Source organism: Condylura cristata, unplaced genomic scaffold, assembly GCF_000260355.1.
Source record: "Condylura cristata isolate star-nosed mole 26May11 unplaced genomic scaffold, ConCri1.0 scaffold00013, whole genome shotgun sequence".
NCBI lineage: Eukaryota > Metazoa > Chordata > Mammalia > Eulipotyphla > Talpidae > Condylura > Condylura cristata.
In genome coordinates this window covers 15,611,899-15,732,921 of record NW_004567114.1, presented here as the reverse complement: position 1 = coordinate 15,732,921, position 121,023 = coordinate 15,611,899, and the positions used below count along the sequence as shown (strand labels likewise).

The 121,023-nt window shown below is 41.5% G+C and overlaps 1 protein-coding gene across 2 annotated transcripts; it reads right to left on the bottom strand.

The window, feature by feature from the left end:
• Positions 1–38,915: 38,915 nt before the first annotated feature.
• On the bottom strand, positions 38,916–86,153 carry SEL1L (sel-1 suppressor of lin-12-like (C. elegans)). Of its 2 annotated transcripts, none has more exons than XM_004681647.2 (21): positions 85,989–86,153; positions 80,606–80,643; positions 79,536–79,770; positions 66,180–66,347; positions 64,237–64,342; positions 63,276–63,438; positions 60,232–60,285; positions 60,084–60,143; positions 58,226–58,307; positions 57,713–57,867; positions 55,879–55,935; positions 54,589–54,657; positions 52,727–52,804; positions 51,633–51,695; positions 50,389–50,476; positions 49,618–49,766; positions 48,568–48,733; positions 47,977–48,051; positions 47,115–47,287; positions 45,113–45,241; positions 38,916–43,085 (listed from the first exon to the last, which is right to left on the bottom strand). In XM_004681647.2, exons 1-21 carry the CDS (start codon positions 86,056–86,058, stop codon positions 42,876–42,878), a joined length of 2,388 nt encoding a protein of 795 aa, XP_004681704.1. In that variant the 5' UTR covers positions 86,059–86,153; the 3' UTR covers positions 38,916–42,875. The 2 variants fall into 2 exon arrangements, with proteins under 2 accessions (XP_004681704.1, XP_012580076.1); XM_012724622.1 differs by having other exon boundaries at positions 43,070–43,142.
• Positions 86,154–121,023: the final 34,870 nt, after the last annotated feature.

The following is a 121,023-nucleotide window of genomic DNA, read 5'->3' as shown; positions in this document are numbered from 1 at the left end:
GTAGGGAAGCTCCATGTTTAGCAGTTTGAGGAACCTCCAAACAGCTTTCCATAGTGGTTGTACTAGTTTCCATTCCCACCAACAGTGCAAGAGAGTTCCTTTTCTTGAGAGGGAGACTTTTTAAAATACGATTCAGAGTCATATTATCTGTTGCTAAAATCAAGTGTCTTAGATGCATTTTTTAGCCATGTACGTGCTTTAGCTTCAGCTGGTCAATTAGAACAGAGAATCTTCTCACACCTTCCTTCCTTTTGACCTCTTTTATTTTTATTTTTGTACCTTCTCTTTTGACCTCTTTTATTTTTAATAAAAGGAAATGGGGAAGTAGTTGTAGGGGTTAAATTGAAATGCGGTTTTCTGTACAGGAAAAATTCAAAGGGCTTTAAAATGTATGAGCTCCTCAGTTCTAACACTTTGTCATGAACAGTGCGAATTTACCAGTGATAAACTGATTAACAGCTTTTGGAGCATTAATACAGCTGCACTTAGTGCGCCCTCAAAACGACGAGATGGGCAGTCTTACCACCAGTTGCCATCTCAAGATAAGGAAACTGAGTCTCAGAGAGCAAGTGGCTTTCCGAAAGGCACAAAGCTAGGGAGAGCCTATGTGCACTGTTGCCTCTCAAGTCCAAGCATCATAGAGCTCATGTGACAAACGAGCCAAAGGAAAGCCAGCATCAAACAGGTCTAATCTTTATTTACATTGGCCAAGCAAAGAAAAGAACAAACTAGAAAATAAAACTTGGCTTGACTTTTCCCCTAGAGATGAAATGCCCCTGCTTAGCTCTCAGACCCTCTTTAGTCTCGATCTACTTTCTTTCCTCCCTCACTTCAGTAACTAGGAAACCCTCCTTCTAGCCCTGACCTCTCCCCTGAGTCAGCTGATGTTGCTCAACGTCTAGCAGGCCTCCCAGCTTAGCAAATGCAACATCAAACTACTTTCCCTCCCCTAAAGTCTTCCTCACCCAAGACCAGGGCAATTTCCTCCATCTTTTCTGGTTAAAAACACCAAGTTGAGCTCTCCCTGTGGCGCAATGGGTTAGAGCACCACGTAATGAAGCTCTCCACAACCCCTGCCAGGGAGCTGACCCACATGGCGTGTCTAACCCCTTCTGACCTGCCCGCTGCTCCCCTCAGCAGTGTACTTTGTCCATCTGCCTGTTCTGCTCCCCATTCTGTCTCTGGCGATTCCTCTCACCCACCACACCTCTGACCTGTACCGCAGTACTGTAAGCATAAATAAATCTTTAAAAAAAAAAAAAACCACGTTATCTTTAACCTCTCTCTCTTGCACCATTACTCTCACGTTCACTATACAAAAAAAAAGCAGTTTACAAACATCTCTCTCATGATTTGGGAAGTGAGCTCCCCTTGTACACATGGCAAGGTTTCATTTGTATGTAACTCATGATGAGCACCTGTGCTCGGCAGGTCTCTTGAGCCCTGGCACTTGGTGCACAGTGATCTCCCTGGGCCTCTGGATATGTGCATGCTACTTGAGAGCCACTGTGTAACCCCTCCCATCTCCCAGACAGGATCTCCAGGTGTTTAACACTCATTGGACTCAGTGTCTCATGCAGTCCTCATAAGAGTTCTGTGAGGTAGCTACCACTATGATCCCCTTTAGAGCACAAACATGGAGGCACAGGAAGGCTATATAAGTTGCCCAAGACCACATAGCCTGACTCGAGTCTGTGTTCTGTCCATGAGATGTATTCCTCCTCTAAGTAGTAAACGAACCTACACTCTTCTTTGGCTTTCCTAAGGCCATGGCCCACTTGGCCAAATGTCTGGACACATTTCTCTGTTTTCCACCAGATAGAGGCAACCAACTGCAGAGGATCAGAGCCTCAGGTGCATGAGCACTGCGCTCTGAGGAGCCCTATCACCAGCTGACTCTAACACATGACAGCAAGTGACTAACTCCTCAGAACTGCCTCCCCACGGCGGGCAAAGGGCTCAGGAACTGACAGCCAACTCCCAGGGGGGCCTGAGAAGGCTGCCCCCTCCCCCCAGGGTGAAGAAAGGCACAGCTGGAAGAGCTGCTGAAGGGGGGTACACTCAGTGCGCCAATCAGGCTGATGGTGAGGGACATGCAGACATGCTGATTCTACTCAGACCCCCACACCCCCTCTCTTTTTAGATGCTACTTGATTACAAAAACATTGAGGAAGAAGAAACAGGGATGATAAAAGGAGTGCAAGTGTGCTTTGCTGCGGCTGGTGTGAACTACACAGCAAGGATCAGCCTCTCCCGGAGCCAAGCAGGCTGGGGCTGGACAGTGCAGAGCCCCTGGGCCTTCCCTGCACTTTGCCTTTTGTTTCCAGAGACAATGAGGGCACAGCTTTTAGAGTGAAGAGATTCAATGAGGGCGGTTCTCAGTCAGCTCCACTGCCACCTTTGACAGATGGCTTCAGCTCAGCTTCTGTTTGTCTCCTGCATACAAAGAGACGACCCTCCAATTACGGGAGGTCTTGTGGTATAACCTGCTAGTAATTTAGAGGCCTTGGACATAGTAAAATTCAACAAGTGACAGCTACTCACAGTGATTTCAATCATTTCAGTAATGACCATTTTCACACCCTTCAAATGTTGAGACCAAAGTAGAGGGAAATGTCAGGACAAGGAAAGGAATGGTGTGTTTTCCAGGGTAGGTAAACATACAAGCAAAACTGTATTTTTGTTTATCTCTGGGCTTACATAATGGACAAGATTTAAACAATGTGTAACTGAGTAAGTTCATCATCTACATATCTCCCCACCCTTATCCATTTAACCTTGGCATTACAATTTTTCTCCTTTAAAACACAAGTGAACAAACATATATTGTTTCTAAAACAAAAAGAGAAATGAAATGCTTTTGCTTAAACACACCACTTTTTTGTTTTTAAGATTTATTTGTGTATACAGAACTGGGGTACAGGCCAGAGGTGTGGGGGGTGAGAGGATTCACCAGAGACAGAGCGGGGAACAGAACAGGCAGATCGACGAAGCACACTACTGAGGGGAGCACTGGGTGGGACAGGAGAGGTCTGCCGCGCCATGTGGGTCACCTCTGGGGCAGGGATTGAACTCGTGCTGCAGGGACTACGACAGATTCATAGTGCTGCGCTTGGACAATCGCACCACCAGGAAGGGCTCTTTATCACTTTTTTACAGCAATTAACTTCAGAAGGTAGCCAGTGGCATGATTCCACAGTGCTAAGGGGCTGGTTTCTCCTTCTCAAGGTTCCGGCAGATTGAAAGGCACTGACAGCCCCACTCTACTGGCGTGCAAAATGCCAAGAAGGCGGCTTCTCAGGGGTGTGTCTGACAGACCCGCAGCCCATCCATGTGCCTCCATCAATGACAGCTGGGGCTAAGCCTGAAGAGACGGACATCCCCACATCAAAACCAATGAGAACCTTCGGGGATTACAGTTGAAGGCCCCCACGGGATAAAACAGGGTATGGAGACCATCGCAACGAAACCTTGGGGCCCAAGCTCGCGGTGCCACCTAAGCAACGCCCCACCAAAAGGCAGGAGTCAGCGAGCAGACTGCACTGGGCGATCCTTGCGTGACTTTAAACCAGTCACTCGACCTTCCCCAGGGTCATTTTACAAGTGGAGAGAGACCAACCATCTGGCAGTGTGACCGAGTTTATAACAGGATTAGATTTGATTTAAAGAGGTTTGACATCCTTAGCTCCAAAGTGCTTTCCTATTAATAAAACAAGCATGCTAAGGCGGTCGAATTAGAGCCCAGTGTTATTCATCTGCTTCGAATCACCCAATGGCTTCACTTGTTAGGAGATGATGCGGTCGTGTTGGAATATTGGAGCAGATGGGCAGATGGCAGTTGAGAAGGAAGATTTTATGTTCAGACTTCCCTCTTCTCTCCTTCACTCCAGACACCATGTCACAGGCCTGAACAGCCTGGTGCTGGACCTCAGAGCCACAGCTCACTTTGGTCCACTCCCTAAACCCAATGCTTCACCAAACTCCTACTCTGTGGTACCATCCAGAGCAACTGTCCCTCCAGAAACCTCCACAGCCCTGCACAACCTCAGAAGGAGTCTTCATCTCTGAATTCATAGCCCTTTGACTATCTGCCTACAGTTGGCCTTGCTATTGCTTAAGTATAATTTTACAAAAGTAACACTGCCTCTTTCTGACTGAAAGTTTGTATCAAAAGACCAAGCATTATATTCATTTGAATTCCTCTTAACATCTTCCTCAGAGCCTTGCACACAAAAGATATTCAATGCTATGTGCATGAAATCACTTTCCAAAGACTTTACTGAGCCATTAGCAATCTGCAAAGTGCCTTCACACTCCTTGGTAGGAATATCATAAAGAAAACTGACTGTTTCTTGCCTGTTGGTGGGGACACCTCAGAGCACTGGTCCAGTTAGTGTGGAGTCTGTTGTAGTGACAGGTTCTACTACACTATGTACAAAGAATTCAAGGGGCTTCAAGATTGTTTGTTTGACATTTATTTATGCCTACAAAACCGGAGTATAAGCCAGGGGTGTAGGGGGTGAGAGAATTCACCAGAGACATCGTGGCGAGCAGAACAGGCAGATGTACTGAAACACACTGCCGAGAGGAGCAATGGGACAGGAGAGGTCCGATGCGCCATATGGTCACTTCCCTGGCTAGAGATCGACCTCTGTGCTAAAGCAGCTGCAGCTAGCTTCACAGTGCTGTGTTTAACCAGTTGGGAAACTTTAAGTTTTTAATCCTGTTTTTCTATTATCTATCTACAGAGTTTTGGCCAGCTTTTTTCTTAGTAATCACCCTTCAGAAAGACACTAAAGACATACCTTATGAAATTGCTAGAGATAAAAAAAAAAAAGACAACATTTCTTCAGTGTAAACATAGAGGATACTCTTTACCAAGTGAATGGACACATATCAAACTGCTAAATAAATGCTATCTAAAAGGGAGTAACAGTTTCTATTGAATACATTCAGCACTTTGAATTCCCTTCATAGCTCTCACTCACGTCTATGTTTGTTTGTTCCATCTTTTGAAACTTTGGATTACATTTTCTGGAGACCTGAGCTTGAAAGAATTGAGCTAGTTCACTGCAGAGTTAGCCTGGAGAAAGTAACAGATAGATCTGACTAAAGGGGTTGGCCTGGGGCATCCAGAATGAAGTTCAGGATTCTAAGCTTTCCTATCTACCTCTAGGGAGGAGAACAGAACACTAGGGAATTGTCCTATCACAAGAAGCACACCTTTAAGGTGTAATCTGTTTGTCAAATGTCAATTAGGAAATAGGTCTTTTTAAATCTCACTCACTTCATTTTATAGCTTGGGCTCACATGGCACTTCCTATCTTATACAAAGCTTGTATGTTTAGAATCTCTAGTATCTTCTGCTCACACTGCCAGTGGACCATTTTATAATCATTCCACTTTACAACAAATGCTGTAACCCACTAGCCAACAATCAACATGCTGCCTGTATTTCTGTTTCAGACGGTGTCTTTAAGTAGGCAGAGTTTCAAACTTCTGCCATATCCAGGACTGAGAAAAATAAGTGAAAAGAAAAGAAACCCACATTATGTTTTACTTCTTTGTTGTGTTGTACATGCCAACATATTTTCTCCTAAACGTCCATTCTTGGAACCTTCTCCCATTACGGGAGTGGTGAGTCACAGTTAAGGGAACTGTTGGGACTTGCTCCACCCATTAGGACAAGCCAAGCAACGACAACCTTGGGTTCTCAGGGGGTTATTTATCTGAGGGGTGGCGGAGAAGATGAATTTGATCACAATTAACATGATCATGATGTTTATTCATGAAGGTGACCTCAAGTAAAGCAAGCAATTTCTTGGTCTGACAGTATTAAAATTCAGACAAGTGTCCACCCAGGGGACAAACCCAGTCCCAGAAGAAATTAAAAATGGGGTGACAAGAAGTATGATGGGTCAAGATTGGAATACACTCACAGGCTTGAATGAGAGATCTGGAGCCAGACAAAAGGGTGTGTGCTCACTGACAGGATGGGGAGTCTGGGCAGAATTACAAAGGGAAGGGATAGAGCTGTGCTGTGTGCTTCTTGCTCCTCTGAATTCCAACTTTTTCATTTTCCTACAATGAGAACTGCATTTGCAATTTAATATAAACCCAGACACTTGGTCATGCTTACAGAACCCGCTGCTCATAGCCAGAGCTACAGTTCAGCAGAACTTCCACTCGGAGAATGCTAGGGTGCTCCAGAGTTTTTCCTCCCTCCCATAAGACCTTTCTATCCAGGTCCTTCCCTAACCACGTCTGCTGCTTCCTTTAGCTCAGGGGTTTTTACTGTGTGATCTTCAGGCCAGCAGCAGCACTATTACCTGAGCAACTGTCAAATGCTGGTTCTCAGGCCCACACAGCCCTACAAATTCAGGTGGGGTAGAGAAATAGGTGTTTTCTGAACCCCTCCAGATGATTCTGAAGCACACAAAGGTCTGAGAACTGTTGCTTTAGGTGATATTATAAAGTAGTAAGTTTAAGACAAGAGAGCATATGTATTTGGGGGGAGATCTGTGAAAAACACAAGTCATTCAAGTACAACATCAATCATTTCCCAGTAGTGTAATCAGATTCAACTCTTCGTCAACTCATAATGGGCTGACATCCTGATATAGCCACCCAAAATTGAAAATATGATAAGTGGAACACACATTTAATAGTACAACCTACTGAACATCATAGCTTAGCCTAGCCCTCTAGCTTGAATGTGCTCAGAATATGTACATTAGCCTCCAGTTGGGCAAAATCACCTAAGCAAGGGCCCATCCTGGTGGCTCAATGGGTTAAAGCAGAGCACTATGAAGCTGTCCACAGCCACTGAAGCCAGAGTTCAATGCCAGATGCAGCAGGGAGATGACCCACATGGCACAGCAGACCTCTCCTAACCCACCCGCTGCTCCCCTCAGAAGTATACCACTCCATCCCCACAAAATGTCTCTGGTATATAGCTGTTCATCATTGTCATTTTCTCACCTGTTCTGTTATATTCCTGCTATGAGAGAAACCATCTGGTATTTTAAAATAAACCTCTTTTTAAAAATCTTTCTGTGGAATTCCCTACCCATAGGATCAATTTCTAACCCCTTGTCAGCAGACCAAGGGCCCTTTGCCATTTGTTTATGGGTGATGTCTCCAGCCTTGTTCTGCCTTATTTTCTGTCCCACTGGGCCATATCTACTCTCTTCAGGAAGATTAAACTTCTCTATAGCAGTGACATCAGGTTTGGCCATGCAACTTCTTTGGCTAACAGCTAGCTTGTTCAAGTTACACCTGCTACTTCTAAGTAGACATTCAATGCCTTAGGTTTTATTGCTATCTTGTTTTCTTTTCCCAATAAATGAGATCAGTACTGTAAACACTGTAAGTACAGTCTCTGGAAAGAGGCTGTTTTAATGCTTCAGTGAGTTCCAGGAGGAAGGCAGATGAGAAGCAGAACCAGAAGAGATCTACACTGGAATTCAGGAGCTGAGAGAATGAAACCTCAGTGGTTGTTAGAGATGAGACTTGCGGATTATTTATGATTTAGCCTAAGCTAATAATTTGACCTCCCATATCCTCTGTCTGGGTTGCTTTCCCCCCAATTCTCTCCTTCCAACTCCGTCTCATTCCTATATGCTCATCATTCTAAACTCAAATCAAATATTATTCCCTCAGTCAGCTTTTTCCTTTACTAGGTATAGGTGATCACTCTCAATTTTGGGAGAGCCTCTGGAATCCACAGACCAGTAACACTGTTGCTGGAACTATGTGAGGGTCTCTCCATTCACAGTCCCATCCTCAGAACAACTCCTCCAAAGAGAAAAAAAAAATGAGACTTCATTTTTCAGAATAGGGAGACTTTGGCTCAGAAAAGTGAAGCAACTTGTCCAAATTTCCCAGTCATTAGTCATAGAGCCAGAGTTCTCACCAGGTGCGGGTCTAGCTGGGGAACGCAGAATCTTTGCCCTGCCCCCACCCCAAGCTAGTCTCCTTCCTCCAGCAGCCGGCTTTCAGTTCTCTCTCCCACTCTGGAGGAGAGTCAAGTCTCCTTATCAGCAACTGAAAGGGATTTAAAAGATTTGCATCTGCAAGTGGGCTTCTACCTCTAGAGCAGAAGATCAATTTCTCTAAGTGGATATGTTTATTGACTACTGAGGTCTTTTTGTCTGTGCTCAGGTCACAGGCTATGGCGAAGTGTGGTGCAATAAGACAGGCAAGTTTGCATTGACATCATCCTACAGAACCTCTGAGAAGGTTCCTGCATTTGTCACCGGGTAGAAGACAAGTGGAGGCGGGTTCAGAACTCCAAGCAAGTTGGCTACATATTGAATTTTAGGTTTTAATACAAAGTCAATGGGACCAAGTGATTATCTGACTCCTCAGATTAAACAAGGTAAGGAAAGTGACCTAGTGGCAAAGAACCAAACCAGAACACTAGATCAGACAGGGAACAGACACCTGAAGTGACAACTCCGAATTCATGGTTCTATGACCCACAGGCACATTATTGTATGATTAGGGTTTTGTCTGTGTTTCTTTTTCTTTGTCTCCCCTTTTTTAAAAATAAAAAACTTCACTTGTTTTTGACGGCAATACTAGAAAGTACAATCTCCCCCATCAACCACACTAATGAAAGATAAGTATTCAACAAGGTATCATGGTACTTTTTTTACACAACATTCATATCAGTTTTCTCAAGGGTCACAGAGATTTTCTCAGCCACTGCCTGGAATCCATCTATCTCTCTCACTATTCTAATGGAGCACCTTTTTTGCTTGTAGGTTTTTTTTTTAACCTACAAAGGATGTCATAACTTAAAAGATATCCTCCCTGTCGTTAGCAAGAGCATTTTCCCTCTTTCAAATGTAGAAAGCTGTTCAAAGCTCCAAATGGCGCTGGGCCTGTTTGCACACGTCTGATTTACTCTTTAAAGGACCATCCACTGGGTACAATACACAATAGAGACGGCGTTTACAGAGTGCTTAGTGCTGCTCAGTGGACGCTGGCTCCCTGAATCCTCAAAACAAGGCTAAGGGGCAGGAGCGGTCACTATTGCCACTTGACAGATGAACAGAATGAGGCCCAGAGAGCAGTAAGGACCTGCCTAATAGGAGAGACAAGCAGAGGCCAGTAGTGTGTGAGACCACAGTTAATGATTCACTCACCGCCCTCAGGCCTCCTTTCAGGAGGAACTCTCTCTCTCTCTCTCTCTCTCTCTCTCTCAAACACACACACACACACACACACACACGCACACGCACGCACGCATGCACGCACGCAGCTCCTTTCAGCAGGGGTTGTACCAAGAAACACATGCACAAGCGCGCACACACACGCACACGCAAGCACGCTCTTGCTCTCCAACTCTTCATCCAGGCAAATTGCTTGGCAACGCAAAGAGGAAACTCCATCCAAAGCCCGAGTCCGCGGGGTCCCGGCGCCGCTGGGCGCTGTCCAGCGGGCAGCGCGCCTGAGAGGCCAGGCTGGGGTCCTGTCTCACGACACCCCAAAGGTGGGGCTGAGCGCCAAGGCTGAGATTTCAGTCGCTGGGGGGAAAGAAACCGTCTCCAGGGACACCTGTTGTGGCCTCCCTACTCAGGCCAACGAAGAAATCCCGGGAGCCCCAATCTCAGGGAAGACAAGCGGTGGGCAAAACAGTGCCCGTGTGTGGGTGAGGGGTCACAGGTGTCACCCCATTCCCACCCCCGCCCGCCTTCGGCGAACTCACCTGATCCCTCCCACTCCTGGGCGCCCAGGGCGAGTGGGGATGCCGCGCCGGCCCGGAGCTGCGGCCCAGGCAAGCGCAGGGGTGTGGGGGGCGCCAAGGGCTCGGGGCAGCCCGGGGACGCTGGGACCTCGCGGCCCGCGCCCCGCTGCTCCACCTGCGGAGCCCCTCTTGCGGGACCCGCTAGTCCTCCCGAGACGGGATAAGGCTACCTGCGACGCCGCCTGCTTGGATCCAAACGTCGTCCGGAAGGTCGCCGCCGCACAGGCGGCTCGGCTGGCCCGGGGATCCCCGCCCGCCGCGCTCCTTCTGGCCGTGGCGCCGCTGCCAGCTCCAGACTACGGGCTCGCTCCGCGCCCGCGGGCTCCCGGCAGCGCTCCCGCCGCTCCTGATTGGCCGCTGCGCACGTTGGAGCGGCGCTCTGATTGGGCAGCTAGGGCGGTGGGACGGGCGGGACGCAGCCTGGACCGGTTCCCTCAGCCCCGAGTGCCACAGCTGTGCGAGCCTGCTGCACCCCGGGGTGCGGGTCCAGAGGCTGAAACACGGATCCTACCCCTCTGCGCTGAGTGGGGCCGGTGGTCCAAACACAGGGCAGAGTGGAGAGTCGCTGCGAAATTGGGGCTGGCGAGAATTGGGACTCGCCTTGGAATCTCTCCCGCAGCCGGTGCCTAGGCTGACCGGGGATCGTTGCTTTTGCGGCCCCACTTCTACCTGGGTTCTGGGCATGTTCATGTTGATACTCTTCACTATAAAAAAGTCATAGGGCAGTAACTTGTAAACAGTAGGCGTCAAATTGCGATTCAACTTTATACTCAACTTCTGTGCGGTCCCAAAACCCTAAAGGGAGAGAGACTTGTTCCGGTTTCTAATCACGTCGACAAATCATTGAGTACAAGAAAGACAGCAACATCTTAATTTAAAAGGAACTTAACACCTAGCTGGAGAGATAAGGCATCATCATCATCATCATCATCACTATACCATTTCCATATTATTTGCAATAGAGAAGAACAAGGTAGAACGGAGACAGAGTTTCAGGAATTAAAGTTTCTCCCGTCATTTCTCCTCCCATGTCCTTTAGCACTCAATGTTTCCCCCCCACACACCTGCACTGAATCTTTTTAAAGAACTAAAACAATCCTAAATCAGGGAACAGTGAGAACTTTGTTCTATCACTCAGAAAAGGAACCTCTCCCCTTTTAAGGACCTAGTGAGTAGCCCAAGTTATATTTTAGGATCATTTAAGTTGGTTGCATGAATATCTTGAAAGCAAATCTGAAACTATTTTCCAATACAAACTTCTCCCTAATTCTATTCTCCTATTTTGAAAGGACGCTGGAGGAGGATATTTGGCTTGGTAGAGAAATAAAGACCCTACTGAAAACCAGTTTGACCCCTCTGAAAGCCTTGATTCTCACCCTAGATTGAGTTTAAAGTCATATATCAATACTTTGAGGAGTCAATGATTCTAGAAGTAAATTAGTTCAATTTTCACCAGTTTACATGGACAACAACAAACTATCGCCTTTGTATTGAAAAGATGTACTGTGCAAAGGTGGAAACTGACCCATGAAGAATCCCAGGGCACAAGACAGAGGGGACAGTTTGCTCACACATCAGAAATGCATGGGGATATCAGAGCATCATTCCAGTTGCTCATTTTTCATAATGGTGCTTTTTGCCAAAACTGAAGTCCCCTTAGAAGTTCATGCTATTTCTCCAAAGAAAGAAAGCTATGTCAGCCAGAGAACTCAGCTGACCCAACATGATTTTCTAAATTGATAAATCCTGGTCATATCACACTAAGCCCAGTCCTCCAAAAGAATGAGAAGTGAAAGAAGAATGTGAAGCCACAATGTCGAGCCTATAATCTTTTTGCAGGCAGGAATTGCTTATGTATCTATCTAGCTCTTGCCTCATCTAGCAAAAGACTTTGCTTAGTTCTGCCACCCCCACTGACATTTTTCTCTTGTGGAATTCTTCTTAGCACTCAAGATTCAAAAAGAATATCCCTTTTTCCACAAGATCTTCATGAACATTCTGAGAAAAGGTAGTGAGTCCTTTGTGCATGTTCTATCTTCATTCAGCACTAAGCAACAAAATTCTAGTGACTGGTTTACAAAGCCATCTCTCCAAATAATTATCCCCAACATCTACCTTAGTAAGTAGAACATTGTAGATACTCAATATATATGAACTGATTGCCTAAAACCCCTGACAGGCTACTGGGTGGCATTAAGTAGACAGGGACCATACTCTTATCATGGTCAACATGGTATCTGACATTTGACATGTGTCATGCATCCAAGTCAACGCAATCCAACAGTAAATCATTTCTGTATGTCAGAACAGGTGGATAAAGGGAAGGAAAAACTCTCTTTTAAATGCATACAAGATAAAATAGTACAGCTGAAATACAAAATGGCTTGGCATTAGGCAGAGTTAGACATAGAGTACCATATGACCCAATAATCCCGCTTTTAGGTATATTCTCAAGAGACCTATAACATATACACATACAAAAGCTGGTACATGAAGGTTCACAATAGCATTATTCATAATAACTGAAAAATGCAAACCATTCAAAATCCCAACAACTGACAATCATGTACATTTGATGGAAGGTTATTCAACCATAAAAAGGTGGATATTGATGCAACAAAATGGAATGAACCTGAGAAACATTATGCTAAGTGAAAGAAATTAGACACAAAGGATATGTGCATATTGTATGATTTTATTTAGGAAAACTATCTAGAACTTCAAAGACAGATAGCAGATCAGTGGTTGCCAAAGGGTCAGGGAAAGAGAACTGAGGAGTGACTGCTCAGGGGTTCTGGCATTTCCTTTAGTTGTGAAGAGAGCATTCTGGAATAAGACAGTGGATAGCGCAACTCTGAATATACTAAAGCCCAATAAATGGTAAATACACAAACACAAACAGAGGACGTGCTCTGAGAGTATAGAAACCATTTATGAAGGAACAATTAGTTAAATCCTAAATTGCCATGGTTAAAAGTGTAAAAGCATGGATGGAGGAACAAAAAAGCCTGTAAAAAAGTTAAAGGAAGACTACTCCATACATGCCCCTTCAGCAACCCAGAGGAGATATACTCCTTAAGTCTTCTTGGCCCAGTTGAACATTCTATGATGATGGAAATGTCCCATATCTGAGCTCTTCAGTATGGAAGCCATTAGGCAGACACATCTACTGGACACTTGAAGTGTGTTGTATGCAACGGAAGGACAGAATTTTGAATTGTATTTAAATAGCTACCTTGGTTACCTATACCTGTAGTGTAACTTCTGCTTCAGAGGGCTAAAACCATCTTAAACATGCAGTTTCTTGAAACATGCCATTTTGAGAAATGCTAGAGGGCACTGCTGTGGGAGAGATTAAGTCCATAGTTCAGCTCAACCCCATTTCACCCTTCAGTAAGATGCTCCCGCCCTTGTCCCCTCTGTGAACTCTTAGTGAATTTCAGTCAATATTTAGTGTTTCATTTTTATGCCAAGGTACTTTCATTCCACACATATTTATGGACAAAGTACTGTGTGGAGTTCTGGAAAGAGGAAGGACTATAGACGATGTCAGCCAAATTCCAACGGGTTGGTCTTAACAAAGTGAAGAGGAAGAAGGGACAAGAAATTTCTGGTAAGGACCTGGCTCCTTTTCTCCTTCTCTCCAGCATGCCTGCTCATACACACATACACACACTTCTTCCAAGTGGGGAATCTTGCTATTAAGATGCTGAAGCATCATGGAAGAGACTTTATATATCCTATTTCCAACTTAAACCTTATAAAATTTTTAATTCCTTCACTGCATCTTCCAATTCAAGTTGACCTTTCCTTTCCAGGAATTTAACCTGAACTTGAAATTGATAAATTGTAATGACTTTCCACGTGTTCTTCTGTAATGTGGTGTCCCCCATAGTAAGATTCACTTATTACATAACTGTTTTTTGAATGCCTGCCTATTTTTTGCCAGAGCAGTACTTAGGTTTGCCTAGGTGCTGTGGATAAAAGGTATGAGTCAATGGGCAGCTGAGAGGTTCGTGAGGTGGCAGCCAAAGGAATTGTTCTACAGAGTTTGGCTTAGGTGTGCAGGGAGGTTCCTGACAGGGCAAAGCAAGGAACAATTGTGCATAGAGTAATGAGGGGGGTGTCTTCTCAAAGAAGGGGTTATTTGAGTTAAAGGATCTTGAAGGATGAGTAAGATTTTATAAAACATTTTTAAAATTTAATTCATTTATATTGTCCAAATTTCAAAATTAGATTTGAAATAGCATGTCAGGACACATCTGGAGGAACAATTCCTAAAAGAATGTTTTAACATCAAGAGCCAGAAGAACATCTGTGACAATGGGTTGCATTGTTAATGAGGGTAATAACTGGACAGTCAGTTTTGCCACTCTCAAGGCTTATTCCTAAGAGCCAAGCAAAATAATATAACATAAATGTAATTATAATATATAAAATATAATGCTCTCTGATTTCAAGTTTAAAATCTCTCACCTGCACTATTTCAATTCCATTCTTATTTGTTGTGTGCTTAATCTTATTTCCTTCTATTCCACCACATCCTGTTTTAGTCACTTCTGCTCCATCATCTCCTTTCTACTACACACTTACAGCATCTGCACTATTATGCACTCAATTGTTTCTTTAAACAGTTAAGCTCTCATTTTGCTCAATTTCATTGCAAATGAATTTTACATCGTTAGCCTCAATGACAAAGCAGCAACACTTGCCATAAATAAGAACTTTAGCCACAAAAATAATACAATGAAAATAAAATCTTGTTATCTAATCTTGACTGATTATTGTTCTGAGTTTGAGAACATGCTCTGTCTTTGATAAGAGAGGAGGATTATCAGGCTTAGAGAGGCATTAAAGATATTCCAGCACCAAGCTGATCATATCTCCCTGGCTTAATCCAACAGCGAGAACTGAAAAAAAGAATGGCGTTCTTATTATGTGAGTATTAAACATAATACCCCCTTTGCTACCACTTAAAACCAACTCCTGAATCAAGGACAGTCAGCTCCTTTGGGGTACCACACACTTGTAAACACTGCCATGGTTCATCCCTCTCACAGATATCGGATGCTCTGACACGTCAGTGTTATTTCTCTCCTATTCCTACTCAAACCCTTTCTAGCTCTTCGTTATGGAACAATACATGAGTTCTTTACCTGGGATACTCCTCCTCCTCCTTCCTCAGGGCTAGGCTAGTTGGGCTGTCTTCCCATCTTCTACTTTTGGCACCCTTCTTTGTAAATATTATACTGACAAGAGTTCCCAGAATTGCTCGTATACACTCATGTCTTTGTGACTTTGAACCTGCTCTTTCCCTCCACCTGGTAGGCTGTTACCCCATATCCTCACCCCCAACTTATCATCTTCCAGTTTTTGTACCTGCCTGACACCACTAACATACTTTCTCATATTCACACACACACTCACACAGTCATTCACATTCCTGCCCCACAGAAGCGGAGATGCATTCTTTCCGGAAACATCTGCTCTTTCTTCTGGGAGATCTCCCTCCACTTCCTCAGTCATGTGTTTCTGGTAGGAACCAGTAAGGTTTCACACAACTTCACACGCTTGATCACAGCTGACTGGCTGATATGTGGAAAACTGCACCAAAGTGACCCAGTCAGAGTTTGTGGGAATTTCCTACCAGGGGCAGAAAATCAGAGTGATTGTCTCTATTTTAAGATGCAGAGAGAAACAAAGACAAACAAGGCAGAGATGACCCACCCTGTTTGTCTGCAGGCCAGCTGTATCTTGTCCTTCTTTCAGGTCATTCAGCTTTTCCTTTTATTTTGTGAGTGAGAGACCAGCATCCTTTGAGTTTCTGTCACTTGTAGACAAGTATCCTAACACATTCCTGCTCATCCTGGAAGTCCTAAGGAAAGTCTCTGAAGCTTTTCCAATTTTCCCAAGCTGAAAAAGGTACCTTCTTTTTTTCTTTTAAGTTTTATTTATTTATGCATATAGAACTGGGGTACAGGCCAGAGGTGCAGGGGGTGAGAGGATTCACCAGAGATAGAGTAGGGAGCAGGACAGGCAGATGTACTGAACCACACCAAGGAGAGAAATGGGAGAGACAGAAGAGGTCTGCTGTACCATTTGGGTCAGCTACCTGGTCAAGGATCCAACTCTTGCTGTAGTGGCTGCAGAGAGCTTCCAGAGCTGGCCTTTAACCCCTTTAACCCCTTGTGCTACCAGAAAGGGTTGAAATGCCCCTTTTATGCCCTTGGCTGATGTCCTCTCCCACCTCTGATCAGTGGTGACCTCAGGCTCTGGTGAGTATCCAGCTGTGTAGATGGGAAGGACATTTTCTGTGAGAGTGAGACTGCTCTCCTCCCCCATGCCATCCTCCCAATGGTGGCAGCGTGTGGCAAGCAGGAGGGTGGACATCACTGAGAGAGATCACAGTCTAGGAACACAGTGATTAGAACCTTCAGAGGCTGGAATCCAGCTGGGAAGATGAGCAGTTCTACCTCGATCTGGTTTCCCTGGAGTCAATGAGGTAGTGCAGAATCCTGTGTAAACCGCACAACTGTTCACACACACTAGTTATTTTCATAAGTTCTGCTTGAAAATTAAGAGCAATTACGAGAGGGCCCTAAAGACAGGGTTCTCCCGGAAGTTCATTCAGAGTGAGAACTCTGATTGTCCAAGGCCTGGGACTTACACCCTCAGGGCACCTTCCTGCTCTGTCACCCTGGGCCAGATTCCAGGGTGCCGTTTCATATTTATAGAGTGGGGGAAGTAACCCAGCCCCGGTAGGGGGTTAGTGAGTGAGCTTAAAGGAGTAGGCCTGGTAGGTGGTGTTGAACAGTAACTCTTAGTATCATGTTACTGCACAACTGTTTGTAGCAGTCCTGGGCCTCTGGGTCTCAGCCCTGGTCTGCACCAGCGGTCAGTTATGAGAAAACATTTTCGAAGTCCGATTGCCAGGTAGCAGTAAGTTTCTGAGTGATTGCCCGTAACAGACAACACAGCAGATGTGTAAGAGCACAGACTGGGGAGCCAGGTGGCTTGGGTTTGAGCCTGGTTCAGGCCCATAATAGTGCTAAGACCCCTCTGATGGCCTAGGGGTAAAATCTCAGCGCTATCATCACTGAGGCCTGAGTGTGATCCTGGCCACAGAGCTGACCCACTTGGCGCAGCAGACCTCTCCTGTCTCCCCGCTGCCCCCCCTCAGCAGTGGATTTCAGTAGATTCACCTGTTCTGCTCTCCACTCTGTGGCTGGTGAATGTGTTACAGGGTAGCCCAGAATGAACTTGGGCTGCCTGTCTGTGGGGCCTCACTCACACGTTCAAAATGTAATTTTCTGTAGGCACACACAAAAGGGTAATGGGTTTATTTTTAAAAAAGGGGAAAGGAAAAGGAAACAACCTAGGGAAAGAGAGAGGGATACAAAGTAACTGGAATATCTTGCCAGTTCGGCTAACTTGGAGCTCTAAATCACAAACTAACACTGCTAGCCCCCAGTCACACCGTCTGAGGGCCATTGCTCCAGAGAGAGAGAGAGCTGTTACCTCTTGGACTGACAGTTGGAAAACCGCTCTCTATTTATCCCCCAAAGTCCCAGAATGCCTGCTTAGCTCCGCCCTTAGGTCCTCGCAGTTCTCTCCCTGGTGCTGCTGGGAACCGTAGTTTTCCGATCACTGGAGTGGGGGGGGTGGAACCCAGAAAGTTGGAGTAGGGGTGGAGTCCACCAAACTCTGCAGAGTTCTTTTAGGACATCCTTTTCCTCAACAAACCTTCTCACCCCCACACCTCTGGTCTGCACCTCAGTTCTTCAATGCATAAATAAATCTTAAAAAATAGTTCCACCTGAAAATTAAGAACAATTAAGAATAAATGAGACCCTCAGCCAGTGCCTCTGTTTCTTCATCTCTAAAATGGCTTCTTGTGAGGAGGGGAAAACTTAACATTCACTGATTAGATGGTGCCCAGACATAGTATTAGGAATTACTAGCTGCTATTAATAATATTTCAAATTCATTTAAATTAAAAAAAAAATTTGTTCTTAAAAGCCCTGATTGGTTTCCATTTCAAGGGGCCTACATTTTAGTGACAGGAAGAACAAAACACAGAAACACAGTCCATATCTTTGTGCCCTTACCAGTGCCAGTCCCTTTGCCTGAAAATCTTGTTTGATCCCAAAACCACTGTGTTCTCCACTCACTCCCAGGGCCTGGCTCATTCTCTCTCGCTCCCCTCCCCCATCAGCCTTCCTCTGCTTTCATCCATCTGCTTGCTCCATCCTTTGACTCATCTTCACGCCCTCCGTAAATCTTACACTGATGGAAGGGTAAGTGTAAGAGGGAGGAGCATACACTCTTAGGGTCTACAGACAAGTCCGTAGTTTCTGCTGGAGGAAGAACATTGCTCTCTTGGAAGAAAGGGTTGGGCAGAGGATTTCAGGAGAGGGTGTCTCTCAAGGCTAGGAGGAAAAATACAAAGGAGAGCAAACAATCCGTTCAGTTAAAAAAAGATTTATTTATTTATGCATACAGAACTGGGGTACAGGCCAGAGGTGTGGGGGGTGAGAGGATTCACCAGAGACAGAGTGGGGAGCAGAACAGGCAGACCGACTAAGTGCACTGCTGAGGGGCGCAGTGGGTGAAACAGGAGAGGTTTTCTGCGCCATGTGGGTCACCTTCCTGGCCAGGGATCAAACTTGTGCTGCAGTGGCCGTGGAAAGCTTCGCAGTGCTGGGCTTTAACCTACTGCACCATCAGGGAAGGCTCAATCACTCCAGTCTTTCACTCCAAAGAGCTTAGTCCCCAGAGCCACACCCTCCGGGATGGGGTGGGACAGGACAGTGTGATGAAGCAACCCAGACACTTGGACTGGACCGCCTCCAGGGACAGCCTAATTCTCTCAGTCAGACTGTTGGAGCTTGGAACCAATCATTTCAGATCCTATTTTCTCACCTATAACATGAGTAATACCAGCCTCAAGGGGAATTCTGACAATGAAATAGGAGAATAGTGCAGTACCTGGCACTTAGAAAATCTTCCATGAATTCTTGTTAGGTGAATAAAGAGATTCTAAAATACTGCCCCCCCTGTTGGGGGTAACCTCCATCCTTGAAGGCATAGGTTGTCTGGCAGCACCCACTATTTAAAAACTCACCCCACGTCTTCCCGGACATCTGCACACCACTTCTGCATCCCTCCATCTGGGTTTAATATCCAGTCAAGAAGCCCAGGCAAGTGGGGATTGGCAAACCCCCTCCCCAAGCCCTTCCCCTCTCCAGCTGGCCCAGAACCCCTCCATGTTTGCAGCTTCCATGGCAATTACCAGAACCTAGTCCCTTTTATTGTTTTGCTTTTGCTTAGCAAAGGAGCAATCACATGATTTCAACAGGAAAAACAACTCTGGGATCAGAGAGCATCTCGATGGAGCCATGGATTTTCTGGTCCCCCTGGCTAAGCCCCTGGAGGGAAAAGACACTGGATGCTGGTGGGATGGGGGATGAGCTGGAGGGAAGCACAGACAATACATTCTCACCCCAGCCTGGCCAACAGAGCAGGTTGCTTTCAGAGCTCAAAACAATAGCAATCCTCATAAAACAGGAGCTCAGATTTGCTGAGTGCTGGCACCAGGCATTGTCCTGAAGCTTTAGGACCTAAGTCCTAAAGCTTAAAATCTTTACAACAATCCAAGGCAAAATGCATCATCTGTATTATGAAACCCAGAGAGGTTAAGGGGTCTCCTGGGAACACGCAGGAGTCAGGCGCTTTGCCAGCATCCACTCCTTTGCAACCCCCAGAGCCTACGCATCCATCAGGCTGCCTGCACCTACGGCAGGGTTTCCAAACCCTCCAGTGCATACACATCTCCTGGGAGCTTAGAAAAATGAAGGTTCTGTTCACTAGGTTGGGGTAGGGCCTGAGATGCTGCACTTCTAACACACTGCCAGGGGATGCTGCTGACCCTGGACCTTGGTGGCAAGGAACGAGAGATGTGCTCCAAATTGGCTGGGTATTGGCGTTGCCTGGGAGCTTTCAAAATACAGACGCCTCAGCCCATGGAGAGAGTTTGATTTTGTAGGCCTGGGGTGCAGCCCTCGGAGAGGACTCAAAAACTCCACAGGAAATGAATGTGCCAGAAGCGCTGAGAGTGCGGCCGGCTGTTGAGCGAGGTGCTATCTGCAGTCCCCAGAGGACCCTGGGTGCCCTGTATCAAGCGCTGAGGCTGTGTCTGCGGCTGGGCCTTGAGGTCACCCTGGAAGAGGCCTCTCTCAGCAAACTCCCAGCCCAGTGAGAGGCCAGAGCCACCACCTGTTTCCTTGAAATAGTTTGCAGCTGTGCTGGGTGACCTCACTGCCTGGCGGTGCTCCGGGCAAGCGCTCTGGAAAGCCCTCTTTCTAAGTCCCTTGGTCAGGAGGGCTTGGGGCTCCCCTGCACAGGGGGCAGCAGAAGGAGGGGTCTAGGGCAGAAGGAGCTGCTGGGGCACCTGGGAAGCACTTGGCCCCACCAGCAGCCCCCATCATGGGCTGCCACCCCCAGCTGCCTGGTCTCCACTGTGAGCACAGCTGACAGTCGCCTGCCTGCCTCCCTCCCTTCCCTACTCTTCTCCCCAACTTGGGAACTGATGAATCACTGGGATTCTCCTCCTCCTCCCTTTAAATGATGTGTAAACAAACATTGAAGAATGTCAGTAAAAATGAAAAATCTGTCTTTCCCTTTGCACTTCCCAGAGGCAACCACAGGCAGCAAACAACCGCATGTCCTTCCCTGTGCATAAATATGTGTCTTTATACGCACATATGTAACACTTTATAAACCAAAATCATCATATAGTATCCTGAACACTATCTTGAATATCTTTTCCAGGTAACTCATGTACTGACACATGATTTCAGGGTATCTCAAACTTGTCTGGAAGTCAGAATTTCTTGAGGGTAATTTTTAACTGGACCTCTAAATCAGAATTACTGAGCAAAAGGCCTGAGAAGTATGTTGCAATTGTATTTTTATTAAGTGTCTGGTGTTTTGTTTTTTCATTTTAAATCTTTCTGAAGTGAGGCCTAATTAACATATAGCATCGTCTTAGTTTTAGAGTTGCACATCGCATGTGATTCTCGTGAATAACTACTTGCCATTTTATTGGCTGCACGTGTCCAAAATAAAGATGGCTCACTGACATCAGCCGGTCCCAGTGGTTGAACATTTAGGTTGTTTCCAACATCGCCCTTTGTGCTGCGAACGGGGACCACAAACACAGGCACCTCTCCCGGTTACCCAGGGGTGCAATCCTGTGGGTGGTTTCCAAGGAGTTGGGAGGCTAAGTCCCAGGTTACCTGAAACTTCTTTTCCCTCAGTGTTCCTATTTGAATCATGGAAACTCACAGCAGGACAAGAGCTGAAAACCTGCCCGGTCAAGACCATTCTTGTGCAATGGAAATGCAACCTGAGTCACAGCCACATTTAAAATGCTCAGAAGTCACAACAATCTTAGTAGCATGTTATATTTCACCTGCTATGCTAACAATATCACCTACAATGAAATAAAAATGATCAATGCTGTATTTGACATCTTAACATTTTCAAGTTAAGTCTTTGAACACAAGTGTGGATTTGACAGCACACCTTCAACGGGGAATCCAGGTCTCAAGTATCATTAGTCACAGCTGGGCAGGTGGCCATGCTATTGGACAGCACCAGCAAGCGATTTTATTTTTATATGGCGATATTTACTGGGGACAAGGAACAAAGATTATGGAGTCGCTACAACCTGAGGTAAGGTAAGGTATTTAGCATCGTTCATTGTGACTATTCCCCTCGAAGCTCCAGGGAGGTGGAGAAAGATAAGATTTTTGCAGGGGACTCAGCTTATGTCGTTAGGTTCCTTTAGAACACCACCAGGAGCTTTACTTCAACTTGAGGCTGGTGATTTGTGAGGCTCACAGCCAGCAAATAGGCAGAACTAGACTCACACCCTCAGATCTAGGGTTTACATTTCTCTTTTCTCTCCTGAACTGTTATTTAAAACCTATCCTTACGGTAGTGAAGGGGGGAAAGCAGCCAATAAACGAAGTGAATTATTTACTTCCTCCATTTACCTAAACGGTGAGCCTTCCTGGAGCCTCCTGGTAAAAAACATGTGCACTGACGTCCCCTGTTGGCGGATGGAGTTATTGCAAATCCCTGGAAAAGGCATCAATGAGCTCACTCGCTGAATATATAAAAATATGACCACTATTACAAGAGGCCCTTGAAATGGAAAAATGTTTATATTCCTCACAGTGGGAAAATCTAAGATTCACTTCGGTAGATTCTCCTCAGACTGTCAGCGTCACAAGCATATCCTAGGGCAGGTTCTGTTTCAGGTCATTTTTGTAAATATATATAATTGTGCTTGGTTTCTCAGCTAGCTAGTGGGTGGATTAGTGTGTCTGTTCTCTAGCTATGCTTTCAACTCCTTAAGGGCAGAGACTTGAATTTAAGGCTCTGGACCTTCTGGGCACTTGAATGAGTTATTGATTTCTGGGAAAAAAAAAAGATTTAAAAGCACAAAACAATCTTGTATTTATAAGGCTACCTATTGATGTTGCCTTCTTAGAATATTTTTCTCTTTCTCCCCCTACCCAAACAGCCTTAGAGAGGCTGTCAATCAAGACTCTGCCCTTCTCTGACTAAGGGTGATCTTGGAGATTTGGATCTTCATAGAGGGTGTGTGTGTGTGATGTAGGGGGAGGTCACTGCTTCATCTTCAACAGCTGGACTAACAATTTCAATTCACTTGACAGTGAAATTATCTGCTTCGTGTGATTCTGAGATCTACTGGACACCCCAGTGATGAGTTTCTATTTCACTATTTCCAGCATAAGTCTAAAATACAATAGATTGCATTTTAATTTGAGTCTGCTTCAGTTTGGAAAGTTGAGCAAGTTCTCATAAGCAGCAAAGAAATGGAATTTGTTTCTAAGTCTATAACTAAAGGGCAAAATGACAACCAATAGCTAATTTGATAGAAATTATCTTTTAAGGGCCTTCCCTGGTGGTGCAGTGGGTTAAAGCACTGCACTGAGGAGCGTAAGTCACTTCCACATGAGTTCGATCCTCACCTGCTCCGGAGGAGATCCACGTGGTGTGGCAGACCTCTCCTGGCCCGCCCGCTGCTCCCCTCAGCAGTGTACTTCGTCGATCTGCCTGATCTGCTCCCCACTCTGTCCTTGGTAAATCCTCTCACCACCCCTGCACCTCTGGCCTGTACCCCAGTTCTGTATGAATAAATAAATCTTAAAAAAAGGGAAATTATCTTTTAAAAATATCATAGTGCAATCAATCTCTCAGTATTGGGGTACCAGAAAGTGGTTAGGTGAGGGCAAAGAGGCTCTCTGTGAAGAGAGTGAAACAGCTTCTGACTAGGGTGGACTGAAGTTGCGATACTAACAATTCCACCTCCGGCACGAGCCCCCTTCGCAGACCCTTTAGTCTTCAACCTTATCTGCAGAGGACTGACTTGGGGGCCTGAGTCCCCTATCACCCAAAAGGGACTCATACATGAAATCCCCACTGTTGATCTCACAGCTATGGCCTTACACCCTATCAGAAAGCTTTCATACCTGTGAAAAGGATGTCAGTGATCTTTGATGTTTCCTTAAAAATTTTAACCACGATGCTATCCAAGATATCTTTTCCAAAGTCCCTCAGCAGTGGTGTTTAGACTAAGCCATGGATTCTACCAAAGTGGAAGCCAGCATGGAGTCCATGAGTCCATAGTCCTCACTCAGTGCTTGTTAATGCCAACCCACAGACTAAGTTTAGACAAGAGCTGAACTGAGGCTTCATTTAACTGCACGACAGCCTTACTCTCAGAAAGGGAGAGGACCTAGCAAATTCATGTGTAGAGAGCTTCATGACTAGAAAAAGCGTTAACAGAGGCAGGAATGTTTGGGGGAAATTTTGACAGAATATTCACCAAACCAGGACAGACTAAGGACAGAACATACTGTGGCAGGTGTGACCAAGGTACAAAAGCCTCAGTGTGCAGAAACAACATGTGGCCCCAGGGAAGTTACTGTGCTTCTGAGAGAGGAAGTGAAAATGGGGAACTCTCCAGTCTCCCAGTCTCCCTCTCAAACTCTCCAGTCTCCCTCTCAACTTCTCAGAGTTCTCTTACAGTTTGGAGAAGGTGTGGAACTTCCCCCTTAGAGAGAAAAGCTTACTCCAATGTGGTAGAAATGGGAAAAGTGGAGTGCACATTTCCCAGCAACTGAGAAAATCCTTCAACTGCTGTGCAAAGTTGGAACCTTACTAACTTTGCTAATGGTAATGTTTTAAGAAGATGAGTATAAAGCATAAGTGCTTTATACTTCTAGCTTTTAATTTAGTGTTTGATTGGAAAGCCCAGTGACATGGGTCTGAGTGTCCACTTGCTGTCCACTTGGTCCCCTAGGGTCACTCCTGCCACCTGTATCTTTCCTGTCATATTTAGGGATGCATGAATACAGATGTCCTTTCTTCCTTGCCTTGTTTTCCCTCTTTCACAAGAATGGCACCATTTTGTAAACCTCATGCTCCTTGCATTATTTTACTTATGTATTTGGATGATCTCATATGAATATATAAACAGACTCATTTTTTCCCCACATGCGTGAGATGTAGCATAATATACAACCATCCTCACTGATGGGCAGTGAGTGATTTCAAGTCTGCCACCATTCCCAGCCATGTTGTATTTCTTCCATCACATACTTTTTTTTCTTAGTGTTTATTTAAGATTTATTTTATTTATTTATACACAGAAAAATTGGGATGTAGGCCAGAGATGTGAGAGGTAAGAGGATTCACCAGAGACAGAGTGGGGAGCAGAATAGGTAGATCTACTGAAATATACTGCTGAGGGGAGCAGCAGGGAGACAGGAGGGATCTGCTGTGCCATGTGGTCAGCTCCCTGGCTGGGGATTGAATCAGGCAGTAGTGGTGAAGGCACTGAGACTTAACCCCTAGGCCACCAGGGAGGCTCCACTTCCCCCACATATTCTTAACAGGGACCACATCACCCCAGAAAGGAGTAAAAATGGTTTTGGCAGGGGAAAAGAAAATTTTTGTCTTTTTATTTGAAACACACAGATATACATACAGCACATGAACAGACACCATTATATCTGTGGTAGTAAATCTACATGGAGGCCTGGTGAGGCAATTAAGGGAAAATGCCTTTAGTGGTTTGGGTGGATTTTTACCTACGAGGGGATGGGTAACTTTGGGTGCTTGATTTGGAAACGGTATTGTTTGTCTTTTCCGTATTGCACACTCATTGTATTGAAGTTCATTTCCATTAAAGGTCTTACATGTTTTGTCTTGATGCAGTGGGTGGCAGAACCTATTTAGAGCAGGCAGGTTTAGGGGGAATAGGGTGCCCCTCTCCCTGCCTTGTAACATTAGCAGGAGAGAGGTGACTACAGGAGGTCTCAGGGTGTGAGCCTGGGGGGTTCTTACCAGGAGTCACTCCCCTCACCACACCTGGGGCTTCCACTCACTGTTCAGCTCTATGCTTGTCGTGACATAGATGAACCAATTGTTGGGAACCAAAGATTTACTGACAAGGAAAGAATTGAGCCTTTCATCCAAGCTTGATATGGGACTAGCTGAAGGGCATATCAAACTGATAGTCAGCTGGGCCTAGCATCCCGGAGATACAGGTGGGAGGAACTGGACCTAGCACCAGGGGACACAGTGATGAGTCACCTGTGGAATGTGTACCTAGATCTATATAAAAGACCCTTTCCCCCTTCTTGAGTTGGCAGTAGCTGCGGACCCTCAACCCAGGGGCTCTGTCTCAGCTGCTGTCCGGGAGCAATAAACTCTGCTTGCTCAGCCTCTCTGCCTCCCGCCTTCCTTTCTTGTGGCCGGTCACAGAAGTTGGGGCAAAACACCAATGAATGTAGCTTTTCCAGGCCCTCCTTGCCTCTTTATGTATTCAGAAACATTTGAAATATTAACAGTTTCTCTTGATCTTAGAATATCTTGATTTTTTAAAATTCCCATAAACATGGGCCTTCCCTGGTGGCTCAAGGGGTAAAGCACAGCCCTATGAAGCATCTGCAGCATGAGTTTGACCCCCTACCAGGGAGCTGACTCACATGGCATGCAGACCTCTCCTGTGCTACCTGCTGCTCCCCTCAGCAGTGTACTTCGTTGATCTGCCTGTTCTGCTCCCCACTGTCTCTGGTGACTCCTCTCAACACCCCCCAACCCACCCACACACATATACGCATACACCTCTGGCCTGTACCCCAGCTCTGTATGTATAAATAAATAAATCTTTTTAAAAAAATTCCCATAATGGGCCCTCCCTGGTGGCGCAGCGGATTAAAGCACAGCACTAAGAAGCTAAAGCCATCTCTGCATTAGTTCGATCCCCGCCTACCCCGGAAGAGAGCCACATGGCGTGGCAGACCTCTCCTGACCCTCCCGCTGCTCCCCTCAGCTGTGTACTTCGTCGATCTGCCTGTTCTGCTCCCCACTCTGTCTGGTGAATCCTCTCGCCCTCCGCATCTCTGGCCTGTACCCCAGTTCTGTATGAATAAAAATAAATAAATCTTTAAAAAATAAAATTCCCATAATGTTGTCACTCGGGAAAAGTCAATTTTTAACTCCACACTCACTCACCTGGCACCAAAAGTATTTAGAGTAACTCATAACCTCCTTCATCATTAATTACAACTGACACTCTTTGAGGAAAGGGGGCTTAAAAGGGGAGTGATTTCCCAAGAGAGCAGAAATGATGTGTTTTACTCCCCACCCCCACCACAAAAGAATTTTTCAAGTGGTGAATGTGTTAATTAGCTAGGTGGGAGAATTCTTTTACAATATAAAGGTCACACAACACCTCAGATCACCACAATGTACACTTTCTAGGTTATAATCTTTATGTCAAATTATTATGCAAAAGACAAATCTGAAATTAAAAAAAACTCACGTGGGGGGGGATGGGAAATAGTGAGTAAAGTGAGTCCTTCCCTCTGTGGGGGCGGGAGTTGCCACAGGACAGGGTCAGCTGGGTACTAGTCCCTTCAGAAGTCTTTCTGGGATGGGGAAGCCACTTCTCACACCCAGCGCTTCCGCTCACTGCCCATCACACTTGTTTTCTTCCCAAACCGCTGCCGCTGCCGCTGGACCTGGCCTTCTTGCTTCCTACAGCTGACTGGAGAAACCGGTATCCCGGTATCTGTGTTACCAGGAGCACAGCCTGGGAGGCCTGGCCAGTCAGTGGATTACCCCCCCTCCCCCACCCCTCGGGGGGGCCACAACACGTCACCGATGTGCTAAACCCATCCTTGAAATACAATCCAATGGAGAACACAGCCTTTCCAAGAACTCCCCACTTCCCCCCACCAAGGGCAGGCTCTGGTGTGCTTGACCAAGGCAAGACCCTCCCTCAGCCTGGCTTCCTTGAGGAAAATGTGCTGGCTCCCTATGGAGCCTTTGTCTCTGAAGGAACCTAGTTTGGGGGGGGGGGTGCCAGCATTAAAATGCTGGGACAGTGGAGAGAGGTTACTGCTGCCCCACTCGCTCTCCTTCACCTGCCTCCAGTGCAGTGCTTTAACCCCTTTGAACAAATCTTCAAAGAATGATAGGCTGAAATACCATCTCAATTATTTTATCCCAAAGGTGATGGAGGAAGGGATAGAAAAGAGGCACCACAAGATTGACTCACACAGGGAGCTGGGGGTAGAAGGGAATAGCACAGCCATTGACCCAGCTCTGAAGCCAAGATCTTTAGGCTCCTAGATTATGGAGCATGAGCTCTCAGCATGTAACAGACTGCTGTAGGCAGTGTCTATCACAGACCCAAAAGGTGGAGGAGATTGAGCCCAGTGTGGGATCTGTCCCTTTCAGATTCTACATAGTTTATTAAAAATCAACAACAAACCTAGGCTCAGAAGGAGTGAGTCCCTCCCAAAGAGAAGACTGTGTGAGGGCAGTCTCTGCACCAGTGTGGGGCAGCTGTCCTCTGCCCACCTGTGCCTATGCAGTTTCTTCTTTCCATCTGCTCTCTCCCTCTGCAGGACAGCAGCCTCCTGCCTGCCTGTGACCTGCTGGGGCTTCTCTGCACTGACCGCCTCAGCAGAGGCCGCTCTCCTCGGGCCTCCTGCCTGCAAGTATGCAGGTCTTTCTCAGCAAAGCTGTCCCTTTCGGGGCAGCTCGTCCTGCCCACTTGTGCCTATGTAAGTGTCCTTTACTCCTCTGTCCGTTTCCCTAATAAACCTGCTCTTTAAATATAACTGAATCTCTGTCTCATGGAGAAACTCTCCTGAGAAACTGGCCACGTGCCACTGAAAGGGGTGCTCTGGTGAAGTCTTTCCCCCAGTGAACCCAAGGACCCCGCTCTCCAAACCCACTAACTCCAAAAACATCACGGGGCACCTAGGTAGTTCTGTCCAGTCCTACTCAGTTTTCCTATTTTCTTAGATATCCTTCCTGGGATTGCTGGAAACATTTTTTAAAAGGAAACAAGTCTTGTCATTATCACTCAAGTCCCAGATACCATGAAGGGAAAAGATGGATATATTTGACGACATAAGCAAAAAATAGGCGTGACCCAAGCCACCATGATCAGAGTCAAAAAATAAACATCAAACTGGGAGAACAGGACAGTTCACGTCACAGCAACAGGCTAATTTCCTCCATGCATAAAACCTCACGGAAAGCAATAAGGACCACGGATCTCATCCGGAGGCAAGCAAATGACATCAACAGGAAAAGAATGACAAGGACTTCCAGCCTGGGGGAAGGGCCTGGCTCAGAGGAGAAATGCAAACTTACATGGCGGTCCCTCCTGGGAAATGGGGTCCCCTTATGCAGTCCCTCCTGGACCTGTCACCTGAAGCTGGAGATACTGCCTGTGGCCCCCCCAGTCAGGGCTGCTTCTGAAATAAAAATCTCAATGATGATTGGATAAGGTGTTTATTCCACCACCAAAGTGAAGGTCTGAATCCAGGCAGCAGTGCCCCTGAGCGAATTGTTCCACTGGGAGTCTTGGGTGTCAAAATGGCAGGCTTCTAGTCCCATGTTATTTTGACCTAAAACTATTTGATGCTTCCTACGCCCTGAAGAAGGTAGGTCTGCAGTTTTGATCACTTACAAGATGCACGAGCTGCTTGCATGTCTCTCTGGCTCCTTGGTCATTCCAGGGCGTGGAAAGCTGGTTTACCAACAGGCAGCAGATTTTGCACATCCGCTCCATAGACTTCAAGTTTCTGCACACGGCTTTGCTGTCCGGCCCATTGGCTGGGGAGTGGCAGTGTGCTCAGAACACTTCACAGTGTGTTTGCATCAGAGTCCCTGGGTGTGCAAGGCACCAGATAGGACAGTGGGAGATAGGAGGTCTGGGGGAACAGCGTCTCTTGCCGTTACACACAGGGTCAGGTGGGCCAGATGCCAGCCTCTGGCATCTGCTACCTCCGTGCCTTGGAAAATGAGGCAAAGTCCAGCACCAGAGGTACAACAGCATGGGTGAGGCCAGATGGACAGAAGAATGGGTTTGGAGGATGCAAAGTGACCATGGGGTGGAGGGCCAGGGGACCCTTTCGTGTGCCTCTGGGGCCAGATACTGGCTGTCCCCAACTTAGGGCGGTTTCACTCAGAATTTTTCAACTACTATGGTACAAAAGCAGTTTGCATTTAGTAGGAACTACGCTTCAAATATTGATTTTTGATCTTTCCCTTGACTAGCACATACAACACCAACCTCCCTTGTGAGGGGTGGACAGTGGCAGGGAGCCACAGCCCCCACACCCCCTCCTTCAGCCATGTGGTGGGGAAGCTCTTAGCACTCTGAAGTTGCACAAGATATTCTGCACTTTGTTATCAAACAAGTTTTGTATTGGATGATTCTGCTCAACTGTCGGCTAAGGTGGGTGTTCTGGGACATTGAAGACAGATCAGCCTAAGCTATTACGCTCAGTGGGGTAGGTGTATTCAATGCATGTTTTCAACTTTTGAGGGCCTTGGGAGGGGGTAACCCGAGTGCAAGTGGAGGGAGATCTGGCTAGGGGTGGGGGCCTCTGATTGAGAGCCTCAGCTATGCTTGTTCAGGTTTGCCTCAGGCTTTTCATGGGGAAAACTCACTGCAGGTTAGTGGTTCTTAGGACAACGTGGGGATACATGTAAGCATAGTGTGGGTTCTGGGCCTCGGTCTATATCCCCATGCCCCAGCTTCCTGCAAGAGATAAGGAAGGACCCCCAATAAAAGTGAAGCAGCTACTTCATAATCCTCTCTCCAGTGGGATTGCTTGGAGATGCTGCTCTGGAGCCAATGAATGGAAGACATGGAGGTGCTAGGGACATGTCCCCTGGGGTTCCCCAAAACACACAGGGGCCCACATCACACACCAGAGACATCACCCCCTGGAGAGGACAGGAGACGACTCTAGTGAGCAGGCAATGCGCAGCCAAGCCAGAACCAGCTGGAGGACCCGAATAACTAGGAACCCAGGCCAAATGCCTAAATGATCATTCTTGGGCCCGAAGGGCACAAGACAGCAAATAACTCACCCCCTTTCCTCTGAGGCTTGCTTTTGCAGACAGGGCAGAGCTGGAGGCTTATTCACTAGCTCTGAGCTGAGCTTCTAGGCCAGCTGAAGTTGGGAGACACAAATATGGAGGAGGAAGCTACCCAGAAGTAAGGGCTCACCAACAGAAATTCAAACCTCTGGGGTGGGTGGGGGAAGCATCTGTTAACTTCATGTATGAACTTCCCAGCAATAAGCCAGTGAACTACAGCCAAGTCCACATTTCTTTGTCCCTTACCTGCTTTTTAGTCTATAAAAGTTAACTCCTTTATTCTTTGCCCTGGTTCCCAAAACCTATATAAGCACATTCCCTTTTTTATAGGGGTAGTAGACTGTATTTTATCTCCTATCCTTACCAATTGATTTGCAATCTTGTCTCCAAAACCCTGGGGTCATATCTGGTCCAGGCATGTCAAGAAATGAGCTTATTTACTCAGTAAAAACTGGAAGGAATTTGAGATGGATCCAGAGTTCCCACAAAGAGGGTGGAGCTGGAGTGAAAGCAATCGCCTTTTTGTTACAGTCAGTGGGATCATATTTTTTACCTGCAGTGACAGTCGTGTCTGGGATGATGCAGAACTGGAGATGGGAGTGAGGCAGGTAGAGGAGAGCCAATTGTTTGCATCTGAGCAGCAAGCTTAGGGAGGGCTTTGAGTGGAGAGAGCATGATGCTAAAAATTGTTGAAGGAAGATTAGTCTGGCATTCAGGAAAATCAGAAGGGGAGGCAGCAAACATGCAGACACATGTAGGACTGGCGACAGCAGAAATGAAAAGGGTAGAAGAGAGGAGACAGCATAGAGGAAGTGCTGCCTCAGGGGTCTCTCCCCTCTGCCCCAGGCCCTGCCTCTGCCTTTCCTCTACCCACCAGCTCTTCTTTCAGGCGGTCTGTCCAGACTCCCACCTCCTGGTTCACCAGCCAGGAGGGGTGGGGTCCACCATGTGACCACCCCCCACACCCAGAGTTGAAAGTATGGCCTGGTCTACCATCCTCTAGACTGTATCTTTCTCTCTCTTTTAAAAAAAATTTATTTATTTATGCACACGGGAACTGGGGTACAGGCCAGGGGTGAGAGGATTCACCAGAGACAGAGTGGGGAGCAGAACAGGCAGATCAACTGAAAGGTACTGCTGAGGGGAGCGGCAAGAGACAGGAGAGATCTGCTGCGCCATGTGGGTCAGCTCCCTGGCCAGGAATCGAATTTGTGCTGCAGTGGCTGTGGAGAGCTTCTTTGTGCTGTGCTTTAACCTGTTGCACCACCAGGGAGGCCCTCTCTCTCTCTTTTTAAAAACATTTATTTATTTAGTATAGGCTAGAGGTGTGGGGGTGATAGGACTCACCAGAGACAGCGTGGGGAGCAGAACAGGCAGATGTACTGAAATGCACTGCTGAGGGGAGAAGCAGGCTGGTCAGGAGGAAGCCCTGTGGATCACCTCCCTGGTGGGGGGATGGAACTCGTACTGCAGCAGCTGCAGACAGCTTCACAGGGCCCAGCTGTAACCCCTTGTGCCACCAGGGAGGGCCCTAGACTGTGTCTTCTTGTGGGAATAAGCCTGACTTTTTATTTGCATGTACCATGTCCAACATACATCCTCTTTGTATTGATGAGGCCAAAAAAGAGGGAGGAGTCACAATGTCTTTTTTTTCTGAGAAAAAATGATACGTCACAGCTGTTTACCGTTTTCTCTTTTGTTGCTACTTCTCAGTTTTCCTCATGCCATCATCCTTTCTCTCCCAGCTCTCCAGGAGTAAAATATTAACACCGCACACCCACTTTATCCCTATTATTTTCTGTGGTCCTTTGAAGAACATCAAACCATTATATCTGAGACTTTTCCACACACTTCACTCCCAAAGAACCAATTTTCTCCTCCTTAGAGAACACATTACCCCCATTGAAAATGCATAGTGTAGGGTGTGTAGCAAACGACCACAAATGTAGTGACTTAATATAACAAATTTTGTTCTCTAAGTTCTGGGACCCCATGTCCTCAATGAAGGTGTGCCGGGAGGTGCGCCCCCTAGAGGCCCCCGGCGGAATCTTTCCTGGCCTCCGAAGAGGCTGGAGACAGGTGCTCACTGATCCTAGGCGGCTTCACTGCAATCACTGTGGCCTCTGCTTCTCTCGCCACCTCTGTTCTCACACAAACTCTCTTCCGTTTGTATCAAATCTCCCTGAACATTTCTTCGACATGTGTCAAGGGACTTAGTGGCCACCCTGATAATATAGACTATCTCGAGATCCTTAACTGCTTCCAAACAAGGCCACATTCTCAGGTCCCAGAGGTCAAGACTGGAACGTATCTTTTTGGGGAGCCACCACTGAACGCACTACAATGATAATTATAGGGAGGCGGGAGAAATCACTCGCCCAAATGGAACTAATCACTCTTCAGTGACACAAAGAGAAAGCTTTGTGTGTATTTCACAACGAACACTGCTGATGCACTGTACTTTAATTAAAGTTATGTGATGCTTCCTGCAGTTACAATTATTTTGTTATGGGAAGCCGGGAGTGGACGCCCCTCACCCCTCAGGTTTCCTCTATCCCCTCAAATTTTCCGCGCCGCTACCTTCCCTCACATGTAGCCCTTTGACGCCCTCTAGTGGAACTGTTCGGTTACTACAAAGTCTGAATTTTCAGAGGCGATTCAAAGACTCAAAACCCTTAGCTCTGTGAGACATCAGACATAAGTTAAAAAACACCAGGGACTTGTTGCATCTATATTATAACCCAGAACAACTTACTGTTCATCACTTAGTGAAGAGATGCCAGGAGGAGTAAGAGGAGGCTGCCTGCTTCATGTCTTCTCTCTGCCGCTCCCTGGAAGGACTTAGCCCAAGAGAGCCAGTTATCTCCCCTCTCACAGAATCTCCCCCCTTCCGGAAATGGATGAGACCTCTTCAGAAATGAAGAGTAGTAAAACTTTTTTGAGTTGTCAGTCGTGAAGAGTGACATTACATGGTGAAACTTTCGACAAAACTAAGCCAATCTACCTGTGGATATGTGTTAGCTTTCATCATTATGTCACGACAGTGTCAACTGATTGGATGAGGAAAGATGTGTGGAAAGGCCCGCTTCCCAGAGAACCATATACACAGTGAACCACGACATAGCCCTGTGCTGTCCAGTGAACCCCCACTTCAAGAGTTCCCATCTTTGCTGGTACAAAGAATGAACATAACAGGCATCCAGGCAGGACCGAGTGGAGGAGTTTTCACCAGAGGTTGTCTTGGTTTCCTTTCAGTGGCCTCTTAAGTAGTTTTTTCTGCTCTTCAGCTTGCAAAGGACTTTGTTGTTTCAATGGCTGGCTCCCCTTAAGCCTTGCCAGCCCTTTCTGGAGCACAGCCACTGGGGTCCACTCCCAGGCTCTCTGGGGGTCAGGAAAGCCACTGCCAGGCACACTCACTCTCCTCTCCCTCCCTCAGGGCTGTTTTCCAGCAGCTGCTTCTCCGTGGCAGGGGATAGGGAGGACAGGGCAGGACAGGAAGACCACGAAAATATTGAGCTAATCAGCAAAGATAAACCCTTTTAGTACATTTGTGGGGCAGTATTTCTTAAGAGCTGACTGTGGATCTTAACTATCCTTTTTTTTTTTATTTTGATTTTATCAGTTTATTTTTACATCATTTTGTACTTTTTTTTTTCCATCTCAATTGTAATCCCAGTGGGCTTCCCATCACCACATCACCCGTGTGCCACCACCATAATCCCGTACACTTCCCTCCCCACCCCCCGTTTTTGATCCCATTCCCCACTCCACCCCCACAAAATGTCTCTGGTATATGGTTGTTCATTATTTTTGTTATTTTCTCGCCTGGTCCATTGTACTCCTGCTATGAGTGAAACCATCCAGTATTTTTCTTTCTCTTTCTGGCTTATCTCGCTAAGCATGTTCTTTTCCAGCTCCATTCAAGTTGCTGCAAAAGACATGTGTTTCTCTTTTTTGGTTGCTGAGTAATATTCCAAACTATCCTTTTAATGTTTGTAAGTCCATCCACAAACCTCACCATGGACTGATTTGCAGACCAAGATCTGGGCACTCGCTGGTGGATCAGAAACAATTGTTCATTTCTTTTAGGGATCTACCCCCAGGGAGAACAATATGAAGCAAACATAGGGGCCAAAGCCATTGGAAGCCACTGCAGCACAAGTTTGTTCCCCAGCAGGGAGCTGACTGACCCACATGGTGCTGCAAACCTTTCCTGTCTCACCCACTGCTCCCTATAGAAGTATATTTCAGAACATCTGCCTGTTCTGCTCCCCACTCTGTCTCTGGTAAATCCTCTTACCCTCTTCCCCACCTCTGGCCTGTACCCCAGTTCTGTATGCATAAATAAATAAACCTTAAAAAAATAAAAGATGAAGCAAATGTGAATAAGCAGAGAGAGGAAGTGCAAAGGAAAAGTAAAGTGGGGTACATTAGAGGGCTGCTCTAATGTGGGCTAGCTGAGCAGAGACTGCTCTAGGAGACAGAGCCTGGCCAAAGGGTGGCCCAAGGCAGGCAGTTTAAGAATCAAAGGTCAGGCATGATTTGCACTACAAATGCATACACTCCCCCCTTGTTCTGGTAATCTTTTCACTACATCAGCTATTTTAGGAAAGCAAGGTACGGGGGAGGTCTAGTTCCAAACGTAGACAAATTGGGTGGGTAGTAGGTGGGGTTAAATTAGAAGTTCTTAAATGTTGAATTCAGGGGAGTTTAGAGATTGGTGAACAGCTCCTAGAGATGACTTTTAGACACATCCTTGAGGAGGCCAGTGTCTGATTCCTTGTCACCCTTGTTTCCCAGTTAACAGCAGAAGTTGAGCAGAGAAGCTGTTCGAAACCAGCCAAACAGTAATGATTTCCATAATTGTCATGAACTGTTATGAACTCGAGAATGCTGTTTTTCTTTTTTTATGCATACAAAACTGGGGTACAGGCCACAGGTGCAGGAGTGGCGAGAGGATTCACCAAGAGTGAGGAGCAGAACAAGTGAAACACCCTGCTGAGAGAAGCAGCCGGTAGGTCACCCTGTCCATCAGTTCCCTGGCCTGGGTATCAAACTCGTGCTGAAGTGGCTGCCAGTAGCTTCTTGCACTGCTACGCTTTTTAACCCATTGCGCCACCAGGGAGGGCTGGTCTTTTTGATGCCTTCCCTTCCTATCACCACTGAGCTGTGGGGGTCAGTTCCCCTGGCCCTTGAATCTGGCCTGATCTTAACCAGGATGCAGTGGAAATGATAATTCAGTGCCTGGTCATTAGTAGGTAGCTCATAAAGGCTGACTGATGCCAGAGTGAAAGACTATGTCATAAACACTAATATGGATCTTCCTAACATCAAGGGCAACTTTGCCTGTAAATTATCTGGAGCCAGGTGTCTTACTTAGGACAGTAGGTTGTGTCATTTCTACCATGGAGTCCTCTAAGAGTCACGTGTCAATGAAAAAAATGTCAGTTAACTGCTTTTGGCATTTCAGGCCTCCAGGGCTGCACAGGCCGTTGCTCCAGTGCTGCGAGTGTTGATGTGAAGTTAGTGTCTTGCCCAAGGTTGGTGACCAGTCCAGAACTCTTTTCCCTTTACTTACTATGGATCCTTTCCATTTCAGGGCCATTCAGCATGGATAGGTTGCTTACTAGTCTCTTTCACAAAGGGGTTAGGCAAAATCTGGAGAGTTTCTACAGGTCAAGCAAGACCAACAGCGGGACACAGAGGTTGTGTGTGGAAACAGTGCTGTGTGATGGTCTATTCTCATCATGATTCTGGCTCTGAAATGGTGGTTATGATGAAAAGCACCTTTCATTAATGGTAACAGATCTACTGTGATGCGATTTAGCTTTCCTGTTGTGGAGGTTAGAGTTTACCCCATACACTAGGCCTTTCTTATCTTTCACTGCCCTTAAGGCACAAGCATCCTTTTCCTGACTTGCTTTACTGCTATTTGGTGATACCTAATAGTTTAGTTTTGGTGTTCCGTTAGTTTAGCAAGTCTGAGGATACGGAATTAGGTTAGTCATGCATCTTGAATTACTTTTAAGTCTCAAAGGAGGGCTTTCCCTGGTGGTGCAACAGGTTACAGCACAGCATTATGAAGCTATTGGCCGCAAGTGCAGCATGAGTTTCATCCCTGGCCAGAGAGGTGACCCACATGGCGCTTCTCCTGTCTTGCCTGCTGCTTCCCTCAGCAGTGTAATTCAATCTGCTCCCCACGCTGTCTCTGGTGAATCCTCTCACACCTCTGGTTTGTACTCCAAAATAAATACTAAAAATAAAAGTCTCAAGGGAGTGATGACATATAGATACTAATTACACAATTTACGACTTCAATTCCTTCCTTTCTTGCCTTTAAAATAACCAAGTTTGCTCACAAGACTCATGCAAGCAGTTCCACACTCGTTTTATTGAGTCAAAAATCAGACTATAGGAAAATGGCATGTTGTTTTCACTGCTCTGTCCAAGCAGTCAATTTTAGTGCGTTGTTGTGAGATGCTACCAGCCAGAGAACCCTGTCTACATAGCATGCAAAGACGGTATGTGCAGCTTGGAAGGATTTAAGGGACATGTTTACTCTGCACAGGGACCAGAGTAATGGGTTGCCCCTCCCAGTGCCCTTGTACAAGCAGGGTTAGTGGGTTTCAATGTATTTTAGAGCAAACAAACAAACAAAAAAATTAATCAATTTTTTCCTATGAAAAAAATTATAGGCAAGACCATGGGGGAAGAGCGGAGAAACCCAGATGTGCAAGCTCTGAAACCCACAGCTGTGCCTGCACATCTCAAAACAAATCTGTTTCCAAGAATGGAGGTTTCTGTTTTCATATTTAAATCCTGAATTATGTAAAACTATCTTTATTTTCAAAGTGAGAATCTGGTTTAGGATACTTAAATGCCACGTCTGATACTTGTAAGACATGTAGTGAGAAATTTTTCTCTATACAGGGATCGAGAATTTTTTCTCTATACAGGGATCTAGTGGGACTTCCACCCAATAAGATGGCAAAAGGAAACTAGATTAAGCAACAAAAATATTTGTATGAATGTTCTGAAGTCAGTTAACACACCACATTCTACTTGCCTTACATGAGAAAAAAAAATCATGTGTGAATTTTAGAAGTGGGATTTAATTCCATATTACCACCAAAACACATTAAATTTCTTTTATATAAAAATCTAGACTGAAAAAAATGTAGCCAGCAGGAAAAGCAGCATTTTGGCCAGAATGTATCAATAATATTAACAAAAAACCCGACAAAAACCCGACAAAGTTAGTAGGCCTCTCAGGGTCCAATCATAAGTTGTTTTTTTTTTTAATCTGATGGTTTTCTACAGTGGCAGACATGACATGGGAAGAAATACATGACCCATAAAACAGCAGTACCTCCTCATAAACTGGTAGATTCTCAAGTTCCTTGTATTTCTATTTGGCTGTCAACTATTTGAAAATATCCAAAAAATAAAGACTTCCTCCTTCTTCACCCTCATAGTTTTGACTAAGGAAGTTTCTAATTCTAACATGTAACAAATTACAAGCACATTTCAAGTCTAGTCTATTCAATTAAAATTGGGCTCATAAGTGAAGTTAAAGGAGACCCATGAAGTCTCATTTAATTACTTGTCAAGAAGGGGCTAAATTATAAAAAGGCATCACACCCAACTCAAGTTAACTGTCAAGTACCGAAGTGACAGCTCTAAATGCCTGATATAGCCAAAACTTTTAGTTTAGCCAAGTTGAGTCAAGCTCATCTGGGGTGGCTGAGGGTGCTCCCAACAGTAAAAATTGAGATCCAATTTTTTTCTCGCTCCACTTACATCATTCAGATTTTTTTTTGTCTGAGGACTGGATGCTTTTAAGCTGGGATATTTTAGCTTAATTTCCTTTATGAGTTGGTTGCTAAGAAGCTAGGGCCAGATTTGTAGGTCTAAACATGCATTTTTGTGGAAAAGTCTACTGCTGGCTTAATATTGTTTTTTGTTCCCTTTCCCCTTTACTTAAATCTTCTTATTCTACATGTATTTTATATTGATATATTTGTATATAGTTCTGTAAGTTCTTTTAATGACTTTCTGAGGGGCCTCTCTGGTGGTGCAGGGGTTAAAGACAGCACTATTAAGCTCTTGCTAGCCACTTCAGCCCAAATCTCATCCAGGCAGCTGACCCACATGGCAGAGCAGACCTCTCATCTTGCCCACTGCTCCCCTTAGCAGTGTAGTTCAGTAGATCCGCCTGTTCTGGTCCCCACTGTTTCTGGTGAATCCTCTCACCAACTCCCCTCACTTCTGGCCTACACCCTGGATCTTGTACGCATAAATAAATCTTAAAAAAAATTTTTTTTTCTGGGATAGTGCCTTAACATTTAAATTAGGTAAATTTTAGGATAATCATGATAAAGTATGTTTCCTACAGAGCAAATGCTGATCAGTTCAAAGTGTCAGAGATTTAAGAAATGTTAACATTTCTTAGCCATTCATATCTCCTCCAGGGCAAAATTCAATGTATAGAGAAGTGTTAAGTAAATCAAAGACAGATTCAAATGGCCCCCAAGTGACTGTTTTCCAGTAGCTTTTAGAATTCCAAAATGGTTCTTTCAAAGAAATCATTCAGGTTTCAAAAAAGCCTGACTGGAAGGTGCTGGGTGATGCATATGAGAGATACAGGTTAACCAGAGGTGGGAGCTTTATTTCACAAGTTTCAAGATACAGTACAAAACGAATCTGTACATCTCTCTATTAACAGGATTTGTTTACACAATTATATTACACTTCACCAGCCTTCATACTGTGTTTAATTAAATACAAAATAAATGTACAAAAAAGTCAATCATGGAATGGTATTCCTTCCAATGCCAGCTTCTGCGCTTTTAAAACTTCTCATAAATATTGGTAGTGGTTATACTTGATCATTATCAATATATGTATGTTTAGTTGGAGGGAATAGTGTCAGCCTGTCATTCCAAATAGGAAAATGGTGCATGTGAGGTGACTCCATGCACATAACCAAGACGTCCTTGGGCACAGAAAATCAGATTTTTACTTGTGCAAATAGTCACTTTAAAATACAAATCATTTTTACATGTGATTCCTTTAAGTTTTCTTCAAATACTAAGTGGAAGGAGAAGTTTAGTTTCTTTGTCAGGACTGCTGCACTGGTAAAAAATCAGACTGTGCACCAAGGTGGCATTCAGAAATTTTATATTTTCACTTATCTTTGAGAATAGTGACTGATGAAAAATATTTATGAAAATATAAAATTCTTTTGCTTTATTTCTGAAGCATGTCTAGCCATAATATAGTGTAACACATATTATAATCACTCTCAGAATGAATACCAACCATCACGTTGAGCCCACGCTGCTCATTGTGGTCGGTAAGTGGGCTGCAGATCCGAAGCATTTGGTTTTGAAATGTGCATGTGAAATGTTCAATCCAAACCTCTGTAAAGGAAGGTTTTTGCAACTGTAACTAGACAATAATACACATGCTACACACATGAAGAGTTGTGGTCTTCATTTATAGACTTGCATGCATACTTCCAAAACACTGGTTTTAAGAACATGTGAAGCAAAGAAAGGAGGGGGAAATACCAAAACAAACAAACAAAAAAAATGCTATATAAAATACTTAAGTTTCCTGGAGGCACCAAGATGCCCCTCAATTAAATAAAGCGTCAGCTCACAGATAGAAGTTTCTAAAACTTCCCAATGGTAGAGATAAAACAGCTTGGCAGTGAAACTTTTACAAATTAACCTTATAAGCAGAAGAGTAACCAATCTTCAAGAGTATTAAGATTAATGATTCACAAGTTAATCTCATTTAAGTGCCAAGTCATGAATTTTGAAAAAAAGGCTTGTACTACTTCTGTGCCACTGAAGAGTAACCAAAGAGAAGCCTTACTCAGAAAATGGAAACAAGAACTTCCAACACACACCCACTCACACAAAACACCCCACGCAACCCTGCTACCACCATAACACAAAATAGAAGCTAAATGGAGTCTCAAGGCTCAAAGAGGTGATTAATCAACAGATCAAGCGCATGAGTGAGGATAAGCTAAGTGGAGCACTACCATCATCACCATCGAGGCCGGAAGACGGACTGTGACAAGGAACAGGAGAGACAGGCGGCCATGGAGAAACGAAGCCACATACTACCTGCTAACTCTAAATTCTAACATTAAAACTCCTGAATCCTGGAGTTAGTTTAATGTCACTGACATTAACTAGCTTTAGTTACTGTCATTTTATTCAAATGGATGCCATTTGATTAGGTTAAGTATTGAACATTATTTTAGGAGAAACACCAAACCAAGTTCCTACTTGCTTAGGTCTCGTGTCCTAGGAACAAAAAGGAGCAAAATATTTTGAAATGGTCTTTCAATGAAGCCACAGGAACTAAGTAATTTAAAATATACTGTTTAAATTTCCAGCAGCAAGTGACCCAGGTTAAAAGAGGGGGCGGAAAAAAAAAAAGGGCATACGGAGTATTAATAATGGAAAGTACAGGACAAGTGGCAAAATAGTAAAAGTTTGTTATTGCATGAAGAACAAGACCCTATCTTCAAGGTAGTGCACAGTTTTAAGAATTTTTTCTTCTTCTTGGAAGATGTTAAGGTAGAGGTAAAAATGCTAAAAGAGAAATTGGGGGGCTGGTGGGGGGGAAAATGGAAGTTTAGTTATATCAGAGGGCTTTCAAACTTTTAAATAAATTAAAACAGTCCTTTGTAATGAGGTGTGGCTGCTACTGTGGGCTGTATTTATTTTGAAGGATGGGGAGCAGAGGCAGTGATGAAGATACCAATAAACTGTACCAACTTCACTGAGTCCCTAAGCAGAAGAGATCAAACAGGTCTTATTATTTACAAGCGCTGCCTAAAGCAACATCGCACTTTGGAGGGTAAAATGTCCCACCTTTCACATGTGCTTTTCTCTATATGGTTCTTTTTGTGACCACCTCTTTCAATGTGGAAGCAATTATCTGGAAGGAAAGTTTGCTTACCCTATTTCTCATAATACTCTAAACCTAAAACATAGCCTACAACTTCACATTTAAAGCCTTCATGTTAATTGTAAACTAACGAAATCCTGTTCTAAAGCACAGCTCCAACTTCAAAAACCAAAGTCTTAGAACTCTACAGGCAATAAACTTTTCAAGTTTTCTGGCAGATGAGTGACTATGGAAAAAAAGAGTACAAAGGTTAGTATCAACAGATTGAGGTCAGCAGGCATAGAAAGTCTGCTCAGATACCAATATAGGCTGGTGAAAAACACCATCTGCCCATAAAAAGAACTACATATTTAGTTTAAGTTTTAATAGTTTCATTGGTATGGTATTCGTGAAGTCCTCAGGTTTCTTCGTTGTTTACCAAACAAGTCTGAAGTATAATAGCCCTGATTTTCCTAATGTTAACAGAGAATGAAGAATATGGTAACTAAGCAGGCAGCAAACTTTCTACTGTAATATAAAACCACAGAAATGAAAATCTACCTGAATAGAGTGGAACAGCATAAACAGGCTTTGGCTTTCCTCAACCACTGTTTAATGCATCTTTTATTCTCTGTGTTTTAATATTGTAATGGTAATTACTATGTGCTGGATAGTGGCAATGGTATTTCATAAATATAGAATTCAGAAGGGTGATCTGTTCTTTTGCAAGAAGAAATGAAAAGTAAAATAAATCCCTGGAATAAATACTTCAACTTTTGGGGAGGTATGTCTATGATCGTGGTATCCCATCCAGAGTTCTTTAGTATTGTTTTAGTATCTCCCATTCAGTCCATCCTCTGGCTTCTGGATCAAGGCTCTGAATACTCAAAACAAACAAGCACATTACAGTGGGGAGGTGGGACAAATTCACATGTTAGCTCAAGGAGTCAGTTCATACTTCTATAGATTTCATACCAAGAAGTGAAGTTCACATAAAACCCTTTGACAAGGCCTTTCAGTCTCTGAAGGAGAGAAGTTTGGTAGAAAATGTGACAATCACCAACAATAAGGACATTCCCAACCTTCCCTGTTAAAATAACAAGTATGCTGCATGTGTATACCTGCATGTGGACTGGTAGGTAAAAGCTCCTTAGTTACTGCAGCTCTGAAACACTTTGAAGATTCTTTTTCTTTTTTTAACTGAAAAGGCAAGCTGTTTTCAGACTTTCAAACATGTTAAGCTTAAGCTTGCAACTAACTGCATTTTTCTTTTCACACTGATCAGTTTTTAGTGTCGATGCACAAGACCTTAAAATGCTGACAGAAGAGTGTATGCACACTGAGAATGAGCAAGGGTTAAGAGCATGACTGAAGAACCCAAGAAAGCCAACTGGATACAGCAGACATTACTTTGAGTGTCCCACATGTTTCCAGACCAAAAAAATTAAAAAAGTGGGAAAAGTCATTGAGAGTTGTTATTCCATTCAGCACGGAAACAAACATTCAACTCAGTTTAGGTAAGAGTTACGTATCCCTGAAAATAAAGGCATCAGATTCTAAGCAGCTTTAGGAATTCAACGCTTCCTTGTGCCTCTTCCAGGAGGTGGCCACTGATCCAAAGTCCTAAATCAAATGCAAATGTTCTCAGCAAACGATTTCCTGGGCTGTCACTGATCAAGGCTGGACACGGTGGCTGTTACTGCGGTGGCTGCTGCTCTGGCGGCGCCTCTGGCTGTGGTGGCGCTGGCCGTGGCCCAGGAGGTCTGGGTACAGGCATGTCTTGGTGCTGCCTCTGCCTGTAGGCTATCACTGTTCCCAGAAGCAACGCGATGATGGTCATGAGGTAAAGATCCCACTCAGGTCCCAAAAGCTGGTCCATATCAAGTTGGGTGAACATATCTCGAATCTTAGTGAGAAGAATATGAAAGTCATTGTGGTGACTAAAACTGAAAAATTACACGGCCTATTAGAAAAAAATACAGAGCTTACTGAAATCATTGGTTTTAGAAACATTCTGCAACGTGTTTTTAAAATGGTTTTAAAAGTTTTCAGCTGAAATTGTGTCTCATAGGAACAGTTATTTTAACAGCTGACTACACAAAGTACTTAGCAGAGTTCTTCTCTGTCAGTATCTAAGACATTAATTTCCAACCATTTCTTCCTAAGAAATAACTGAAAGGAACACTGGGAACATCAGAGGTATGGGGTGAATGTGTCTCTACACACCCGTCAGCTTTCTGCAGTGACGAAACACGTGCGTGCGCTTTGCAAACCGAGTTAGTGACAGCCGAGTTACTGTTTTCTCATGAAACTGAAGATGGCAGGAGCTCCAATGCTTAATAGCTGAATGAATAATGCTTTTTTTTTTTTTTTTTAATTAGGACAGAACCAAAGACCAAGATATGTAACACTTGGTTTAGCTTAAAAGTTAGGTTTTAGTATGTGGTATTTTCATTGTTTTAGTGCTACTTAGTATTTTTTAAATTCTACTCATCCACAAAGAAAGTAAACATGGAGTATAGTCCTTTATGCTAAAATAAAAATGTATTTAAATGGTTCCCATCACATATACTTGTAAGTATAGGTGCTAAATTTTTATGAAAAAATTTTTGTTAGAAACTATGTTGCCTGTCAGGAACTTTTATAATGGGAGATTTTGTGTGATTTCTTTGTTTTTTTAAAGTTGGATTAGCTAGGGGGTAGGATTATGGGGCATTTTATTATCTTCTTTATATTTTTGTACTAAAAAGATAGCAAATACAATACAGTTAGAATGGCACCTTGTATGAACATAATCAACTGCAATCAACAGCTTGTCAGTGATAAAACCTGTGAGACAAGACCTGAAATAATTCTGAGAAAAAGAAAAGGCTGCCACAGTTAGCTTGTAATCCAAGGAACAGAGATCATTACAATTAGCAGAAGGCATGGCATACCCTGGTTCATGCTAGAAACAATTATAATTTGATATTAGGAAAGAATAAATGAGAGTCCAGTATCTTCAGTCCTCTGGAGACCTCTATGTGGAGGTCCTTAGTAGCTAGGGATAAGGGCTGCAAAAGGGAGAAATTGTTGAATTTCTCTTTATAGATGGTGGAGCAGCACGGATTTCCATTTCTGCCTATATCACACACAAGGAACACATGTTCTGGAATCTAAAACGCTGAACACATGTTCTGAAAGATTTTTTGAACTATCATCCTTTTCTGGCCCTGAATGAATTAAAGTGAAACAGCCTTGTTTCTGTATATATCTTAGGACTTCCAGAATTAAACTGTGTTGCTGTACCAGTAAATCTATTATGAGGAGTCACAGACACTGTAAGCAAAACGCAAAGCTGGAGAACGTGAAAGCACCTATGAGCAACTCAAGTGGGTCATTTGGAAAAGAACAGGTAACTCTTCTATTTAGAAAATGTTCCACCATTAGCTTATTTAAAGAACTTTTTGAAAAACACAATTCTGGTGGTCTTTTAACTTATGTTCTACTGTCGGAAGAAAATAAAGTCCCAGAGCCTGGGCAGGGTCTCAGATTCTACCTCTCCTTCCACCTGTTTTTCTCTCACTTTAAGGAACTGGTCTAAATCGTTGCCAGTCTTAATCTGACTTAAGGACCACCTTATTTAGTCAACTACTGTTTCACATCACCAAGCTTTGGTCTCAATTTTCTCTAAACCAGAAACCATCTGCATCCCTGAAAAATGCTTTCGCAGTCAGGACCACTGTCAAAGGCTACGTGGAAACTGTAATGCCTCTGTGGCTCTTCCTCCCCTCACCTGCTGAAATCCACTGGGCCTTCACCTGGGGAGGAAGGCAAAGACCAGACACTTGGAGGACACTCCTCTCCTCTTCCCCCACTTTTTTAAATACCAGCCTCCAGATTGAGAAGATTACACTGTTTGTACTTTAATTTAAGAAAGCACCGCCCACTTACATTTGTTTCCCGTATGTACTGTAAGAAGTATACAACGCCGAGTTTGCAGAGTGCTAGGAAGACTGGTACTTGTGCATCTGGGCTGGCTTCAGCTGCCATGTCATAAAATCGCTTTGCAAGGTGAATATCCTGTATGTAGGCAATAAACCAAAATTAATTTCTTGCTTAAGTAGGTAAAAATAAGTATGATTTACTTTATATAATTGAAAATTTTATTTTGCCTTTCAAGTTTTCATTTCAAATTTTTCTTAAAGAAAAACCCAAGCCTTAATTGGGTAAAATACTTTATCTAATGCTTAATTTTTAAAAACTTAACTATAAAACTTTAAGACTTAATTCAGGTTCCCAACAGGGGAGGGGAGAGCGCAAGAGTCTATGGTAATGCTTTATGGATGTCTTGGTGGTGGTAATTTTATGGGGACAACACTGAAGAGGAGAAATCAAACACTGTACAAAAATGAACAACAATGTAAAGCTATCTAAATAATAAAAAATAAAGGCAATCAAGAGATTTAACATTGCTGATAACCTAAAAAAAAAGAGAGTTATGTGATCTTGCTATAATAAAATTCTTCCTATTCCCATATACTTATTTACATGAACAAGGTTGCAATTATATATTTATAAAAATAAACAGAATGTGGGTACAGTGGGTTAAAGCACAGCACTAAGAAGCTAAGGCCACTTCAGCATGAGTTCAATCCCCACCCCTGGGTGACCCACATGGCGTGGCAGACCTCTCCTGACCCGCCTGCTGCTCCCCTCAGCAGTGTACTTCGGTCATCTGCCTGTTCTGCTTCCCACTCTCTCTATGGTGAACCCTCTTACCACCCCTGCACCTCCGGCCTGTACCCCAGTTCTGTAAACATAAATAATAATGTTAAATTCACTCAGACACAATAAGTAATTTTAAAAAATGTTCCACTTATCTCATTACAAGACGCATTTTCAATAAATACCATAATTTTGTCAAAACGTGTATCATCATGCTGATTTGATCAGTAGTATATTCATAATCTATAGTGACTAAGAACTACTGTCACTTAGAATCATACAATACCAGGAAATACAATTCAAATTCTGAATTTATATACTTACTTGTTTTAGATAAGCACAAAGAAGTGATTGGTAAAAAAAGATCTATGTACTAAAAATATTACATTACTATAAAATTCTATGAGACTAGTGGGTTTAAGGCATAATAAAGTCAGAAAGAAAAGGAAAATATGCGATTTTTAAAGAATGTATTTGCTTGTGTATTTTTAAAAAATGAATGATGGAGACATCAAGTTATTTTGGTATTTATTCATTTTTCTTTAAAGTCTTGGTACATAAAATAGCTGGCACTCTGACCTTTTGAAACTTACGAGTAAGAAAAAATTTAAATGTGAACTTAGTGTGCAAGAGGATGGAGTTTTTCAGAGGCTTCCCTGGTGGTGCAGGTGTTAGTCTCAATGCTATCGCTGCCATGGCCTGAGTTCAACCCCCTGTCTGTCTCTGGTGAATCTTCTCACCCCCTGCACATTTGGCCTGTACCCTCATTCCTTCTTGCATGAATAAATAAATCTTTTAAAAAAAAAAAAAAAGAGGATACAGTTCTTCTTTCAAGGGCACCGAGGTAAAAACTTAAGACTGTGGATCTAAAGGATGGCAGACTTCATTAGGAAAGCCTAAGAATAAGAAACAAGCTCATCAATAGCAAACATCTTAATTTCAAAATAATTTAGGAACAACAGACTTTGTCAGAAAATGAAGTTTCTCAAACGAGGAGCTATCAACAGCGCAGCACTGCATTTCCACTTTTACGAATCTTCGTTTCAGTATCTTGGATACTAACAATATAAAGATCAGCAAGTGTGTGTACTGGCAGAGAGAGGTGCAAGGGTAGTCTCCGTACTTACTGAAAATCCGAGCACATTACAAAGAAAGCTTATTTTCTCGAAAAATGCAAGCATTCACTCAAATCACAATATATTACTCAAACAGTCAAAGCCACACTCACCTGCTTAATGCCTAGTCCTTTCTCATGCATATACCCCAGGTTAAACATGGCTTGTGCGCTGTGCTGTTGCTCAGACGCTAGACGATAATGAATGAACGCCGTCTCGTAGTCTACGTCAGTGCCAAATCCATAAAAGTGGTAGTCTCCAAGCTTAATTCTAGCCACAGTATAGCCTTAAACAAGTTAAATTCAGAACCATCAGTAGTGTGTTTAAAACAGAACAAACTGCTATTTTTCCTTCTATTAACATATTTCCATAAAATGAAGAATTATAACTTAATAACAACCTTTATACAAATTCTTAAGCTAAACTGAAAAGTCAGCAAAAAATTGAACTAGAAGCAGAGATCTTTTGAAGGCTTTGTAACAGGAAAAGGTAAAACAAAGTGGGTGGTACCCCTATCCCGCTAATATACTTATCAAATGCTCTAGTCTGTCTTTACATTTTAGGACAGTTTCAGCTTGACAATGACACGGGCTTGAGAAGTGCTCTACAAACACGCAGACAGGAGCTTGTAAAAGGAAATACTCAAGTGAAAGTGGGAAAAGGTGAGTTTTCAGGCTTTTGGCTGACACTCTAGTACACACTCTACTCAATTCAAATCACTGGTCTCAAACTGAAAACCAGAGCAAACTACAGCATTGTAAAAATGCCTAGTACAAAGACTTTGCAACTTAATTTAAAAAGCTTGGTCTGTAACTCTGTTTGAAGAATACATACCAATCATGATGCAAACAAGTAAAGTACAGCAGAAAATGCTTAATTTTCAGGTGATGAACAACATGACCCGTCTCTAAGAGATTTTTTTAAAAAGCAGTAACAAAAGTCCTGGTTGAGACCCAGAATCAACGAATGACTCACCTTGAGAGGCGGCCCTATTCCAGTGTAGCAGAGCTCTGGGGTAAGTTTCGTTCTCACCTACAATGGTTGCTTCTCCTATAGAGAAAAGACAAAATGTTTAAAGACCCTCATTTTATTGGCTTCTTTTACAAAGTAGGGTATAAATGTGGGGCATAATTTAACAAGAATTGGGATATACCAATTATCAAATGAAGTGTATAAATGAACTACTGAGTTCAAAGGAACCACAACATTCAGGACACTACTTCCTGAACCCTGCTGTATCTGAAGACCTGATAATGAAACCAATTACTGAGTCATCTTTAAGAATTTACATATCTCTAGAAAAAGTGTTTCTGCTGTATTTTGAAAAACAAAAAACAGTTATTGAGAGCAGTTAATCCTAAAAAGAACGTCAAATCTATTTCTGTCTAATCATAAAATTAACTTTGATGGCTTCAAGAGATCCAAGGTGAAATAACTTAGGTTAATGCTTGTTAAATTCTGCTTACAACAATAAAGAAATTTCTTTGTGGTTGTTCTTTTTATTAGGTGTATTTGATGTGAAACCCTTGTATTCTAAACCAAAGACAGGACTAAAAGGAAGCTTACTCTGATCGAGAATGAAGGCGGCATTGCTCTGCGCCACCTCATAGCCTTGCTCAGCCAGCAGGAGGTACTGGATGACGGCAGCATTGTAGTCGCCATCTTTATAGCTGTTATAGGCAGTCATAAGTCTCTCTGACCAACGGCCTCGTTCACATACATTCTTAAACAACTGTGAGAACAGAAAAGAAGAAAAACAGTTAAAAATTAAGAAAGATATGCTAGAAAATAATTTTTGCATTTTGATTACAAGTGATTAAACTTCCTCTCTGACTCTTTGGCAGTTATTAAATGAACATAAAAGTTTGGAATACTGGGCCCTCGCTGGTGGTGCAGCGGGTTAGGATGTAGCACAAGTGAGCTCAGCCACTTCAGTGCGAGTTCAATCCCCAGCCCTAGAGGTGATCCACATGGCGTGACAGACTGCTCCTGACCCGCCCGCTGCTCCCCTCAGCAGTGTACTTCGTCCATCTGCCTATTCTGTTCCCCACTCTGTCTCTAGTGAATCCACTTACCACCCCCTGCACCTCTGGCTTGTACCCTAGTTCTGTATGCATAAATAAATAAACTTAAAAGTTTGGAATACTTATTTGAAGCTTTCACTTAGTCTTTAGTACAGGCTAATAAAGAGTATTATGGCCAGACATGATTCTAGTGATTATTTGATATTATATATAGTAGTTCACTTAATTGTGCCATGAATCACCTTCTGAGGCTGAATCTTATTAAGAGCTCTATTTTATAAATAAGGAAGCTGAAACAGAGAGATTTAGAAATTTGGTAGGCATTTATCAATGTCACTGTAAAGTATCAGTTATGAGAGAGCTAAAGAGGAAATGTTCCAATTAGGAAGTATTATCATTCCCCTTTGCAATGCATATTTTTTGATTATAGAAAGCAAAAACATACTTATAGAGGGCAAAGTATAGCAAGGCTAGCAGGCTGAGTCTGTTTCTATGCTAGAAGAAATCATGCAAAGAAAACTGTAATTAAAAGGGTAGATTGTCCTACTGGGGAAATGAATTTTCTGGATGCAAGTCTGTAGGAAAGCCTTACCTCCACTGCAGTGTGACATGAGCGCATCACACCTGTGCCGCTGGCGTGCATCTGTGCTAGGTTGTAGAAAGCCAAGATGTGGCCTCCCTGAGAAGCTAAGTTAAAGTATTTCAAGGCCTGTTTATAATCTCTTTTGACACCAATGCCGTCTGTAAGAAAAATTACACGGAAGGTCAGTAATAGTCTTAAACAATATTTAACTGAGAAGTCTCAAAGAAGTCTTATATAGAAGGAGGAAAACTAAATAAAATTTAGGATTTTTACTCAGGAAAGATGTGAACCTCATTAATACAGATTCATAAATTAATACAACCTAATATATGTACAATAAAAACCAAGATACACAAATCATTAATGAGCAAGAATTCAATAGCTCTCTGTAAGGAACAGGGAAAAACTCCAGCTCTTTCTCACCTCCCACTCTGCAACCACCACCTATGGCTTTGCTTTCCTCCCAGGTTTCACTACCTACATGAAACACTGCATTAATGTAAGAAAGCACTTAGAAGCATTTGCAGGGCACCAGCTCCTATAAATATAGACATCTGGGTCAAGAAACCAGAGATCATGGGGGACTCCCTGCTTGCTGGTCTGTTTGTGTATTCGAATCCCTGTTTCAGCATTAAAAGCATGTCAGCCGTACCTAAGGCTCCAAGGTTCTTTTTCCATTTGCCCAAATCAACAATGAACCTGCCTGGCCTGCCCCTCTCCTTTCCCTATCATGGTGGCAAGGAAGATCATGGTATATTCACCAACTCCAGTGTTACTTACTATAGTACATAGAGCCAAGCTGTAGCTGCCCATCCACCCAGCCTTGTTCAGCAGCTTTCTGGAAATATTTCAGCGCCAGATCATAGTTCTGTAAAAGAGGAGACCGCATGATGAGCGCTCAAATGGTTGATATGCTCAGAAGCCAAGTGAGACATTCACCAAGAAAAATTAACAAAGCACACAAAAAATATTAAAACGGTTGCCTTCTATTTTTAAAATAATGTACTTTAATTAATAAGGGAACTGATATTTAATACTCTGAAGATAAGCAAAGAGAATTTTTCACTTTCAAAAAGCATAACTAACAATAGTAGAACACCAGGACAGGAATTCAGAAATCACTGTATCTTTTCCATTAACCAACTAATCCTCCATTAAGTCTCATTTTTTTCTGATATCAAATAAGGAAATTATCTTCTTATTTGTTCCTCTCCTGGATAGTGTATGATTATTAGATTTCAAGTATCATTAAGTATCCCATGAGAAAATTAAAATGAAGGTCACCATTGGATTTCAGTGTCCTAAAATGACTAGAATGAAACAAGGGAGTACCTACAGATTAGAATTCTCAACCTAGTTCTCAGTTTCAGGCTCAAATAAAAGAACCACACTGCTCAGAGAAATTAAAGAGGATACCAATGAAAACCTGAGGGCACCCATCATGTTTTCATTGGAGAATAGGAAGCCATGGTTCAGGAAAATGAAGAGCACTTGTAGTCACAGAACCTCAGGGAAGAGAGGTCAAGGGAAGAGAGGTCAATGTCAACTGGAACTAACATTTAAGAGGTTACTGGTAATTCATATAGACCAATTACCAAGTAGAAGTCTGACTTTTATGAGTTAAAGAGTAAAAAGTAACAGCCTATATAATCACTCTTTGAAGAAACTTGGCTTTTCAGTGAGGTCTGGAGAGAAGAGAGGTGGCAGCTTGAAGGGCCAAGGGTAGACCAGAAAGCTTTCCTCATAAATGGGAAGGCTTAAGCATCTCTTAGGCTGATATGAATATATAGCAAGGAAAACATTTGGAAGGGTAAGTAAGGTAGAGAGCACACATGGAATAAAGAGAAGCAGCTTCAGATCTTCAGGAGAAGGACAGAGTCATCCTGAAACAACTGGAAAAGGCTGAGTTTTGGTTATAATGAAACAGCTTCACCTGGGGCAACAAATGGGAGTGAGTTACAGAACACTCCCTACCTCATGAGCTGGCTGTTTGTGAAAGTCAGAATATTAGACTAAAAACCTACCACTTGAACTCCTCTCCCATAGAGATAGGCCATTCCAAGTCCACTCTGTCCAACTGGGTTGCCCTGCAAACCAGAGACAAAAGAATGAAAGGATTCATTAAAAAACAGGCAAGAAGAAATGACTGCAAAAGAAATAATAATCTACAAGCATTTTCAAAACATGTCGTATTTTTCAATTTGTAACAAACTATTTTCCTTCTCATTAGACTAAATGTAGTAGTAACTTTTAGACATTTTGGGGCTTTCAATGATTTTCTGAAAAAGAGGAAACACTAAATTTATTTTGAATTAAACTTTGGTGATTAACCTTATGACCACTTGTTGCATGAATCAGTTATAAATGAAAATTAAAGCCAAGTTATTTCTTTTTTAGTAACTTCTCACTGATAACCTCTTGTCCAACAGAGAAGGGAGATAACACAGGAGAATCGACAACTACATAGTAAAATCAATGCTGGGATTAGATGAGAAAGAGATGTGTTAAAATTACTAAAGTCAAACAGACTGAAGATAATCAGTCACTTGAGACCAAGAAGGAAAAAAACCCTGGAATTTACCTAAATGAGAGAGAGAAGGCACGCTGGAAATAAGTATCCAGTGTGCTCCTTTAGCTAACAACTGATATTTGGAACTAGACTGACATGAAGTTGGCTGACAAAGAGCTAAGTGTACACCCTGGAGACAATATTTATTGGTAGTTTTCCGTGGGCCCAAGAAAGCCCAACTTATGTTAATGTGATTATCAAAAGTACCAAATTATTTAACTGCAAGCTGCAATACAAATAGAGTAAATCATACAAGTCCTAATTCCATGACTAAAATCAGTATTTCCCTGAGCAGAAAATCTCAATGAACTCAAACAGATACTTAAAACTCAATAATCTGGTCCCTAAAACAAATTTGGTTTTTATTGGAAAGACATTTTGTAGTCAATTCATTTGCATTAATCCTATTTATGCGTTTTCAACAATTTCAGCATGAACTGGTTATGATTAATCCTTTAGTAAACTTATTTAAAATAATAACAATATGGTACACTTGAGCATACCATACACTCAAATGTTTCCTAATATACTTAAGTCATTAAGTCTTACCATGTCAGCAGCTTTCTTAAAGTAGTGAAGAGCTGTCTCATTACTCTGAGGTACAATATCACTTCCCTCTGAATACATCTGGAAAACAGGCCCCAATTTCATTAAGTTGTAACTTCTTTTCAATTACATTTTTCTCTTACTCTGGTTTTTGGTCAAACTCCTGAAATTTTGCAACAAAGATTACAATTTCCCATAGAATCTTTTTAGAATTAAAAGCAAACCTGAGAAGTAAATATTTCTATATTTCAATATTTTCTATGTCATCAAATTTATGACATACAAACATACATACATACATACACACACACACATACATATATAAACACGAGTATGTAAAATCACCTCATAGGTGAATTTCTCAGGAGAAAAAAATCTTTAATTCCAATCTTTAAGGTCAATCTTTTTTCTCACTCTATCTTTACCTAAAGATTTACTGGCCCTCCCTGGTGGCCTAGTGTATTCGGATGCAGCACTACAAGCTAGCAGCAGCCACTTCAGTGTGAGTTCAATCCACAGGCCTAGAGGTGATCCACATGGTGCAGAAGACCTCTCCTGACCCGCCCGCTGCTCCCCTCAGCAGTGCACTTTGTCAGTCTACCTGTTCTGCTCCCTACTCTATCTCTGGTGAATCCTTTCACCGCCCCTGTTACTTCTGGCCTGTACCCCAGTTCTGCAGAGTAGGCCCATATACTGAAATAGTTCTGCAGAATAGGCAGATATACTGAAATACACTGCTGAGGGGAGCAGCGGGAGGGTCAGGAGAGGTCTGCCATGCCATGTGGATCACCTCCCTGGCTGGGGATGGAACTCATGCTGCAGTAGCTGCGGATCGCTTCATATTGCACTTTAACCCAATGCACCACCAAGGTGGGCCTGGTGGGTGTAGAGATTAAATGAGGAAAACAAGAGCTGTGAGCAATGTCTACTTTCCTATCTCCTCTACCAGGGGAAAAAGGGTAGGCCTTACGTTCAGGAAAATAAAAGTACTGACTAACTAGAAGGTATGGAACATGATAAAGGGGCATTAGTAAGAAAAAGAGAATGAAAATGTAGTTTTTGGGTTTGATTGTTGTTAATCTGTGCACATTAAGGAAAGGACAAGTAAAGGAAATAGCTTTTTGAGACAGTGATATTATTGGTAACTTAAAGCAATAACTTAAAGAATCTGAAGGGCTGGAATGAAATTCAGAAATAAGAAAGATAGAGAATAATAATTTTTATGATGTAATAGTTGGAATTCTCAATGTAAAGTTCCCAGGCTCCAATTAACTAGCTATGATCATGCAGCAAGTATGGCCTATTATTTTTTTCTACGTAAAAACCACTGATACATATTCTATTGGCGCCTCCTAACCTTAGAATCTGATGACAGACAAGTACCACTTGGCTTATACTTTTCTTGGTTTCAAAATAATGCAAAATGAAGTTCTCTAGACTTTAACGTCTCCTAACTTGAGATAAGAAATGTTTTACAAGGTGGGAGATAGTTATATTAAAGATAATTAAAAGGTCTACAGACAAATTTCAGCAAAGTCTAATTGTCTCTATTCAGCATGGAGGCAAACAGGCAATTATAAGAGACTGAGCAAAAACCACACAATATAAAGAGTAAATTCCTCATAATTATGCATGATACACAAAAATTACATCCTTAGACAGTATTAGTTAATTTTAGTGGAGAAGTAACACTCTGATGAGTGAAGAAAATGGTTCAGCACAGCACTTACCTTAAAATTCCTTGTAATGGAAATTTATTCTCTAGTTAATTTTTGGTGAATTAGAGACCCTGAATACCATATGCACTTACTAAGCAAACAACTCTTGTCATTACCTACATACTACAAGCACAGAAGGTACAATACCTTTCCCAAGAAGGCCATAGCATGTGAATTGCCAGCATTAGCTGCTAAGTTGAAGTAGTCAAATGCTCTCTATGAAAAAAGAACATATTCAAATATAAGTTTTTAGGAGAATCTGCCTGACTTTTATCCAAAATTATTGCAGAAAAATTTAAAAACTTGTTAAATTGCAGTATCTCATTTTACATAAATGGCCATACCACCTATTACTCTTCACTCTTCATACCCAATTGATCACAAAGTACTAAGTACCATGAAAACATATCTTGATTCCAGCTACTGTACTCCATTACCACAATCCTTATTTAGGCTACATTATCTCTCACCTGCCTTCTGGAATACTCCCCATCCTGATCTCCCTGCTTTAATTTTTTGGCTCCACTGAAACACTTTTGGTAAATTTCAACATGCTGGTGTTTATAAGCTCACTGAAGTGTTGCAGTGTGACGATAACATCTTGCTGCATCTCTCTGCCTATGGGCAGACACACTGTGTTCCTTCCAGCCTCAAGGCCTTTGCACATTCTAACACAAGTTGTCAGTTTTATCTGACAACTGCCACCTCCCTTTAATGCTCCTAGGTCACAATAATCACAACCTGCCATATATTTATTGGCATGATCATTCTAAAATAATCTAGGGGGGTCTCAAGAAAAACTGATTATGCTACATGACTTACTCTTAGAGTGTATAAACAGGTACAAGGCCTTTGAGGCCATGTTAATGGCTTTGGTCTTTAGCCATTAGAAATCAAGTATCACCCCAAAATTTTAAACAAGAGAACACATGATGAGATGGACTATTTACAGTGATAGGAAATAAAAGCAGAAATTACTCACTGAAGTGATAAGTGTACTGATAGGAAGGGATGAAATGAGTACACTGTTATTTAAGACACAGCAGACCAACGTTGTGAATGGATACAGATTTGAATGCTATACTTGTTCATTCCTAGTTTCTCACACTCAACATCACATTTTCCTCAGTTCTATGGAGTGTTTTCTAACAGGAGTTTTTAAGACATACTTTTATAACATATCTACAGAAAGCTAACTAACTGCATATGTATTTTTTAAGTGCTGAAAATTAGGTTTTAGAATTAATAAAACCTAATCTCTATAGGTAAAAACCACATTTTCCCCTCAGCTTTCCTCAAGAGTTAACTAGATCTTGAAAGGGGATTTGTGAAGACCCAATTGTGGCAACTTTCATTGACTTATTAGCAAGAAATACCCATGGAGACTCATTTCTTGCTATGACATGAGGTGCAAAATCCTAGAAAGAGCAAAGATACCTGATGATTTTGTTCAACTCCACGCCCTCCGTGCAGATGCAGTTGTCCCAGACCAACCTGAGAATTAACAAAGTGAGGTAAAAATAAATGATACCAACTGTCATGTAATGAGTCTAACCAGAAACTACTTGGTCACAAAAGGTTTCTGTTTATAACTCAGAAACTTGGAGATTCAGTTTTAACTCCAGATGATACTGATCTTAGTTTACCTAACCTACATAATTGAAAACTTTAAAATGTCTGCTTTTAATTGTAAGATATTCTTCAAATGGCTGTGAAATAAACGTATTTTCAGACAAACAAACTGAATTTGTCACAGGTACCCTATTTTAAAGGAAGCAGTGTTTCTTTTTTTTTAATTTTCCCAATTATGTTCATTAAGTTATCACAATTATGTTTATTATATCCCAAGTTATCCCAATTATGTTTATTAAGTTATCCTATAGGTTATCCTACAGGAAGAAGGAAGATTATCCTGGGAAGTCTGGAGATACAGTAAGAAATCAAGAGCAATGGAAAGGTAAATATAAGTTATATAGACTGCATACATTTGCTCTTGTAAGGTTCAAAAATACACAGATTTAAACACATTCAGAGCACTCTAGAATCTGAGCTGTGTAGGCAGAAGAAAGAGAGCTTGTTCCAAACTTGGTAGTCTTAGTTGCCTATAGATAGGAAGAGATACAATAACAAAATCACTCAAAGCAAAATCATTAGAGATAGAGGAGGACATTTTGATATATAAAATTTGGTTCAATGGAACTATAATATTAAGTGTGTATGCATTCAATATAGTCTGAAATAAATAAATCAAAATAGACTGCACTGAAAGGAGAAAGACAGATCTACAATTAGGAGGGGAAGTTTAAATAATTATTATCTCCAGACTGGATTGAAAACAGGAATAATTCAGGAAGGGTTCAGAAGAATGAAAAACAATTCTGAGTGACACAACTTACATATCAGAATACGAAACCCAATGACTGTAGAATTTGAATTGATCTCTAATGTAAAATAAAGATGTTCAAAAGTATAAGACAACTTTATTATAATCTCCATGAACTATGATTTGGACCTTTTACTCTATTTTTTTTCTTTTTAACTTAAGATGCCCTTCTTTAATCTCAAAACTAAAAAAGTATTTGTTGATCATCTCTATATATGTCTAAATCAGAAAGAACAATAAACTTAATAGGAAAAAAAGGACTGATGCTGAAAATCTTTATATTTTATTATCAAAATAGCCCATGAAACATCAAATTATGTTAATTTGATGGACATCCATTACATCAACTTGATGCATCACTAATTTGATATCATGATCAAATTAAAGTTTACATTAAATAAGCCTAGCTCTGCCCTTGACCTTAAGGAAATTATGGATTAAGATTAGCTAAAGAAAGATGGAAATAAAGAACTCTGAGGAGCACATGAAATACCAAACATTTCCAACACTGGCTGTTTTGAGGTCAAGGCAAAGCAGTGGCAAGGGAGCCCTGGCCCTTGGCTAGGGAAGCAGCCAGGACCCCTTCTGGCAGGGCTGTCTTCACACTGTTCTGAAAAGGCAGCAGCACTTTTCAGCTGTGGTGTACAGTTGTCACCAGTTTTAAGGAACTATCTGAGCAGTAGCCCAGACAAACCCAAATGCAGTTATCTTGGGAGTGGTACTCTTAGCTTTTTCTCAATGCTTCTTAGGTGATTCTAATATGTAGCTAATATCTGTTCAGAGCAATGAAAATGTTACTTAGAAATATAAGTGCTTGCCTCCAGAACAGTAATATAAACAGCATACACTTGACTAGAAGCACAGTCCATGAGATGTTTAAACACATACCTGTGCTTGTACATCACCTTTTTCTGCGAGGAACTGGTAATATTGAATCAAGTCTTCTTCCAGCATTCCACTGTTCATCCCTGGATTCTCCACCTCATCCGGCAGCCGTATTCTCTGTACTACTGAGCCTCCAGTCAGTGAGATATCACTAGCAACTGGAACAGGAGGACAAAGCAATAACATGGATGACAGTCAGAAAACTGTCTCACAAAAAGAAGTATGATTGCAGCTGCCAAATGTTAGCTGATAGACACTTAAAGGAAAGTGTTTCCATGATAAGTCTATAGATCTAAACTAAATTCAGCTTTTATCTATAATACTGAAATGTAAACAAAACAAAAAGTAGTACTTCATAATCAACTAGAGTAAAGATGATTCCACTGAAAATAAGACAGTCATAATGTTTCAAATAGTACAATAAAAACGAATGTATTGAAACTTAATTTCATACATTTTTTGGGGGAGGGAGGGTTGGGTGGTAGCTAAGGTGAAAGGCAAAAAGCAAAAAGATACCATGATTGGCAACAAGACGATAATGAGTCAGAGCAGATTCACAGCTCTGGAGGACTCCGATGCCAGCCCAGTATCGGTAACCCTGTAAAACAATTTCAGGTGAAAAGATGGCAGACAGATTTACATGCTTTGATGACATTCTTAGCGCAAAGTTAACTATATTCAGAATGTAATTCTTCTGTCCTTTGGTTCAAGTACACTATCCACCTCACTTACCCTAAATTTTAGGTTCAGCAACTTTTTTTTTTAAAGATTTATTTATTTATGTTTACAGAGCTGGAGTACAGGCCAGAGGTGCAGGGATGGTGAGAGGATTCACCAGAGACAGAGTGGGGAGCAGAACAGGCCAACTGACAAAGTACACCGCTGAGGGAAGCAGCGGGTGGGTCAGCAGAGGTCTGCCTGCCATGTGGATCACCTCGGGGATAGGGATCAAGCTCATGCTGAAGTGGGTTTAGCTTCTGAGTACTGTGCTTTAACCTGCTGCGCCACCAGGAGGGCCCTACTCAGCAACTCTTAAAGTTGCTATTTAAGAAGACTGGTAAATAATGACAAGTTCTTGTGAAAAAAATTTCACCTATTTTTGCCATACAAAAAAGTGTGATATTTTTTTAAGACATATCAAAGGAACTTTCAAATCACTGTTTGAGGATCAAATGTTATGTAAACAGACAAACGAAAAAAGAACACTGAAGCTACAAAAGAGGAATGTTTCAGAAAGTCAGCTAACACCCTTGCTCTAAACTCCTTCAGCAGCTTGGCCCTGGTGCAGGAAACTAGCCACACACTTTGGCACAGTGCTGCCTGTGGACATGATTTCTGTCTACCTGCCTTGTGATGACTCCTGGCACTTCCTCTCCAGCCACGGTCACCTGGTGACACCATGGTTCCTCCTGCTGCAGCCGCTGCTGTACACCCTTCTGCTCCTTTCACTCATTCCTACTTATCCCTCAAAATCCATTTCATTTGCTGTTTCCTCATAACTGTCTCCTTAAATTCCCCTCCTCCCAATCCCAGGGCGGTCAGATGTCCCTTCTAGGTGACCCCTTAAGTCCTCATACTGTCCTCCATTTGTTTCCTGTGTCTCCCTTTAAAAAAAAAAAAAAAGCTTATTGAATGTCAGTACTGAAACTTACTCATCTTTGGAATTCTAGGAACAAGTACTCAATAAATATCTTTTGAATACATTTTGGTCAAATAACCTAGGACCTATTCCACTTTCCTCCTTTGTAAAGTCTCATATCCCATCCTTTCCCGACTTGGGACTGGCTTCTTTGTTTTTAATCTCATTTCTACTCATTTACCTCTTAATGTCACCAAAGCATAGTAAAGTGGTTCAGAAGTCATGTGACTTACCTAAAAGTCAGTTTATAAAGAGGAGGCAAGTTAAACATCTAAACGGGCAAGAATTTAATGGAAGGCTCTGCATTTGCCACTAGCCCTTTAAAGTGATCAGTGCTATCAGGTAAGAGATACTTTGGAATGAGCTCTAGAGGAAGAAGTTCACATACAGTGAGTCATTCAACAATTTGATCATAAAACCTTTGATAACCTAATCCAAAAAGTAATTATGACCAATGATTCCAACTTAGAGAAATTATAAAGAGCCATTCATTGGATCTTTATTTGAAGGGCATCTATCAAACTAACTATTATACAGGAAAGTTGTAGACTCTAGTAGTCTTCATTCATATATAACTCAATTGCTGTATCCATTAACATGGCTTTGAAGGACAGAATCTACAGAATATTTGGTCATAATAAATATCAGTAAATTTGAAACACGAGGGCTAAAAAGTTGTGGCTACTTGTCTATCAAAATTCAATGTTGATAGTCTTCCACTTAAGTCTTACTTACCAAAACCATGTGGGCTATTAGGTTGCCCCCGAGGGCGCCGAAAGTATAATATACAAGGGCCTGTGAAAGAACAAAAGATGCTCAAATGATCATAGGCACATATTTGTCTGATTCAAATTGTAGTCTCCAAGTTGTAGTGAAGTAATACCTTTGCCTGACTTGAATTAACGCCAAGTCCAGAAGCATAGAGAAAGCCAAGAGCCTGAAATAAGATGATGAAAGTAAGAATTGTTTCTTTGATGGAAGTTTATTCAAGCTAGACAATTTTATGAGTCATGAAAAGATGGGGGTATCTTTAAATCCTAAAAGATTTGAATTGTTCAAAATAAGCATAAATGTGTAAAGGTTCTCAGAAATGAATTCAGCTTTACAAATTACATAATGAAATACAACTTTAAATATGTCATAAAGTCTAACCTGAACATTAAAGACAATTTAAGCAATATTAACTAGAGAAACAAAGCTGAGTACACTAAAACACAACCTTATCTTGATACGTGGCTATACAAGAGCAAAACAACCTCTAAATAATTAACATTATCTTATATACCAATAAATTATCTATTGATACAAAATGGAATACACAATAAAAATGGATAAAAGATTACTCCTGGAATACAAAAAGACAGAAAGGGGTCAAGTAGAAAGGATCAAGGGACACACATTAAAATGCCAGAGCAGACACAATTTTCTGAACAAACTCTCACCAACTAAACAATGCATTTTTGGTAAGGGTCTATGCTTTTTTTTTCTGTAGCCAAATGCTCCACCCCTGAGCTATACCCTTCCCCCTCCCCCATACACTCCCCCCCCTTCACCTTCTGAGAATCATCCTCAGTGACATGAAACTATAAAAGCAGACGTAGAAAATGCTATTTTCTTCTATATCTAATCAAAATCCAAAATCTCTTCGGTATTTTCCAGGCTTTCTTGTAGTTTGGTAGGGCTTTGTGTTTAAAAAGCCTGCAAGCCAGATGTACAATTGGTCCTGGAAAACATCCCAGAGAATTCTGCCTTCTCTGCTCTTTTCATGATGACCTGAAAGCAGTGTGCCAATGGCATAGCTATCAGACAAGTGCTTGACTCTAGGTTACCACTGGGGAGAAAGTGATGCAGGCAGGTGAGCTGCATCAAATCTGGCAGGAACAGGAAGTGACTGGGCTAAGTCACTGTGATTTGGGCGTTCTGTTTCATCAGCTAGAATTACAGTGGAGCGCCCTCCCTTGTGGTGGGTTAAAGCGCAGCACTATGAAGCGATTCATGAAGCAATTCGTATTCTCTGAGCTACTGAGCCTCTAGTCAGTGAGATATCACCACTGCAGCATGAGTTCATTTCCCAGCCAGGGAGGTGAACACGTGGCACGGCAGACCTCTCCTGACCTGCCTACTGCTCCCCTCAGCAGTGTATTTCACTCCATCTGCCTTTTCTGCTCCCCACTCTTTCTCTAGTGAATCCTCTCACTCCCCACAGTGGCCTGTACCTGAGTTCTTATATGCATAAGTAAATCTTTAAATTAAAAAAAATTAATTACAGTGGAGAGAGAGCTTTGCAACATAGAAAGGACTGTAGAATTGTAAAGTTCTGTTCCCACGCTGAAAGGCTACCTTCAAAGTTAAACCACTCCTCCCAACAGAATGTATGTGAAGATAAAAATAGGAGTTCTATATAAATTCATTATGTAAAGGAAAACAAACTTTGAAAACACAGTGGCGAAAGTATTCTGTATTAATTAAAACTAGATCACCTAAGAATTGTAAACTAAGTATTCAGTCCTATAGAAAACAAAGGTCAAAATCCCTGTAACTGTTTAAATAACATTAAAACAGATGTTCTCTGTGATCAGAAATTCATTTAATCTTTAAGCAAGGCCCCACCACAAGCCAAATTATTGAAGGCATTTTAAATAAACATGGAACCCCCCAAATCTAGGTGTTAAGCATCACTACTAGGGAGTCAAACAATTATTATGTATCGAGTGGTGCCCTGCACTATGGAATGCAGAGGAGTCAAAAATATCTACTTGCCTTCTGATGACACTCACTTTCTAATGAAGGAGCAAACTAAATGACACCTGGAAGAAGCAAAGAGCAAACTGAGGTAGCACACCTGCTGGAAACCTGGCTCTATTTTTTTTTTTTTAAAGATTTATTTATTTATTCATACAGAACTAGGGTACAAGCCAGAAATGCAGAGGGTGAGAGGATTCACCAGAGACAGAGCGGGGAGCAGAACAGGCAGATCAACGAAGTACACTGCTGAGGGGAGCAGTGGGTGGGTCAGGAGAGGTCTGCCTGCCCATGTGGGCACCTCTGGGGCGGGGATCGAACTCATGCGGAAGTGGCTTTAGCTTCTTAGTGCTGTGTTTTAACCCGCTGCGCCACCAGGGAGGGCCCAACCTGGCTCTATTTTTAACACAGGATAAAAAAGGGAAGGGAGAGGGGCTAGACTGGAAATACAACTCTGTAAGGTATAGTTCTAGTCTGGACACAGGATTAGACAAAACAGGAGTAAAACTAGCATAAGCAAGCATAAAGAAAATATGCTTTGGTTCAATATTTTATGAATATGGTGTGAGTATCACATGACATTAAATATTTACTGTAATGGAAAGGTGAAGGTTGTTGGCTGAAAAGAGCAAGCTGTGGAACAGTGGACAGTGATATTTCATTTTAATAATTAATCCATACATGCACACACACAAGGAGCTAGGATATGCAGGCTCATGTCTGGTGGGCACAAGTACCATGTTTACTTTGTTGGTTTTGTTAGTTTGTTTCTAGCTTCCTATAATGCATAATTTGGGCTAAAATTAACAAGAGCTGGAGCAGTTGAATTTCAGGGAAAAAATGCAATGGTGAATAATTACAGATGAAAAACATTTACCTTCATATTTCATTCTCTACAGATCTAATTTAGAAAACAACAAATATAATTGTGGCAAGGTGTAACAGCAAAAATATCTTAGGTAACATATACTTCATAATGCAAAGTAATTATGAGAACATAAACGTCCTCAGACTAAGGAAAAAGATAACCAAGAAAACTGGTAAGATGATCCACCACAAAATAAGTATTTAATGATTCTTTTACCTTCAAATCTTACTAGTCAGAAGAAGTCAGGGCATGGAGAATGAACTGCTGTTGAAATAAACAGTGCTATGTGTGAGGTTCTCCATTGAGAGTACACTTACAGTTTGGCCCTTGGGAGAGCCTTCCTCAGTCAGTTTCTCAAACATCTCTTTAGCTGCCTGGATATTCTGTGTCAGGTAGTCCCCGAACAAAAGAGCATAGGACACTCTCTCCAGGGCCTTAGTATGGTTCATGCCTGCTGCCTTCTGAAGATACCGATATGCTCTTCAAATACAAACAATTAAAAACAAAATTAGCAATATCTGGAAATACCATTATGTATTTTTTCAAGATTACTAAAATATAGCATAAATAATTTCCCTGTTCTATAGAATCCCAACTATATTATCTTTACTGTGTTCCCTTTATAAGTAGGAAACATTTTGGCTACTTTGATTTTACATAAGATACTGGTTCTCTTTGTTGGCTTAATATCTTAGAATTGTCTAATTATACTGATACTAACTCTAAAATGTCTATTAAAAAGTTAATTGGATTTGCAATGGGAAAATTCAGTAACATATGTCTAGAAAATTATCCGATGATATTAAAGTTTTCTTTTTAAACCTTTGCACATACTATTAATAAAAATCAGCTAAAATTAGAGGACAGAACATATTATAATATAGGCATTTGTTTTACATTCTTTCCAAGTGCAAATTCTGAAACTTTAACCTTTACTAGAAAATTACAAAGCAAAAAGCAAGACAACTAACAATTTCTTTTTTAAATGTCATTTGAATTCTGAATGAAACATGTATTCTTTGTTCTTAGAAACTACCACAATAAGCCAATTAATTCCATGTTGCTCACTGTCCATTTCTGTGATCAGTACCTATAACCTTTTAAACTCAATAGGCTCAAATCTGATAAAGCAACACCACAAAATGTCCACATACACACCATATTATGTTTGTCTATAGCTTTAGAAATCCTAGATTTCACAGCACATTGAAAAAAGAATTTAGCTATTTCAGAAATGACCTCTGTTGGGGGGAGAATGGCCCTAGCAGTGCCACCTACTCTCTTTTTTGGCTTTTCTTATTGCTTCCATTGAGGATTTTCATCCCAGTCTGGAACATCATTTCTGCTTCCTGCATTTGCCGTCTTTTTGCAGCCTCTTCTTCAGCTAAAAGGAAAAATGTCAGATACATTTAACTGAGTTTTAATACCACACCAATCATTTCTCAAACATTGGCATGTATTCTTTCTTTTTGGTTAGTCATATGAACATAATTAATGATCTTTCATCTTTCCAAATATGATTCTAAAGACCCATGTTTTAATTGTGTTTTTATCTGACAAAAGCTAACACTTCAAAAAAAAAATTAAAATAATTTAAGAAGCAGCAATATTAAGTGTACTCTGACCTAGTAATTCTAAAACTGTTTATATAATTCTAGTAAAATTTCTGAAGGAGCTTAAGACCATATATATGCTAAGGTCAGTTAAAATCAGAAGGAAGTTATTTAGTAAAAGTCAGACAAAACAGTGCTGTAGACAAAAGACACCTAAGCTGCATTTGAAATGCTATAGATTTTCTGTAAGCAATATTTGATTAACTACACACAAATTAGTAAAATTTTTTTTTATTAAGTAGAGACTTAATATCCGAGTTCTGTACTTATTCCCCTCTACACAGTGATGTAACATTATAGATCTTACACTTACTTTAGGTTTCTCTTAAAGTATTTTGGTACTATACTATAGCATTTTATCAGAAATCTAGAACTCAAAAGGCTTTTGAATATTTTGTTAGGACCCACAGAAGAGAGTCTTTTTGTAATATAAAAAAAGCCTGGCCCTCCCTGGTGGCGCAGCGGGTTAAAACAGCACTGAGAAGCTAAAGCCACTTCCACATGAGTTCGATTCCCACCTGCCCCGGAGGTGACCACATGGCGTGGCAGACCTCTCCTGACCCGCCTGCTGCTCCCCTCAGCAGTGTACTTCATCAATCTGCCTGTTCTGCTCCCCACTCTGTCTATGGTGAAGCTCTCACTGCCCCTGAGCCTCTGGCCTATACCCCAGTTCTGTGTACACAAATAATAAATCTTTTAAAAAAAAAAAGCCTGATGTACTAAACTGGAATACATTCAAAATGGACTATATTTGATGTTATCTCCTAGGAATATCCTAATATACCATCAAAGACATTCTAGAAAAGGTATTTGGTATGTTCAAGGAGGATGTATGTTCAAGATTTTCTGTTGTTCTTTTATAGCTTCAAAGTTTTTCCTTACAACATAGCTTGCCTTTTGAGTCTGCCCCTTTATACTATCATTAACATTTAGGACTGCTGATCGTATTACTTTGGTCACCATAGCTTATTTCATTCAGTATTTTAGTAAAGTATCCCTTTTCTTCTAGCCACTATTAATTTTCACTACACTTCTCTGTTTCTTTTATGGCCAAACGATGTTTTAATTAATTTAGCAGCCTGCCTGAGGGTTTATAGAATGATCTGTGCACACCAATGGAAAACCATCTCTAAATAAGTCATGAATGTGTAAGCTGCCTAGTCATAGCCTGAAATAAAGTTAAGTAAATGCTTGTAGTGAATGGACTAAATAAGTCTTCAACATTCACCATTTTTGACCTAGGTGGGAAAAGAATGGCCAGAAAAAGGCCTTAAAAATGATGCCCAGGCTCCCCCTGGTGGCACAGCAGGTTAAAACACAGCACCAAGAGGCTAAAGCCACTTCAGCATGAGTTTGATCTCCTCCCTGAGGTTACCTACAGGGCGTGGCAGACCTCTCCTGACCCGCCTGCTGCTCCCCTCAGCAGTGTACTTCATCCGTCTGCCTGTTCTGCTCCCCACTCTGTTTCTGAGAATCCTCTCACTGCCCCTGTACATCTGGCCTGTACCCCAGTTCTGTATGCATAAATAAACAAATAAATAAATCTTTAAAAAAAAAGATGTCCAAACAGAAAGAAAAGGAGGAGTGCCTCTGCTGACCAATACTTACTTTCACAAAAACCCCACTTTTCATCTGCCTTGTAGTCGTAGGTTGTAGCACACCACAGTCTGCCATCTTCCCTCCCGTCTGACGTACACTCATCGTATTCCTTATCCAGGAAGAGAAAAGGGAAGTGGCAAGGCTCCCCATGCGCTGTGCCTTCAATGGCGGTCAAAGCTTGAAAGATTAAAGCAAAAAAAAATTAAACATGAGGGACTGCAGTTAGTATTCATGGATACAACACTATGAGTGTCAACTATTAAAGTATGAAGATAAATAATTTTCAGTGGGGAATATAACAGGGCTGTGATGATTTTTTTAAAGCTTACTTGAGGAAGAGTCCATTTAGCAAGACTGGCCACCCTGTATATAAAACTAAGAATTTCTGAGAATCTTGAGATATAATAACTTTATAATGTTAAAAGTCTACTGTAAAACTCCTGCCTGATTAGTGAGTAAAAACTGAGGCAAATATATCTGAATCAGTTCCATTGCTCAGCACAACTACTTTTTCCTACCTGAATAAAATGATGAAAGTCAATTTTCTCCATAATATAAAGTTATACAGGGAAAAGTTATACAGCACTTTTCTCCCCCAGGAAAAGTTAATCGCTCACTTGCTCCTCTGTGATTCTACAGCATTTTATTAGAGTACTAATCAAATGTACTAAGGTCTTTTCTTGACCATACTCTAGCTCCCACTAGACTTTGAGCTTGTTAAGAATAGAGAACTTATCACTAATTTGATCTTATTTTCAAGTATCTCTTCAGTGCTAAAATTATGCCAGGCACTGGAAGTGAGATGGAATCGAGGTGTCTACTATAAAGAACCTACTGCTTAGAACATTACACAAAAATGTGAACCATGCTATGAAAGTAAGCCCTGTCAGAAACAGGGGACTGAAAGGTTCAAACTAGATTCAAACTAAACCTGGGGCATATGCAGGAACAGGGGACTGAAAGGTTGAGGGTGGGTGGGAAAAGTATGTTCATAAGAATCAATAAAAGGGTATGGCACAGTAAAGAAAATTAAAAAGGAGTTCAGCAAAGCAGAACATGTAGCACTAATGCCAAAGTGGAAAAGAGGATAAAGAAGCACAAAGAACCAGCTTAGGGAGGCCCTGCCAAATGTCATTAGGGAGTTTGGACTTTATCCTGAGAATAATGGAAACTTACGTAAGAGTCTTAAGCAGCAGCTAAACTTACATTTTAGTGAGAATGGACAATGGAATGCAAGGAAGCAATAAGAATGTCAGGTGCTAGTGTAAAGGTAGTGAGGGCAGTCTATTTCAGAAGTAGTAATGCCTGAACAGGACAATGGTGTGCAAGAAGTAAATGGACTCAAGTGCTGCTAAGGAAGTAGGCATGATACTGACTGACTAGATGTGCAGATGAGAGAAGAGTCAAGAAAGTTTCCCAGGTATTAGGCCGATGGAAATGAGTAGATGGCTGCCCTTACTAAGAAAGAGAAGTAGGTTTCTGGGTAGTGATGAAACAGATCAGGAGAGAGACAAATTAAGCTTTGATCCTGCTACATTCAAAGTAGCTGTCAAAAACAAAACATCATTTTAGTTATAGCCAAAGAGAGAGTTCTCTTAACAGATATACTTGAAGCCAAGACATATATAAGAATGAGCAAGAGGAATATTAGAGGACCAGAGGCCTAGGGCAGAACCTAGAACCACACAGTATGAGTTCATGTTCATGTTCACTGCCTTTACATGGACAATTTAATTAGTCATCAAAGCTTAATGATTATGAGTATGGGTTCTGGAGTCAGAACACCTGATTCAAACCCAGTTCCTGTTGCTTTGAATTATTCACAAATTGAACCTAATAACAAATTGAACCTCAATACTACTACATCAGGAAATAAAGAGTTCAAGAGATGGAAAATGCTACTACTACTACTGACACGCCAGCTCTAAAAGGCTAATAAGTGTATGTTCTTTTCCAGTGTGAAAAAGAATACAATTTGAAAAAATATTTCCAGTTTTACCATTAGGGAAAAACATCAATCATTACCTGAATTTATCTCTGAACAGAGGCAAATATCTATCCATGTGTTTAAGAAATGACTTTTAATGCATCTTATCATCAAAGCAATCATTAGCAACGACCTCAGAGGGGTCATTTTGGCTAGGATTTTGAAAAAGGCATTCTTGTGCATTGCTGTTAGATACAAACTGGCTTTAGAGATAAATTATAAAACTGCAGTGTGTAAACTTGAATTTCAAATTAAATAATATACAATGATTTAAAAGAATTGCTATTTCTGATAATAGAAATTTTCATTTTATAAACATGCCTGTCATTAAGAGTTTCAATTTGCTGAAACTTATACTTTGCAAGTGGTTCAAATTTATGAATGAATTCTCTTTCATGAGATGGAACTGGGGCAGGATTAAAATTGGAATGAATCACAAGGTATCTGAAAACAAAGGTTTAAACTAACTTAAGCAAGGAAGAACCCATTTTCATGGTTACTGAAACCTGAATTTGGTCAGTTTTCTACTTACTACAAAGTAACTAGAAAAACCTCTTATCAATGATCTTTTCCAAGCAAAACCACAATATGGAAACTGTTACTACCTTTTAAAAACTTGTTTTAAAGTCTTCCAAAAGTTACTGAGACTTCCTAGTTTCAAGTCAATTATCTCAAGTAAAAATCCCTCACAGGGGCCCTACCTGGTGGTGCAGCAGGTTAAAGCAAAGCACTTAGAAGCTAAAGCCTCTGCAGCATGAGTTTGATCTCCGCCTGCCTCGGAGGTGACCCACATGGCACGGCAGACCTCTACTGATCCGCCCACTGCTCCCTTCAGCAGTATCCTTCGTCAATCTGTTTGTTCTGCTCCCCACTCTGTTATCTGGTGAATTCTCTCACTGCCCTGCACCTCTGGCCTACACCCCAGTTCTCTATGTATAAATAAATAAATCTTAAAAAAAAGAAATCCCTCACAATAGTGTTAATTTCAGTTAATCTTTTTTCTCAATGAGAAATTCCGCAAGAATTTCAAAGATATCATTTGAAAAAAGCCAGCCACAAAATCAACCATCAGTTTTAAAAGCAATGGTAACCATGACTCTAGCATAATGAAGTTGATTTGGTTATGCAATTTAAGTTAATGTTAACCAGGATCAAACCAGGCATTTAAATGAAAAAGGAAAATAAATCAACTGTGCAACTATATGTAAAAATTCCTATTTTCTGGATAAGGAATCCTATTTTGACTCCACAATAATGATACAGGACTACAATCTATTTAGACATGAAAGTAAGATATTTAACTTACTGTAAATGAGAGTGTAAAATAAAGAACAGCCTGATTTACATTTAATCTGTACAGATAGTAGTAGAAAATTATTCCTGCAAAGTCCATTAAAATCATTCAAGAAAACTAGAAAAGGTAATCAAAAACAACAACAGGAAAAAGCCCAAACTGAAATCATTCAGTGCTAGCCACAATATCAGTAAATAGGGACTTTCACATTGTTGGGAGGAAGATACATTAAGATAATCCTTTAAAGAGTACATTTAGTATTACCTATTAGACTTCAAAAGATTCATATCATTAGGTCCCATTTGTTTTCACTTGTAGAATATTTACTTACAGAAATGATGTATGCACGATAGTATCTGTACAGGCTGTAATATTGAAAACTTGGAACCAGAAGAACTCAAAGGTCTATCAATAGGAAACTGGTTCTACCAACTATGGTGAAGTCATCACATGGAAGCCTGGGCATTAACACTGTGGGAATCAAAGGTCACTAGACAGAGCACAGGAGCAAAGGCTGAATCTGGGTGCAAGCTTATGTTTCAGTATTAGGCAGATTCTACGGAAGCAACACCAAGTGAAGAAAACATCTACATAAAATGGAAACATACTGGTGAAGGGTCAGTAAGATGAGGAGCAAAAGCTGAGCAAGTATCCAGCAATCAGAACATGAATGAAGCAGAGTATTTAGTGATATAGAGGAAGCCTTTCTAGAGCTAGATTAAAGAACTGATAAGAACTGAAAAGTGAATGAATACAGACAACTCTTCCAAAGAATAAAGGAGGAGAGATGTGATTGGTTGCTGGAGAGTGATTTGTGGCCTCTAGGAGGCTTTACTTCTTAAAATAAAAGATATGACAACACGCTTAAACAGTGATGAAAAGAATGCAAGACAGAAATATGTAAGTGGAGCTAGAATTTGCTTTATTTACTAAATGAAATACCCTGGGAAGACAAACACTTACATTTCCCCATCATTTTTAATAACAAAACCAAAACAAGGCCAAAACAGTCAAGTTCCTGAAAAGTTATCACCTCAAGAAAACCAGAGCCAATGCGACTAATATTTAAATCAATGCATTTTGAGTAACGGAGATTACTCTCTGTAACACAGGTGGGCCTATCTAATCAGCTGAGCGTCTTAGTAGAACAATGATTCCCACAGAGCAAGAAGGAATTCTACTGGCACACAGCCTCTCATTCTGTTTCTCTAGAGAACTCTAATATAGGATTAAGTGAGTTATTTACAATGTGATGTTTTCACTTAACACTGACATTCTTCTAGGAAACACTTAGCTTACTATTCATTCTCATCCTCTTCTTCCTGTTCTCCAGAGCTAAGGGTGACCAAATGATCATTTAGTAATTCTACTAGTGACTTCTGGCGAGATCCCAGCTTTTCTGATGCAGGCACCACTGCTTCCTGAGGTCCTGGGGTGCAATCACGTGGAACAAAACAAGGATAAAGTCAATTAACTAACAAGGATGAACAGGAGTCAGCATCCTTGAAGGCTCAAACCTGAGTTGCCTAACCATGGAGAACAGGCTATAAGAACATCTGCTTCTGGCACTGTTTGATGGGTTTTCTGTTATTTGTGGAAAAACATGCTCCTTTTGAAACTGAGTAGTCTATAATAGCAAATACTGTTATGAATTCATTTCCTTCCTGATGGCTACTTATTCATTTTCAACAAATAATAAACAGGAAACAGTTCATGCAACTGTTTGCCTCTGAAAGGTGGGTCTTTGGCTGGCACATGGAAACGTAGATTTGGGAGAGCTCATACCACCCTAACCAATGAAAGTAACTCACTGTGCCACAACTACTTGTACAAAAAATGTGGTTTACAGTGAACATCTGCTTTCCTTCTAGGAGTATACAATTTTGATACACTCATGCTAGGTAAAGTGATTACCTGATTAGTCGCCAAAAAAAAAAAAAAACTCCAGAAAGTAGGTCTCAACTGTTAGATTACACTGTACATTTTTCATCCCAATTTGTTGCTGGGGAATTAAGTGGTCTTGCCTGATTCCCCCTGACCCCTGCCAATTTTGCTTTGTATCTTTTTGCTGTGAGAAATCATAGCTGTGAGTTCAATTATATGCTGATACAATATATGCTGATAATTGTCATCCTTCTAGCAAACCATCAAACCTGGGATGGTCTTGGCCATCAGTTGGCATTAGAATTCCTAATGGGATTTTGCAGAATCACTCTGACTCACTGAAATATAGTGAGAGAGCTGTTTGGAAAAAGGAAAGAGAACGGGCAGGTATGACGAATCTCTAGTGCCCAGATGGGCATGGAATTATGCATGGTATGTGGCAGCCACTGAGCTGCTTTTTACTGTGAGAAGGAAAAGTTACTTGTGGAATTTGAAGATCCTCACTCCAAAGCCAGAAATGGGCTCAATGGATTCACCAGCTGCTCTGGTCATGCCAGCCTTTGGGTTTTTTTCTCTCACCACTTAAGAAAGGGCCCCAAATCTCTAACACTGCTCTTTCTTGAGGAGGAGAGGTTAAACCAAATTCCAGGAATAGAGCAAAATTTTAGATAAGCCAGAGGGAAAAAAGGACGGGGGAAAGATTCCAGCAGTTTTTCTAGCCTCACTGCCTCTTTCTTCCCAGCATTCCAGCTTGACCTCACCTGGCAGGTGCAATGTTAACAGTGCAGCTGAATGGGCCATAGAAGTTTGAGGGAATGTACAACGAGAAAGAAAAAATGGAAAAATTTTAAAGTGGCTTTGTATTTTGTGGTTATTTCATGTGGACATATGGTAAACAGTGACACATGAGAAATTTTTTATCTCATCATGTCAAAGGAATATGCTGCTGGGGGAAATGTATTCAAAAAAGAAATGTTAAGGGGACACAGTTTCCTTGCTTTATACAGCCAGACAGTGGGTTGAAATTTAAACTCTAGTACTAGAAACTGAACAAGTTTCTATAATTGATGATTTTTGCTATGGATTGCTTTTGATTTTTGTTTACTGGAGTCTCTGTTAATAAGGAGACAATAAGAAAGGTGATCCACAGATGGAGACTTTAGCCTGATATGTGCCATGTATTTGTGAGGGGGTCGTGATGTGAATTGTTTGACAAGACAAAAAGGGCTTAAAACAGCTGGACTCTGGCCCTGTAGCATCTCACGTTTGAGGAAGTGTCTGGTTTTTAAAAATCTTGACTTCTCAGATCAGAACTTGATTCTAGGCTGTCTGGACTTGATGCTAGGCTTTCTAGGACAGGCTTGCAGCTTCAGCTGCATGCTACTGAAAGCAGCCACAGCTGTGATAAACAACTCTTCAGGCTCTGTGAGCTCGGTGCATGGGACATGCTCAGCTACGGAGAAGCACGAAGACTCAGCTGTACTGTCTAGGACAAATGTCCACAGGAAAGACTTGTATTTTGAAGGGATCATCTGAAATCAAGCTGTTGAGGGCTACATCTTTCTGATCGAGGCCAACTGCACTCTTAAACTTGTGATGACTGCTTGAAGCTCCACCTTGGGAGAGCGGGCATCAGTGGGGATATGACCTTCTCCTCACTCCCATGGTCAGGTGGGTTCATCTCCAGCCTCTCTGGTGGTGTCTCCCTGCTGCTGACTCTGTGTCTGGCTCTCCTCATGAGTGACGATGTAGTCATTTGACCATGCCCTTTGCCCCTTCCTCCGCTGAACACACCTCAGGACAATCTGACTATTCAATTAAGCGTCTTCAGAAAGGGGGTAGCTTTTCTAAGTTGTTCACTGGATATACAATCAGGGTGAGATGGGTATCAGGTATTCCACCGTATTAAAATTTGTGAAAATTCAGGGTTTTCTCCTAATTCCTGAACATGATTCCTTTCTGTTTTGGTCATGTAAAAATTTTATTTTGTGAAGATGCTTTACCCCTCTTGCACACAACCCTTCCAGACAAACAGGCCTGGGCAGAGGATGGGACGTACGATGGAGGGGAGAGGGCATTTGTGATCTTTACTTTGTTGAAGCTATTTCCCAAAGCTTCTCTCGCTTCCTGAAGGAACTCTCAGCAAACCCTTGCAAGCTGTTGAGAGTGCTTTGAATTCAGACTGCTGAGCCCATAATCATACCTGACAGGAGGACTAACTGAAGCAGCAGAGGTAGGTCAAGTCCCTACACTTTCCATGCCAGAAACTTTCAGATGTTGTCCACACTTGTGAGGTAACAGACAACAAAACCAGTGGAATAGACTGGAAATCCCTCTGAAACCAAAGGCTGGACACAACGACTGTGAACTAGGAACCTATTCCCATGGTGGGGGGCCACATCACACCACCTGATTGGCAGGCGTCTTGCTTGGGGGTACCCCAGTGATTGAAAACTCTTTGCTTCCACGTTACCAGGTGTGCCCTCACTATCACTGCACTGCCTCAGCTCTCGAAGGCTTTCAAATCAGCTTCAACTTACTGGCCAGAGTTGTGCCAAGCCTGCATGAATACTTAGAGTCAGGTAAAAAAACGGTTAATACAGAAACTTAAGGAGGAAGCCATCTGCCTTTCTAAGACGTTTAAGATTAATGGGATTTGTTAACTGGCTAAGCCCAGAACCTGTGAAGGGCATAAGTGAAATCAACACTGAGGCTGGTCTCACTCTGTCTGGGTCTTGTTGATAATAACTCCGTTGTAAGGACAACTTATCAAATGACCAGGCACAGACTGTACAGACTGTACAAAAAGAATTAACCCAGTAGGCCTGAACTTTTATATTTGAGAAGACTGCTTACAAAGCCAGCCCATGCCTGGTGTCTGGGAACTGAGATTTTGGGAGGATACACCTTAACCCTTCAGAATGGCTCAACCCAGTTATACAAACAACATGCTTTATGTTTTACACCTACTTTTTTTGTAAGATTCTGCAAATTTGGCATGTGCTAAGTAACAGAGTGTCTGTGGCTACACCACTAGCCTCCATTAAAAACTCCAGGTATTAGTTCTCTAATCAGTTTCCCTCATAGACAAAGTTTCACATGTGTTGCTGTAACTTGTTGCTGTAACTGGGCGAATTAAGCAGCATATTAAGTGCATGCGTGTCTGTGTGTGTTTGAGAGTGAGTGAGAGTAAGAGGGGAGAGAGAGAGAAGAGGGAAAGAGGGGGAGAGGGGGGGATGTGGGGAGGAGGGAGAGGGAGAGGGAGAGACTGACTCCCTTGGGACAGGCCCTTAAAGTTTTGTATCTGGTTTCTACCAACCCTTATGCATTGACTTTTTCCTTCACTAATTTTACTTCATATTCTTTTGCAGCAACAAATCACAGCTGTAAGTACAACTATGTGCTGAGCCCTGTCAGTCTCCCTAGGGAATAATCAAGCCTGGGGTGGTGGTCTTGGGGACCCCTGACACAAAATGATTAAGAGATAGCCAAGAAGGAGAGAGTGGCTGGAATCATAAAATGAGGAGTGGCAAATGATGACTCCAGACTGTCATCTGAACAGGAAGGAGGCCCAGTCTGGCTGCTGCTGGAAAACTGACCATTGGGTATTAGGGGGAAGCAGGAAGACCAGAGAGGAAGAAGGTATTAGCTTAAAACTCTTCAACTATTCTTGGATAGTTTAGAAACTGATCAAAAAAAAGACAAAATTACCTTTAAGGATGAGTATTTATATTTTAAAAGATGGATTTGGGCAAAGGTGGTGAAGAAGGTATTCTGAAAGCTTATGTAAAAGCCCAGAGGTATAAAGTGTATGATGATGCATTTGAAGAACCATGATTGGTTTAGGAATGCCAAAAAAAAAAAAAAAAAAAAAAAAAAAGGGTGCTTTGGTGGGGATCTGGGAGAGATTAAGTTACAGAAACCAGCAGATATTTGGGACACAAAGCTTTGTGCATCATGTTAAAGGCTGTCATCTCGCAGACTAACAGGGAGACAATGAAGGATTGTAAATAGAGGAGTTTAAAACACTAACTGTGGGTTTTAGGAAGAGGAACATGGTGCTGATATGGACTAGATGTTGATAAAGTCTAGAAGTAATTATCACAATGTAGCTGGAACCATATATACCCAAAGTCATTTATATGCAATGCATGTTACATTTTATATAACCATGTAAGCCTTTTCATGTATTAAAAAAAGTTTACAACAAATGTTTGTAAACTTTGTTGGTGTTACCGTACAGAGAATTCTCCAAGTGATTTTTAAAAATCACCGTATTATAATAAATCCCTAGTAAAATATATATTAAGAACAAAAGAACCATAAAGAAATCTTAAACTGGATTCGACCAGCCTTTTGTTAGTAGTAAGGTTGGTAATGTTATTTTGAAACGAATGCACAGTATATATTATATAAACATACATTATATATACATATATATTGGGCTGTCAGTAGAATAAAGCAATATAAACAGTATCATCAGGCATTAAGATCTTCAGGGTCAGGGAAAGCAGACACAAACACAAAAGGAAAAGAAATAAAAATTCTGGTGGGCTGAAAGGGTGAACAGCATACCTGCAACTCATGGGCCCTTTTTGTTGCCGGAAATAGAGGTGCGACATGACCAAATCGTCTCAGAAACATAACAAGACCCCGCCTGGCATCTAAAGGCATTACTCCCCAGGAGGCCTACTTGCGGAAAGCTTTAGCAGGATGGACTTGGTCTGCCTAGGCTGCTAGCTGTAGTGCGCTGCATATTTATGAGGCATGCCTGCCTGCATCACACAAGGTGCACACCTATCACAGAATAAACTGAAGACACTGCATAACCGAAAGAGCTCCCTTCAGTGGACGTGGCAATCCATATGCATCTCTTAGTGGCCTCAATGTTAAAACCTGGGCCAGAGCACATCCTAGGTGGCAAGAAAGGACCTGGGAAAAGCTTTGACAATCAAGGACTTCTCCACAGACTGTGTCTTGTGCTAACTGTATCTTGAATACATTAGTCAAGCTTGATACTGGGTAAGATCTGACTCTTGTGAGTTCCACTTGTCCGACCCTTTGTGTTACTGTACCTAGATTTACTTTGAATTGGAAGTATCAATTTGAATGAAACATTTCCTAACCCTATTCATCAAAAAGGCCCATGAGCAATGACAACGCGGTTGGAGCATATAGCCCTGGGTACTTAAGACTGTAGTATCTATATGAAATTCCCTGCTAAAAAGAATCTAGGTTTCTTGGAGAAATGGCTAAGATTCATTTCAGGAAATGCTAACGTAAGTGTCTTGCCTAAAAAAAAAAAATGCATATTATATATCTGTGTATATATAGCTAACACACATTCATATATACCTTATATATAAACCTAAAAAAGTTTAAAAGTCAGTGATGGTCAGTTAAAAGAATAAGGGAATAAACTTAAGGAATTGTCAATGGCCAAAAATGGGACAGGTGAGTAATGAAAAAAGAGTAATTACGAAAGAGTAAAGCATAAACATATGAAAACCCATGGATTTGCAATGATGCTCAAAGCAAAGCAAAGAAACAAGCAAACAAAATATACTTAGGAATCTCCCATGGAGGTTGCTAGGGCACATCATTACTTGAAAATATATCAAGGAAAGAATCAACCTCCTTTCCCTGGTATGAGTTCTACTTCATTAATGAAATAGTTGATGTGGAAAAGTTTTTTATAAAAGAATCCAGATAACAAATGTAAGAGCACTGATAAATTACAAAGTCACCACTTTGCAACTCCTACTGAAATAATGGATCCAGACAACAAACAAAATGGTTGCCAAAATCTTTTTCTTAACTGAAAGGCCAATGAGAATATTTTGAAGGGCTAGGTAAGGCTGTCACCACCCAGCCCAGCTGCTGAATCACAAGAAGCAGAACAATCAGGAAAATATGCCTCCCAATGTACGCAATATATACTACTACCTAGGAAATATTCTCACGCCGAACTAAATCTACCTCCTCTAGAGCTGACTTCCAGTTTACAAAACGTACAGAAGAGAGCAAAACAACTTAAATGACATTACAAGGATATGACCAGCAAGATCCAGAATGTGGGAAATTGTATAGCACAAAGTACATTATTTCCTTATCAAATAAATGACACCTAAAACTAAGGAGGGGAAATGTTACAAATGAAGAGGAATGTAAGATCTTAGCTCAGATACTCATTCAAATAAACCAAATTAAAAAAGAGATTTGAGGCCCTCCCTGGTGGCGCAGCGGGTTAAAGCACTGCACTAAGAAGCTAAAGCCACTTCCGCATGAGTTCGATTCCCACTGCCCCAGAGGCGACCACATGGCGTGGCAGACCTCTCCTGACCCGCCCGCTGCTCCCCTCAGCAGTGTACTTCGTCGATCTGCCTGTTCTGCTCCCCACTCTGTCTCTGGTGAATTCTCTCACCCTCCGCATCTCTGGCCTATACCCCAGTTCTGTACAAATAAATAAATAAATCTTTAAAAAAAAAAAAAAGAGATTTGAAAGAACTGGAAAACTGAATAACCTGATTTTGCTGCAACAAATTCTTACTTTTAGAGACAGCACACACATAGGCAAAGCAATATGGAATTTGCTTTGAAATATCCTGGGAAAGAAAATAAAGAGTAAATGTGTGTATGGTGATAAAGCTGAAACAAGAATAGCAGAAGACAGACGGGTCTGACGTTGGGTAGGCTGGGGCAGAGGTAATACTCTTTTGGGTGGTTTTGGAAATCTCCCTAATCAAAAACAAATAGGAGAAAATTAAACTATATTATGTGGGCAAAATTTGAAACTGGCAATATAAAATTGACTGAGGTACAAAAAGTAGTAAGTAAAAGGAAGGGAATTATTTTTCTGAAAAACAATTTAGCAATATGTATCAAATGTTTTTAAAATTTTATGTTCAGCCCAACAAGTTTATTTTTAAGAATTCTAAAGAACTTTTCACAGATGTGCACAAGGAAATCTCTAAATTTTCTAAATCTCTAATATTCCAGAAGAAAACACTATAAACAAACCATTTCTAAGGTATGTCATATTTACATACAAAATTGATTATAGCCATTAATTATATGGAAAAAATGTTCATGACAAACTGTTCTTTGCAAAACGTAGCCTATAAAATAGCATGGATATTTTGACCCAATTCAGTCATTTTAAAAGTATTCATACACTAGATAAAAGCTTAACAGTATTCTTCATTATATAAACAGCAGTTATTTCTAGCTAACATTAAGGAACTTTAAATTAAAAATACTTGCTATTATGAAGGCAAATGTTTGTAAAAAAGTGGGTTTTTTTTTTTAAGATTTATTTATTGATGCATACAGAACTGGGGTACAGGCTAGAGGTGCAGGGTGGTAAAGAGGATTCACCAGAGACAAGAGTTGGGAGCAGAACAGGAAGTCTGACGAAGTACACTGCTGAGGGGAGCAGCAGGTGAGTCAGGAGAGGTCTGCTGTGCATCTGGGTCACCTCTGGGGCCAGGGATCGAACTCATGCCAAAGTGGCTTTAGTTCTTAGTGCTGAGCTTTAACCTGCTGTGCCACCAGGGAGAGCCCAAAAAAGCTCAAACCTGGATCAATTCCCAAGAGTGCTTAGTAACACAATTTTAAAAATTATCCTTTTGTAAATAAAGGGACACAAAGCAGAAGACACATGAATAATGAATTTTTTAAAGCACAGGTATTTAGCATACTCTACTGTGAGAAAGAGCAAATTTGCATTTAAAAGTGCAGGCAAAGTTAGAAGAGGATTAAAGTTTAGCTAAGTTTCAATTGGAGAGGGATAAATAGCTGAATCAAATTACCTAGGATGACTAAAAAGGCTATTGTAGTGAAAACCCTAATATAACTCTGAATAGAACCAAAGAAGCATGTTAGACAATTCTTCCCATGAGTTTCTATTCCATGTATCACTCTGACAGATTATTACATACTGAAGGTCAGAGAGAATGTAGGATATTTATAGAATCCAAATACAATTTTGCTTAATGAATTCCACTTACATAATTTGGGTCAAATCTATTAAATGAGTACCTGATATAATATTAAAATCTAAAATGTCCTTTGAACCAAACTCTACACATGGTCAATAATTAGTAAAAATAGACTATTTGAGCATCTTTCTATGCTTGCTTTAAAATTTCAGTTGTTTGCATCCTAAAACAAGCAAAAGCAAAGAAAATGCCTAGACTACCTGATTTCCGTACTTTCGTTGGCTCTTCATAGTCCTTATTTTCTGGGTTTGGAGATTCGAGAAAGCTGATTTCTTCTGGGACACTCTGTTCTTCTTGATTTCTGAGGCTGTCTTCTTCTTCTTCTTGAATAGGTGATTCCAACTCTGATTCTTCCGAATCAAGAAATATCTGACCAGCAACTACTCTGCCTGCTGTGCTGTGATCCTTTACTGATTCATCAGATGGCAAAGAGGTCTGAGAATAAAAAGTATTTTCTATTCAACAGTACCAAGACTTCCTCTGACTGAATTTGACCATTTCTTTTACTAATTTGGAACTCTTTTAGCTCTTGAACATGTCATACTTGTTCAACTCCATAGGCCTTGGAAGCATTCATCATGTGCTTCCATTACCTGCCCAATCCCAACTCTTTCTTTGAATTTCACCTGAGACATAATTTCCTTTAGGAAGCCTCCCACCATGCCCAAAGGTGGGGTGGGGTCTACATGCCCCCAACATCTTCTATTTCTTCTATGACGGCTCTGATTCTAACTTCCTGTTTCTTATCTATATTTCCTCTAATCTAGAGATCAGGGGATCCTAACAGCTTGGTCTCCATGGATACCAATAATGAGCCTATTCAATCTATCAACTGGTTTAAGTGTATTAACTCATTATTTTGTTTTATTTAAAAAACTGATATAAATGGAAACCAAGAGCAGGGGTTATGTCTCTTTTGAAACTAAAAAAGAATGAAGTCAATCTGTCTTTAGGCAGTAAAACTGTCACCTCCTAAGGTTCTTACACACACACAGATATGCACATACACACACAGTTCAGACAGCACATTCAAACTAAAATTAAATCTAATAAAAAACAATTATAATGAAAGTACTTACTATTCTCTCTCCCTGTAAGTCAGTGATTTTTTTTTGCCCCAGAAGAACTAGAACTAATATTGATAGTAGTGTCTTTTAAAAATCCAATTCTGTTGCTCAAAGAATGCAAATTTCATCTACTCTCCAAGATAAATAACTCATGCTTTTAAACTGGGCATTAAATACTGGTTAATGCAAATTTCAGTACATACCTTGGACTCTAAGGATTCATCCTGGCTGCTTTCTTCATCTATAAAGGAATTTTGAGACAATTTAGTTATCCTTCTTATTGGGAAATCACAGCTATTATTAATAAAGCATTTGATAAGTACAACAAATAGACACTGGATTAAAAAAACTAGAATTATCTAAAAAATGTTTATATTCAGCAATTGTTCAGAAAAGGTTAAGTCAAAAGAAAAGGGGTTTGAAGGTAGTTTTTCTTTCTCCAGGAAAGATGTTAGTCCTACATGTTACATAAATAGGAAGACCTACCACTGCCAACAGCACATTTATCTACTACTGAGGAACAATTACTAAATTTATAAAATTACATCTCTGATTCTCTGGTTCAGGATTCAACCTATTCTTTATCTCTGTTCAGAATCTGGAATTCAGAATCTGGAATTATACTAGTTTATTTTAGCACTGGTTAGCATTTCGTTGTTCATTAAGACTACTAAAGACAGAAACTAAGGATTATTATTTAACCAAGTTGCCAGACGAAGGTATAGAGGATCTGTGTTCCACTTTACTGAAGAGATAACCAGATAAAGGTAAAAAGCAGCATTCATACTATCACATATTCATTCACATGAGATCTATTCATTAAGAAATCAATACCTTGTAACTCAATAAACTATGATTTCACCTACTTACAGCTTTCTACCAATTCCTTTCAGCTGCTTTGATTTTGTCCCATTACTTAATTTCCTTATAGTAATTTTTTTGTTTTCAGCTATTCTATCCCCGTTAGTCATTTTTCTCCTGCTTTTACTATAAGCACATTCAACAAGCCACTGAGCAAACAAAATGTTTGAGCTTTGTGACCTGACCAGTTTTAAAGAAAAACTGTTCAATAACCTCTCTGTTTCCTTCTTATTCTTAAAATTACCTAACTGTATTCAAGAGTGAGCTTAATTATTGTATGTCCCATAAGCTATGTAGACAAAAAGCTATAAAGCCATGTGGCTTTCAACGAGAAAATGTAATGTAATAGTTGCCAATCACGTTTACTTCATATGGTTACATTCTTAACATCACTCATAACTAGCAGCTCTCTAAAGTATAACAACAACATGCTTTGGCTCACATTATCAAAGTATCCAGCAGACCTTAAGAAGTATAACCAAATCATCATGCACAGAACACAAAACCCTAGTTTATGGTATTCATTCCTTCGGAATATTTAAAAAGAACAGTCAGCTAAGGAAAGTTTTGTCCTATATGAAAGTGCTGTCAGTTCAAATAAAATTTAAAGTGATATTTACTATATTTACTACTTTTAGGTGACCTTCCAAGTTGGGGTTATTGCTCCTGCGTTGGGATGAGGAAGGTACTGCATGTACTAGTGCCCTAACAAAACTCAGGTAGTGATATCAATTCACATTTCTTCTTCAAATTAACCTCTTCAAAAGCATCACCCCAAAACCCAACTTCTAATATATGGTTCAAATTCCAGCAAATTTTTGGATAGCAGAAAATATTCATCTCTATTTTACATAAATTTTTTTTTAAAAAGATCTATTTATTTATACATATATAACTGGGGCACAGGCCAGAGGTGCAGGAGGTGAGAAGATTCACCAGAGACAGAGTGGGGAGCAGTACAGGCAGATGTACTGAAATACACTGCTGAGGGAGCAGTGGGTGGGTCATGGCAGGGTGGGTCAGGAGAGGTCTGCCATGGCATCTGGGTCACCCTCCTGGCTGGGGATTGAACTTGTGCTGCAGTAGCTTCGAGAGCTTCATAGTGCTGTGCTTTAACCCACTGTGCCACCAGGGAGGGCCCTTATATAAAAATTGTATGTATAAAATATTTAATCGCAAATCTTAACTATGTAATACATGGCGCTGAGCTGACATTAAATGCATAAATGTTTACTGTACATCCCCAAATGCTGAAATTTAAGATTAGCAGGTATGGTAAATAATGGACACCTTTAAATAAATTTAAAAATACACAAGTTTCAGATACTACAAGCTGTTAGGCATCAGAATAGCAAAAGTGTTTCTAAACTCTAAGAGACTGGAGAACTTGTGACATCAGGGTTATTTCACCCGAATTGCATCATGCTTTTCCCCTCTCTCCTATGTTCACAAACTAGGAACCTATACAAGGTTACTGATAAAACTGGGAAAGCCTACTGTTTAAAGCACAGTTATTTTCTCTTTCAAACTGCTATCTCCACTCACGTATCACTTTTAAAGTAGCCTGGTAAGGATTAAACACATTAAAGAGACATATAAGTAAAAAGCAAAGACTAGTAAAACTTATCAGAACACAGCTATCAAGCAAGAAAAAAAACACAAAGGGATTTCATGAACAGTTACAGATTTCTCACTCAAATCAGTTCTGAACTACCAATGGCTTCTATTTAATAATCATACACCTTCCTTTGAAAAAGACTAATACTCATTTTTACTTTATCTGCTAATAAAACTGAAAAGAACCATTCTTTCAGGAAAAAATCATCATCACAAACTCATTTTCCCCAAGTCTTATGCAAATTAAACAGACTGATACACTTTCCAAGACAGAAAGTCCAAAGAGTTGGTGAAGAAAGACCAGACAAGGCCCTCCCTGGTGGCGCAGCGGGTTAAACACTGCACTAAGAAGCTTAAGCCACTTTCACATGAGTTCGATTCCCGTCTGTCCCGGAGGTGACCCACATAGCACAGCAGATCTCTCCTGGCCCGCCCGCTGCTCCCTTCAGCAGTGTACTTCATCGATCTGCCTGTTCTGTACCCCACTCTGTCTCTGGTGAATCCTCTCACCCTCCGCATAATCTTTTTTTTTTTTAAAAAAAAAAAAAAGACCAGACATTCGGTCTTCTGCTTTGCCACTGAATGTGTGCAGATTCTAGGATATTCCTGATTCTGACTGTTTCAAGCCTGAGGCGTGGAGAACCAGATCCCAAGCCTGGCTTCATGACATACTAATTTATGCACAACTTCCCATATCACAAACTTCCTCACCCTCCATTTTCTCAATTTGTCAAATGGGGATAATACCATCTGCTCTGTTGACTCACAATACTGTTTTGGGAACAAAAGAACAATGAAATCAAACATCCCCTAAAGTCTGAAATGTACTTTTTGAATATATGGTATTAATATAATTATGTCCTGAAATACCTAGCAGTGGACCTAAAAGAATACAACATTGGCACAAAGGGAAAAAAGTAAATCAACTGCCTATTCTTATACCAAAATAAGTAAACAAGTGTTGCTTAAAGTGAGTCCTTTTCCACCTAGTTATGTTGAAAAAACCCTTTAAACTCTTCTTTCTTTAGCAACAGGAAAAACCACATTTCTAATAAAAGTATATTTTACATGTCTCTAAACCAAGATGCTAGATAATAACTACTACCAGATCAAGAGTCTCTTTATTGGCTTATTATATTCTGACAATAACTATGTAACTTAACCTGGGTAACTGTTAATATTGAAACTATCAATTAACACAAAATTAGAATAACTAAGTCTAAGCTTTAAAAATGAGGCTGACATCATACAAATAAGCAAGGTAATGAACAAAAGAGCCAACTGAAAATTCATGTAGTTAGTTTATAAAATATTATCTCACATAAATGTTAAATTATATATCTGACTTCATGACAGGTATTTTCACTACTTGCCAGCATATACCTTGATATTGTTTTAGTCCTGGTTGAGTAAGGTTTCTGCTTCTACCAGAGAAATGTTTGGACATAGTATAACTATGATGGGTATCAGAGCAGACATTTCTTGAAACCAATCCTTTGTTTACATCCATATAACGCTAAGATTTATCACTTCAGTAATAACAGTCTTCTATTTCAACATCCTGAGAATCACAACTTCTGATTAAATGCTCTCCAAGTATCATCTCCACTGACATGGAACTCAAAGTATATAAAATCTCATCAGAGAATATGTTTGTGCACTTCAATTTTCTTGACATTCTGCAAACTGAATTCAGAGAGATAGGTGCCATGTTCTTAATAAATCTCCAACGTTAGTGTTAAGACTCAATTGTGGAGCCTGTTAAAGTTTAGATACCCCTACCTTTCCTGACTTAAAATTGCATTTTAATCAAACCTTCAAGAGGAATTCTGAGGCAGGTGATTCAAAGGTCCACCAGGTACTCACTTCTTTTGATTAATTAACTGCAAAGAATGTTTCAATAATTACATAGAAATTTATAAAGTCTGGTCATGAACACAAACTATTTACTAAAAGGGGGAGGGGTAAGGAGCGGTGCAGACCTAAAAGCATGATGTTTGTTTGCATTAAAGTAACATATGCTTGTTGCTTTTGAAAGATATCTCAAACCACACTATGGACAGAATTTTAGGTTTAGACCTCTTAATTTAGAAGCAGTTATGACGTGATGGCATTGACTTACAACTAGGACAGATAATTTGGGGATTTAAATAACCATCTGGGAAATTTTCTGCTGGAAAAGAGAGTTGACATTTATACTCTGCCTTGTTCCAAAAAAATTTTAAAGCCACAGACAGCTGTCTTGTAACTGAATTTTGGATTAAAATTCAAAAGCTTTATTGGACTGTTTTTCCTTAAACCAACACTTAGATACATCCTTAAAATAGAGCTTTCAGATGTAGATTAAAAATAATTCCCAGAACCAGTGTATAGAAAAGCTAATCAGAAAATCAATTCAAAAGCACAGGGTTTCCTTTATTTACATACAAAGTAAAAAGTAGGTGCTATTAATTTTAAGTGTATAGGGGTTGTCTCGGAAATTATCAAGTCGTCAACAAACGTGGCAACTAAAAAGCAGCGACAAAGGTAAACGCAACTTTCTCAAGTATGTCTTCAAAGAGAGGTAGGAGGTGGGCGCAATCACAGAAATCTTCCTTTTCAAAACGACAGGGACCAGCTCAGGTGCTACGCAAACCCATCAAACCACTGTCAACATCCTGTTCGTGATGGCCCTGTGACAGTCCCAGTTGTGTCAATTTCTTAACTTACACATCCCAACTGCAGAGTTTCAGACCCTATGCAGCACATAATCTGCATAAAAGTCAGGAAGCTCCAACAGGACCCCTCTGTCACTACGGGTCTAAACCAGCTGTCGGGATACATTCCCAGGGAGTCAGCTCCCTCTTCGAGAAGAGTCCTGTAAAGTTTGTTAAGTGGGGACAGGCGTCGGCTGGGTGACCGCTCCTCCTTTTCCAGCCCTCTCTGGTTCCCTAAACACCCCCTTCGGTCCAGACCAACCGAAATCCAAAGAATGCCAGCGAGTGAGAGGCCAGCGACTGCTGTGACCACAAAGTGGAGTCCCCTTTTGAGCCCCCACGGCCCTGCCCAGCCGACAGAGGCCGGGGGGCGGTGGTTCCGGGCCTCCAGCCCAAGGGGGTGGATACTGACCAGAGGACGCCAAGGCCGAGCCCAGCAGCACCGCACAGAACAGCAGCGTCAGCCCGAACCGGACCCGCATCCTGCTCTCCCCGCCGCCGCCACCCCCCAAGCTGCCGCTTTCGCCGCTGCCACCACGGACTCAGCCGTCGCCGCCGCCTCGCCGCTGCTCTTCCTGCTCTGGTCTTCTTCCTCCACCCCTTCCCAGGCCTCCCTGCCCCGGTGCGCAGCCAATCCCCAGCCGCCGCCGTGCGTCCCTCACCCAATCACCGTCGTCTTCCCACCCAGTTCATTGCTCCGCCCCAAGGTCAACGATTGGCCAATCACTACGCGAGAGTACCACACTGGCTTTTCCGGTTGGACCACGGCCTCACCGACATGGCCCCAGCTAATTGGTAGCTCCTAAGTTCAACCATTCCGGAATCAGAGCGTGAGTCCGGGCTGGGAGAATACAAATTCACCCCCAGACTACAATTCCCATAATACACTTGACGGGCCCTCTCTCTGGGCGTGCCCTCTCGGGAAACGCAGTTCTTCGTGGGCCAAGATGTACAAGTGCTACTGGTTGCTGAAGTTAAAATAACTCAGCGAACACCTGGGCTCAAGGCCACGTATCCACAACCTTGTTTTGTTTGCTTTGAGCCAAAATAAATATTAAGAAACACAAAAGTTTACGAGCTTGTCATGTGTCAGCTCCTATTCCTCTTAGTCTTACTTACACAATCTGAACTGAACATAGTGATAAGAGGAAAAATACACCAGCTAGACTTGAGTTGAAACTTTTTTTTTAAACTTTGATAAAGCAGTACCATATTTACTGAAACCAGGGTGCAACTCACTACCTGTGCTTCCTTCCCGACAAAACAGAAGCAAATAAACCCCTCCCAGTGTGGATAATTTCAATGCTAGGATTCATTTTCTCCAGGGCCACCAGAAAACAATCTGCTGGAAAATGCGCCAAGAGCCTTTGCAAAAACTCTTTCAAAGCCTTGTCTTCATCTTCTCTTCTTGTAAGTTCCATTGTTGTCTTCTTAACTAGGCTCAGCAGGCCCAGTTTCGTGTGTTTAGAGATAAAGCAGACAGTGGTTGCCTTGAAGAAAAGCAAATAGTCTTGTATATTAAGTACCTGCTCCAAGTAAGCCGGCTACCTCTGGACATCAAGGCAGTGGCTTGGTATTCCTGCCTCCTCATGAGATTGTTTTGTTTGCTTTTCCACCCACAGTCAGCTAGCAGCCCTGGGACTTGGACAGCCCGAGTTCAGGATTTTGTAAAAGTCAATGTAAGCATTGTCAGTATATTGTGATAACATCTGCACGTTTGTTTTCCTTCTTCTTTCAAAGAGAGACCTCATTTCCAGAAAAAGCATTTAAAAACCTACTGTTCCACATTCACATTGGAGGAGATAAAGGAAAACTCTTGTCCACACACACACAAAGCTGGATTTTGTTAGTTATCAGTACTGCCTCCTTGGTTCTCATCTCTATTTCTGTCATCCATAATGTTTCCGTGGAGTTCCTCTGATTTTAATCATAGGGAAAAATCTGGTATGTGCTCCTGTTTTCAGTATATTCTCCTGTCCATTTTAAGCATAAGGGCCAAATCACTTGAATTACATAATTACTCTTTTATGTGACCAGTTTTCTCTCTCACTGGACACTTCCCTAATGACCTTCATTTTCTCTTACCTGGCAGATGCTCCTGAGAACTGGCCATATCCACCAACATCATTCTCTCTTCCCTCTAACTTTAAGCCAAATATGGCAAGATCAAATTTTTTAAACATTGCTTTGCCATACTTACTAAAAAATTTTCAGTGACTGTCTTTTTTCATTGAAGCAAAAAAATATTAGACATCTGACAAAATAGAAATTTGTCCTGTTAGTTCTATTTAGTTAGGGAAGTGCTAGAGCAGAAACTTCTGCTTGCCACTGGAGAAGCAGTGATTGTCTAATTGATAAAGTTGAAGAAAGTTCATTGCTTAGTGAAGACTCTCTTTTTTATCCTTTTCTTTACACAGTGGTGTTTATATTTAAGGCCCTCTGCCAGGTGCTACATGGACAAATTCTCACTTCTTTTTTTATTGCTTTCCAGTTCTCCACTTTAGTACCATCTTGCCTTCTCCTGGGTCCTGCCTCTCTTTCCATTGCCATGGCTTCTTTTTAGCCCCAGTGTTGCGTTGACAGCACCACACTGACAAATAGGAGTAATGGAGCAGGCAGTATGATGCAGGATGCTGCTGAATAGCAAGATCCTGGCCTTTTAATTGATAGAATAATCACACAGCATCAGTTGTGAGGGGAGGGAGGACAGTAAAAAAGGGAGGGGTGAAACTAGAAAATGTACTCTGTCATCTATAATATCTGGGGCTGTGAGTCTGCCTTCCAGGCACTTCTCACCAGCATGATGACTGGATATTGTGATTGAGATCAAGCCCTACATCCCCAGCCAGGGTTTCTCTCTCAAAAACAAAGCTTCCAATGATCAGCTTCTAGGGTCCCTTGTCAGACTGTCACACATTGGTCCTTGGCCTCTGGGAGTTCCCGGTCATACTTCACATTCATATCCTTCCCACGGTGATCAAGCTCTCTGCTCTTGATTGATTAAAAGGCACCTTTCAGGGTTAGGCTCCTATAACTGACTGACCAGGAAGTTCTGACCTTGTATAGAATGCAGACTGTAAGTAACAAAAACAAAGGCTGCAAAGCTGGTTAGGGTTAACAGACCTACCTGCACCCCAGTGCTGGCATCTTTCCCCATTTTACTTGCATTTCATCTTTTCTGATCGGATCAGTTCTTATTAGTCTGCATGACTATAGGTAACTACAGAACATTCACAATCTTGCCTTCTAAATAGACTTTAAGCTTGTCGAGGTCAGAAATAATGACAGAATTCTATGTAACAGTGCATACATTAGACTTGCCATTTAACCAGCAATACATAATTATTTATTACTTCATAGATACTACTTACCTATATTTTCAACAAACCTGTTATCCACTCTAGGTTTATTATCAAAATATCTTACAGGGAAATATTAGGAAGCATTTACAAATCAATTATATAGGAAATTTACTTTACTTCTCTTTACCTCATACCCTCAAAATGGGTATATTAACAATACTCTCTTCACCAAATCTATTTTTCTGATGTTCAAAGCAGATGTGCATGGAGAAGGTTTTCTTTATTGCAAAATGATCTATAAACAGTATTACTTCTTTTTGATTCCTTGGTTGGACCAAAAGAGCAAAGCAAACTAAAAATTTATTTGTTTACTAAAACTAATGAAATTAGTTTTTTCTCCTTAATTTGAAATGGGTTGGGAGCTGCTAGAGCAATTATATTTAGCCAGCAATAAGTATTTTATATGAGAATGCTCATAGGACTTTGACTTTTTCAGGAAATGCCAAGTTTCCAAAGAAAATCTAGAATATGGTGTGAGAAAGTCAGATTTATTTTATCTACTTGCTACAATGCATGATGATTAATTAGTGAAGAGCTTGTGGCTTCTCTATGACCTTGTCCAGTTGGAACATACTCAGGGTTTCTTTCCAACATTCCCTGTTAAAATTATGTACTCACTCCACCTGTACAAGATAATAATATTCATTAATGCATAGACTTCTTTAATATTTATTCAGCTGTTTGTACTCTGTCCAATTAGTCCATATCAGTGTTCTGGATCATTGTCGTAGTTTTCCAAGTTGCAGAAAACCTGTTTGCTCTATATTACATCACAGCATAGGACCCAAAGGAAGTAGATAATACGTACCTTTTTATACAGGTGACATTGATGCGAACTTACTGTACTGAAATACTTCAAGCAATCAGTAAATACTGAAAATCTCCTGAAAGTGCTAAAGACCTAGATCTATTTTTCTCTTAAAGATGGAAGATAACCGCGCTGAGAACAGAGTGTCACTAACATTAGTTAAGTATATCTTTCCTGTGTTTTTCTTCCAGATCTATTTGAGTTGGCATGCACTCAAGCTGCCAGCGCTTATATCAACATATCTGCCAGGGCAGAGTTAGGGAGAGGCAAGAAGCCTGAGACTTCTCCCTCAGGGCTTAGAGAAGAATATCCTTTCTTTGATGTAAATGTGGAATATTAAGTCATTGTTCTTGTGATTATTCATGATTGAATGAAAACATAGATCCTTGCACTATATTGTAAAATAGAACCTGGCATCTACTCATGTGTATTTGTGAGTTCTGTGAGAAAAGGGAGAATGACTGTGCTCCTCATTTTGAATGGGGGTTTGGGAAGCAAGTCTCAAGTCTGAGGACCCAAGGTGGGCCCTTTCTCAGTGAGGGAAGTTATTGTTTTCAGCGAGGGAAGATTAAATGTCTGGACCAAAGTAACAGAAAGACAAGTAATTTATTGATAGTTAGGAGGAAGGATAGGCAAGCTCTCTGAGTTGAGAGGGGTCCTGGATGGGTAACCAACTGATTGACAAGAGAGAGGATGGGAAAACTCTCCAAGTGGTGAGGGGTCCCGAGTGGGTGGCCACTGAGGTGGTGAGAAGTAGGTGCTTTTATAGGTACAGTGGGCAGGAAGTGGGGGTTTGGTTGTTGGGCAGCTCTTGCTGATTGGCTGGGCCTGCAGGGAATTCCAAGGCTACAGAGGCTCATTGAGTTTGCCCATACTACCTGGCCTATCTTCCCCAATATGGTTTGGCCTGTTGGTTGTGTTATTGTGTTGGGGTTCTTAACATCCCATTCTTTACTGGGTCAGAGGGGGTAACCTCCTGGCCTGGGATTGTTCTCCAATCAGACTGTTAAATGGACCTCGTGCTTTGGGAAGTGGGGAAGGTGTCCCCTTTTTTTCCAACCCAGTGTTTCTCAATTAGGCTAGTAAGTGGACTTGACTCTTTAACAGGGGCACCCTGTTCCCAACTGACTGACTGTAGTCATTTCCAACTTGCTCTTTTAATTGTATGCCCCATAATTCCAGGATTATATATGGCTGGTACATAGTAAGTAATCCCAAGAAATAAATTTTAGTGTTCATGTCACTTTCCATGTGTCTCATAAGGTTAGACTACACATCTCAGATGGAGACTTAGTGCATTTGATGTACCAAAACTTTAGAGCTGACAGAATGAGTGGCGAGGTGGCGGGGGTGCGATAGGGTGTGTGTGTGTGTGCACAATCTCTATTTACCAAGATTTGTTTCATCTTGATGTTTATGATGATGGTATATAGTCTTTCTGAGCATTATTGATTTACATCAGATAAAGGAAAAGTCAGGATGCCGTTATACTTTATACCCTGAATAATAGACAGGCATATTTTAATCCAGTTTTTTTTTTCCTATTTATTTGTTAAATGCCAGTTCTGGGGGTAGCCTGAATTAAAACTAAATTTCAACAAAAAATTGATTAAGTGACCCTTATAAGGTGGAGATAAACAGCTGGGAGTACCAATTAAAATAATTATTCTCAAAAGTTTGAATCAGAGATCTGCCTCATGGCTTAAGGGGTTAAGGTGCCGCACAATGAAGGTACCCTATCCTATCCACTGTCACTGCAGCAGAAGTTGGATTCCAGGTCATGGAACTGACCCACATGTGCTGCAGACTTCTCTCTCCTGTCTCACTGCTGCTCCCTTCAGTAGTGTGTTTCAGTCAATCTGCCTGTTCTGCTCCCCACTTTGTTTCTGGTGAATCCTCTCAACCCTCCCTCTTCCCTCCACCATGCAACACTGGCCTACACCCCAGCTCTTGTATTTATAAATAAATGAATCTTTTTTTAAAAAAAAAGTGATTTAGAGGAATTTCATATACTAGCTAGAAGTTGAAATCAGTAAGTGTAAAATAGCCATTTTCAAGAGAAGAATATTCAAGGACCTTAAAATTCAGATAATATTTTGTAAGTGCAAGTCACTTAGCCATAAGCTTAGCAACATCTATCATGAAAAACAGAGATTTTGAATGCTCCCTGTTCTTCATTAGGCTCCTGTTTTTGCCATGTTGACTTTATATAAGCATATTTTGAAGGACTTTATTGATACAAAATAAATGTCTTACACATATAAATATATGAACAAATACATAATTCATAAGTACATGAAAAATTTGTATACACAGACACACACACAAGTAATTAAAAATTGAGAAAAATCACAGACATGATGTCTCTTTATTTCTAAACTTGTTAGTATGCATTTTCTAAAACAAGGAATTCTAAAACAGGACCACAGAATTACAATCAAAATCATAAATTCAATGCTATCATCTAATCTTTAGTCAGACTGGACCCATTTGCTACAAAGATGCCCTTGCCAACAATAGAAATTCCAAGATCATGGGGTAGATCCAATATTTTACAACCCATTAATTTTTTTCTTTTAAGATTTATTTATGTATACAAGAACTGGGGTAGAAGCCAGAGGGGGGGGAGGGGTGCGGCAGGAGCTGGGTAAGAGGATTCACCAGAGACAGAGTGGGGAGCAGAACAGGAGGAATGACTGAAACACACTGCTGAGGAGAGCAGCGGGTGGGTCAGGAGAGGTCTGCCACGCCATGTGGGTCACCTCCCAGGCGGGAAACTGAACTCTTGCTTCAGTGGATGTGAACAGCTTCTTAGTGCTGTGCTTTAACCCATTGTACCACCAGGGAGGGCCCCGTGTGTGTGTATTTTTCTGAATCTCTTGACATTGGTATTTTAAAGTAATTTAATTGGCATTGTATAATCCAGTCATTTCATAGAATATGTCCTAATTTCAGTTTGGATCATGTCAGATTCAGGTTATACACATTCAGAGATGTTATTGAATTCTTTTCTGTGCCTCCTGTCAGAAGCTAAATGCTATTGGTTTAAACCTGGTAATATTTTTTATCACATGGTTAAGGAAGTGTTACCACTGTGTTTACCTTTGTTATTAATATGCATCTTGTGGAAGATAGTTTGAGATTATGTAAATATCTCACTATTTCTTAAACATTCACCTACTCATTTTATCTTGTATGTTAATGATTCTGTCTAAGTCAATTATTAATAACTATGATAGTTGCCAAATGGTGGTTTTCTAATTCTATCATTTCTTCTATATTTATTATTAGCTTTCTAGTATAGGCAGAACTTTCTCTTCTTATTGGGGTGCTAATGCTTTTAAAATCTCTTAGCAAACAGAGCTGGCAAATGTGTGTATGCACATACACACACACATATATATATGCATGTATGTATGTATATGTTGTGTGTGTGCAAAATCACATTTAAAATGCACATCTATAACCATTCCTGCATTCATTTATAATTCTTATAAGTATATCTCTTTTAAGATACAGCTTTTATCTCTTTCCATATAATAAATGCTCTAAGGAAATGAAAGAATGGGACACAGGGAAAATACTTGCAGTGTACAGATTTTTGAGAGAGAATTTGTGTTTAAATTGTGTAAAGAACTCAACAATAAAAATGTAATGAATAAATTATTAAAATAAAAACTAAATAGGAGATATACGTAAATATAAAATAAATCTAAATTAAATGTGAATAACATAATATAAATTATATAACATATATAGAACTCAAAACTAAATATGCCAAAAATGAGCTAAATTTTAATAGTCCCCTCACAAGGAAAATATACAAGTATAAAGCAAGCACATGCAAAGGTGTTCAATATTAATAGTTATCAAGAAAATGTGGATTAAAATAGAAAGGAAATACCACTGAGTCCAGTAGAATGGCTAAAATGGAAGAGTCTGACATTACCAAATGTTGATGAGGATGTGGAGCAACTGGAATTCTCATATACAACTGATTGGACTGTAGAAGGATCCAACAACTGGGTAGAACTGACAGTATTTCTGATACATTGAAACATATTTTTACCTCCTAAACCAACATTTTATCAGTAAGTATGCACTCAGGAGAGATGAAATCTCCCACAAAATACCTGTCCACAAAATGTCCTATGCAAAAATGTACAAAGCAGGTATGCTATTGATAACCAAAACGTTGAAACAACTTAAAATGTTCACCCTCTGGTGAACAAGTAAACAACTGTTGTATATTCATATAATGGAATCTAATCAGCCATAAAAGGAGTTGTAATTGGGCTCCTCATTAATGAATCTTAAAAATATTATGCTAAGTGAAAGAAACCAGGCAAAAAATATAATGTCCATTATGATTCCATTCAGATGGAGTCCAAGAATAGGTGAGATTTATCTATTGTGGTAAGTTTCAGAACAGCAGTTGCTTGAGGTGAGAGTTGTTGGTAAAGTGAAAAATGACTGGCAAGGGTTCAAATGGAGCTTCTGTGTAATGACACCTTCTGTAGTCTGATGAGCCGGTGGGCTGCATGAGGATGTAAATGTGACAAAACTCTCAGCTGTGCCCTTGGGGTCCCCGACTCTCTTGCATGTAAACAATACCGTGTAGGCAAGATAATGTCTTCTCCTCTTAAGGTTTTCATGTCCTAACTTCCAAACCTGTGCATATGTTACTTGACTTGGCCAAAGGGAACTTGCTGATGTGATTAAGTAGGGAACCAGAGGTAGGGAATATTTTTTTTTTATTATCCTAATGGGTCTTAAATGTCACTTTGGTATCCTTACAAGAGTGATACAGAAGCCAAAGTCAAGAAAGAGAAGAGGTGAAAGGGACCCTCCCTGGTGGCACAAGGGGTTAAAGGGAAGCATCACGAAGCTATGTTCAGCAATAAAAAAAGTCACGTTGGAGGCTAGGCCTTAGCCCACTGGCAATTATGCCACCTGCCAGCTCAGCTATGGAAAATTTGGCAAGTTGTGTAACATCCTTGAGGCTCAATTTCTTAATTCACAAAAGCAGGGTTATTAACTTTGGCTTACCTTTCAGATCAGTCATGAAAAAGAAAAGCAATAAAGTAGGAAAGCGCACTGACAGCAGAATTCCAAAAATTAGGGCTTTTTCATATGATAAACCCTATCCAGCACAATCCTTCATAGTAACTGTGGTTTACTATGCTCTCACACTGCACCTGGTACTGTGGTAACACTTTACCTATACAAGTATCTTGTATGCCTTATATTAGTAATAACCGAAGGGGGTATACTGGTCACCCCTATTTTGTGGATAAGGAAGCCAATGCACTGAAGTGCTGAACTTCCCAAGTTTATAGCTCAGAGTGTGTGTACCAGACTGCAGAGGTTAAGCACCCAAGTGGAAGAGAACATCCATTTTTGTATCTCAGCACATCTGAAACCTTTATATATTTTGCATTCAACTATAGACTCAAGGGGAGTATAAGGTGGGGTGTGCAGGAGGGGGTGATTTGGGAAGGAAGCTATGCTCAACACTGTATCACTAATACAGTTGTTGCAAAGATAAGGAACAAGGACAGAACATGATTTGTGAAAAAAAAAAAGAAGGGAGAAGAAAACCTGGAGGCATTCTGGAAACAGCGAACATTTTATTATTATTATTATTAATTTACTCTTTAAAATTTCTATCTTTTACATCATTGTGTGTTCTTTGTAAAATTCCCAGCACCAATTCATCGATGAACCATCACCATAATGCCCTTGTTCTTTTCTTCCCTGTTTTGATCCCTTTCTCCCCGTCCCTCACAGAATGTGTCTTATTTATGGTTGCCTGCTAATACATATTTATTTTTATTATTATGGTTATTCCCCCCCCTCGATCCCTTTGGTTCCCCTGTATTCTTCCTGTATGTGAACCCATCCAATATTTTCCTTTTCTTTTTTTCCCCTGGCTTATTTCACTGAGCATGACCCCTTCTAGCTCCATCCATGTTGCTGCAAATGGCATGAGTTGATTGCTGAACAGTACTACACTGTGTATAAGTATCACATCTACCTTATCCAGTCATCTAATTTTGGGCATTTGGGTTGTTTCCTATTTTACCTATTATACATAGTGCTGCAATAAACATATGGGCGCAAGTGTCCTTTTGAATTAATGTTTTTGTGTTCTTTGGGTAGATCACTAGGAGTGGAATGCTGGGTCACATGGAAGCTCCATTTTTAATAGTCTGAGGACCCTCCACCCAGCTTGCTGTGGTGGTGGGACCAGTTTGCATTCCCACTGGTGGTGTAGGAGAGTTCCTTTTTCCCCACATCTGCACCAGCATTTGTTAGTGCCTGCTGTTTTTAATATATGCCATTCCCACTGGTATAAAGTGATATTTCATTCTTGTTTTGATTTACATTTCCCTTATTATGAGGGATGCTAAACATTTTTTCATATACTGTTGGTCATTTGCATTTCCTCTTTGAGAAATGTCTTTTCAACTCTACTGCCCATTTTTTGACTGGATTGTTTACTTTGTTTTTGTTGAGTCATATGAGTTCATTGTAGATTTTTGTAATTAGCCCTTATCAGTTGTATTGTGTACAAAAATTTCCTCCCAATCTGTAGGGTACTCTTTGAAACAGCATTTTTAGCAGATTTTGGCTCTGATTTGCTGGTGACAAAGGAGGAGGTCAAGCTAGGTGTTCTGTCCATAATACCTTATCTTACTCAAGGTGTAAATAACCATTTTCAGTTTTTGCATGGATTTTCCAGAAAGCCTTAGGAGGCATGGGTTTGGGGGGGACAGGAACCCCTAGTAAATGAGGACTAGTTTTCTTTGCCCCTCCTGCATATTAAGTGGCCTCATTGACCTCATCGGAATTCTGCACATTTCATTATATAAAAACAGTACAATCACCTCCTAATCCAGGCAATTTTTGTCCCTAAGAATTTTTGAAGGTTCTCCTTCCTTTCAATTCCCTTGATCACCTTCTTACTTGTATCCCTCTCAACTCAAAAAGCCATGTGAGCTTGTCGGGGGTCATTGCATTGATATCCTTCAGTCCCTTGCTCTGAAGTGATAGGGGTTTCCTTTGAATTCAAATTCCCTTGGTTAGGCACCCAGCATCTTTTTTTTTTTCTGAAGATATTATTTATTTTATTTTTGCATAGAAGAACTGGGGTATAGTCCAGAAGTGTTGGAGATGAGAAGATTCATAAAAGAAAGAATAGGAGTAGAACAGGCAGATCCACTAAATACACTGCTAAGGGGAACAGTGAAACAGGAAATTCCGTTGTGCCATGTGGGCCAGCTCCTTGGCCAGGGGTCAAACTCAGGCCACTGTGGAGGAGCCATTGCTTTGGTAGCTCTGAGACTTAACCCCTCAGCCACCAGGAGGCCCTGGCACCCAGATTCTTATTGTTCCTCACTCCTTTTTACAACTCGTATTTTTTCTTTTTCTGAGTGCACATGTATCATTCCCCTCAGTCTGCTTAAGAAAATACCACAGACTGGGCAGCTTAAAAAACAGAAATGTTCTTCCATGGTTCTCTAAGCTGGAGTATGTGTGCAGGCTGCCAGCTCGGCCTGCTGTGGTCACTATTGCCTGGCAGATGGCTGCTTTCTGCTGTATGTGTGTATGGGAGTGGCAAAAGAGGGGAAAAGAGATCTCTCTGGTGCTGGTATCTGTTCTTTAAAAAGCCCTCATTTCCATAACCTCATCTAAACCTCTTCACCTCCCAATGACTCTTTCTCCAAACACACCAAGGGTTAGGGCTTGAACGTGTGAATCTGGAGGTGAGCACATGTCCATAACACATCCCTTCTGTTTCAGATGCTTTCCTGTATCTTTCCTCTAACGGTGCTGCTTGGCCTATGTTCTGATAGATAATCTTCCTCTTTGAGACCCGATTCTAAATTTAAAGAAGCAAAATTCCATTTTAATCCTTCTTTTGTTGGACTTTCTTCCTTTTCACAGAATATCCCTTTGTGCTATTTTAGTTTGTATGTTTTTGATCTTAAGCACTTTGCTACATATTTTACTCCAAAATTATAATTGGGTTGTCGTAAGGCAAGTGCTGTGTCTTGCACAATAAACATTGCTATAAACAGAACCTCTTTATTGTGAAAAGATTTTGACAGCTTAACTAATGGGCTCCTTATCTTTAGCACTAGAAGACTCCATTATAAGCAAGGGGAGGAAAAAGTACAGTGACTGGGAGTTGATTGTGGCAAGATTTAGAATCATAGAATTGTAAGCATAAGCATTTATTTCTCATGTTAAATAATTTAAAGACCTCCTGACTTAAGAAATGACTTGTTTAATATCATTTAGCTAGTTAATGGTGGTGATATAGACTCAGATGACTTGGTTTCCAATTTAAAGTTTATTTATCAAAGATTTTTTCCCCCACAATGGAAACCTAGTAGGCTCTATTAGTGTCCTAGTCTGCTAGGATTTAGGAGCTTGAAACAGTGTTTATCACCTCTTAGTTTCAACAGGTCAGGAATCCTGACTGCCTTAACTGGGGCTCCTGTTTAAGGCCTCATAGGTTGTGATCGAGGTGTCCCAGAGACCTACATCCTCTTCCATGCTCATGTGGACACTGACAGAATTCAAGTCCTTGTAGGTATAAAGCTCTTGGTGGCAGACACAATGCATCTTTAAGGCCCGCAGGAACATCTGCTTCAAATCTTTGGACTGTAAACCTCCTTTGAAAGGGCTTGTCTGAGAGAGTGAGGCCTTGATAGGATAATCTCCTTTTGGGCTCACTCAAAGTCAGAGACCTTATCTTTGTAAAAATCTCTTCACTTTGCCTCAGGAAGTAACCCAACCATGGGGGTACATCCACCTGATTCCAATGTCTGCCCTGCTTTCAGCCATGGGTTCACTTGTGGTTTGTACCTTGTGTTCAACTTGAAAAATTAGGAAAAGCAGGCCCCCCTGGTAGCATAAGGGGTTAAGTCTCAGCACCAGGAAGCTATCTGCTGCCCACAGGCACTGCTGTATAAGTTGTATCCCCAGCCAGGGAGCTGACCCCACAAAGTGCAGCGACCTTTTCTATCTCAGCTACGACTCCCCAGCGATCTTTCCTATCTCAGCCGCGGCTCCCCTCAGCGGTGTACTTCACCAGTCTGCCTGTCCTGTTCCCCATGCTGTCTCTGGTGAGTCTTCTCACCTCCCACACACCATATCTGCCTGGAGCCCATCTCTTGTATGTATAAATAAAATAAACCTTAAAAAAAAAGGAAAAAGTTAAAAAAAGCAGCAACAGAGAAGAACCTCTTGTCTTACTGAATGAAACATCACATTGCATATTTCTTCCTGGCTATTTGTTCTTATTGCAGCTACCTATGCATTTTAGCTGTTTATTTAAAAAAAAAACAACTTAAAAAATAGAGTTATAGAGCATGTACAAGTAAATTTGATTTTTAAATTCATTTGGCATTATTTTGTAAGGAGTTTTACATCTTATTTGTCTCCCTCATACACATTTTCTCTTTATTAAAAATATCTTTCATTGAGGGGGAAAAAGAGTAAAAATATAAACAAAAAAGGAAAACAAATCAAATTGTAATATTCAGAACAAAGGCCTAATAAGATTTTGAATTATGTACTTCTTTTTTTTTTCAGTATGTATATATAAGTATATTCATGTCAGTGAGACATCAAAGAGCACCTTAACTTAAAGGGTGCATGCTCTAAAATAGGATCTTGCCATCCACCCATCCACCACATAAAGGCAAAGGCAGCAGACTCATTTTCTTTAAAAAATTAAAAAAAAAATTATGCATACAAGAACTGGGGTATAGGCCAGAGGTGTGAGGGGTGAGAAGATTCACTAGAGACAGAGTAGGGAGCACAACAGGCAGATCTGAAATACACTGCTGAGGGGAGCAGTGGGCAATACAGGAGAGGTCTGCTGGGCCAGCTCCCTGGCCAGGGATTGAACTTGTGTTGCAGTGGCTGTGGATAGCCTCTTAGTGATAAGGCTTAACCCCTTGCACCATCAGGGAAGTCCAGGAAGCAGAATATGACCTGCTTAATATGACCTTTATTAGATTAGATCTCTTAATAAGATCTTTAGTATATGTGTGTGTGTGTGTGTGTGTGTGTGTGTGTGTGTGTGTGTGTGTGTGTGTGTGTGTGTGGAGAGAGAGGGAGAGGGAGAGGGAGAAGGAGAAAGAGAAGAAAGGTTGTATTCCCAGTAATAGTTTCCCAATCAAACACTCCAAATATCCCATCCTCTTGTGGGCAGATGCCCAGCCAAACAGGGTCAGTGTGAAAAAGGGCAGCTGAGGCCTGAAAGCTTGCTACAAGTCTAGGGCAGCTTGGGAGTGTAGGGGGGACAGCAAGAGAGGGGACAAGCAGTTCCCAAAGAGCTGGCACAAAGGGAGATACCACATCAAGATAATGGTGGCCATTGTCAGCCTCCCCACATGCCTCTTACCCACCTGTCCCTTTCATATGTCTCTCTGAGGCTCTCCTCCACGCGTTACCTTCCAAGTCTTGGGTGCAAGTGAGGCTGGAGAAGCAAACCCCGGTTTGAGCCCACCTGCCTTCCCCATAATATAGCTTAGCTGGCCTCTCAGCTCCACCCCAGCTCCCAGTTACTAGCCCAAGTGACTAGTTGTTCACCGTGTGAACAACCCTCCCGCCTAGTACTCGTGTGTGGAACAAGGTGGTGAGCACTGTTATCGAATCTCCTGGTAAATTTCACGTGGGGGAGAAGCCTGGGTTAATGCATGAATTCAAGTGTTAAGCTCATCCAGAAGCACCTTCACAGACATAATCAGAAATAATGTTTAAACTGGGCACCCCATGGCCCAGTCAAGTGGATCCCTAAAATTAACTATCACATGGGAGTTAGGACTTCAGGATGTGAATCTGAAGAAAAATAGCTCATCACAATGGTCAAGAGTTTACATGGACTAACATGGTTTTAGTCTGTCCTCATAGCTTAGCTAATTGTGGTGGCTTTCAGCAAGCCCCCTTCCCACTTTGCATCTTCTCTTCCTACCTGTCTGTCTTGTGGGCTTCAAGTTCTAATATCAGATGCAGAGACAACCTCTCATCAACTCCCACAGTTCTGTAAGATTGTATCTCCATATCAAACATAGGTAATATAGACATCTATATAGATATTTTCACTTATATATGGTTCCATTTTTGAAATCTGCTTCTCTGATTGAGCCCTGATTCACACAGCAGGACAAAGACAGAACACCAGGAAGGCAGGACCCAGGACATGGAGGACAAAAAGAGCTAATGCCCATCTGGACTTTGCTGTCCTCTTCACGCACAGAAAGGAGCTTGGGAGGGAGTTCACAGTTCATCTGGAAATACAATGGAGAGGGGAGGGATGTCAGAGAAATTTATAAGGTTTACCACCTGTGACGTTGTTCCCTCAAATTAATGCATAAATAATTTTCATGGCTCTATGGTTTGTCAGTGAGTGGTTCTACATTTAGCTACTAACTTGAGGTTGGGGAATGAAGCTGTTTTCATTTCTCCCCTCACCCTCCCTCAAGTTATAAATAAGGCTTTGATGGATTTTATTTGGTTCAGTGCTTATTTTGAATTAAGAATTATAATCACTGAGTATGGCAATTTATGTCTTTGAGAAGTAGATGTAGATGGAGTTAGATATACAAGAGATTTACGGGGGCAAGGGGAAGCACTCAGACTATGATAGAGGTCTGGCAGCTGTGAAGGGAGAGCAGTGAGGAGGGTTGGGTGGGACTGCAGAGGGCCAGGGAAAGTCTCAGCTAAGGCGTGATTGGCACAGAGGCTGCCAGGCACTGATTGTACAAAGTGGCCTGACTCAGGTCACCCAGGTGCTCAAAAGTGGCTGGGACTAGGTGGTAGAAGCAGTTTCTATAGAATCCATGGTTGTTGCTAGATGATTGGCTCAAGAAGATGTGTTGTATAAATACACACAATGGAATACTACTCCCAGCCATCAGAAAAGATAAACTCATGCCATTTGCAGCAACATGGGTGGAGCTGGAAGGGATTCTGCTCAGTGAAATAAGCCAGAAGGAAAAAGAAAAATATTGAATGGTTTTGCTTATAGGAGGAGTTTCAGAGAACCAAATAAGACAAAGGGGGGAAAAAGTGTATTGTTATTACAGTACAAAACACAACACAACAAAACAAAAACAGACAATTATAAACCAGAGGGATCCTACAGGGGAGGGACAGAGAGGGATCAGGAGGGAGGAATATGGGGGGGCTCTGGTGAAGATGGGTGGGTGAAGGAGAAGCAAACATTGTAAAACGAACATTAATGTAAATAGGTAGATAAATAATAATAAAAAAAAGAATTCATGATGAACTAAAGCACCTGATCTGGCAAGTTCTTTTGAAGGGAGTTCTGCACAGTAGATCTCCTTGACAACTGTGCTGGGCTGGAGGTTCATCACTGCTTTACACCAGTCACCAGTTTATTTTCCATAGGTTGTAGATTTGTGCACTGAGTAGCACAGGCCATGCCTCGTTGCACCCAGTTACATACAAGCCCACCACCCACTGCAGTGGGAGCCTGCATACCTTCCTTTGGGGCCCTATCATTGAACCTCTTTGTCCTTGCTTCCAAAAAGCCTCTGCTCCAGGCCCTCCCTAGTGGCTCAGCAGGTTAAAGCACAGCACTAAGAAGCTAAAGCCACTTCAGCATGAATTCGATCCCCACTCTGGAGGTGACCCACATGGTGCTGCCGACCTCTCCTGACCTGCCCACTTCTCCCCTCAGCAGTGTACTTCGTCAGTTGGTCTGTTCTGCTCCCCACTCTGTCTCTGCTGAATCCTCTCACCCTCCTTGCACCTCTGGCCTGTTCTCCAGCTCTATATGCATAAGTAAATAAATCTTTTCTTTAAAAAGTTTCTGCTTTGTGACAACCTTCAACCCACAATGATTCATCCCTGCCACCTTATACAAATTGGCTTCTGAGTATAAAATAAGGCACAGTTTCTTTTCTTACATTGTTGTCATTTTGGGACAATATTTGATTTCTCCCCTCAGGGGTAGTTCCCATAAATCTCCCACCACCACATTTCCCATGAACTGTTATCCTACCCCTGTGCTCTTCCCACCCCTTGTTTGACCCTTCTTCTTCCTCCTCCCCTGTTTTAAGGCTCAGATCTATAGCTGCAGGCACCGTTTCTTAAAAGTTTGAAGAATGGCTCTTACCTACCCTCACTAGCATAAAGGCATTTGCTTTTTCTGGCTTCTTCTCTTCAAAGCCAGTGTGGTGGGGATGATCTTTTACAGTTTTAATTGATGTGCTGCAGCTCAGCTGCCAGGAATAGCTGTGCTCCTCCCTAGGTTTGGTAGCTAAAGGGAAGCGCATCCACAGCTGTGGGAACATTTTATAGTGTGACATGAAGATGCTGGCTCCTGATCCAGATCACTCTAGGTGGGGCGGGATGGACTGTGATGTGACACAGAGAAAAGAATGTGTTTTCCTATCCCAGAAACAGCAAGGAGAGAAATAGGTAAAAGGAGCCCTGATCTACAGCAGCAGTTGATGAGCTTCAAGGAGGAGAGGAAGAAGGGAGGACTCAGCACGGCCCCACCCTCCTCAAACAGGGACCTGTCCTGATTTGTGTCTTGGCAAGTGTGTGTGTATACTGGTGTTGTGTGTGTGTCCTGGTGTGTGAGTGCTGATAAGAATGTGTATGTCCTAGTGAGTATGTGTCCTGAGAGTATGTATGTGTCCTGGTGTGTGTGTGTGTGTGTGTGTGTGTGTGTGTGTGTATGCTCTGGAGCATGGGGGCAGATACTCAGGACAGTAGGGAACTTCCTTCCTTGAACTGGAGGGTTTGTGAGGGCACCCCTGGTAGCCCAGTGTGCTAATGCACCACACTGTGAAGCTCTCAAAGGCGCTGCAGCAGCAATGCCATCTCCAGCCAGGGTGCTGACCCACATGGCTGGCGTGGCAGACCTTTCCTGACCCACCTGCTGCTCCTCTCAACGGTGTGTTTCAGTACATCTGCCTGTTCTGTTCCCCACTCTGTCTCTGTCTCTGGTCTCTTCTCATCACACCTCTGGCTTGTACACCCAGTTCTGTAAACATAAATAAATAAATCTTAAAAAAATAAATAAAATTGGAGGGTTTGTGAATAGGGAAATCTTATGCCTCATTTTCTGTCTGGGCCTTTTGAGACATTGTCTTAGTCTGTTTGAGCTGATATAACAAAATAGCTCGAAGCTGGGTGGCTTCAGCAAAACTTATTTCTGACAATCCTGGTAGCTGAGAGTCTGACCAGTCCCATGTGAGGGAGCACTCGACCCTCGACCCTCGTACCCTCATCTAATCCTCCCAAGGGTTTCAACACATGGATTTCAAGGGGGTCATCAACATTCGGTCTACAACAGACGTTGACCTCATCGATTGTCCACAGGGAAGCTGTGGAAAGGCAGCCATGGCACAGCCAGTCACAGGAGTGGGAGTCCCTGAGAATTCTTATATATCTGAAGGAGTGAAAGTGGCACACAACGAACGGCCAGTGGGATGGTGGGCAGCCTTACAATGACTTGGCTGAAATCTCACAGGATCTCATGGGTCACAGAACCACAGTGGGAGCAGGGTCTTCAGGGACCAGTCGAGGCTATTACTGGACAGAGATGCAGCAGAGGACATCAGGAACCAGGGGCCCACACAGAGATGGAATATGTAATTTTAACTTTCCTGAATGTAAAATGTCCCCTGATGTAGATGTGGATAGATCTTGGCTGGTTCCGCTTCAAAATGAAGGTGATAAAAACAAAAACACTACCATGAAAATAATTTTTTTATGAGACTGAAAAAAAACCCTAACAGACTAAACTAAGTTGTCTGCCCTCTGGAGGCCCCCTGAACCCTCCCTCCCAGGCAGAAGGCTCTGCCCTGCTCTCTTGATGGCCTCACGCACCCCCTGCTGGCTACTCAGGGTGGGGCCTCAGCCCCTTCCCTGGGTGAGTCAGAGTCACTCCTAGGAAAGAGGCCTGAGGTTCCCATGTTTTGTGGCTCTTGGTGACAAACACATGAAAACCTATTTTGTGACTCTCTGTAGTCCCTTCGCACTTGCTAGATCGGACGAGTTCCACTCATGAGTCATTTAATAAAGCCAATTAGATCTCTCAAAATATTTTGTACTTGTTTTCATGCATCTGAGGATACTGCTTGCAAAGAGAACAAAAGCCAAGCCCCTCCCTGGCATGCCAGAGCTCAGGGCCTGAGGACAATGGAAGCCCAAATGCTGTGTTTCCAATAAATAAAAATTATGAATTCTGCAAACAAATTCTGATTATGTTCCATTCGTTTGCCAAAACAAATACATCTTCACAAAAACTGTGCAAAGCTGTAGTCTCCTGTAAAGACAAGTTGGCCAGTATTAAAGACGGCTGAATTTAATTATTATTACATATGCTTGGGTGTTCTGTTGATGGCCATGTTTGGGTGAGTCAGAAGATATGTCAATTACAAATTACACATCTATTCCAAATTCTTTACTTTTCTTGCCTTAACTTCAGCAATATTTCTAATTGTGTTGTTGAAGCAAGATATTTCGCAAAATGTCTGTTCTGTTGAAAGTGGTGCCAAGTGATGTCATGTTTCTGGAGTCATTGCAATTCTTAGATGATTTTTAATTTCAGTTTGGGAAACACTTTACTGAAGCTAAACAATTTGCCCAATACAATTTTTAAAGTAGGAAACCACAAATACTATGGAACATGTTCCAACATAATAATAGGGGGACAGGTGACAAAATATTTTTATTAGAATTTATGACACATTTTAATTCATCATAAAATTGCTATTTTAAAAGTAAACTTAAATTGTTTCTTGAAACAATATCTAGATCCATTTATAGATAGTGTTCCAAATTATTCAATGCTGAGAAATTATAGAAAGAACTAAGAAACAGCAGATGCATATGCAATCTCTCTTCAATTAAGAATATATCTTGATCTATGAGTTGTCACATGTAGCTTTTCTAATATTTGTTTTGGAATTATTCACACACTAATTTTCTTTTGTAGTAATCAAAACTTCATTTCCTTTTTCTAATTTCTCTATTTTGTGAGAACATTATGTTTGCTGTATATTCTTAGTTTAGAAAAAAAGTCCTTAAAATAAAAAAATATATATAGTTTACAACTTTTTTTTTAAAGATTTATTTATTTATTCATATAGAACTGGGGTACAGACCACAGATGCGGAGGGTGAGAGGCTTCACCAGAGACAGAGTGGGGAGCAGAACAGGCAGATCGACGAAGTACACTGCTGAGGGGAGCAGCGGGTGGGTCAGGAGAGGTCTGCCGCGCCATGTGGATCCCCTCCGGGGCAGGCGGGGATCGAACTCCAGCGGAAGTAGCTTTTGATTCTTAGTACAGTGCTTTAACCCACTGCGCCACCAGGGAGGGCCCAGTTTACAACTTTTAAAGTGAAAAATCAAATGAGAACTTTTTCTTCTTGTTATTACTTAAATATTAATAGCGATCAATGGATCATCCAAATAAATATAAATAGCTTAAATTCAAAATTGATTTCCTTTTTAATGATTCATTACTCTTAATTTGGGTGATATTATTTTGTTGAACTTTCCTATTTTTCTCAGCTCTTGTCTAAATGAACTGCAGGTCATGTCATTGTGTGTCTACTTGTGATGTAGGGTTAAATTTCATGTTTCATTCATAACTGTGCACCTTTCTTGGCACATTCAGGAAACCTTGCTTTTTATCTCTGAGTTGTCCCAACAAATAGCATCACCACTGATGAAATTGGGCCCATTTTTTCCAACAATAAAATCCAGCTGTGAGCACAAAAATGATTCTGAAGTTTTGATTAAAATACTGGTTTAACCAGCTTTCTGTTGATCAACCATAGTAATGAGATGAGGCACATAATTAATCATTCTCATCAACTTCTTGTCAATGCCAAAAATGGAAATATTTCACCTGTTTTAATACTTGATAAAAAGACAGTGAAGTAGTGATGACTTTTGACTTGCTTTCCTATTCTGATAGTTCAACAGTGCATTTCATGAACATAATTTAATTTTTGGCAAGTATACTAAGGCAGAGACAAAAAGGAAAGAGAGACACCTGCGTAGACACCGTCGAGCAGTAAGCTGTGAACATAACTTTTTTTTTTTTTTTAAGATTTATATATTTATGCATACAGATCTGGGGTACAGGCCAGCAGTACAGGGGCAGTGAGAGGATTCATCAGAGACGGAGTGGGGAACAGAACAGGCAGACTGATGAAGTACACTGCTAAGGAGAGCAGTGGTGAGACAGGAGAGGTCTGCCGCGCCATGTGGGTCACCACCCTGGCTAGGGATAGAACTTGTGCTGAACTGACTGCGGCTAGCTTCGTAGAGCTTCACTTTAACCCGTTGCATCACCAGGGAGGTCCCCCGTGAACATAACTGGTTTTTTGTTTTTTTTTTTTAAGATTTATTTATGCATACAGAACTGGGGTACAAGACAGAGGTGTAAGGGAGGTGAGAGAATTCACCAGAGACAGATCAGGGAGATCAATGAAGTACACTGCTTAGTAGAGCAGCAGGCAGGTCAGGAGAGGTCTGCCGTGACATGTGGATCACCTCCTGGCCGGACCATGGATCGAACCTCACACTGAAGCAGCTGAAGCCAGCCGCTGCAGTGCTGTGTTCTAACCCGTTGCGCCACCAGGGAGGCGCAACATAACTTTTGAAATACGAATTTTGACCCTGGTTAACCTAGTTGAATGGCAAAATAATAACTTTGTAAATTTTATGTGTGTTTTCTCTCATCATCCTATTGCTCCTGAAATTAGTGACTTTATTTTGAATTTTTAATTTTGAGAGTGAGCATTTGCTTCATTGTTTATCTGGGTTATGTTTGTGTTCATTTTAGCATCAAAATTTGAAACCTAGACATTTCTCATTATTGTCTGTAAATATTGTGCTTTTAGTGATACAAAAAGAAGCATCATTATGCTTGGCAAATTTTAGATACGTGATGTCATCCTTTTAAGAACATAACAGGTTCTCAGTTGGCATTCACTTATCTTTATTGAATACTATTGGTTGCTTTTTACTCATCTTTTTTTGAGCTCTAGTAATTGCATTCATGTTTTTTCAGTGAGCAAATTATGTTTTGTGATGTATAATTGTATTTTCATTTGGCAAAGAAGATGAGGTTGCAGGAACTTTATCTGACTTGTCCAGATTGTAAATTGATAAGAATAATTGACTAATTTTCATTTTTAAATAGCAACTAAATCTTCATTAAATAGAGAATATATAATATCTTGGTCAGAAATTTCATATGCATCATCCTTGACATGAATTTGCCCTTTTTCTTTGTTTCTAGCTTAAAATATTTAAGTCATGTGTTTCTTAGGAGGACTAGTTTTAGAGTCCCATTTTTCTTTTTTATTTCTGTTGTGATCTTAATGATCTAAAGTGATAAACAATGGAATTTAGGTTAGTTAATTTAGACATAGACCCAAAATATACATGAAAGAAAAATTTTAAATTATATGAAATTGTAATATATACTTTCAAAGATTATTTCATTTGGAATCTTCAAAAACATACACTTAAGAGAAAAAAATGAGCTATAAATTACATTATGAATATAACATTAAAAAATGAAGTCCATTTTTATTCCTTTTTTGAAAATTTAGAGTATATTAAAAATTTTATAAAAGTGAAACAATATGTAATCCAGTAGTCAATGTCCAGCCATTTGTCACTGTGAAGAGTCAGTGTCAAGCTTTCAGCCTGCCATGCGTTAAGAGCAGCATGAGAAGCTTCGCAAAACAAGATGCCTTTCACCACTAGGTGCATCTGCTATAAACATGAATTCTGTGAGATTCTTCAGACAGAGCTGGAAACTGGAAGGGGAAGTGAACAAAGGAATGGCTGGCTGGCACTGCTGGGAATTGATGCTTTTGGTGTGTGGGGGGGGGATGAATCTGTCTTCCTCTGTTCAGGTTGCTGTAATAAAATTCCATAGCGCAGGTGACTTATAAATAGCAGGTAGTTACTGCTCACATGTGTGGAGGCTGGAAGGTCAGGATCAGGGTGCCAGCACTGTTGTGTTCTGGTGACAATCTTCTGACGTGTAGGCTGCAGACTCCTTGTATCTTCATGTAGCAGAAGGGGCCAAGGAGCTTTCTTGGGCCTCTTGGATGAGGGCGCGCATCCCATCTTGGGAGTTCTGCTTTTGTGATCTAATCACCCACATTTAATACCATCAAGTTGGGTGTGGGTTCCTATGAGTTGGCCATTCATGGGCAACAGTGACTTCTTTCTTATCCACAAATCACATCAGCGTGCTCCTTGGCCACTTGTGGAGTGCCGGCCACATCACCAGGCAGGCCCAGGGAAACGTAGGCTTGTTGACCTGATGATATGACTATCTCCACCGTGCGGGGGGGTCTCGGGATAATTCTGCTGGTGATAATACCATACATGTGGTCATGATGTCCCCTTCCCTTTCCCTGGTAAAACTTTGTCCCCATTCCTATCCTACCCTCTGGATCCTATTCCTCATACCATTGTTGCCAGATTGTCACCAGAACACAATAGTGCTGGCACCCTGATCCTGACCTTCCAGCCTCCACACATGTGAGCAGTAACTACCTGCTGTTTATATGATCAGCTTTTACTATCCTGTATGGTTTCAATAAATGGCACATGAACTTCTGCTCAAGAAGCAGAGTCTTGCCTTGCAGACCTGCTCCATGACTGCCCTGCCTCTCATCCTGGTCCTGCCACAAAGTGGCAAAAAGTTCCTGTTGCAACAGTTGTGGGGTAGGACATTGGGGAACATTGAAACCATTGCCTGATCTGCTTGACTTACACTCTTGGAGAGGGAAAATTAATGCATTGTCTTTTTCCTAAGCAGCGTCTACCTCTGCATTGACAGGCAGGCATGCTAGAATCTCTGGCTTAAAAGGGAGACCCTAATTTTCAAAGTATGACCAGCCCCTTGCTTTGCTTATCCCTGCCTAGTTACCTCTTATCTTTTTGCAGAGTAAACCAAGGAACTTGTTCTTACCAATGCGGAGCTGGAGTAAGACAAAGGTTAGGTCACAATCTCACCACCAAAGTGAAAAGCATTCTCACTAGCACCATGATAGAGCTAGACAAAACCGAACTTAGAAGAAAAGGGGATAAATGCAGTGCCTTGAAAGCTCTGTCTATTTCTCTGAAATCCTGCTGATGCAGACACTTCACCTCTCCGCTCCATAGAATTCCACCATGTAAGTCCTTTCAGGGAAAAGCACTTTAGAGGGTGAGCTCCCTTCTTCATTTTGTGGCCAAGGACCTTGAATGTGTAGTTTCTGGACTCCGTGTTGAATGGGTGCTAGCAGCCAATCCGTTGGCAGCAGGAGAGTGTTGGGTGTTATGTGAGGTTGCCAGGGGCGTGAACAGAGAGAGGAAGCAGAAGCATTGGCATCTGAAATAAAAAAGGGGATAGCTCAGCGTGAATGTGGAGAGTGGAAACTTAATATTTATTGGAGATAAGTCAGCAAAGCCAGAGTAAAGTTCTGAGTGAGTGAGATATTGAGCTGGGAAGGATCCACCTGGCTGGCCCAGTGGAAACAGGTGGAGATGAACCAGCCAGCCTTGTCTGGGGAAGGTAATTAGAGGGAAGAAGGGCTGAGAGATGTGAGGAGGCCTGGCTGGCATACAGTGCAAGGCGAAAAAATAAGAGTGCCATTACTTCTAATGAAATTGGGGTAACACACCTCAGTGCTTCTGCTTGTGGAGCAAACTCACAGCTTGGGAGTTGAGTAAATAGACTTTGCTAAAAAGAATGTAAACAAAGCTTCACAGTTAGGCCTGAAGCCCAGACTGCCTGTAGGAGAGCATTTCATGAGTTTGAACCTTCAGAAACTCCAGGCTACATGGAACACTACATAGGTGCTTAGCAGGATTTCTTTCAAAAGAACACACCTTGACCTGCAAACCCAAATAACTGTCATGAGACAGGCGTGCCAAGGGGGCTCAGGCTGGCTTGTTCTGTCCACATGGGGATCCCAACCAGTCCTGACTCTGTCAAATTTCACTTTCATTCCATTTTTACTAGAAAAATAGTAGATCTACTAAATCCAACTGTAGGGAGGGACAGTGACCCTTGAAGAGGTAGGACAGCCAACTGTATTTCATGCATCGTGTGCAACTGTATGGGCTGGTTGGTAAGAAGGTGGAGATGTGTTTGCAGCTTATTTCGAACCAGTAGCATACTAGAAGGAAAGTTTACATGCACTTTTTATTTATTTATTTTTAAAGACTTATTTATTTATGCATACAGAACTGGGGTACAGGCCAGAGGTGCAGGGGTGGTGAGAGCATTCACTAGAGACAGAGTGGGGAGCAGATGGAGGAAGTACACTGCTGAGGGGAGCAGCAGGTGAGACAGGAGAAGTCTGTTGTGCCATGTGGGTTACCTCTGGGACAGGGGATGGAACTGGCATTGAAGCGGTTGTGGTTGGCTTTGCAGGGCTGTGCTTTAACCCGTTGTGCCACCAGGGAGGGCCCTACATACACTTTTTAAAAGGAAACGTATTTAAACCGAAGATTGGTCTTTTATTATCTACCCCCACCCCCTTGTTGTAGGGAAGGGGGCACCCCTGTGTGAGCTCACACTCTGCTAAAGCTGTAGCACGCAGCCAGCATCTACCCCAAGTGCTGAGATTCCAGATACTACGTATCTGCATTCTACGTAGTACAGACGGTCTCTGACTTACACTTTTTTGAGCTTCAATTTCAGATGTTGCTTTTTCCCACCTAGCTGTAAGTGGCATCTTACTCTCCTGCTGGGCAGAAGTAGTGAACCCCATCTCCAGCCACCCAGGTCAAGGGATAGTCAACGCTTGAATACAAACTAGTCTTTGTTTTTGATGATTTTCATCCAACTCTAGTGCTGGGAAGCAAAAGAAATGACCCCATACCCCGCTGGGTTCTTCTTGGACTGCATGAGTATCAAAAACATCAGATGTGTGAGGGAAGGAAGACAAAACAATAACCCACATATGGAGAACTTACATGGCTGTAAATTCTAAAGAATAATGAAGCAGGAATATTTATCTTGTGTTTTGGGGCTGGTGGTTTCAAGGACAGAGAGGGGAGGCTTCACAAAACAGACAAGGAGGGGTGTCCTCATCCTTACTCTGGGCGTAAAGATGAGATTCCTAGAGAGAAAGGACACTGATAAACCTACACACCTGGATGAGAGCACCCCCCCCTCCCCGAAATATATTCTTCTAGGTCAGAAAAGGGAGAGCAACATTTTTTTTCAACAGGGCCCTCACTGTTGTCACTGCAAAAGCAATCTGTATTGTTAAAGTAAAAGTAAGAGACCCTCCAAGGCTCTAGCTCTCACACCAACATACAGGAAGCCTCCCCTGGGCTGACTGAGAGCAACTTAGCTGATACCTCTGGGGAAACTCACTCCTCAGTAGGCTCATGGAAGTGTTCTAGAACATTCAGGGTAGCCAGGCTAAGCTAGGACATTGAGTAGATTAGGTGTGATAAATGTCTTCAACTTACTGCAGGTTTATTTAACGGTAAGTTAAATATTTCTACAGCAGCACCTCTAAAGGTGCCCTCAACAATGCCCTGTGAATGCTTGCCCCCATTCATGGGTCTCTGCATCTCCAGTTACCCTGATACTTATGAGGATGACTTTGGACTTCCCTAGGCTGATCAATTTGTTGGTGTGTTTGTGCTTCCCACCACTACAGGCGCCCCTGGACCTGGCTATCTGCAGTAATAATGCAGAAAGGGGGGGGGTGTTTGACTCCAGAGCCCTCAAAGGGGTAAGGACAGAGCATACTGGAATTGATCATCTGGGGCAGCAGCACAGACAGTCCTGCTGGTTCTGTTCTCAAGGTCACTTCTCAGGCAGTGATGTCCTCTTTAGGACTTAACTCGCCACTGAACTCTTCTCTTCATTCCCAGTCTGGCACACTTTGGGGGACTTTGGCCTCTGGAAGGCAGCTTACTTACTTTGACCCCCTTTGTCAGAGAAAGAGAGGTCCAAGGGTGTCATTAAATGACTGGGACATAAGGGAAGCTGTGAGGCAAGTTTTAACTTCCATTTCAAACCAACTCCAAAAGCTAGCTTGCATTAGAACCCATGTATTATCCAGCAGATATTTGTTAATTGAATGAATACATTTGCAGTAACAATAAGAAGATTGAGACTTCAGAACACAGTGGGGTATGTTTAACCTTCATTCTTTGATCTTGAAAATAAAACAGAAAGGCAGTTTTCCTCTCATTTCAATCAGGGTGTTCCGGAGATAAAAGGGATCTCAGGGATTTTCCAGTTTCCTTGTTGGTTTACAAATAAGAATTTGATGAGTTGCATTTCTCGCCACGAGAACTTTGATTCAACAACATATACTCTAATGTTTTCATTTTTGAATTAATAGAATACCTTTTGAGTAGATACCCAAATTATTCTTCCCTTAACTTTCCCACTCCTTGTTCACATATGATTTGGAGTGGCTCATCCAGCTGGGAAATAGTGATGATTTGGGGGGCTTCGTACTTTGATCCTGAGTGGTGACACAGGCTCATAACTTAGGAAGGAGGGTCCCTTGACAGTTACAAAAATGACCTGAGGTTCAGATTTACAAACACAATTTTCCAGGGCTGTTTTGATGCGTGCAATTAACACATAACACAAGGCTCCCACTTCTGTCTTTGCTTCTTGTTTGCCAAGCTATTATACTCATGCTACTTAGTAATTGAGGTAATCTAGTATGCTGGAATCTACCACACTCCCCAGCACAACATGCAGCAAATAGATGCAGGAATGTGCCCCTGGTCCTGTCAGCAATGTGCTCCAAGTCCTGCTTTTCAAGAAGCAAAGGGAAAAGCAGCAAACTGACTCTCAGTCTCAAGGGAGTGTGAACTATGTTAAACACATAGTAGGTTGTCATAAAACATGGTGCACAATGAGTGCATACAGCTCCAAAAAAAGAGGGTGCTTGAAGGATTTTTACATAGCAAGTCAAAACATGTATCAAGGCTGTTGACACAAGGAGTTCAGTCTCAGCACAATGAAGCTGTCTGCAGCCACCGCAGCACGAGTTCAATCCCTGGCCAGGGTGTGGCAGGCCTCTCCTGTCTCTCCTGCTGCTCCCCTCAGCAATGTATTTCAGTCAATCTACCTGTTCTGCTCCCCACTTTGTCTCTGGTAAGCCCTCTTACCCCCTGTATTTCGTCCCTGCACCCCAGTTCTTGTATGCATAAAGAAATTTTTACAAAAAAATAAAACATGTGGGAGCCAGACTTGCCTTTGTGTGAGCTGGCATAATGAGATGGAAGGTATGCATGACAGGCGTGTATCTCATGAGACGCAGTGATTATCCCTTGAGGAGTTTTCGTCAAAGTGCACTACATACGTGCTGGTGGTCCCCATAGGCTACCACACAGCCCAGGTTTGTGGTAGGCTGCACCAGCCAGGTCTGAGTAATTACACTCTATGGCATTTGCACCAGATGACATCGTGTAACCACATATTCTCAGAAGAAGGTAAGGCATCCCCATGGGTAACTGCTGCATTGCTGTATACGGTCTACACAGAATGTATCCATAAACTTCTGTTGCAAAGCTCTTGTCATTCAACAAATACTTAGTGACTCTCCACTGTGTGCATGACACTAGAGACACAGATATGAACAAGTTACAATTGTTAATAATAATAATCTATACAGCAGAGGGGAGAGTGTATGGGCTTTGCAATCAGACATGCCTGCCTGGCTTTGCAGCAGTTCTTTTACTTACTACCTGTAGGTGAACCTGAGCATGGCCAGTGCACATTTATCACTGGTGGTAGGATAGGCGGTTTTCCTCAGAAATGTTTCAGAGGCTGTGGGCGGCTTTTCACCACGAGAGGGAAGCATCACCACACTGTGCAGAGCCTGCCTCCTCCCGACACAGATGGCTCTCAGCATTCAGCACAGCGTTACCCTGGAACTGTGAGTTTAACGCAACATTGAGAGGCCTAAACAGCTTAGTATAATATTTTAACTGTGGCAGGTTCTAACCTCCAGGCTTCTCTTCAACTGGGTATGGATAGGAACAATCCATTAAGGATTCTACATTCCAGATGTTGAAAATATTTTTGCAATTAGGACTCAGCTGGGTGTGCATTTTGGAGTTTTAAAAATTAGACTAAGTTATCTAAAAGCATCAAGCTGTCTTTGGGTACATCTAGAATTGCAGGGAGAGTTGGCCAAGCTGTTCAACTCAGTCCTCCTGGCTGCCATTTGGAGTTGGTGTGAATTCTTGGCACTGTAGAAGGCATTCGACTAGGTAGAGGAACAAAGCTGCAATCTTTCATTCCACAAATATTTGTTGAGAATCTGCTAGGTACCAGGCACTAGGAACTGAATGTTCAGCAGGAGGTTAAATAATAGACATGTGAAGACGTCATCACTGTCATAAAGCTATAGATTAGATGTATCAAATTCCCAAATGAGAAGTAACAGAAAAGAAGCAGCATTGCTGAACCAACAGGGCAGGGCCTGGACTGTGTGAGCCCCATGCTGGAGTGGTTCAGCCACGGTAGATGGGCTGGACTTGGCCAGTGTGATGTCCCAGCAGGGCAATTCCAAACCTTCATGCCTCTTTCCCACATAGGTATATGACCAAGAACTGCAAAGCATCTATAAGGAGAACTTGCTGTTATTATGAACCTCACTCTGGAAATCAGGGAGCAAAACCTAGTTACTTTTTCTTCCAATGAGTCATTCTAATCTTTATTTTATTTTATTTTGATCCCTCCCTTTGTGAAGACGGTGAACACTTCATCTTAGTCGATTCATGTGTCTGATCTGAGGTGGGTGCTGCAGCAGGGACAGAGCATGATGGGGGGGAGGAGGGTGGTGGTGGTGTTGGAATCCTGCAGGGGAAGACCTTTAAACCTTTGATGTCAGCTAGGCCATAGACATCTGCTGAGAAGCCCATTACTCATCAGTCCTTAGTTATCAGTATATCAGGTTGCCAAGGAGACACAATCGCTCTCCAACATTTTCAGATTCATAAGTGCACTCAACGATCTCTTGGGCCTTTAGGGGATAGGAATTGCCCCGTTACAATCTAGGCCCTTGGCCCTCTGGCTGTCCCCCAGAGGCTGTTCCCCAGTGGACTGCACTTCCTATCTGCATAGAGCTGCCTCTTCCCAGGGCTTTTCTCCAGGAACAGGCAGACTGCCCTGCCCCCAGGTGCTTCCTTCCAAACCTGTCTGGGTTGAATACCTTTCTGCACATGACCCCCAAGGGCCTCTTCCTCAACACCCCATCCCTGGCTCTCATCGTTTGCCCTGAGGCTTTCTACTCCAAGGTTGGGAAATTCTTTTACCACTAGGACTGGATGGGATGCTGGCTCTTTCGTTCAGGATTTTTCTCAAAAACCTGAACTCTCTTTGTTTCACCTAAATTCCTAGTCTTTTGGTGATACCAACATCCAGAATGAGTCATAGTTTGTTTTTCTCCTCCCTGTGACTCTTGCTCCCCTATTTCTACAAAACAAGCACCAGCTAACTTAGCTGCTTGGCACCCTGGGGATAGAGGTGGGAGGACGATGAGGAGAAGGGTGGAAAGGTGAAAGTAAAATAGGGGGGACATATCAGTTAATATTTCAGATATATTATCCTGCCACACCAATAATAAAGTACCGACATTTATGAATGATTTATCTTTTTTATAAATTGCAGTGGCTTCAAGGTTATCCCTATAATAACTTCCCTCCTATAGCTCCTTTGGATGCCAGCTCAATCATTTCTTCCTCAGGGAGGGGTCTTCTGACCTATACTCGTCTACACTTTCCCAGTACTTTGTCATCTCCCTCTCATTGGACTTGCGCTCATTTTTTAAAACTGTGGTAAAATGCACTAATATAAAATTTGCTGTTTTAATGGCTTTTTTTTTATTTTAAACTGAGGTAGCATTACTTTACCACATGGTCTAGTAGTCCCAGAGTACATATTCTTGCCCTGTGTCTTTACTATCTTTAAGGACACAGTTGGGCTTTCAAGGACCTTCAAGTTTTTGTGCTACTGATGTAGAATACTTCTCATCTTACAAAGTTGAGATCATTTCTTGCAAATTTTTTTTAAAGATTTATTTATTTATTCATACAGAACTGGGGTGCAGACCAGAGATGCAGAGGGTGAGAGAATTCACCAGGGAAAGAGTGGGGAGTAGAACAGGCAGATCAACGAAGTACACTGCTGAGGGGAGCAGCGGGCGGGTCAGGAGAGGTCTGCCTCCCCACATGGATCTCCTCCAGTGCAGGCGGGGATTGAACTCATGCAGAAGTGGCTTAAGCTTCTTAGTGCAGTGCTTTAACCCGCTGCACCACCAGGGAGGGCCCATTTTTTTCAAATTTTTACATATATATATTATTACATCATTGTTCATTTCTGCACAATGTTTGATTTCTCCTCTCTGATATAATTATCACTACCAAGACCCAGTTAACCATCACCATAGACTCTTGTCCTCTTCTGTCTTATTTTGATCACTCTCCCTCACCCCACCCCCCACCCCCAAATGTCTCTGATTTATAGTTTGCCTCTTAGATTTGCTTTTTTTCTGATTCCTTTTATGGTTTCCTTATGTCCCCCCTATAAGTGAAATTATCTAATATTTTTCCTTCTGACTTATTTCACTGAGTATAATCCCTTCTAGCTCCATCCATGTGCTGTGAAGTGGATTGAGTTTATCATTTTTGTTTGCTGAGTAATATTCCACTGTTCATATACCACATTTTCTTGGTTCAGGCATCTTTTTTTTTTTTGGACATCTAGGTTGCTTCCATAGCTTACCTCTTATAAACAGTGCTGCAATAAACATAGGGGTGCAAATTTACTTTCAAAACATCTTTTTGTGTCCTTGGGTAGATTCCTAGGAGTGGAATCGCAGGTCATGTGGTAGATCTATTTTTTAGTAATTTGAGTCCTTCACACAGCTTTCCATAGTACCTGGGACCAATTTGCATTCCCACCAGCAGTGTAAGAAGGTCCCTTTTTCTCTACATTCTTACCAGCTTTTGTTTTAGCTTTTTAAATGTGGGCCATTCTGGTGTGAGGTGACATCTCATTATGGGTTTGATTTCCCTGAGTCTAAGAGATTTTGAGCATTTTTTCATGTACATGTTGGCCAGCTGTATTTCCATTTCAGAGAAATGTCTTATTTGCTCTTTTGCCCACTTTTTGACAGGATTCTTTATTTTACTTTTGTTGAGTTCTGTAAGCTCTTTGTAGATCTTTGATATCAGTCCCTTATCATTGAGTGGAATGCAAATATTTTCTCCAATCTGTGGGGGTTCTTTTTATCTTGCTTACTGTGTCTTTTGCTGTACAAAAGCTTTTAAGTTTGATGTAGTCCCAGCTGTTTATCTTTTCCTTAATTTTCTTTGCTTCTGGAAATGAGTCCTCAAAGATGTTTCTGAGGCATCCATCATGGAGTGCTCTGCCTGTTTTCTTCTCTATAGTGTATGGCTTCAGGTCTTACATGCAGGTCTTTTATCCATTTTGAGTTGATATTTGTGTATGGTGTGATGAGTGGTCTTGCTTCATTCTTTTGTAAATAGCAGTCCAATTCTCCCACAAAGCTAAGAGCTTTTAAAGGCATTGTTACCTGTGCACTTCCTGGATTCATGTTTGTCTGCCTCATGAATCTGTAAGTTCTGTTAAGATGCAGAGCGAGCCAGTTCTCCTCATCCCTACGTTGCAGTGTATGGCACGGGGCACACTGCAGAGCAGCTTCTCAGTCAGTGGTTACCACATGCATGGAGGCTCCCTCTCATCTCCCTCATGTGCACTCCTGTGTGGGAAGGGCTACTGTGCTGAAGTTTCTTGCCACCTTATGTGGCACCTTATGTTTCTACCACATGTGGGAACATATGGTACAATTTAACATCATCTAGACAGAATGTAGTTTCCCTTGGCACAATCAAACTGCACCCTTCTCCCCAAAATCAAATGAAGTAGGAAACATTGCAAAAGGCCCTAAAAATTCATAAACAGCAATCAACGGAAGGAGAAATTTAATGCATACTACATTTTAAAATTTTGCTGCTATGGAAAACCCCAGATGCTGGAACAGAGTAGAAGCAGCCTCAGTGGCACTTTTCAAATGCCAGACTGGTGGGCAAATAAAATTCTCAAAATTCCCAATAGCCTCAAATTTGGAAACAAGCAATATATACAAAATAATCTTACGGATATGTTTTTGTCTGACTGAGGAGTAGTAGAATGGATACTGAAGGAAAGAGGTGAGACAGGGTAGCTTAATGGTTGGGCATGGGATTAGATAAACCTATAGAAATTCAAGGTCACTGAGTAATGGGAATGGGATACAGGAATCCAGGAAGTGCTATATAGAAGAAAACAGGGAAAGCACTCCATGATGCATGCCTCAGAAACATCTTTGAGGACTCATTTCCAGAAGCAAAGAAAATTAAGAAAAAGATAAACAGCTAGGACTACATCAAACCTCATTACCCCCATCAAACTTACCCGTCATGGCAATGGGTAAGGTGATCCTTTACAAAACAGATAGCAAAGTAACCGAGGAATGAACAAGAATAGGATTCAACCAAATCTACCTTGTCTACCATCTCAGTTGAGTTCTCCCATCACTGATTTGGACAGGATTTTAAATTGGTTTTATATATGAGAGAAGAGAACCAAGAACTTAGTTTGCTAAAACAGACCATTCAGAATATCTACTCAGAGCTGTTGAACAGGAGCAAAAATATCAAAAGCATGGCAGCAATGAAACAAAAGAAACAATAAGTCAACCACAAACCAAAATGAGCAAGCAAGAATTATATTTGAGAAGAAAACATAACATAAGCAAATTTCTTGCAATACCTTTATGTCAAAGAACAATTTGACTTTATAAGAGAACAAATATAATTAGTCAAGAACTCAAAAACAATAGATATCTAAAGTGAAATCAGAATTATGAAAGTGCTATGGAATTAAATTCAAGAAGGAGATGATATCGCTACAGAAATGATGTCAACTAAAAAATGGTAATGATTTTAGTAAAGAACATTTGCTGTTAATCAAGAACAAATTTAGACATGGTTTAAAATTTGAATTTTTTAAAAAAAGATTTATTTATTTGTGCATACAGCACTGGGGTACAGGCCAGAGGTGCAGGGGTGGCGAAAGGACTCACCAGAGACAGAGTGGGGATTAGAACAGGCATATCGATGAAGTACACTGCTGAGGGGAGCAGTGGGCATGTCAGGAGAGGTCTGCCATGCCATGTGGCAGGCAGGATCCAACTCATTGGGGTGTGGCTTTAGCTTCCTAGTGCTGTGTTTTAACCCACTTCACCACCAGGGAGGGCCCCTAAAATTTGAATTGTTAACATAGAAGAAACTCTTAAAATAATCATAGTAAATGTAATTTAAAAAATTAAAGCACATGAAGCTAATTGCTGTAAAAATGCAAAAAAAAAAAAACTTCAACATGAAAGTATGGGGTGTCTCTAAAGAACTATTAAAGGAAATAATAAAGTATTTTCTGAAGCAAAAAACAAAGCTAATTCTGTAAATCCAAAGGCAATACTGTGTTCTAGAGAGATCAGAAGAAAAAGCTCAGCATTAAGATATATTTTAGTTAGAATGCTGAGCTTCAAATAATTCCTTAGAAGTCAAAATTGAAAAACCAAGTCTTCTACAAGGAAAGAAAAACCCAGGCTGGGCTTGGACCTCCTGGAACAGTACTTAGAAGCAGAGTCCAAGATCTAGAATCCCTGCAGGGAAACATTTAACCTTGGACTTTTAAATTTACGAAGATATTCAAGCATAAAGGGAGTTTGAGGCATGAAAGAACTTAAGGATTTAGTAAAGTTACAAAAGTAAGAACTTTTTGGAAAACAACTATAAATTGTTTACTACAAGTAAATGTCAGACACGATGTATGAATCAAATGTGGATGTAGAAGTCCGGGTAAGTACTGGTGATGAATGCTAAGCTCTTATAAATGTGGAATTAATATTAAGCAACTCTAAAATTAAAGGGTAAAGAACAAAATATGAATGTTATGAACATACATGATACAAAAATAATATAACAACCATCTGAAAAGGTGGGAGAGAAAAATAAGGGTTGGGACAGACAGGAAAGTCTTCATTTTTTTTTTTTTTTTAAAGATTTATTTATTTTTGTGCATACAGAACTGGGGTACAGGCCAGAGACTCAGGGGTGGCGAAAGACTTTGCCAGAGACAGAGCGGGATGCAGAACAGGCAGATCAACAAAGTACACTGCTGAGGGGAGCAG

What these genes read in the sequence shown, in the direction of transcription:
- SEL1L (XM_004681647.2), bottom strand. Translation starts at nt 86,058, where the DNA reads ATGCGGGTCCGGTTCGGGCTGACGCTGCTGTTCTGTGCGGTGCTGCTG. An exon ending in CATGTCACACTGCAGTGGAG is followed by an intron (nt 48,734 to 49,617) that starts GTAAGGCTTTCC and finishes CTGTTCTCACAG; the next exon opens with TTGTTTAAGAATGTATGTGA. An exon ending in CGCCTTCATTCTCGATCAGA is followed by an intron (nt 48,052 to 48,567) that starts GTAAGCTTCCTT and finishes TTTTCTCTATAG; the next exon opens with GAGAAGCAACCATTGTAGGT.